The following is a 126,294-nucleotide window of genomic DNA, read 5'->3' on the forward strand; positions in this document are numbered from 1 at the left end:
CAGAAGCTCCAAACAAGAGTCAGTGACAACTGTTCGGCCAATTCTTCACGGATGCAACCCACAAACTCAGCTCTGCTGCTCAGCCCACGAATCTATGTGCCTTACAAATGTGGCCGTATCTAAAAGGAACACAATCATGCTGCCAAATGGTATAATACATATTACCCAGAAGCAAAGGAGATACTTAACCAAACACACACTTTCTCAGTTTTTGTGAGTAGTGTGGCATTTAGTTAAATCAATAACAAAAAAATAAGGAACTCAGACAATTTAACAGAGTTTTCTAGTACATGCTAAAAGCTTCAAGGGGGCACACTTATCACAACAGAATTGTCAACATTTTGACTGGTCTCCAGCCTGAATTACAAATGGAACATGCCTCTCTTGTTTCATTTTGCCTCCCAATCTCTTTATTTTGTTTGTGAAACTGACACACCAGCTATTTCAGGTCAGGAACCCCTGCCACAGCAGCTCAGGCACGTCGTAATTTCAGCCTGTCACCAGGAATTAATTGTCTGCATTTTGGCAAGAAAACATAAATCAGTTGTCTGCATCCTTTCTGCGCCGGCCGCCCCCGGCCCAGACGGAGGCAGAGAGGCTCGTAGACTCCTGACGATTACAACTCCGGGGTGGCCCGGGCCAGAACCAGCCGTGAAATCAGTCGCTCGGGATCCTGAGAAAGGAGTGGGGTGAAGGTGAAGCTGAGGCGTAAAAGAGGGGCAGATGAGAAACAGCAGGGCTTGTTATCAATCAGATCGACTGATTACATTTCATGTCAGTGGTGCTCAAGCCGAACACGAGATCCCTGATAACATCTGAACACATAATCAATAGTAACATATTTCTAATGAACGAGTCCAGCATAATAATAACGCTGGAGCGGCTGCTTGTTTTCACAAGTCTCCATTTCCTGCACGTCTGGCCCGTTTCTGGGATTAGCTAAGTGTTTACCGGGTCCAACTAAAACAAAGATGACGTTGGTAGCTCCAGCACTGCCCTGAACCACCATCGGATCTATCTGCTGATCTCAGCCGAGATCCTGTCCAGACAATACCCCGCTTCCCCCGGCTGCACCAATCAAAACACACAGCGCTACACGGCAGCCAGATGAGAGGCGGGCAGACGAAAAACACGGAGAGGGGAGCGGGAAGGTGACGGACGGAGAAACAGATCAGGAGATATAAAGATAATGGCTTCATATGAAGAGAGACATTTGTGTTCTCCACCCCCCCCCCCCCCACCCCCCCACCCCACCCCCCACCGAACCCTCTCCACCTTTATTTAGCCTTTTGTAATGTCCTCATACCCACGGTTCTGCTGACCGCATCAGCTCTACTCTCCAGTACTCTGAAAACATTAAACACACACACACACACACACACACACACATAAAACGGGACACATTCAGTCACCAGTTGATAGCACTGTGCTCTGATGAACTAAAGAGACTGGAGCTGCTGGCCGGGGGGCGGCGGAATCCGTCCTCCTCGGCTGCTCTCTAACAGAGTCACTAATCCATTTAGGTGGCGCTCTGGCACAGAATCGGAGGTCTGACAAAGCCCAACTCTGTCTCTGCGACACACACCACTGGGTTTTAAGCTTTTACAGATGTGTGGAGGAAAGTGGGCACGGAGTTGGCCCGGGCCAAGATGGCTGCCTTCCTGGACGCAGGGCGCCGAATCCTCCGTTCAAAAAAAAAAAAATAAACAGCTTCATGAGCTTTTTTCACTCTGCAGAGTGAACTCAGACTCAGTCAGCGGCACACAGCGACCTCACAGCTACACATGTAAATTCACATGTAAAGACATCGGATCGTATACTTTTTGTTCGTGTGTGTGGACAGATATTTATTACTGTTGAATAGTTGTTCTGTAACAAGAGTTTGTGTTTGTGTGTATGTGTATGTGTATGTGTGTGTGTGTGTACAGGGCAGGCAGGCAGCCAAGTGTCTTATCAGCCCTGATGTTGTCGTTCTTGGTTCTTGCCCCAGAAGAAGAGAAGGGTCTGATAAAGAATGTAATTTCTTTTGACTCAAATTTCCACTCATGGGAAATTATCAAGCTTTTGCCATCAAACAAAAACCACTGGAAAATCTGGAGAAAGGCTCCATCTCCCCGCTCAGACGAGTCCTCGCAGTCATTACAGAGACAGACGTGAAGCACATCAAAGCGGACGGGCTCAGCTGCTCCTCGTGACGGCCGGTACATCTAGATTATGTTATGGCACACGAACAGAAAAAGATTTATTAAACGCGATGCTGAAACATATGTCGGCTGTATGCGCAGCGACGTGAATGTACCGGCGTTTCCATTTCCAGTCAACAAACAGAGCTACGGGCCCGTCACGGCGAATCAGCTTGCTCCGCACGCCGCCGCAAACACTCTTTAAATCAATTCTCTTTAGCTCTGATCAAGGCCAAATTCAGACCCATAAAGACAGGGGCACATCATGAGGCTATTAAAAAGGCAAGGGAGGAAAACAGCATCCTCTACTGTCCTACTGTATAATCACATCCCATTAGCTGCAGCCCTCCAGGCGAGGCCCACACCCACTACAGGGGAGAGTTTCTGTGTGGCAACACGCAGGGGTGAGCCGAGGCGGTGAGAAGCAATTCAAACTTGGACAGGACGGACGGAGGACTCTCAGGTCAGGACCCAGATGAGAGTGTGTGGGCGTGCGTTTCAGAAAGGATGTGATAACTGGCTAAATAAAAAGGGTGTGCGTGTGAATGGGGATGGAAGCACTTTCCCTGTGTCAGTTCCTCTCCACCTGTCTGCCAGCCTGCACGAATAGGAAGGTAGTGAGAGTCTCCCAAAACACCCCCCTCCTTCCCTCCCTCCCTCTTCCTCCCTCCTTGGCGTGGAGCAGGCTCGCACAGGCCGAGTCAGGCTCCATTTGTCAAAAACAGTCGACTTGTGCCAAACATTCCCCTAAAAATGGAACGGCGATTTCGGCTCGGTCCAGCACGTCTCCGAATATTTTCATACAAACCATAAATGGTTCAAATGTTGAGGAAGTCACTAAAAGAGGAGGAGAGGAGGTTTGTAAAAAAGATTAAAGGCTAAAGAGGGTTTAATGGAGAAGCCAATCTAAATTTACTTTCTGCTTTAAAGCAGCAGTGAACCTCTTCAGCTGAAATGCTTTTTCAGTTTTTGCTTGAAAGTCATGTGGTAAAACTAGTCATTTAACAGCTTTAATCAAATGAAATCCAAATGAACTCAAGGGGAAAATAGTAACTCTTGAAAGATATTTGTATTTGTAAATGTATTCCTGTAGCTTAAAACTTGTGTAAGTCTCTCCTGACTGCTTCATTTGGCTTCAAGAAACTGTCATTTTATGTGTTACTATCTCAATAAATTAGACTGAAATCAGTCTTGATGTTTGGAGAACAAAGGTACCAAAGTACTATTAATTGCAGTCACTCAATAAAGCATCATTTCCTGCATTACCTGTCATTGGCGGTAACAGTTCAGGCAAATGTTCATGCTGAAAAGAAAAATATAAACGCCTAAAAACTTGACTGAAGTATCTCTAAATATTGGAGTGCCATGCACCAGTTGAACAACCTGTGTCCAATAAGAGAGCCACACTGACCTGAGAGCAACACAACAATACTACTATCACATGTAGAATCAAAGAAAATATCTTGTTTTTATTTATTTTGCTTTGCTCCCAGCCAGGCTTCATCCCGTCTTCGTCTGAGTGACTTTCCACCGGCAGGACTAATTAGTGCCTGCGGCAGAGGCTAGCCGGCTGTATGGGTTCGACCATATTTCCCCTCATAAAGGGTTTGTAATGAAAAGCAACGGCACAGAAGCCACGGAGAAACAGTATGCGACAAATTGCTGTTTTTGAAGAAAAGTCATAGGTTTTTGGGGTTGAGGAGTGTGTGTCTCAAAGAGTTCATCTCAGGTTATTTGTCAAAAGAAGATGCACCGTAGCTATGTTTTTTTAGCGTACTCTGCTGGTTGAAATGGTAGCCTTGTAGTGAATAAAACAACTAAACTGAGGAGCAAAAATGTCCCGAAGAAAGTTTGGCAACGCGGCGCTGCGAGTAAACTCATCAGGTATTGATATAACAGCTCAGTGAGTTAGTTAAGTATCCCTGGAGACACAACCAAATATAAACAGCCTGAAATACTTGCCTGTCAATCTAGCCAGCAGCCGCCATCTGGGCCTATCCGGTTACCGTGCTGAATAAGAAAATGAGAAAATAAATAGCTCGCGGTACCGAGTTCCTGCTCGGGCTGACTCGAGAAAACCACCGCCTTCTGTTCCAGCCTGTAGGTGATCCGGTAAGCGTTAAAGCCCGCTAGTAAACCCAGCACCGCATTCCCCGAGGTGTCTGGGACCTGGGGGTCCTGATTAAGAGGATGTTTGACCTTCTGGTCGGATTCTGGGTCTGGGCCTGGGGCGCTCGGCCTCCAGAGAGCAGTTTCAAGCCCTAAAAGTGAACACTGGCTTTTAGTTTCATGACCCATTTAAGGGATGTGTGCTGGCAAACGTGCTAAGAAGAAAAGTTTTTTTTTTTTTTTCGTCTGGCATTGAACCGGTCAGCTCCACTCTTGGTCTGCGAAGCTTATTTTTTGCTCTCCACTAATTAGAGTCTGTGTGCAGAGAAAGACAGTAAACTAACTACAGCAGCAGACAAGAGGAACACATTAATAAAAGCGAGGGAAGGAGAGAGACAGAAACTGAGAAGTGGGCAAGTTTTAAGGAGACAAAATGGTTTGTTTGGCTTTTAGGGAGGTCCTGTTATGAAAACCCTCATGGAGGGGGAGGGGGCAATAAGAGATTGTGTTGGATGTCTTCCAGATTAACTGTTTTCAAGCTGGCAAAGGAAAGTGAAACTTTTAATACAGATTTGCTTTCCTGACTTCCATGGTCAGTAAAAAAATAGACATATGCTTTAAATCCTTAAATCTTTTGGAAAGTTCCTTTCATCATTCACGCAAACTGCTCTACAGTCCTGTTTCCAAGTCGTATACAATATTTCGCTGCACTGTTCTGCAACCTGATTTGCACATAAAAAGTACCTAAGCTTTGATTCTTTATGATTTACTGGGAAAATAGTACAAAAAAATGAACATTCCATCTCTTGAACTAATCTTACGTGCACAGCACATATATTCGAATATGGTCCCACTAGTTCTTTTTATTGCAATTCCTAAACTTGAAGTCCCTGCTCCACTGACTGGGACGCTTTCAGCGCCGCGCCAGAGGAAAGCCTCGCAGCGCCCGGCGGAGTGTTGTCGATCCAGCGGGGGAATGTGTTGCTCTTGCTTCGGGGTGAGCGAGGTCAAGTGCCGAGGGGGTCGAGCTCATCCGTCCATCCTCCGGCGAGCAGAGAGACGTCGGGCATGTGTCACGGCCGGCGAGCCGCCGCGTGCCGACGGCAGCCAGTCGTGACGTTCCACTTAGTTGCCCCGCTAAAGCAGACGTTCCAGCAGGTTGAAGGTTTCCCGCTGCATCTCATTAACGCGGGCTTTGAAAGTACGACAGTCTGCGGCCCGGAAGAGGACATGTGTGGATCTGAACGTGACTGAAGAAGAGAGAGACCTTTGAGGAGTCCGTGTAGCTGCGTTGAAACTATCATCAGAGGATGTTACACAGGAAAGGAGCGACAGATGCTTCAGATTGGTCCCAGACCAAATATTTCCCTCCTTTGAAGACTTATTTTCTTTCCCTCTCCCTCTCTCGCCAGCCTTAGTTTTCATTAATCATCATTTTACTTCTGACCCTGTCCTTCTGCAAGTAGATAAAACCAGATTTTTATTAAGTTGTTGCTGGATATGGCCGCTGTAAAAGCTGGATTATATTGCAATAAAAAAATATGAGCGATGATAAAAAAAATATCAATTACAACAAAGTTTTGATCTCCCCTGCACAGCCTCCCACTTACTCCTGTCAAAAGAAAATGATGCCATTAGTAAGAGGTAACGTAAAGGAGGGAGTGTCGGTGGTGGGGGAGGAGTTCAGAAGACTCCACCAAAGTCCGCGGATTGGCAACAAGATTATCTGTCCTGCTTAGGCAGGAAATCAGCTCCATGAGCCACATCAACAGGAAATTAAAGAGAACAACATGGTTCAGACAAAAGCCAACAAAACACTGCTCTGCCCAGATCCTTCCAGCAGGAACATCAGCCGGCGACAAGTCCTGGCCCTGCCGGAGGATTTCCTTACAGTCAAACAGCCCTCCGATCTCTCCAGTTTCGGAATAAACAGGCAGCAAAGCGCTCTGACTGCAGACATCCTCCAGTTCCTACTTCAAACACGAATGGAAGCCATGACAGATCTTATCCCGCTGAATACAACCTTTTTGACTTTCCCCAAATTAAAGAAAAGTAATTACAGCTTCACAGCATCGCTCCGTCTTTTACTGCAAAGCATAATCTGACCTGAATTCTTTGGGCGTGAGTGACACTTGTGACTCTCAGTCGTCTGCTGTGCGCTGACAGAGCCCGTGCGATCCCCAGGCTGTCTGCGTTTCCACAGCTGAGCTTGAATCTCTATAAAACTCTCCTGCAGATGAGCTTCTTATTAATTCATTGCGCGGGGTACAAGAGGTTAGCAGTGTGCAGCTGGATATTAAAAACACATGGGGGACTTATAGAGATACCAACTCCGAACCGCATCAAAGTCAACCGAGGGAAACATCGTGTCCTGGAAAATTCACTCAAAAGTTCCCACATGAAATAACTAAAAGGGAAAAAAAATCTCAATTATGTTAGCATATAAAGCACAAGTCTCCATCCAATCCGGTACATTCTTATCATGTCTGGAGGAAGCGTACTCTGTACTGTATCTGCAGGGACCGTTATCATCCTCCAGCCTTTTGAGGAGCTTCACCCTGTGAAATGTGCCACTGATAGAGCCGCAAATCCACATCTGCAGTTTGACATTTCATATTCTTGCGCCGTAAATCCAGTCATGCTCTCATTGATTCTATACATTGATCTATCTCCGCCTGTCCCGGGTGAAATGCGCTTCTACTTAGTGTCAGGAGTTTGTGCGGAGGATATACAGTGTTCTGCGGTGCGGCGGCGGGTCGTGCCGGGTGGGGGGGCCTCTGAGGGTTTGGCTGCAGGCCGTGGGACGCTCGTGCAACAGAAAACCACGTTCTCAACGCCGCCGACGTTTTTTATCAGGACCTAATGGGGCTTCGCTGCCCGAGAGGCCTGCGGCTACACCATCCCCAGCGAGACAACGATCCAGCTTCCAGTACGAGTGTTGTCCTAATTGATATCCTCTGTTTGCTTTACTGTGCATTATTGCCGGCGTGCGGCTGACTCCTCTTCCGGGCATGTAATTCACTTAATTAATGAACCCTGTTTGGGTGAATACTCGTCGACCGCGGAGGATTATCTTGTGCTTGACATTGGTTTAAGAGCTGAGTGAGCCAGGTGCACAGATGCATGAATCATTTCTATAATTGTCGGGGGAACGCGGGCTTTACTTCGTTTGCTTGGTTGAAGCGAATAGATAAGTGTTGCTTATGTGGCGGGGCTAAAGGTGACGAGTCGGACGCGTCGTGCCGTTAATCTGCCCGCGGATGGATGAGATCGCTTCTGAACAGGACAAAGATGCTTGTTATCAGATGTTTGTTTAAACCTGCTGGCTCTGGCTACATAGTTAGCGTACAGAAATGAAAGCGATATCGATCTTCTTATCTGATTCTTGGCACAGAGGCATCAAAGCATTTTCTCCTCAATCTCCAACTATTTGTAAATCTCTTTTCGCTTCGACGTGATTTTAGCCCCCTGTTGCTAAAAGCTGATGTTTTCACCTGAGGGTCGGCATCGGCTGTATTTTTGTGATCTAAATCAGTATTTTATTTCTCTGCTTTTCTCTTTACTAGAACAACAAAGTGTTTTTTGCCTTTGCCGGTGATTAAATCCAACATTTGCACAAGCTGTGCTGCTGCTTGTTATCTAAAAGATAATAAATCCGCATTTCTACGGGCTGCCACAGGTTATCCTATTTGTAAAAGTTTCCACAGAATGTGGCCAAATTTTTAAAGTGAAACAAAGTGCTGAGTGCAAAAAAAAAAAAAAAAAAATGCAGCTTCCTAAACTGCTGAACCATTGCTTAAAAGGTATTACTTTCTCCATTGACTAGACAAGTCGTGATTTCCTGATTTAAATCTCCAGTGCGGGGGGCTTAGGAGGATCTGGACTGGGCTATTACTGGCTGTGAGGGGTTTTTTTTTTTTCGCTCGCACAGCCAGACAGACTACACAGAAATAGAATAATGAAAGCATTGTGATATTGTGCAGGAGGTGTTTGAAGTCCGGAGCCTGAAAAGTCAATCAAATCTGACTTTCCAGAGGCGAGGTGGAGTGGAGATGATCCACATGGACCTTTATAGTTCCTGTTCGTGATCTTCGACCCAGAGAGAAGGGCTCCAGCAAATCCCGACACACTTTTTGTCTTTACATGAGTAATGCGGCCACGGAGCGATCGAGCAAATTGGAAATGAAAAGCCCAGACCGGGGGCTGCGTCTGCGTCGGTTAATGCAGACAGGACTTCAGAGACGAGTGTCGAAGGTCAGCCGCTTTCTCAGAGCGATCTTTTACAGCCCGCCGTCCAAAGTCAACATTCCAGCAAACCTACAGCCGTACGGGCCGTGGAAAGAGGGAAAGTGAGAGGAAATGGCCAGAGCCCTTGAATGAGGCGAGGAAAGTCGGCTTCTTTCTTTCTGTTTTGTTTCAAAAGCTCTCACAGGTGTGGCTTTTCCCAGCACCGGAAGCCCCACATGCCTGAAGTTATTCGTCTGGGTGGACGTCATCAATTACCGCTAATTAACCAGATGAAGGTCTGGTGAGCAGAAAATGAAGGAGGCGATTTATCACTCCGAGCACCTCCAGGCCGAATGCTCACGCTAAAAACGGAGGATGGGAATGAAAAAAAAAAGTTCCTGCCTGTCGGTTTCCTTTGCCTCCTCTCGACCGCAGGAAACAGAAACTCCTCCGAAGACGACGCGGGTAACATCCTCCCACATGACAGAAGTAATGGAGAAAACACACCTTCGTCCTCTGGCCGGCGGAGCTGACCAGTGAAGGGGTTAATGCAGAGAAACTAGACGGTTATGAAAGAGTCTATATTCCATCGTTTTATAAGAAGGAGGGGAATTACTGACTGTGTTGAGGCAGTGTTTTTCTCTTCCTTCACTCCGCCGTGCCATCTTTTTTCTTCTCTCCCTGCGGTTGAGTTACAGGCGGTTTTGGGCGCTGACGTAACCGCGGAGAGGTCCTGGGTGCAGTCGAACTTGTAATTCAGTGAGGAATTTTTCATCTGGTCAAGGCTGGCTGCGCATGTCTTTATAAATAAAGATGTCAAAAAAAAAAAAAAAAAAGGCAAACAAGAGGAAGAGGGAAGGAGGAGACAACAAGTTCAAGAGAAAATCTGTGTCTAACCTACTTACTGAACTCAACAATGCTGGAAAATCCTGAAATTAAATTGTAATCCCTGCCACATGGTCACAGGTCTGCTCTGTTTACAGTGAGGTTCTGCAAATAAGCGCGCTCTGGTGCCGGGCGTGCAATAATTCCCATCTTGATCCAGGAAAATATTATCCTGACCAGAGGAATCCAGAGTTTCTCTTCCAGACTGCATTTTTTTCGGGGGATCGTTCAAGTCCTGCTCGTGAGCCAGTTAATAGGTATTACTGCATAAGTCACCATACGCCAAAAGCAATTCGGCCATTTTTCACCCGCCTCCGCTCCAGGGTGAATTAAACCCGCAGTTACGATCATGTATACAAATTAAGCATAACAAATGTTCATCAGTGAATATTGTCTTCCCACCAGCTGATCGCGGGCCGAGCACAGAAGTGCTGAGAAGTCGGCTCCTGCTGCCACTGGCTGCATTTGGAAGGGGGAGTCTGGGCCATTTCAGTGCGACGGACTCACCCCATGTGTGCTTTATTACCTCATCTGCAGCGGTGATTTATGGCTCGCACACCGGCCACTTTTCTGGGCTGTTTATATCTGCTGAAGATAAAAGAAAATCATGGCTTTATTACCCAGACGGAGTGGGCCTGTTTACACAGCAGAGGGCCTCATCAGGGAGCTGCAACATTCCTGCATCACACACATCTCATCTGACTTCTTTCTTTTTTTTCCAGAGGCAATAAACTCCCCCCAGCCCAGGTAGAGCGAATCCTCGCCGAACAGGACTGATACGTGTTAAATATAAAACGGTATCTGCTGGGACACAAATTCCATTACTCGCTTCCGCCTGATGTTGACAAGTAGACGCTTCATTCCCATGACTCACATCCTGAACACAAAACGCCACCCGGCTTTTGTGTAGATTATTTTTTCTAAACGTCTGGATAAGAGCTGCCCGTGCCGTTCCCAGTGATAATTACTGTCAGTGGACAGACTGCTGCTGCAGCCTGGCCTCCAGAGCAGGATCATGCTGAAGGCTTCTCTTGTGTCTCCCTCATGCTGCCCCATCCCCCCCCTGGATCCAAGCAGCTGCTGTTGAATGAAAAACCCTTTGCCTCTGGCGCCATCGCGTGGTGACAACTGTAAACAACAGGACAATGCACAGGTTTGACACATGATTGGAGAGGAGATGTGGGCACTTCCTGGTCCTAGGGGGGAGGCAGGCCACGTTTGATGTCTTTCTGCTTGAACAGAGCAGATTGTAATGAGTGAGTCCTTATAAGTACCTGAGTTACTCCCAGGTACTCAGATTTGTCCCCACAGTCCAAAGAGACGCATGTCTACAGGTGGATCTGTGTTAAATGTAACATGTGATGGCTGTCTGGTCAGCCAATCTGCAGCCATTTTCTCCCTTTCTTTTCCCAGCAGCAGCTGTTCTGACTGCAAATGCAGTGAAAACCCACCAAGCAGCAGACAGGCCCAGTTAAAGAGCAGCCGGTGAAGTCGGTGGAGCATTTAGGAGCTAAAGAGACAGGTAATTCCCCCAGGAGCCAGCGGAGAGTGAAAACTGAGACAAAAGTGAGTCAATACTGACATTGTGTTTCCAAAAAACACAACCCCATAATGGATGTTGCCGAGCATCTGTTCCATGTGCAGACAGGCCATCGCTTCATTAAACATTCACATATCAAATTAAAAAAATGTTGACAAGTAGTGAGGCGGAAAGTAACAGGGTGTAAATACTTTCTTGTTGTTTTTAATCATCTGGAAATCCCATTGGCCTACTTGCATTTTTTTTTTTTTTTTTTTTTTGCATAGATATCTCCATTTAAAGCCATTTATTTGTCATGCTTGTTAGTTTTAATTTTCATGTATTGAATGTGAAGTGGGAGAGCGCTCCGGCCTCGCACTGGGTTCGTACCCTGGTTCGAGTTCAGGCCTTCAGCGTCAAGTTTTCTCTTTCAGTTCATGGGTATAGCATTTCAGGCTAATTGGAGACCCTGAAACCAGCCGTGCACGGGGGTGTGTGCTTATGTTTGTCCCAAGATGCACTCTTGATGGGTGCAGGGTGTGTCCTGCTTTCTCAATCTAATTCATTATGTTGGCTTTAGTCCCCCTGATATTTTTATTTCATTATCGCTTTGTCAGTCATCTTTGGATTTTACCAACTTGCATGAATGTGTAAGTTTAGATTGGTCAAGAAAATAAATCGGCACCATTCATGAAAGTGAAAATTCCTGATTAATTCCTTCCTGCTGTTGAAAACCTGACTAAAACATCCACATACACAAAAATGAAGATCCAGGAGTTCCGTATCAGTTTTGCAATATTTTATTCGTCAGTACAGAAGGTTAATTGTAATGTAAAGCTCTGTTTAGTTTTCTTTTTCCTCTCTTTAACTCGGTGTTCACGATGGAGACCAAACCTAAATGACAGCAGCTTAGAAGCCGCACTGACTGATGGGTACAAACCAAAACCTTCGTACACAGCAGCGTCTCATCTCTAACGACTGATGAGCATTTTGTATTTGATGTCACTACGTTTCCTCATATCGTCTCCATTGTGCCGATAACTAATAATGTGCGACGTCAGATGCTCTTCCTCTCCCCACCAAGACCCGGACCCATAAATAAAACAACAGATTCAGTAATCCTCGATGGCATCGTCTAATGTGAGCGATAATCACTACAGCTGAAGCATGCAGGTTAATAAAATAGTGTTTTCTGCAGAAAGTGATGTTGACGAGGACACATCGGCGTGTGCGTGTGTATGTGTGTGTGTGTGTGTGTGTGTTGCAGAGGTGGAAAATTGATTTGATTGTTCTCATTTCTGGTTTTGCTCGGCGACTTCACTCTATTTGCAAAAACAACTGGCAGACATCCTTGAATAAAATCCGTTAGTTGTTTTTACATAAACACTGATAACAGAGACATTAATCACTCACACTTTCACTGAGAGCTGATATGCAAATGAAGACTGGACACAGAGAGGTTATAATTGCTTTGCCATCTTCAAAAAAGAAAAAAAAAAAAAAAATACTGCAAGGGCCACTACAATAAATCCTTTTGTCACCACCCAGCAAAGCAAATGAATGGTTTTCAAAGAAACATAATTAATTTGGATGATTCGGTTTTCTGAAACAGCTTTCTGACAATAGATGGTGTCACTGCTAGGAAATTACAGCAGGTTTCTGGTTTCTGGTGCAGCAGTCGTCAGTTTTACCACTAAAAATTCTAATTGAGTTAAACATAAGGCCTTTCACTGTCAGCCTAAGTTTTCTATAACGTGATAAAGCTGTTATCGAGCTGCATAAATAGTTCAGCTGTCATGCGATCACCGTTTCCCCACAATGTGTCTGTTGTTACGACATATACTACAACATAAAATAATCCAAAAGCTGCGCAGATCTCAGGTTGTTGTCTCACAAAACGATGAGCTGAGTCAGAAACCCTTTGTTTAAATTAAATTAATCCCACGAGTTTAAAAGGAAATAGTTGAAAGGGCCCAAAGCTATTCGGAGTAGTGCCAGTGTTCAGGGAGCCAGAGGCCCCAGCTGCAGCTCCACGTGCTGCGTGAGCCAGATGGACTCCACCGCCGGCTCCGCCCCCCCCTCCTCGCTCGACCGCACCGGGGCGGCCAGGTTGCGGAAGTCGTGTCGGATCTTGAAGGAAACGGTGACGTCCGAGTCCTCCTCTCTCTGAGGGATCACCTTGATGAAGAAGCCGATCTTGTTGGATTTCCTGAAGGCGACCACGCTGCGGAGAGGACGGAGAGTTCAGGCTGAGTCTCGCCTCGCCCGCTAGCGGCCGCGGCGGTGTGTTTGTGTCTGAACTCACTCCGGGTCGTCGTGGAAGTCCTGAGGTTCGGCCAGTTCGTCGTACTCGGCGGCCGCGTCTTTCCCCGCCAGGACCAGCTCCTTACTCGGTACAATAACCTGAAGAAAATTCCAGCAGCTGGAGTCAAACTCAGACTTTTCAGTTTTCTGAGTCTCACAATCTGATCTACTTAAATTAGCCATTTCGGAGATACAGCTGGAAGTCAAACATTGATCTGTGTCTATAGGGAAAGTGTACACGCTGCTCAGTCAACAGTAATTAATACGTCCTCACAGTTGTTGGCAAACTTGAGAATCGTGCAGCGGCAATTCGAAATATCCACTCGAGAGGTGGGTGAACTCAGCCGTGAGAGCTGGCCGACAAAATCAACCGAGCGCGACTGGAAGCGCTTCACACTGCCCTCCAGGTGTATGAATATCAGATCAACCAGAAGCAACAGTCGAGAGGTGAAGGGAAGCGGGTCAAGAAGAGGCTGTGTCTCTGAGAGGAGCCGGACCGTTACGCCATCACTAAAACGACCGAGACAAACGTCTGAGAGCGGCCGCTCCGCAAACCCTTCCTCTGAAAACCACCGCGGCTGACAGATAAGAGTCGCGAGGTGAAGAGAGGGCTGCACGTTTCTTCAAATAAAGACAGCGAGAAGGAGCGGGCCGCCCGGCGCTCGTGATGGTGAACGACTGTCACCAGCTCTGACTGCTCCCATTTCTTACTGCATGTGGAAGGACAGTTCAGCTCAGCCAGAGAGGAGTACGGAAAGAAGCCCACACACACCTGCCCTCATGCAAGGAGAAATGGAGCAACAATATGAGTAAACAGTGGCTACTATTACTATAAGTACTTATATAATGCCGTTTTTGGAGTATAATGTAATCAAATATTTAATACAATTGTGATTTCATAAGTGGTTATAGCTGGAATTAGGATGGGAAACACTGAAAAGATGCCATGAAACGACCTAAAGCCCAACAAAGAGCTTCAAAGTGTTGAGTTAAACCAGTTTCTAATAGAAAGCAGAGAGAGAGAGAACCTTGGCAGTGCTGTTGACGTCGTCGGGATCTCCCTCCTCGCACGCGGTCAACGTGACGTGGGTGACGTTCTCCACCGGGTTGGTCAGGGTCAGCAGCACCTGGCTCTCCTGGACACACAGAGCCGGAGACAAACCGTCAAGAACAGGCATGAATCGAAACGCAAACTGATCTTATCTGGTCATCTTTTCACTCATTAAAATAAAGATGGCCACCTTAAGGTGATAGCTCAATTACGGCCTGTTTCTAATAGCTACACGCCAGATTGCTGTGGTTTTTTATTCTCTAGAATAAAGAGTGAGACGGCCTTGAGCAGAGTTACTGGTAATCCGGCGGAGCCCGTGAAAGCGCCGGCCGCCTGACTCTAACAGCATGTCATAGACTGAAAATTAAAAATCCTGGAGCTCATGAAAGAGGAGCCAACACTGACCTTCATGTAACGCAGATTCGGAATGGACATAATTCTCACTTCAGGGATGTAACTCCTGCGGGAGGAAGAGAAAAGCATATCAAATACAGGGGGCGAGACTGAAACCAGCTGTAATGAAAGTCTGACAGCAGATCTCTGGAGTCCTGCGAGCATCGCCTGATAAAAACAGCACTGATGAGCTGAAACATATCAAACCTCTTCCATTCAAATAATGAGCTATCAATTCATTTCTCAACCATTGCTCATAGTTGCACATCACACTTCGGGACTTTCATCATTAAAAACTACATGAAGCCCGAGGCGGCGCCATGCTTTAAATGAATCAAGATAACGAACGCCATCATTAAAACCACATGTTCAGACAGGAGTGTGATGACCGGTACTCACACAGCCACCAGCTGAATTTTAAACTTGATTGAAGTTGGATTAAACTCCGGCTTGCTCAAGTTGTGCTCACATTTCTAGAATAGAGATTTTGGGGGAAAGAAATAAAAAAAAAAAAAAAAAGACCGTTATCTAAATGCGATCTGCAAAATGAGAGGCTTTGATGCATAACGAGAACCCGGAGGTGAACCGACCCGGCAGCGCAGCGAGCGCTTCATCAGGAGGTGCTTGTGTCTGGGGTGCAGCTGAGACGCCCCTGCAGGCTGGAAGTCGGGCTGCAGCAGCCGCTGGCGCAGCGTGGTCACTGAGGAGACACGGCACGAGCGCACCCATCAGCTCACAGCCTCGGTGAGGGAAGCTCCTCCGTCAAGAGTTGTGTACAGACTCCCACCTTCCGGTAAACTGACGGGTCTGGTGTAGCAGTCCTCGGGGAGGGGCTCCACCTCGTCCAGGGCCTGAGCTGGCTCGATGCTGATCTCCTTCTGGTCCTCGCCTTCTTTAAGCCTGGTTAATCAATCACATGCACACTTTTAAAGTCAAACACGAGTAAGCAAAAGAGCATCTTAAAGGGATCGCTGCATTGTGGCAGGTTTTAAGTCCTCATATGCTAACTTGATAGATTAAAAGATGCTAACGAAAAGATCAGTTGTTCCTCGACTCGCTCTTTATGCTGCAGGCCACGTCCAGTTTGAAACAAGCCATGTGTGTCTGTGTCCTTTAAGCCTTCTTCTTCCTGCTGATTCCAAAGAAGCCTCTGTTTCTACAGTGGGGAGCCTGCGGCCGTGCAGCATCACACGCTTGTAATTTGACACCAGCCTCTGTGTGTTCCTGGAGTAGACCACCATATGAAGACGAATGTGTGTACCAGTTACACAGTTAGAAAACAAAGTCTTACTCTACTGTTGACGGCTCCAGTGACACTTAGGACCCAAGTTTTTCAGCCGTATCGACTAACTTAATGACAACCTTTCAAAACAAGAGGAAAGCGTATTCACATTCATCTTTCTGTGGCGTGCTCGCCTGTTTCACATTTCTCTGCGGGAACCAACGGCACGCTTTGTCAACACGCTGCTTTTTGTCAGCCAATCATTAATCCAAAGATGTTAAACAGGGTCCTTGAACGCATTCTGGTAAAGAGGTTTAAAAATGACCTCTGCTAAGAATTATATTACTCGGAGGTGATGATGCAACGTGGGGAAGAAAGAAGGCTGACAGACTGTTGGTGGTGATGGATCGCTTTCACTTCTTGAGCCAAGTTTCAAGGCTCTGCAAATTGATTTTTACGGCAGCCTGAAATTAATCAAACATGCAGCTGCTGGAAGGTAGAGAATCTATTTATCTAAATCACCGATAATTGGAACATACAGCGGATGTAGTTACTGTGCAGAAACATGCAAAACCACGGAAGCCTGTCTTTTAACCTTTTACTCTCTATGTGATTATATTATTATTTAGACTGAAATTAATAATGGTTGAGTAGCAGAAATCCAGAGACTAATCTCAATGACAGATTTGTTTTTTTTTAAGCCAAAAATGGTGAAATTTGTGCGGTTTGGTTAAAGTTGCATGCAAAGATGTTGACTTCTTTTTTTTTCCCCCAGAGTAATTTTCAGTGAGTGCCCTGTAAAATGCTTCAGGTCAAACATAAATGAAAACTAAAAGTGCCAGGAGTGAAGAATCGACAGCATAATTCGCGGGTTTATGTAAAACTCACGTTAGGCCAGCCAGGCTTGAAATGGGAGCTCCGGGCCTCTGCCTCTGCAGTCTGGTCCCAAGGCCGTATTTCTCCTGTGGGAATGTAGGGGGGAAGCCACGGTCACACTGTCGGCCCACTCACGCTAAAAAGGCCTCAGGATGATTTATGAAACTAATCTACAACTACTTTTCTACTCAATAGATGTAACAAAAGGTCCTGACCGAAAGGGGAGCATATACTTTTAAAAGAAAAATGAAAAGGAATGGTATTGGACATTAAAAAAAATAACAACAAGTAAGTATGAAACTGTTTAATATGTCTTGTGGCAAGAGACACAAACCAGAGCCTTTCTACCAGAATAAAGAGAGAAATTTGACTCCGACAGGCTGAGGATTCAATTACAATGAAACATTTTTTCTTTAATTTATTGCTTCTCTCCCTCTAAACAATAGAAAGGCTCCCGTTGTGCGATTCTCATTTACCCAAGGAGACATTCATGTGATCTGTGAGGCCACTCGGGAACAGATTAGACGGGAGCGGATGCACGGAGGAAGACGGTGCTACGGCAAAGACGGGACTACCCAAGTTGTGAAAAATTACAACTCACCACCACATGAATAGTGTGTTGCTGGGAAGGTTAAAAACCAAAATGTCAGAGTGCATAAGCAAAGGAAACAAAAGAGAGAACAAAGAACAAGGTGAAAACCAAAGCAATTCGGCGAAAACATTAGTGGCATTTGGTGGCGTGCGACAGCAACAGGAATGCATCAGTAATGGAGGGACCGCAGGACGTCACAGCTGCTTCTCAACAGAAAAGGAAAAGCTGCTTCGCACTGGCGAATATCAGGTAGCAGACGGATGCAGGGGGAGTGAATGATGTGCCAACATGAAGACCATGTCCGTAGCCGTTCAAGAACAGGGACACGGTGTTGCCTGCACAGCAGCTCATACTGCTAATAACACCTCTGCTTTGCCTAAAGGTGCACTAACCATACTGTCCTATTACACATGTTAAATCTCTTAAAAACAAACTGCTGATCGAATCAAACCACACCGAGAAACTGTGACATTTAAAAAGGTCAAAAAAAAAAAAAAAAAAAGAAGAAGGTAAAAGTACGGCATTTCTGAAAAGGCTGAATGCAAGTGTCAGACTCAGAGGGAGCAGAGTACCGAGAAGGCCAGAGGCATGCACTGCCGTCTCCTCGCCAGCTTCTTCCGGTCTCGCTCCTGCTTCTCTCGGTGAGCCAGCTGCTGGTAATATTCAATCAGCTTAGTGATCTGCAGGGAACAACAAAATGATCATCACTACCTCTTTTATGTCTTTGTAAAACACAACTTTTCTTAGTTATATGAACAGTAAAACGCAGCACACAGACTTTTAAACAGTCAATGAGCCACATATTCCCAGCCTGCAAAACCTTTACAACTACATCCCAATCTTGGTTTTATAAAGACAGGAATTATATCGTTTAAACTAAATCTGCTGTTCTTCACATTTTAAATACTTGTGGACACAACTGAACACACATAACAGGCCAATTTGGCAAGCTTCTTAAACAGTCCTCTGTTTCATTTTGTAGAGTCTACAGCAAAAATGGGCAACTTTGCTATGGATGGAAGACTGTGACTCAGCATTTCTATCGTTCAGATTTACTTTAATTGCAGCTGCTAATCTTAATGGGACTATCTGGAATTTATTCTATTCTTGGTCTACACTCTCAACTGGAATCAGTCTATTTGCATAGATTCGCTGCCCCTGGTTTTGCTCTGGCTAGGTCTGTTTTTAAGCACCGGGTTCTCTCTCTACCGTCCTAAACATTTGAGATGCAGCATTTTAAAGCTTTTGAATGGTTTGTGAATAGAAGAACCAACTCCTTCTCCTCCCACCAGTATTATCTTATATTCCTGACCATTACAGTAAGTCCCAATGTCCAATCAATTCAAGTGGTTTGTAACACATCTGAACCACGCAGAGTAAAAAAAAAACACTGTAATACTGAATACTTCCAGATATTGAATGCTGAAGCTATTTTGGGAAAAAACAAGAGAAGCATGTCCTCATTTCCCATTTTCAAACAACTGCAGTCTGAATTTATTTATACTCGGGTTGTATAACAGGATGAAAGACTTCCACTTAACTTGTTCAAATAAAGTTTGGAATAATGACCATCTGCTGGAACAATAGTCAAACTGGAAATATTGAGTGATCTTCATAATTTGTACCAACACGTAATGCTTGAGCAGCAGACATTCATTCATTTTGCCATCTGCTGCCCTAAGCGTTCTATTAATGGGTGACACTTACTCAGAAACACATCTATTCAAAAAGCCACCACTGCATGATCAGGAAACATGTGAGCAGCTCAAGAGAGATCAAATGACCCCCAGGGGGAAACTCACCCGCTGAGTATGAGGATTTTCTGGCTCCTGCCATCCACCACTGGCTACAGTGAACAAAAGAATCATACATGTATCATATGTCTGAAATATAGCACAACTAATGGCACAAGATACAAATTTTACAAAGTAATTTAAAGAAATTCTGCATAATATCAGTACCCACCAACTGATTTGTCAGCCATCCCAACATCCCGTGAGGTCCATCGACAAAAGCCACAGGCTAAATAGTAGGCCTTCTTCATGGCAGTCTTGGTGGGATCGTCAGGCAGAGGAGCTGGGATGTTCGTGGCCCGAGTAGAAAGCGTGTGCATGCAACAAGGGCAGTCAAAACAATTTGCACACCTGTAGAAGAGCACAAGCACAAATTAATAAAATGTCTGAATAGAGTCAGCTGTGAAATGCGGCAGTATTGTACAGTCAGGCTCACCTATTCTTTTTCAGCTTAGCTTCTGCAGACGGCATGTTCTCCAAACAGCTTGGACAATAGTGGGAGTCCACCTGAGAGGGGAGGCGGGAGTCAATCAGTGTGAACATCATGAATATGGATTTGATATTAAAAAAGCTTTCAAACTACTCAATCAGCGGTCTCTGATTGGATCGGTAACCCACATAAATGTGACCATTATTTATGTGGACTACAGTTGTTTTAAATATGGAGATTAATTTGTCTGAGGAGTTCATACTATTTTATTCTTACAAATTGTAGTAAAAAGCAAATGACTAAAGACAATATCCAAAATGTGGGTCAAGTACCAACAGTATTCAAAGTACTTCATATAAGATGTTGTCATTTTTTAATTTTATTTCAAATGCTGAAATGGGTCAATATGTTTGTAAATGCGATAAATAACCAAAACTCGTATTATAAAACGAGTACGTGTGGACAAACAACTACTCACAGACGGAGCACATATATTATTTATAACATATATTATTATACAGATATTATTTATAATACATATAACTACTATTCCTAACAGCCAATGGTCACTGGCAGATTGAGGTTGTGGAGTTTATAATTCAGGAGGAACATCCAGCCGATGGTCTGGGTGTGGTGTCAGTGCCTGAGGCTCCTTTAGAAGCCCACAAATTAATGCAGGGTCCAACAATGCTGAAGCAAATGTCATTCAATTACTGATCGTTGAATCAATAACTTAACAGAAGCCCGTGAAATAATTTATCGATAAATCTTAAGTTTAGCACGAGCAGGTTAGCTCGCTCTCCCTTTTCTGCTATGCCATATAATGCTAAATCGGAAGTGAAGTCGTTCAGCCAATCAGAAGAGAGGACGGCTGGTGATAGCCTTGATTGACAAGGGAGTTAGCCATTGAAAGCGCGAGACGCTGGCACTAGTCCCGCCCAACTATCAAAGCTGCTAGTGGGTCTGCTAACAACAAAGTGGCTAAATGAAGCTAGCCGCTAGCCGGTGGTCACTGAGGAATAAGACGGCTCCGTACCTCATGAGACACGCACTCCAGCGACCGTAGCTCACTGCAGTAGCGACAGAAATACAGCTGAGATATAGGAGCTCTTATTCGTTTCTCCCCGCGGACCAGGTAGACCACCTTCTCTGGCTGCAAAAGCGACGCCATCTCTCACACTTGGAGCCGCGTCGGAGCGCCTCACAGTCCGGTCTGAGCTGCTGGAGCCGATGACGTCTCCGCTGGAGGAGCGGCCTGGGTGGGCTCCTGTGCGACCCCTTGTGGCCAATATCATAACAGCAGCCACAGGTCAAATGCAAGTCAAATGCAGACAATGCAAGAAATCAAACTTTTCATTTAACGTACTTTGGAAAAAACTAAAAAAAAAAAAATACTATATGAAATATCAGAACGTCAAAATATAAATTCATTGGGCTTGTTTCTGTGTTTGTATGATTTTGTTCAGTTTTGTTCAGATTTTGTTAAGCATTCACAGTAAGAAAATAAAATGACGTGTTGATAGAAGCTTTGTCGTGCCAATGGGGTTCATCATGCATGCAGTCATCATCATTGTTTGTTCTGTGTGCTTGGGTTTCATCCAGGTATACTCCAATTTCCACAGTCCAAAAACATGCTTGAGAAGTTAATTGTGGCAGATTGCTACAGCCCAGAATATTGCACTGTCAAAGAGGGATATGTCAAAAAAAGAAAGAAAAAAAAAACTCTGCATAGCAGCCATGCAAGCCACAGTAAATTGAGATTAAAAAATATAAAACATATCAGGACCAAGCCGAAAAGTCACACCAGTTGAATAAGGAGATAACCCCAGTCAGCCTTAGACAGTCACCTTTACTGAGAGTTATGTGGATGTCAAGAGGGTTCGGTGTTGTAGGTACTGTATAAATGATGATCAGGTTCTTTCATAGGGTTCAGGGTTGCCATTTCCGAATGCTGATAGCTTTTCAAGGATTGAATGCCTGGTAAGTAGATTGAACCACTGACTTGTGAATACAGTATTTTGCTTTTATCTTTCCAATTTCATATCATTTCTTGTTTGGTAGTGGTGAATGCAAGTAATTAAAAGGGTTTTACATGATAATGCGGATGTAATGTTGAAATATGGACAAAGAACTGCAACTGTTGGACACACAAAGATACTGAAGTGTCTTGGAGAGTTTGCTCGTGATCTAAGACCAAAAGATTTGGGTGTATTGACAAAGCCGGAAGGCGTGGAAATAATTGTCAGTGGATGTGAGACGTTAAATACAGTTTCTGGTTTGGCTGAAGCTCACATTAAATAGTTTGTAGGTGTGTTTCATGAGTGTCTGTCTTTCTGTGTTAGCCCTGTGACAGACTGGTCACGTGTTGCTCATCGTTAGCAGGCCCAATCTCTCAATATGCAGCGGTGAGATTTTCTCTTTTCCAGGATCAAGTTGGTGTGAAGACCAATTTTTACCTGCAATGTGACCCTGAGATGTAGAGACACTACATCTCACACACTGAATAAAGCACAGGATAAAAGGTGAACCCCGGAACAAATTCCACAAACAGTCCATTTCCTTTGCTTGCTCTTTCCTTTTCCATGTGAAATGTAGAATTCAGAAGCAGCAGCAGGATTCTGCTCTGTCTGAGTTATTCCATCAGGTGAGACCGATGGAGAACACGGTGAGCAGCGCCTATACCTCCTAGAAAACTACCTGTAGGTGGGTAAATGCTTCCTCAGGGGTAAAAGGTCTGTCGTTGTTGCTGCCAGCTTTCAGATTGTTGTTTTCAGTAAGGTAAGACAAGATGTTCCCAGCACGTTATCCATTCACGTGTGAGTCACAAAGATCCACAACAAGGTCTCTCTTTTGTTTTTTCCAGCTAAAGAAATACATTTTGTCAGAAGCAAATCTTCCAGATGAGGGTTTTCCTTCCCCGGGAGGTTTTCATACTGGACAGAAAGAATAGTCACTCTGTAGGCTGATTTAAAGTGATCCAGGAAAAAAGTGTATCAACATTAAGGCTGATCAATGTGGAAAACTGACTTGGAAACTAAACAAATTTGAGTTTACATGGGGTATTTGGGCTTATTTTCCTGGTTTCTAGTTACTTCTTAGCTGTATTCCTTTGTGATTACTGTGTGTCGCCTTGGGATCCAAGTAGATTTGATGTGGAGGTTTTCTGAAATACGGTGAGAAGAGGAGCACTAACAGGCTTGCAAAGTGGCCTGTTAGCTGCCCAGAGGGCAGATGGCCAGGCACCAGCTCACTATGGCAACAGCTGTTCCTGGAGAGAGCAGAAATGAGCCATGAATAAAACAACACACCTGTGTGTGCGTGTGTGTGTCCTCTGCTTAAGGAAAAGTATTGTGGGATTCATGTAAGATCAGACTGGTTTCAAATGTTCACTCCAGATGAGTATTTTATTCTTCTGCTTTCAAAGATCGCGTGTTTTCCCCTAAAGTCTGAGTGCTGTTTATGAATTTTCACAGTAGATTGAGCTGCAGGCACGCACACTGCCAGCTGTTTGATTCATTACTGACACACACACTCCCAAATCCTACTAATGAGCCAAGGTGAGCTGTCCATTCTCTCCACCTCATTCTTCAAACATGATGTAAACATTCATTCATTCACTGTTCAATCAGTTCATGAGCAAAGATGAAAATATGAACTATTCCTCACATTTATCAGCATCATTCATTCATTCGTTCATTCACAGACAGTATTTCAATCAGCTATGAGAGTAAACAGATGAGGTGAGCTTTCGTTCATTCATTCATCTGAGATCAGTTTGTTTCCACATATTTCATCATATTACACAGCTCCATCCATCATTCAGCCATCCATTCATGCTTCACGTCAGCAGATGGCGACATCTCTGCCTGCGATGGCCTCCTCCTCCTCCTCCTCCTCCTCCTCCTCCTCCTCCTCCTCCTCCTCCTCCTCCGCCCTCCTGAGAGCCTTCCCCCGGGGGAGAGGCTGCCAGTCGTCCACAGGGATCCGTGTCCGTGCGGGAGAAGGACGGCAGGATGTGGTCGCTGCTGCTGCTGGCGGCTCTGCTGCGCCCCTGCACCGCCGCCGGAGCCGGAGAATCGTTCTCTCAGGTAACCTGTTGATGTCCAGCTCTGTTTGCATCCACATCAAACATCCTCATCCTCCTCCTTTTTTGTTTTTTTTTTTTTGTTTTTTTTTTTGCTCTCGGCACGGTGATCCGTGCGCATCTTCAGCTTGTTGGAGGAAATAAATCACAGCCACTTTAAAACATGCGCAGCTGGTTCATCCAGGATAACTGGAGGCAGAAATACTCTTTAAAAAGCTCTTCAACGACCCTGGATGTGAAACAATAGGCAGGTTTTGCAGTCAGTTTAGGCCTGAACTAATTGCATGTGCTGGTAGTTTGCTTTGGCGTGTTGTCAGTGTTTTCCAGGATGTTCTTCGTGGCAGGTCAAACACATGACCTCTGTGTTTCTCTGTGCTGAGCTCCAGATCAATGTTTGATCTTCACTGTTCACTACAGGTGTTTTTCATAGATCATAACGTTTGATTATTTTTTCTCTTATCTCTGGACTACTGGCTCCAAACACTTCCTCAATATTCCACTTTTAGAGGTTATCAGGTCCAGTTTAAACCTCAGATTATTTTCTCACACAGACACTTTGTGTTTCCCCTCAGACACAGAGTCACCTCTGCTTTCTAAAGTGTGAATAATGTTTACTGCCCTGTCATGAGACACGCTGAGAATTATTTTCCAGCCTCTGGCCATCTCTGGCCGGAGCAGCGCTCCAGGCCTCTCCTGTTGACTCTGGACCTGTTTCGTAATGAGGTGGATGCCAGGAGTACTCCAGTCCACACAACAACAGAGGCGTGCGGAGGCAGGGAGGCGAAAGTATTGCTTCAGTCCCCCGTGCTGCTTATTTGGTTAAAGCTTCGGGAACCTTTAAGTAAACAAGCTCCTGGTATTTGCCTTGGAAATGGGACAAAATACTGGAGATGGCTGAAGATGTTGTTTATTTGACTTTTCAGGATGATGTTACAGTAAAATGAAGTGAAAGATAAGAGCTATTCATCTTTTTGGAATTTTATTAAACAGTCAGTGACAATATCTAATAATTAAAAAGAAATATAATGTCATAGTCGACATGTGTGATCACGCACAGCCTAAATAATGAAGCACCTGTGTGAGGTAAGAGAGGTCAAGGCTGCTATAATTACATAAATCCAAAAATAAATCACACTCTAATCTCACATAATGAGTCTCTGTGCACAAATTCATAGATATTTTGAGTTTGAAAACTGCTTTTCTGAAAATAGGGGTGAGTTAATGAAGTAGTCTGGTCATCTGTCGAAACAGATCTAACCTCTGACTTTCTGTCCACACCCACAGCAATGTGACTCATCCACGGATGGCACCATTTACAAATACAAGGCAAGGACCCTGAACGGCAGTCGCACCGTGAACTTCAGCGACTACGCAGGGAAGAGCGTCCTGTTTGTCAACGTGGCTACATACTGAGGGTACACCTTCCAGTATGTGGGTGAGAGACACCGACCTCCTCTGCAGTTTTTATTGTTTGGTAGAAAAGGAAAAATCAAGGTTCCCACTCATTTTCTGTTTGTTTTTTTTTGTTTCCCCAAATCAGAACTGAATGCACTACATGAGGAGATGAAAGCCCTCGGCCTCACGGTTCTTGGCTTCCCCTGCAACCAGTTCGGGAAACAGGAACCGGGACAAAACCAGGAGATCCTGCCGGGTTTGAAGTGAGCAAACATTCATCATTTATAAGTTGAAGCTCGAGTTTCCAAAGAGTGAGATTCGAGTTTCTGTCAAAGCTTTGAGGAACTCATATAGACTGACAAAATGGTAAAGCTGTGTAACATAAGACCCCCCGAAGCAGGACGCAGAGAGGAATTTCAATCCTGGTAAATCCCCCTATCCATCAGCAAAGCTTCATTTAATCAGGTAAACATCCTTTAGGGAAAAGGATCGGCTTTTTAACACAGACTATATGTTTCAGTCCCGTCCCGCCAGCAGAGTGTCGGTAGTTCTGCTGTGCTTGTCGTGAATCCAGCTGCCAGGCCGCTCAGCGCTCTCAGCCACGTCCACTGATAAGCTGCCCTCTCTCTGGATTCCAGACATGTCAGACCGGGCAATGGATTTGTTCCAAACTTCCTGCTGTTTGAGAAAGGAGATGTGAACGGACAGGACGAGCAGGAGGTCTTCACTTTCCTGAAGGTAATTCATGGCGAGCTTCCCAAACTGCGCACAATAAAACCATCTAACGTTCAGAATCGAATAAGCTTGTACATTTTCCAAAACGTGCGCTTGTTGTACCGGATGAACGAGTGAACCCTGTCACGCAGAGCTCCTGCCCCCCAGCGGGGAGCAGCTTTGGCGGCCAGGCCGGCAGACTGTTCTGGGAGCCTCTGAAGACCAGCGACATCAAGTGGAACTTCGAGAAGTTCCTGGTGGGACCGGACGGGAAGCCGGTGAGGAGGTGGCACCCCTGCGTCGACGTCTCCGAGGTCCGGGCCGACATCCGGAAATACCTGCTGCAGCTCTACACGCAGGATGTTTTTAACTAGATCCTCTTCCTAAGCGACACGCTGTAGTAGAAGATAATTAGAGCTAGAAGAGTCGGTGTGGGGCGACAGTTTCCGACACCCGAAGATGGCATGCTGAATGAAGAGGGGGCTTGAAAACAGAAACCCTGTGGTGCCTCTTTGGAAGGGTGGGCGTCAGGCCGGCCGTTCAGTGCATTCCGGCTGGCCTGCCGACCCACCGCACCATGCCATCTTCCCACCCCGGTGACCTGTCAGCCGTCACCGCCTCCGTGTTAACGACTTTCAATAAATCATGGCAAACACAACACAGATGTGCAGAGATTTTGTTTTGTCAGTCATGCCAAGGTGAGAATAATCTGTCTTTCTGTCCTATATTAAAAAAAATTTTAAAAAGTGGTGGGTGAATAAGCAAAGTGACATACTAAGACATTTAGAATAGATTTATTAAGCCAGTCAAATACAAAAAGTCTCACATGTGCTTTTGCCTACAGCAAAAAAGAAAAAAAAAAGGCTACAAACCAGGAAAATACAACTGCCAGTAATTACAGCGTACCATTCAAAGTGCAATTCTGTTCATGTCTCGTTTCCGCTCTCATCCATCACCGTTTCCTTCCCCGTCACTTATAAAACTGAGCGTTTCCCCAAAGTCTCTCCACACATTTTGAAGCCCTTCATCTGACTATTTGAAATACGCTATACTAAGAAAATTGTAATTGGTATTCAGTTTTAAAACAGGCAAGGCTTTGCTTTTCGGGAGGAGTTGACCCTCCTTTTTGAAACAGTGAGAGTATGGCGTTGAGGTGTGGCTCCTGCCTCTGCCGCCGGGCTCTCGACTGGCCGTCACAGCAGTTCACAGGTCAGTCGGCATGGCATGGGTTGCTGGTTGTTGAAGTGGACGGAGAGGTTTCTACCTCCGAGGAGCGGCCGCACTGCTGTAAGTCGGGGTCGAGGGCCTGCAGATATCGATGGGAAAAAAAAAAAAAAAAATCTCCTCGGCGCCGCGTCCTGGGCAGATTTTTTTTTTTTTGTGTGTGTGTGTGTGTGGCAAACACTAATTCATGTGATGTTTTAACAGGTGTTGGAGGATGAGGAGGCAGTTCTGACTGCGTGAGCCGCCTTCTACGTTACTGCGTGTCGGGGCTGAACTGTGGGCAACAGTACAAGATGCTGTAAAAATACCGAAATGAGTGATCAAATCAAGTAGAAGTGTCGTTTAATGAGATTAGGTCCATCATCATGGAGGAGGAGGAGGAGGAAAGAAAGAAGAAAAAAAAAAGGTTGTGTATGTTCTGTGCGTTGTGTCTCGTGTCTGATACAAACATACAATGTCAATAGCTACAATATATTTGGATTACACTAACAACATAGAAAGAACAGCATTACTAAAGACAATGATTTACACTTAGTCAATGCAACTATCAAAACAGCAGGTTATAAATAAATTATCAAGAATCACAATCATGTTTTTTTGGTATGATACCATCAAAATTCATTTCCCAAAAATTTTTGTATGTCAACAACCACTTTTTGAACAGTTACACATATGGGACAGTTCTATAACATCGATGGTACTGAAGAAACCCTCATAAATCAATTAACATTCACATTGTAAATTCTATGATTCAGTGTACCTATATCATCATTCATTGTTGGAATGAGTATATGTAGTCTTAGTCATATTGGGGAATGGCTTCCTGTAACCCTACAAGTAACAAACTACATGTCAGGTTGTCACATACTTGCAGAGAGACAATCACATAGGTATATTCTCTGGAAATAAAAACAATGTCAATTCTTCCAACCTATTTAACAAATGACTTAAGTTTCCCGATAAAAAAATCTAAATAATAGTTCATGTATATATTCAGAATAGCGAAGTGTTTCACAAATAGCCTTATAAAACGCAAGTATAAACAACAGTACAATAGAATATCTACAGTTCAGTAGGAAAATTATAGATCAAATCACACCTTGTCAACTCAAACACAAACTGATTTCATGCTACTACCCAGACTCCAGTAGGTGGGTACGGTGATGCTTTAGTGCTTTCCAGGGTCAATGTTCTGTCGCTCCCTTTTACCGAATCCCCCCGCCGCCGCCGCCGCCGCCGCTGCAGCTGCTGCTGCTGCTGCCGCCGCCGCCGCCGCCGACTGGTCTGCACGCATGAAACAGCAACGAGTTAGAATTTCATCCCTCACACCCTCAAACTGAGCTAGAAAAGTGTTAGTCCAGTCGGAATTCAGCAACTGGGATCAGCAAAGATATGGAAAGGGTTAATATTTAGTAGTTACTCATTGATTAATATTATTAAAAGAGAAGAAACAGGAACACACAAAGTCAGTCAGTATAACGGTGCATCTCAAAAAAGGGGCAAATCTTGGAAAAGTTATTGAAATACATTGAGACACTTTTTTCTGACTTATAAGCTCAAAAAAAAAACTTCTTAATTATTTAAATTTACATATAAACTAAACTATATGGACATTTTCCAATTAAATTAAATGTGCAGCTATAATGATTAAAAAAAAAGATCATCAGGATCTCAACTCAAACGGTGTACTAACACTAGACTTCTGACCAACTCTCAGCACAATCGCTGGTGCTCAGCAGCCGGTATCTCACCTGCGTTCTCTGGCGGTGGTCTTGAACTCTCTCCTACTGCCGCTCTGGTCCCTCTCGGCTGAGGGAATGACATCTGCCAAGGAAAACCCTGATCAAAGAGACAGCACCACCCCAGTTACAATCATTAAATACCCCCCCCCCCCATCCCAACCAGCAGCCCCTGAGTGTTTATGGTTTCCTATCAGAGCTTGTTAGAGTGTAAGCGTGCTGCTCCCGGCATGTAAGGGGAGTAGAGGTGAAGGGGGGGAAAAAAAGAGCCTTGTTTCTTTCCTCAGTGAGCCAGAGTCACTCCAGAGACAGAGACAGAGGGGCTTTAGAGCGCCCTTACCGGGGTAACAGGCTGGAAGTCTCGTACAGGGGGCGGTGCTGCGGCGGCTGCGGCTGCGGCGCCTGCTGCATTGGGCATCCGGGGAGGGAAGTGTACGGGCCAACCCTCCAGGCCCTGCGTTCCCACCTGCACAAAGGGACCACAGTAGGGAGGGCTCAGCACCGAGCCCGACCAGGGGTCTGAGGTTCGTCTGTCCTGCTGCTGCCCCTGCGAGGGATCACAAGTACACATGTGATCCCCAGTCAGTGGCCCGCTGCGGGCCGGCCCGCTGCTGACCTTTGACCCTGCTGCACCTGCCCTCTGAGGGGCAAACGTTCCGCCTGCCGATTCCCCCGAGCACTGATAAAACAAGCCGGCTGGAGTGAGGCTCTTTACTTTCACTGTCATCATCCAGTCATGTACGACTGCGTTCCGCCACAAGGGGGCGCTAGACTGCAAGGCTCGTCTCTGGTTGTCCCATGCGCTACAAGAGGCTTGTTGTGCCTCCACATTCACCGTTTGAGTACACCTGCAGTGGGACGGGGCGGGGCTCCAGCTGCAGCCGGTACCTGTTTGTGATGCTGCATCTGCAGGCGCTCCAGCTTACAGCGCTCCGTGCGTTCCCGCTGACACTCGTTCTGCGCCTGATGGAGCTGGACCACAGCAAGAGAGGGGGACAGATAAATGCGAGGTGAGAGAGATTTGAGATTTCACCGCAGGGTGTAAAAGTAATAACAGGAAGCGCTTCAGCCTAATCATCAGCAATAAATGGCAAACTGGCTTGGTTACAAAACTGCATAATGAAGTATCAGATAAAAATTTATCACCAAAGCTTATAGTAAAGTGATAATTCATCTCACACTCACCTGATTGGTCAGATTAGTAATCTGACCCTGGAGTCTCTCAACTTGTCGTCTCAGGTCTTCTTTTTCCTCGTTCATTCGCTCCCGGTCACTTCTTTCTTTCCTGAAGTCTTCCTCGAAGATTTTTACCTGAAGAACGGAACAGTCGTCAGTCCAGGGAGGGTGTGTGTGTGTGTGTGTGTGTGTGTGTGTGTGTGTGTGTGTGTGTGTGTGTGTGTGTGTGTGTGTGTGTGTGTGTGTGTGTGTGTGTGTGTGTGTGTGTGTGTGTGTATGTGTGTGTGTGTGTTGTCTTGTGTTTTTCACCTGCTCCTTTAGGACAGCGATTTGAGTGAGAAGCTCCTGTTTCTTCAGGTTATTGGCTGCATCTGCAAAGTTGCCCTGACCAGGAGGTTGTTGCGAGGATGAGGGGGTGTGCAGGTTTAAGGCTTCCTCTAAAGCCTGGAAGAAAGATCAGATATATTAAAAACAAAAACAGATCACATGAAGCGAAACGTCTCCGCAGCGTTGCTGTGCTTGCGCCTCCTCCACTCACCCGGTTGAGGCGTTGGATCTCTTTCTCCTGGTACTCTCTCTGTTTGCTGAGGGGCAGAAGCTGATCCTGCAGGTAGCGAATCTTCTGCTTCAGCTCTGTGGTTTCAGAGTTTAAACACTCCTTCTCTCCCTGAAACAGACAGCTTAGTGAAACCATCTCTCCTTGAGCAGCTTGCACCGCTGCCGATGCGTCCGGCTGGACACCCACCTGTACATTTTCGATCTTGGACTTGGCCAGCAGCAGCTTCTTGTCGTAGTCACGCTGCCTCTGCTCCCGCTCGGCCTCCAGCTCCAGCACGGTTTTCTGGGACTCGGCCAGCCGCTGTCTGAGGTCTGTGATCTGAGAGACAGAAGAAATCCGTTTCGCTGAAGACAGCATTTTGTGAAGGTTGGACAAATCTTTCTTAAAAAAATGAACGCCAGCAGGTGGATGTGTGTCTTTAGAAATGTGTGTCGTCAAACATAAACAAAGCCACAGCAGCATCAAAGACGCATTCTTGTTTTCATGTAGAGCACCAAGCCGAGTGACGCAAATGGGTATATCTCGGGTTCTGCGGTTCAAACCCCAGGCTGCATGGTGTCCTCATGTGAACGGTGTGAACGCTGGTTTGTCTGTAGTTGTGGATGTGCGCAACCATAGGTGTGCGAGTGTGAGAGAGTGCACGTCTGCTGCCCTCCGGCTGCACCGCGGCAGGAAGCCGGCGGGTACCGGCGAGGTGAGGGGAATTCTCGCTGAAGTGTGACAGGCCTTGTGGTGAGCGCGCGCTCAGGAGATAGCGAGCGTCTGCGAGATTGCACCTTTTCCACTGGAGCAGCATACTCAAATAAGAACAAAAAAACAAAGATCCACACACACACACACACACACACACACACACACACACACACACACACACACACACACACACACACACACACACACACACACACACACACACACACACACACACACACACACACACACACACACACACACACACACACACACACACACAACTGCAACTGCTCTGCTGCCAACCGGTGCAGAAACTTCACCCTCATGCTTACAGGAGTTATGAAATCATTTCCGTCATTTCTCCATTTAGAAAATTTTCAAGTTGAGCATTTAAAGAAGATGAATAAATTCTCTGGAATGTTCCTCAAACGTGGCTGCAAGAGTCACAACATGAATGCGTGCATATAAATACATAGTTTGTCGTCATTTGTGAAGAAAAATCGTCAAACCACTAATGAAGATATGAGTGTGTCTGGCTGCTGGTTTTCACAGGGATAGTCATAGCAAACCGATGTGATTGTCTGTCAGCGCCGGATTCAAACCCGTGTCCCCCACACCAGGAGACGTCCACTTATGTGTATAACACCGTCACTAAACAGAAATCTGCTCCTACTGTTGGAGTAATATTTCAAGACTGACTCAAAGTAATGAGTAATTCCTCCTTTTGTTATTAATCCTTTAGCAGTGTTTTAATTTCTGGCATTGAAGAAGCGTTCGAAAAGGACGAGAGCGGCTTTAAACTCGGTCGGTGACGTGTGTGGCGTCTTCCCACACCCTCTGCTCGCAGCCGCAAAGTCATCACTGTACCTTCTGCTCGAACTGTGACTTCATGGAGTTCCACTGAATGTCCCACTGCTTGTTCACCTCCAGCACCTTTAAAGCAGAGTCAGTAAGAGGTGAAAACAAATCAACACACTGGAAACAAAGTGCACAGAGACTTTCCCCTGTGCCAAAAAAGGATGAGCAGCGAGTTTAAAAAAAAAAAAAAAAAAAAAAAAAAGCCAATAGACTCACATCCTTTCTCTGCTTCTCTAAAAGCTTGATCTTTTTTTCATACACCTCAACGTCACATGGTTTGGTTGGGGTTTTCTCTGCAGCTTTTCCACTCTGTGGACACACAAAACATTCCTAAATCCACAATCTCCATCACATGAGATCAACAAGGAAGTTTTAATTCACCCTTCCCGTAAACAAACGTTCTGAAAGAGCAAAGCTTTAAATAAAGCTGACAGTACGTCAATATTCCTGATTAATTGTGATTAAAACATTTCTTCTCCATTGATGCAATTGAAACTACCTTCTGGGGTGTGGTGGCCTCCATTTTTGGTCGCACAGCAGCAGATTCCTCTTTAACCGGCTCCTCCTTGACGGCGGGCGTCTCGCCCTCGGACGGCGACGCGGTGGACGTGGACGCTGCTGCTGCTGCCGCTCCTCCCGTCACAAGCTCTTTGAGTTTCTGATTCTCCTGTCTAAATCAGCAAGAAAATGAAAATGATAGTATGTGTGTGTGTACATGTGTGTCAGAGAGAGGGAACAAACACCCTTTCCTGAGCTTGTTGAACTTTTGGTTCTGGTTCAGGATTTCTTGGGAAGAACCTGAGAAGCCCACTCTGGTTGACTGAACAGAAAGTTGGAATAATGCCCTGACGCAAGTGAAAGCATGGGCAGCGACAAGATAAGCAATCTGTACGGCTTCTTCATCAAATGAGGGGCGATTCGCATAAGAAAATCCAATAATCCAAACTATTCTGCTCATAAAAAAATAAAGATATCAATGGTGGTGTTGTTTAATTAAATGTACAGAAGTGACACGTTTCACATCTTTGTTCTTCTTCATCTTACTGACGGTGAAAGTTTCTGCTTTTTGACGGAAGCAACACAAAGCTGAGCCAACTCATTACGCAAAAGGATTCTTTTTTTTAAAGTACCTGAGCTGTTCCAAGTCTCGATTCCTGATATGATGATCCTCTTCCATTTTCTTTCGAAGCTCATTGTTCTCCTGCCTGAGCTGCTCACAGAGAGTCTAAAAAACACAAAATAGTGTATGCTTCATTTTGGACTTTTTTCTTCTTCCAAAATCTAGAAAGGCATATTTAAAAAATAAAAACTGCAAATCATGTGCAAACAGAATTGTTCAGGAAATGTCATCTTTTTTTCCCACACAGTCACCCCGCGGAATATTAACCACTTTTTCTCTGAAGCTGTTATGTATGCACCTGCTGCTGGATGTTAGTCATTTTGAAAAGGAAAAATTAAATAGTTTCAAGTGGGACGTGCTGTTTATCCCGAGAGATAGAAATCAGTGCGCTGTTTTACACGGGCCTGAGAAAGACGTTTTTGTTTTTACTGTGATCACTATTTTTAAAATGTCAAATCCATTTGAAAAAAGTTTGAATCAAAACGTTGGGGAAATGACTTCGAGTGCTATCTATGCAGATGACTGACTACTCATCCGGTCCCGGCGTTGTGTAGCCGTGGATGTTTTTGTGTGTCATTAACTTCCACCGCACAGACACAAAAATGACTGTTACCGTGATGAAACAGCGTATTACATCTGACTGTCGCTACACCCACAACTCAGAAAACCTGCCACTACACGGCTTTTACAAGTCAGCATGCCAGCTGCTCAACGATCAGTCATGTGCACAAGACCATCCAGTTCAAAAAAATACAATGAAATACCAAGATTTTAAAAATATTTAAGTTAAAATATACCTTTATCGAAATAAGAAGACACTGTTCTGTGATGGGTTTGGTTTGGTTTGGTACCTGTAGGAGGGAGGTCCGCTGTTCATTCTTCTGGACCTTTGAGGAAAGATGGTGGAACTCCACAGCCATGCGACCGAGGTGGGCGAGCAGCTGGTTCGGGTTGGACTCCTCAGCGAATATGCTGAACGAGCTCTCGAGTCTCTTCAGCTGGCTCGCCAGCTCGATGTTCTCCTGAGGAAGGAGGGGAATCACTCCTGCCACCGATCCGGCCTGGAGATTTCCACACAGGTGAGGAGTCAGTCGCAGTGACTCAGCAACGGATAAAACAGCACGAGATCGTTCACATCAGCACATAACAGCGTGAGAGTCACTGTCCTATAAAGGAACTGATGAATTGTCTCAAAAGAATGCCGAACCGGTTTGTCCAGTGGAATTTGAATTCAGTCTTCATTGTTCGTTATGCGTGTTTTCTTTTTTTGGTTTAGGATCTGCGTCAGAGTGTTCAATAATAACAAGTGGGTCAATCGCAGCTATTCAGACGTCATGTAAATAAAATATTACGGGATGGCTTCATGCCCCATGAACAGATCCAAGAGGATGCAGTGTGTGAATGAATCAGCGGTTCAATTGTAGTCCGTAAAAATCCTGGACTTTCCCCTAACTGACTCAGGCTGGAGCTGCCAGTGTTGAGTTTGATTATGAGTCAACGGATAGAGGGATAAGTCCGTCACATGGAGGAAACGGACATGAGGCAGAAATATTGTATTCAGTTAAAGTACATCAAACAGAATATTAACAAATAATCGTCATGCGCCGTCATGTTGTTCGGCAAGTATTGAGCGTCTTGTAACCACCGGTGTATTTGTTCAGTACGTACAGTCAATGCATCTGGAGTCTTTCCCTCCATATTCACCACCTCGAACTCTGTTAAGGCCTCCTGGAAGGAAACCCAAGAAGTTAGGGAAGACTGGAGTAACCGAACATTCCACAACTACGTCACAAACTTGCTGTTTTTAGCAGCACGGTGCAGTGACTTACATTGGGCTTCTCGGGCTGAAGGGTTTTCCCTAAACAGCTTGTTTGCTCCTCCTTCTGCTCCGCAGGAGGGTGTAAACAAGGTTTACCTGACACAAAAATCAAGGTTACCAAGTGTTAGACGAGGGAAACAGAGGTTACAATCTGCATAATAACTCACAAACATGAATATGTTGACATATTCCTCATTAGCATGAAGTCAGTGGGACCTACTTTGCGTGTCGGCGTGATTGTGTCCTCCCGTACACAGACTGGCGGCAAAGCTGGAGGACTTGAGGGCTTCGTTGTCCCTGACGAGTTCTTCCACTCTCTGCCGAAGTCTGGACGCCTCTGACTGAGACTCCTCCAGCAAGTCACCTGCAAGTCGGAGAGAGGGATTAAGTTGCCGCCCTGCAGCACTTCAGATGAGTTTCTTTTCACTTTGCCACAGAATCTGAAGACATCAGCAGGAGCAGTCACCAAATCAGTATGTGACGAAGGCTCTGTGGAGGTTTACGTGCGACCTGCACTTATTTGGTGAGTCACAAAACAAATAATCAGTCCATTAACACAAAAAACGTAAGAGATTTAAAGTACAACCACAGTAGATTTTCAGGTTTTTCTACATTCCTCTATAGAGGCTGCATGACAGCTTTGCTACTGCAAAGCCACTGTTCACATGTTTCTATGAAAATATCAAGTTACTTCAATTGTTATGAAAGGCAACATATCATGTCTTTGTGCATCCAGTGAATACATGTTGATTTATAATGTGTCGATACAAATAGCTCAGTTTTCCGTTGACTTTATCAGAGCACGTCTGCGTACTCATCTGAAAACAAAACAAGTCTCCAGTCATTTACAGCCAGCTGGTTCGTAGTTTCAAAAGCATTACTCAAACAGTCCATTCTTTAGCTACCTATGGTCTTTTTTTAAGGAACGTACCTAGGCTCTTAAGTCCCTTCATTCGCTCTCTCAGCATGCTGTTCTCCTCCATGAGTTGTCGGTAGCTGCTTCCCCCCATGGCCTCCTCCCTGGCCTTCACCTCACTCCCACCTGGATCATAGATGCGGTATGGACCCTTCCCTTCCATTGCCGTGGCTCACTTCCTATACATGGTCCCCCAAACTGTGGAAAGAAAAAAAAAAGACAGTTGCTTTCAATTTAGGTTTTAGGGAGGAAATGAATAATTTCAATGTACCGGAAAAGAATTGAAAAAAAGAAGAACCACCTGACCTTTAAATCAACCCACTAGAATCGTATCGTTATGAAATATCAAGTTTTGAAAATCCATTAGTAATGAGGTGCTTTACATAGACTGTATGTGATTCAAAGGAGAAATAAAATGACATAGAATTCAGTCAACTTAGCTGCTGAATTTATTCTATTTGACTAATTTAGTTATCTGTATCATCTTGGTTGTGTTGGCTGAAATCACCATCATACATTCTATATATCATGAGAAAAATCAAGATTTAGAGCCCTGATGAAAATCATCAACTTTATTTATATAGGTTTGTTAATAAACATGTATTTACGAGCTAATTGAAAACATAAAGTTAATTTAGAAGCACCACAAAAAGGATCATCATGGACAGCTTGAGTAAGAAGCTCAAGCAACATGAAATATTGTTTATACTGAGGGTTAACTATGTTATAGCAGAATTATAAGGCCCCCAGAGTAACAGCAGATAAAATCTATTTCAGCCACTGAGGGAAGCCTGTCCACCTATTTCTGAGTTGTAAAGATCACAAGTGAAACGATCGAGGAGGAAGGAATGTGAAAGAGAAACCCAGAAACATCTCCACGATGCTCCCCTGCCAGGATGAGACATATGGCCAATGTGTGCTAGCGTTTCCCATGGCTAAATATGACAACTACAGCGTTCACGTCCAGGGAAGAAAGGGACAAAAGCAGGACAAAAGATAGCAAACCTCGCGCGAATCCCCCTGACAAAAACATATCCGGCAGACGCGAATCACATTTAGCTCCATCCAGCTAATGATAGCTACCTTGATTGGCTGAAGAAGGCTAATATTAGTTTTCGCTGTTGTCATGCAAATTGCTAGCAACATCTTCGTTAGCTGTGGGCTAGCTAACAGTAAATGACAGAGCGCGGCGAGCGGCCGCCAGCTCCTCCGGTTTATCCCACCGCACGCGCTCGGTTCGAGGCGGAGAGCGAGCGGGGGGAAAGCGGAGGGAAGCGGCGAAGCGGCAGACAAAGAGCTGTGTTTAGGCTGAGTACCTTTCTGTTCGCAGTGGCCTCTCGTCTCTCTCTGCCCAGACATCTATTGCGGAAGTGGTCTGCCGAGTCTCTGCTGTGTAACCTGGGAAATTCCACCTCGCGCTTCTCGACGGCCTACTGACAGCGCGGCGGGCCAATCACGGCGCCACGCGCTGACAGCGGCCGGACCAACGGGAGCCGCTCGTCTCAATGTAAACACACGAGCGGCGAGCGCTCCACAAATCCAGGCTTCTAGGGGAAACTACACTCGTTCCGACCGTCCCGTCCTCACAGGTCACTTCCACAGAACGGCTATGGTGACTTACACCTGTTAAAATCCCCTTTAATGAAGACGCAAGCCCATTGACTGGCTGACTTGTTTCTTCATTGATAAATTCAGTGATGGGGGTTTCTGTGATTGCATCACACGGTGAGTTTCCTCTGAACTCAGAAGGATGAAGGCTCTCAAAACGTAAGACAGGTGAAGTGGAAATATGTGGCAATAGCATTACATTTCACAGTGTGATTGGGGTTGGGTAGATCGACATCAAACAAACACTTTGAGAAGGAAATGCCAGTCATCCATTCACTATGATCTGTTTTACGAATCCTCAACAAAATGTTCAAAAAGTTTTTAGCTCATTTATTTCACTCTAACAAGTCTCTCACAATGAAAACCTCGAACAAATTCTTATAACAATTTAATTTAAGTCAGTTTTAAATAAACTAAAGCAGTTTGCCTCAAAGTGTATTTAAATAAAGTGTGTCATATGATCTCTGAAAGCATCTCCTACTCCTTGAATTTTAAGAAACCCCACATTAGGGAATAAAAATGCCAGCTTAAGTAAGTAAAAAACATAGTCAATCTTTTTTCTATTTACGCTTCTATTTTTAAAGACATTGTAAGAAAAAAATACTTTCAAAATCTGTGATTTTTAGGAATTTTACTTGAAAATGTGTATTCATGGTGTATCATGATATATCATGGCTGATATATTTTTCCCCCCTGTGTGTTTTTCTAATTTTTTATTTTTTTTTTTCAGTTTTAATCTATTTGAAAAAAAAAACTTTTAAAGGTCTCATTTCTCTGAACAGCTTGACATTTTTGTTTTTTAACTTTTGGATATATGTAATTTTTTTTCCTGGCTGGTTCCAGTTTTACTTGATCTTTACATCATTTCTAGTTTTTGCGATTAATGTCATTACTTTCATTTGTGGCTTGACCTTTTTGAAAATGATTTATTTCATATTCAATGTTATCAAACAGCATATTCTAAATATTATTATTTTGTTCATAATCTCTCGTCATTTGTACTTTACTGTAACATAAAAGATGCCGTACAAGTTGACTTACTGCTGGATTTGCTCTCTTTTCAAGAACTACTATATGTGGCAAAGCTGCTTGTTTTGTCTTCTTTCAAACCTGTTCCGTTTACAGCAGCATTAATCACTTATTCTCTGAAACACGCCTGTTTTAAAGCAAGTTAAACATTTTTCGTTTAATGCCGCACATTCGCTCACACCCAGATTCTAATCAGCCTTTTAACAATTGCACATAGTAGTATTTTGGAATTTTATTTTATTGGAACAAAACAAGAAAAAAATATTTGGGAAGTTAATTCTTACATTAGCAAAGCTGCAACAAAAACATTTGTAAAATATATTCAAAAACTGAAACAACTAGTCCAACTACTGGAAACAGTCAGATTGTAAAGACCTCACAGTTTGCTAACTCATAAAAAAACAAAACACCTAAACAGCACAATAAAAGTTATTCTGAAACATTATGATAAAGTTTATACCAGCATCACTACTTAGAGATTAAACAACATCTTTTTTGTACTTCCTCGAGTCTGTTTGGGACTTTCTTCAATGAAGATGAACTCGGCCTGCTATCGACAGGATTACTCTTATCTTAAAAGCCAAACGCTATAATTTAAAGTCATAACTTCATTCATGATCCCAAGACCTGGTCTGGAAATGAATCAATTGTTTAGAGCAATAGTGACATCTTGTGGGAATCAGCACATCCTTTTTTTTTGTGTTTATATTTGTTCCTCAGGGAGTAGCAGACAGTATTCCTCTGTTGACTGGAAACACACGAGCTGGTGTGTGTTATACAGCCCCTGCTTGTGAGCAAGCACAATCACAAGGGTCCTGAAAGCTGAGCTCTGGGATCCCCCACATCGATGACCTGATCAACCGAGAAGTCTCGAGTGAAGAATCTCCTTTCTTCTTAACAGAGAGACTAAAACCATTTTGGCCAAAAGGTTTCGGAGACATTGACGGTCTTACCAGGAAGCATGTTGTGTTAGCACAGAAAACACTCAGCCAGTGAATACACAATGATTCACCATAAACTCAGAATAACCAGTCACACCTTTGCTTTTCTCTTTATGTTGCCAACATTTCTGGTAATGCAGGGAAGTCCAGCGCTGATGGTGGATTTGTCAAAACTAACGCAACAGTTTCATGAGAACCTTCTCTTCTCTTTAAACCGTGTCTGTGTTAGTCAATGTGAGGATCTCACTATTATGCACGTTTGTGCCTCTGACTGTATAAAAATCTTACTGTAAGAGAAAAGAGACAACAAGAACGAGAGACAGTGAGTAATGTGTTGACTGTGTGAGTCTCGTATGTCAGAACTTTACGGGGAAATCCTTTTAAAATATATTTGATTTGCTTTTTCATGTCAGATGAAGAGTCACATGCAGTGAAAGAACCCGGCAACAGACAGTTCCAGCGATCTGTGTGTGTCCCTTTTGGAGAGCAGCACCTCACACACCTCATGAAGCTAACACACACACACACACACACACACTCGTACACACACTGAGTGGTTGAAGTAGTTGTTTTTTCCTCAGCTCTGCTCCTTCCATCAACCTGCAGTGTTTCAGTCTCAGACTGGGATGTGACGTTGACCCCGCCAGTACAAAACAACAGACACAGGCGTGAGGATGCAGGAAATGTCACACATCATTTACTGCCACTGGGTAACAAATTCTACCCTTTGTTTTCTACTCTTCCACCTTCATTAGAAACATTTTGAAGCAGGCGCCTCACTGCACCACGACAGGAGAGGCAGCAGATAATCCTCACAGCGCCGCTCATCCCGCTGGCAAACAGGAACAGTTCGGTTTCCTTCTCCCAGCAGCAGAAATTAGCAGCTGATATTCATTAGCTCTGTGCTGCAGGCGAACACAAAATGTGCCTTTGTTTCCAGGCTGTTTCTGTCTTCAAAAGTCTTTTAAATCAGGGACATTATAGCTACTGAGTCTCTGTCACAGTAAACAGACAGCTACATACGCAGCATAACCAGATAGCAGTGTAAATATTCAAGGTTGTAATTGTTTAGTTAGATCTTTGTGGATAATAAATCATAAAAAAGTAGAAAAAGCAAAATAAAACTCATGTGTGACACTCAGTTTTCCCAGGCCTATGAATATTCTGTGTCACCAATAATAAATTATTCATTTGAGACAAAAATGAAGTTACAAAAATGTTTATGGGTTTTTTCTCCCTACAATTCTCATCATTCAAATCAGCAAAATAAAATAAAAAAAGTTATAACAAAAATATGAGAATGTTTGTCAGAATATAAAAGTTTTCTTATGATCTAAGTTCAGTACATTTTTCTTTCTACAGAATTCATCACATCTGTGTGCGAGGAAACAAAAGGCTACCATTCTATTTCAGAAACAAGATTAAATAATAGCAGCCCACACTAAGTAAAAAAAAAAAGAAAAAAAACTTACATAGAGAGACAATGTGTCACAGGCTTTAACGAATCTGTCACATTCGGTACCTACACGTCGAACGTTAAAACAAATAAACAGCAACTCACCCACACATTCAGCTTGTTTGTCAGAGGCACTTTTTAAGGAAACTGGTGAATAGGGGGGAAGCAATTTCACTGTGAGACTTGGGGAATTCCCAGAGCCCAATGAAATGGCCCGATAGTGCGAGGCTCGGCCTGAACAGAACCTGGTGTGTGTCCAACTGTGTGTCCTGCCTTTTACTGGGAAGCACAACAACACTGTACACATTTGAATGCATGTCGCTCTGCAGCTTGCATTAATGGCGCTGCCTCACTCATGGATGCATGTCGAGAGATCTGGACGAGACACAGTGCAACGAGAAAGGCAGTTAAGGAAAATGCTCAGACCTCCATAAACATACTGGTATGCATGTATACAGAGTGCACAGTACTGGTTACTGTGCATGCATGCATGCACAGTAAGTCTGCAACCAGCCAGTGTATTACTTGCATGAGAACTTCATGCATTTACAGTTATGAGGACTGCAGACAAAAAGTCAACAATTGGAGGAACACCCATGACTCCCTCTGCAGATATAACAGCTTTGAAACATGTAAAGTGCAGTAAGTTCCCCCACCTATCAAAGCAGGGTGTCAGGAACACTGTATGCATTGAGAATAACCAAGTGCTATTGAAGTAATCTCCTAATCTCTTGTAATTATCATCAAATAGGGCAATTTCAGGTTGGGTGTGCCATTAAAACTAACGTGCCTGAGTGCAGCAGACTCTATTTGTTGCCTTGGATTCTGGCGTGCTGCAGGGGATTTCCTCACCGCATACATCTTTTTTCTCCTTTCCTCTTTTAACTCAAAATGGCCTGACAACAGCTGCACTCACGGATACGCAACCAACTGAGACACTAACAAGGACGGAGGCAGCTGCCTTGCTCTTTTCGGCTGCACTGACAAGTATAGGAGTGCCTCAAATGCACAGGGAATAAAGCGTATGGTAACACGATAATACACAGTGTAAACTACTCTATTTTTAAAAAGCAGAGTGAATACTCCTCCAAACAACCGCAGCTATAACTGGATTAAAAGTATCTTCAATCTAAATCCTGATTATTATCATCGCTTACTTGGTTTTTACTTCCCTTTTAACGATAAACTACAATTGAGGGGTATTTTTTGAGTTTGTTAAGACATATTAACATTGAGTGGGAGTTTCCTGATGTTAAATATTCTAGTTCCCTTTTCACTCAATAGAGTTAGCATCAGCACAGTTAATCATTGAATTAGCCAGGAACCCAACCATTACACACTAAAAATGGATATGTGGTCTGTTCCTGTGCTTTTCATTCAAATATGAGTTTGAGGAAAAAAAATGGCAAAAAAAGACACTTTAAGATTCGATTAGAACTGTTTTATTTACGGTATAGTCACAGTACTTGTTGGATGGCCTACAACCTGAAGGCACTGCTTGAGCTGTATGTGAAGCCTCTTTCAACGCTACAGGGAAACAGAAGTTCTGTGTCATAAAAAAAAAAAAAGAAGAATAAAGAAATGAAGGAAAAAGGACAGACAGATCTCCTCCTGTCTGACAGGGAAAGTTAGAGCAAAGGAAAACTGGCGTGTGAGGCTGAGAGGTCATAGGTCACTTGGTTTGGCTTGATAATGGGGACATTGAAAGACACTGACGCTAAACAACCACAGTTTCACTCAGTGGACAGATTTTGTCTTGCGGTCGCTCGAGGCCGTGGGTAAAGCTGCAGGGACGCGGCAGGCTCAGTCCTCCCCTCCACAGAGGATCAGCAGGGTTTTCTCAGCAGGGTAGTCTCCTGAGGTATCGCCCTGGACGTGGACAGAAAACACACGCACAGCAGGAGTCAGTGCCGTTTCCATCGTGTGCATGTCTGCTGACATTTATTCATCACAGAGCGGACATGGGACGGCAGGGGCTTCTTCTGGTTCACACGAAACAGCGAAGCCGCAGCAAAGGTCACGAAATCAGCTGAAGTTAACAAAGGAGGTAAAAATGGAAGTACCCTTTAAATTAGCTGACGCTCAGAGATAAAGATCAGTCATTTAAGATCAGCATCATCATAATGTAACATTCTTAAACTTTTTTTTCAAGGATGTGTTCCTCATTTTGGAAAATGCACTCTCATTTCTTTAATTTATATATATAAAATAGGTGTGACCTGACTAATCTATAAAAACAGAGGTTTAAAGCAGTTTCAGGGAGGGGTGGTATTAATATTTAAATGTCAGTTTTATAAAAGTTTCCAGAAACAAACTGTAAGAATATTATTAACTCCAATGTATGCCTTGGGTAATAATATGAACAAGTTCTGCTGCTGTTGCCAGAAAAATATATTTACCGTCCAATTCGGCAGACTGTATTTATGTCATGGTGATTTCATCTGCAAGTTATAATAGACCTGCTTTAAGGAGCTTCCTGTCCCGGCCGCGCTCAGCCAATCAAACAGCAGATATGCAGAGGAAGTCAGGCTTGAAGGGGAATTCCTAAACAGCTGTGCAGTGGCCACAGACCCAGAATCCACCGCAGAGCAGCTATAGATTATCAAACCCCACCGCCCCACCACAGCAGCAGCAACAAAAAAAAAAAAGGAGGATGTGCAACTCACACGCAAACACACAGAGCGGGACAAAAGGCAGTGAGAGAAGAACTCTGCAGAGGGGAGCACCACAAACCAAACACAGTGTTAGTAAAGACAAAGACTCCGACTTACAATCATTGTTTCTACCTGGATGAATTCATGGAGGGAGGCGTCGTGCGTCTCCTTGAACTCTTTGCGTATATTGAAGAGGTCCACCTCGCTGCGGGACACCATGATGCGGATCAGCGCCCGGTCGTCTGTACCAAGACCCTGCAGGAGACATCAGCGGATTCTCTGTGTGCTCGGATTCATTTAGCTGAAAGCTTTTACTGTGAAAGTACACAAATCACCGCCTATAAATATCAGCGTATTCCCTTTTTTGCGTAGTTTTACAGCTTCATGAAATACCTTCATGGCTTTGTACAAACGATCTGCAAAATAGGACGGCTGGTTCTTCACACTGCGAACTGCAGATGAAAGGGAGAGAGAGAAAGCGCTGAGGCTTGCTCACACACTGCATGCTGTCAGCTCCAACTTCGATGTTGCACATAATCAAGCTGAACGTCAAGGACTATAGTTACCTATTGCATAAAATGCATTCTTCACATCTCCTGACATTTCCTTCTTGATAATCTGTTCGATGTCCTTGTTAGAACATTTGACAAACTCCTGGAAAACTGACCGAATGGGAAAACATGAATAATTATCACAATCTCAATCTCTGTGCATAAAACTGAAATGAAAGAACAGGAACTTGTGCTACCTTTCCTGAGATGGGGGAAACTCCTGGTGCACAGGATGCTCATGAACTTCATCTCCATGTCGTCAGAGTCTGCATTGCATGCATCTGCGAGTTCCTGATCATTTATGGAGAATTTTTTTTTTTAAATGCTTTATTTCATTTTATATGACAGTAAAATCTTGCAGGGGGATTGGGTGAATCACCTGTGCATCAGCCAAGGCTCTCTCCATGTCTGCAGGGCCCTCCTCTCTCGCACCCTGAACGTAACAAACTCGGTTAAATTCAACTTCATCTGTTAAAGGTATCAACAATTCAAATGAGGTATTTTGACATGATATATAAAAAAAAACAAACTTTGATAAAATTCTCAAGGTGATGCTGAATCTTGCCTGTGTGAGAGAAACGAGGATGCGACAGAAATGTCCTGAAGTGTCGGACTGAATGGCGTCTTCCAGGGACTTCTTGTAGGCTGCACCATAAAAGGAACATCTTATAACTGTAGCAACGGACTCTGAATGTAGTGCTGGTCAAATCAAACTCACCGTCCTTATAGGCAGCGTTCATGGCTTGTATTTGTTCGTTGTTCCTGGTAACCAGAATCTCGATGAGGGCGTGCTCGTCCGTCCCAGCTCCCTGACAAGGTGAGAGTGTCAGGCACAAACGCAACACAGAAAAAACACATTTAGACAACAAAAAAAAAAAAAACATACACCTGTTATGATCCTGGTGTTATTTGTTTTGTGCTTTCCCATGTTTTCCCCTGTTTTAGTCAGTTTTTGGATTTTCTGTACATGTGTTGGTGCTTCAGTATATTTGTGGCTGTGCTCTTGTTCTTCAGCTGTGTGTTTCAGTTTTTTTTTTTTTTTTTTAATGTAACCAGAGATTATAAACCTGTCTGTCTTGCTCTTAAATGGTTCACTTAGTTTGGACTTTGTTCCCTAGCTTTTAAGATTTATAATCTTTCATAAAGATCACGTTTTATTTTTAATCACACATCGGTACTGTATGTTCTCTCATTTGTTCTTTGATGGATTCTTGTTTCTTTTTTTTTTTAAGTTTGAAATTATTCAATTGAATTCCTTTCTGATGGACAAAGCTAAAAATGAACTGGATAAAAATAGAAAAGGGAACAAAAGATGAGTCAAGCTTCCTTGATGGGCTATAATTGAAGTCATTTGATTATCTAAATATTTTCCATATAAGTGGCACAGCATCCGGGTACCAGCTATACGACTGTGTGCCAAACAGTGGCTGAGACCAGCTTGGAAACACATAAGTTCCCGTGTCTTCACTGTAAAGAGACAATAATTGTACAGAACAGTTCAGTTGGAACATTTTCCTCCGTTACCTCCATCGCCTTTCTCATCATTTTGGCATCGAACTCAGCAGGGGTCAGCATGAGGCCGATAATCAGCCTCTCCAGGTTCTTCGACAGTTCAGACTTGAGGTCCTTCATCAGATCCTGAGAGACAATCAGACATTTAAAAAAGTCGGTATTGGAGCAGTTTGTTTACTCTGTGTGGTTGACTCAATCTGATCGGAAAAATTAACAATAGTTTTGTTTCCTTCTGTTTCGTTTCTAATCATTTACTTACACGGCCGAGCAGAGATTTGAAGGTCTGTCTGATCTCCTGCCTCTGAGCATTGCTTCTCTGTGCTACTATGTCAATGATGGCATCTTCATCCGTTCCTGTGGTTGAAAACGGGGAAATAACAAAACTGAAAAGTTGTTTGAAGACATTTTTCCTTGCATTTAATATGCGCCTCAGTCTTCTGAGCGGCATACCGAATCCCTTCATGGCTTTCCTCAGTGCCTGGGCGTCGGCAGCTGGGTCGAAACCAGACGCTGGACGGACTGTGGGCCTCAGCTGACGAGGTTCAGAAACAACATAGGAAGAACATTTACAAAGCGTCGTCTGTATGAGACATTCGGCTTTATTACTGAAATCAGCACATCACATGCAGAACTTTGCAACGCATGCAAAATGGAAATTTTTATACAAACAGATTATTCAATTTCCTGCCATTCGAGGGGGAAGGGCCGCTTTGAGGGTCAGAGGTCAGCCAGTTATCACACAGTTATAACACAGTGTTAGTGAAGCAGCCTTTTGTTATGAACTATGCGGAGCTGTTTTGGGCGTTCACTCTGCTCATCATGATGCACCTCCAAACAGCGGCGGAGAGAGCGTGATACAACAGCATCTCAATTAAATCTTCAGCCAGACAAAGCCTTTCGCTGTGCAGATGAAGCTGCGCCATCGGCACATGTCTGTGGCGCTGCCACGCCACGCACGTCGTCGCAGGGCCAGCAGGTATCTGAGATACAAGCCGAGCCAAGCATGCAGTGACACATCTAGCGCGGGAGCGGATGGAGCCCAAACCTGCACTTTGGTCATGGAACTTATTTCCCACATCTTGTAGGCTAGCTGAGCAGCTTCGGGGAAGAACTCTCCAGCTAAGCTGTAACGATCGGCGTTGATAGAACATTCAGCAGAGCACAAACCTTCAGCAGTGGGTAGATTTTTGACAACTTTGAGGTTTAAGCATCATGTAAGAGGTTTATATATGTCTCCAGGAAGAAGTTATCATGAGAGGAAGAAGTTAGAAAAGTGATGCTCTGTCACCACCATCTGGCCGCTGCATCATGGAACTCACTCATCGTCTCCTCCACACAGGTTGAGCAGAGTCCTCTTATAATCCCCAGACGTGTCGTCCTGTTTTACACAAAAACACAAACAAAAGCGAGAAATCAGCCGTGCACTGCAGGAAGATACTGGGTGTGTGTGAAAGCTGCGATATTTTTCCAACCTTGATCATGTTGTAGAGAGACTTCTCATATCTGAGACGGAAACACTCCCGGATGTCCAACATGTCGATTTCAGAGCGACAGATCATGATCCGGATCAGAGTGTTGTCAGCCGTTCCGAGACCCTGGGAGGGAAACACACAGTAGGTGAGGAGTCAGTGCAAACATCCACCCACCCATCCATTCATCCAGGATCTGCCAGAATGTCAGTGCACTGATATCTACTGACAACACAAGCAAAACAATGCTGTCATTAACTAGAAGCAACAACTACGAGTAAATTCTTCTAATGTTTGCATAAAATTCACAGTGTAATCTAAAGTCTACTGCAGTGTGTGTCTCTTCAGACATGTCGCTTCTCTGCAGTGGCCCGATGCTGGATTTCAGCAGCACAGCTTTGGGGTTTACTGTTATACTGTAAGAGTGCACCCCCCAGTGGTCACATTAGGAACCACAGTTACTTTTCCTTTTGTTGACGTCCTGTCTGTCATTTTCCAAGGTCGTCTCAAAGGTCAGATTGAACCCGATCAGGCCGATCTTTTATCCACAGCCCACATGTCTGACGCCCCTGGTCTACGGGAAGCAGGCTAAAGATGGACGTTTATTCACCTTCATTGACTTGTAGAGACGCTTGGCAAAGAACATGGGGACGCTCCTGATGCACTGAACTGTGGGAAAACACCAGAAGAAAAGACTGTGGTAAACAGAGAACAAAGTAGTCACTTTAAAACTGTAATTATAATGACTTCAGAGTGTTTCTCACCAACAGCCAGCATGAGCCTCTCGAAGTCTCCGGAGAGCTCGCTCTTAATGCTGTCCTCAATGGACACCTCTGCAATCTTCTCATAAGCATCAAAGACTGCATAAAGGACAAAGTTACAGGATATTTATGATCTTATGTTTTCAGGCAATCGAAACTGAAAGCACGTCAGGAGAGGTTAAGATGTTTAAACAGAGAAAAAGCTGAAAGTCAGAGCTTTTTCATTATTGGATAAAACCAGCTTCAAAGGGCAAAGCTCACAAGACTTTCACAACGGTAAGAAAACAGAAACACGCAAATGTTGACTCAGGTCGTAATGGGTCAAAGTTCAGCTGGAAAGTGCCCGATTTCAATACTGAGCAGCTGCAGAGTGTCTCTGTGAAGAATTTTGACAATTACACTGCAACGGCAGCCTCTAACGTGCTGGGCGACTGAAGGCTGCAGTGGGGATGAGCAGCATGCCACACCGCCGTGCTAACGTCCCTGAGAGCCGCGCTCACCCATGCGGAGGTGGGTCACGCTGCGGTTTCCCAGGATCATGATGAATTTGGCCTCGTCGGTCCCCCACTGCGCTTCTCCTGCTTCATACAGGTCCTACGAAGAGGAGGGAAATTATAGATGATTAAAAAAATGATAATAACTGAACTGCAAATGTTCAAAAGCCTTACTTGTGCGTCCTGCTCCACCAGGTCTGCATTCACCACTCCTGACTCGTCTCTGGTCCCCTGCAGCCGTCAAACCAGCACAACACACTGCTCATTAGTCAGTGATTAAATGCGCTGCATTAAGCCGCTCTCCGTCACAAACCCCCGGCGAGCTGACCTGCAGGAGAACAACCAGCATCTTCTTAAAGTGACCCGAAGTGTCTGCGATGACGTCCTCCTCCAAGTCTCTGCCATAAGCTGGAAACACACATAATAACGTTAAAGGCCGTTAATGTTTCCTATTTATGCATAATCGAATGTTATCTTAACAGGATTTACCATCCTTGTATGCTGCAACCATGTCGTGTATCTGCTTGTTGGTTCTAGATACCAGAACCTCAATCAGACATCTCTCATTCGTTCCAGCTCCCTTTAAGCAGAACATTAAGTTAGAAGATATGAACCAGTTTTAGTTTGGAAGACTGGAGCGACAGAGAGAGCGTCGTACTTTGATTGCGTCGTGGATTTCTTTGGCGTCGTGGTAGGCCGGTGTTCTCATCAGGCTGACAATGAGGCGTTCAAACTTCCCCGTCAGCTCGTATTTCAGATCGTCAATCAGGTCCTGAGAAACAAAGCAGTGAAAATAATTATAAGACACTTTCTAAAATGCAGAACGTTCAGACTGTTGTTGCAGTGAAAAAAGGGATTTAAAGAATAAAGCCATTGAGAACCTTTCCAAAGCTGCTTTTGTACGCTGAAATGACCTCCTGCCGCTGGGCGTTGCTTCGAGAGGTGACCAGGTCCAAGATGGCGTCTTTATCACTGCCTAAAGAAGACAAACGAACCACAGACTCTATCACTGCCTCAGATTCTTTGGAGAAAAAAAAATCTCTGAGTGGTAATCAAAGCGGCGAGAGGGAAGCGTGAAAGATGACCTTTACAAGTCCAACAGACAGAGAGGAGTGAGGAACTCACCAATGCCTTTCATGGCGTTGTACAGGGCCTCGGCATCAGCACTGGCGTCGAAGTCCGGAGCGTCTGATATTGTTCCTCTGAACACCTGAAAGAGCAGTCAGGAGCTGAACCGACGTTTCGCACACAAGGCAATTCAAAGTATGCTTCACACTCTGGATCTCTGCTGATATGTTAACTCTCGCCTTCAGCAACCTGCCAGCGGGCCTTCGCATTCATCCACACCCTCAGTCCACAGCAAACCTCAAATAAATAACCAGTCCGATTACTAATCACTCCATCTGTTGAGTAAACAGTTTACACTTTCTGTATGACTCACAGGAGATACGATAACAGATAAGCGCATGAGATAAAAACAAGACCTCATAAAAGAATAAAAGAACAAACAGCAAGACCAGTAATTAAAAAGTAAATAAGACAAGATATAGTTTTTACTCTCTCAATAAATTCACTTAAAGGTAATTTAAAAGCTATTTGGAATGGGTGCGGTCTGTCTTTGGAGGGTGTGAAGGAGTAGTGATTAGCTGTCGATGTGGCAACCATGTAATGGATTTTAAACATTCATGGACCCCAGAAGATGAAGATGAGCAACTTCGATGTTTTTGTTAAATTCTCTCTCTCATAAACCTGACACAGACATCTCAGTTAGTGCAATTAGGAGAACTGATCATCTCCAATCTAAATGCAGGCGGTTCCATCGGTCCCCCGACCCTTCACATGACGGCGAGAAAGACACTGATCATGTGAAGCGTTTGAAGACGGCTGACGCTGCAAAATGCAACTCATCCTGTGAGTAAAGTCCATTTACCTTTTAGAATAAACTCCAGAGACTTTGGTCACATTCCCACCTGGCTTCGCTGTACTTTTGTGTTTTTATGTTGACCAATAATATCAATATGCATGGAATACATGGAACACAGATTGTAACAATAAGAATCAGTATGTTCGCCTGGTGGGGATCTTTGTTTCTTTCTTTTTCTGGGTAAAAACTAAGTACATATTACAGTGAAGTAAGAGTTTCTTATTGCTAAGCTGAGCTTGCATGTTGCAAATGTTAAGCAACCGATTGACTCCGTACCTTCACGAGAAATGTGCTGATGTTCCTCATTCCAAGACAATCTACTTGCTTTTTCAACAGAGAAAGCTTTCAAAGTTACAAACGAGGTTAAATGTAAGCTATGGGGCAAACATGGCAGCAACGTTTGTGACTTATCTATGTGGCGGGCTGTGTGTGTCTGAATCTTGATTTTTGGAGGAATATTGATATTTGCAAGAGATTAGCAATGACAATAATAGTGTCTCAGGGTCTTTGTAATACTAAGTAGCGCCAGTGAGGAGCTCAATGAGTTCAACATAACATTACAGGAACTGGAATCGAAACCGGGTTGGTAAAAATTAGCAATAAACTGACGGCAATTAAAAAAAAAAAAAAAAAAATCAGATAAATCTGTGTAAAAGCAGATTTTTTTTCCCCACAACATTCACAACAAATCTCAGTATGCACTAATAAGTGTCATTACAGGCAAATAGATATAATTGTTCACCATTAAATATCAACACGTGCACAAATCAAGATAAATACAACTCTCCACGTGCACATGTGATTTGCTTCTACTATAATAGCACCATTTAAGATAAAGTTTCTTGTTTGCTCTGCATATCTCACTTCATGAACATACATCTGGCTTATCCACGCTGCCCTGCACAGTGTGAGCACAGACCGGTGTTCAAAAGTGACAAGACGCAACAGGGGCGGGAGGAGCTGCCAGTCCGACTGCCTGCACCTGTCCCGCTCTGACAGATCAGAGCCTGCTAAGGGTGACACAGAGTGCGTTCGTGTGGGCGCAGGAGTGGGAAAGACGTGGGCGTGTGCATGTGGCAGGGAGGGAGTCAGGTTGCTCAGAGAACATCTCTCTCTCGCACTGCAGGGGGTCTGACACACAATAGTCAGACACAGTGAAGCATGTCACACAACGACGGCTCCGTAGTTTCATTATTTCATCTCTGTTAAGTTATGAAACTGTAAGTTTGTACGTTGTGGGATTGAGAAGTCAAACTGCAGCTGTCGAGACCATATTGCTGCAGTGAGGCCAGCAGCCAAACGGGTGTGTGCAAGCTGGAGTGCAGCGGAGGGGCCTCTGCACACAATCTGCTGCATATCAGCCGCTATCATTCTTCGCGACAGCTGGAGAGCTTCACCCACATAGCAACAGGCCACAAATACAAACCCTTAGCAACAAACCAGCAAGTAATGTCATCAGAAAGAACAAAGTAATGTGAAAATTACAGATTGCACTTCCTCGGTGAATCTTATTTTCCATGCTGTCGAGGGATTAAATAACTCAACCTAAGAAGGTGTCTCACCTCATGTGAGCACGTAATGCCGGGGCACCATGTTCAGCCGGGACAATAAACCTGGACGCTTAAATGATTCTGCAAAGCCACGACTTTGGAAATGAGGCATCAGGTTTGTCTCTATCAGATGTGCAGGCGCCACAGGTACCAGCGACACCCTACACTGCCGCTTTTATGATGCAGACGACTCACAATGTGGCAGATGGCAGGAGGTGACCTCAGTCCATCCACACCCCTTTCAACCATGCACAAAAACATCCGTGTTACACAGACACCAGATCTGCTCCGCAGTTTAATATAGCCCCCATCGTTCTTATATAATGCAAGACGAGAAAGGCCCTGGTCACTTACCATTTTGCTTTATCAGATGTGCAGGTCCTATGTGTCAATAGTTGTCAGGAATTGATAGCTTCAGGCTTGAAGGGAGACAGAGAGAGAAATATTGAGGCACAGCAGGACAACAGCATCACACAACATCCCTGCTCTGCTGGAGGTGTCATTTACTCAAAAATGAAACACTAATCTTTCCTTTTCGGAGTCAAATCATGGAGCCGGTCTGTTCGCTTTGCTTCCTGCCGGATGATTACTGTAATACTGAGCAGCGCAGTACCAAAAAAGGAGAGGGGAGAGCATTTTCTATACGGCTCAGCCTCATGTTCACCTAACAAGACACACTGGGGGAAGGGATTTGATTTAAGTCAGGAGGCAGTATAAACTATGGAGTCACTTTATCCATGCTCCTACATGTAGCCATTTTCACATAGGTTGAGCATGAGGAGGCCAAGAAACTAAAAACCATGTCTGAATAAAAGCAGTGGATTACAAGTTTTTCTAAGTTAAAATCCATGAAAAGTGAAAAAAAAAAAAACTTTTGTGTGAAATAAAGTTGCACTGTTTGTTTAAGACCGGTTTGAGCTTTTCCTAAAATAGCATGGAAGGTTTAAGTTAATGTCATAATCAAGGTTTGGAGTGCGTGTGTGCGTGCGTGCGTGCGTGCGTGCGTGCGTGCGGTCCATATGCAGAGCCACACCCTCATCTATACCGCACAATCAATCAAACCGTTAGAAGGCTTTAAGCAACTTTTCCCAGTCAAAAGACATGCGTGGACCTATATTTACATGAATAATAAAGTCAATAAAAGTGCACCGGTTCTCCAGGACAGACTGTCTGTGCACAAAACTGCAGCCACGTTGGAAACTGACGCCTCAGCAAACGAGTCGCCGCAGTCCGAGTGGAGCGGTCCGGCCTCTGGATGTCTCCCGCCGGGACGCGGCGGCGGCGGCGGCTTACCGTCTCGGTTCGGGAGGTTTCCGCTGCTGGTCCTGCTGGGTCTCTTCTCTGCCCCCGACCACCCGGTGTGTGTGCGTGTGTGCGTGTGTGTGTGCGGGATTCGGGCCGTCCCGTTACGTGTCCTCAGTGACGCAGCGACTGCGGCGCTTCTCCCAAATGTCTGTGCGCGTCCTCCGCGCGCGCGCGCGTGTGAGAGAGGAATTGTAGAGTAATGTCTTACTGTAAAGTCAGTGCTATAATACACACACCACACACACATGCTACGGGACAGAGGATGTATCGGAGTGTGCATGTTCGGATTTTTCTTTTTTTTTCTTTTTAGGAAATGATCATTTTTATCAATTTCCGGTGAAACATCCCAAACACTGGAAACGTGTACGCGCCAACAGAAGTAAAGCAACTTCAGATGTCTGCACTAAACTTACATAACTCAAGGGCAGAAGCTGCTGGCGCTCCTGTGGAAGAAGCCGGTCTGCTCTATTTCTGGGGTCCATTCCAGTCAGAGGGGGCAGAAAGCAGCAGTCATGATGCCAGATGAATGAGTCCACGTGACTGACATGTTCTCCACAGCCAGCATGTTTCATGGTTCTTATTTCCATTGATCTCACTGTTTATAGGTCAAAAGATAAATGTCTGGAAATGTATATTTTTGAATTGGATCCCAGAAGTATTTACATAATAACAAGGAAGTGACAACACAAATAAAAAAAAGTGGAGATATATAATGATCAGGCTGAATGGAAACTCATGCATAATTGAAGAGAAATAGAAAACAATACACCAAGGAATCAACCAGAAGCTGAATAACTAATACAGGACACAAAGTAAATAGTCCCCCAACTTCCATTAGGTATCATCCATCCTCCATCTTCACCGGTACAATTACACACAAGTTCACACCTAATAGAGCCACCACTTCATCTTAAACCCATTTTTGGAACACGTGCACAGGGAGAGTGTGCAACCAGAAGCTTCTGAGTAACTAATAAAGATTTTACAGGGCATAACACAGAGACACAGTTGGTTCAACAGTGCAGAAGAAGACAGGTCATTTTTTTAGGTGGGCAGAAACAGAATAAGCTGTCTGGCAGTAGCAGGAATGAACACAGTTGAGTGCAACCTACGTGCTCAGCTTATTCAGCGAGTGCATCTCTTTAACAATGCAACACCATTCAAAGAGGAATTCCAGCTTTCCAACAGTAGAACATTTATTATTGTTTGTGCCCAGCAGATTTTTACAATAACTTCTTACGAGAAAAAAATGAAATAAAGTAAAGCAGAGAAAAGACATCCTTGACCCACAGATCAGCAATGCTGATACTTCTGGAAAAGAAAAAGACTGTTTCATGTTAGACAGCAATAATTCCTTCTGTTCATACCAGGACTAAATGCATGTTTAATTGTTCACCAGACCGTAAAATCTAGAAATGTGAAATTCATTTTGTTGGGTAACATCTATGTGTAACGGAATTAGACACATCTTCATGTATGTATATACTCATATTATATGGATGACGAAAGTATAAACATAAGCTCAAGACCAAAATAATGTCCAAAAAAATACAACGTGAACAATTACTTTTAAAGGGAAATAAGTTAGAATGTCTGAAAATCAACCCCCCAAAAAATGAAGAATAAATTTGGGGGAAAGAAACTATGAAATACAGAAACATTTCATTTCTTTCATTTTCATGTACAGGAGTGAAGGGATCATGTGAGGTGAGCAGCGATGGAGGCAGAGAGGAGGAGGCGTTTGGAGCACACTGACCTCTGCTGCATTGACATTGAACTGCACTCTGCTCAGGAGAACTGGAATAGAATTTATGGAGATTTTGCCAAGTTAAACTGCCAAAATGCAACAAGTACTAATATTTATCTGAAATGAAAAAAAAAAAAAATTGGCCAAAATCTTTTAATATTGAAGCCGTGCATAAGAAGGATAAAAATCCACCATCCAGTATATTGTTTTTGGATGGTAAAACTGGTGTTTTTAAAAAAAAAAAATCCAAGCATCCTGAGTCATAGCTACAGGTGTGACATTTTCAAAAAAACAAATGATTTGGGAATCTGTGGGAAATTCAGTTAATAATTTCTACTTGAATATGAAGGAGAACCTCCTACCTTCATCGACTCTCATGTAGGCTACTGCTGCTTCTTCAACCACCTCAGCAAGTTGGCGGCGGTCAGCGAGGCGTCTACTTATATTATTATGTCTGTTGTTGCGACAATGATTTAGTAGGCTCCAATTTCTCTCCAACAAGTGTTAAATTAACTGGCATCTATTTTTATTAGCATTAGCTCATGTGATGCTAAAAGTGTTAGCATTAGCCATCTCCACATGCCAGTTAGCATTAATGGCCTTAAAACATGAAAAACTATGTGCTGAACAAAGATTTCTTTTTTTTTTTTTCCTGACTGAAAAAAAAAATCCTGTTTTCCTAAAAATATATTTTGGTTTTCGTTTTTTTTTTTTTTTTTTTTTTTTTTTTTTTCCAAAAAACATGACAAGCTTCTCCTGTTTGAAAGTTGTGCAACTGAGAATATACTGCTTGAGTGTAAGTCCTTGAAAATCTAATGCTAAAACAAAACTCTGTGCAAGTAAGTATTCAAACATATGTTGATGTTTTTTTCTCCAGATATGTATATATCTGTTGCAGAACATACTCAGTACTTATCATAGTAACAAACTAATGGTTCATGTTTTCCCATATGATTCCAAAGTGTATTTATTTTGATAAATGAGGTTGTTTTCTCTGGAGTTTCACACATGTGCAACATATTCAGAAACTCTGGAGTAAAAACTTGTGAAAACAAAATCACAAATGAAGTGAGCACAAAAGCTCATTTTTCACACAGTGAATGAGATTTGCTGTTCGCTGCTCTCACTTCATGTCATAATGACCACATTATGATTCCAACTGCTCTGAGTGAGAAAGGCCACTTTGTGAGTAATTCCATAGAGTGGGAGGGTCACACAGGCCAGTGCGGTGTGAGTGTGTGTGCGTGTGTGTGTATCGCCATAAAAATCACTGTTTCTTCTTCACTCAAGTCATCTTCATGGATATTTTTGTTACACTGACCTGTTCCAGTCACCATCTACAGTATTTCTCATGGGATTAATGACAAGGTAAAGAAACTGTCTCTACATGGGGCGGGGCAACGTCAATCTGGGGTCAAATCCCTGACCTCTTCCATTAATCAAATCATTATACGGCAGAATGGTATTTGAGATGTAGTTTATACAATCAAAGTCCATAACTAACTATAATTAATGATGTTAAAGGTGCTGTAGGCAGGATTTTGCTAATCAACGCTAATTTTTCTGTGTTTTCTTTGAATTAAATGTTAGAGTATCCATTGATAATCCTTTAGGGGTGTAGCATAATTGCACTACCGCGAGGGCGCAGCGTTTCCATCTGTATCTGTTCTGAGCTGAAAACGAATCTCGAAAGCTCCAGGTATCTTTGACCAATCAGAAGAGGCCATCTTGCTTAGGTAACCCTACGCAAGATGGCGGAGATGCGGAATCCTGCCTACAGCACCTTTAACTAATCATTATTAATCATTAAACTGTAATCACGTGCAGTAGTAGATACAAGAAATGGTATCATGGCTGGTGAGATGTTCAGATAGGGAGTCCGGGTCTAAGTGTGGTCAAAGGTCCTTCGAACTCACCTCCTGCTTACTGCGGCAGATGCCAGGAGGGATTAGGTGAGCTGAATTCCCCAGATGGGAGAAGAAAAGGAGAACGTTTCCTCTAAAATAACCATGAAAGCTGCTTTGCCCTCTTCACTTTTCATACTCTCTTGGATTTTGGTCATAGCTGAACTGACACCTTCAGGCTGAGATGGCTTCACGGCTCCTGTGGGGCTGCAAGAAAGTTCCCCCTCAAATATTAAAATTGTTTCTGTTTTATTTCTTTTATGCTCTCTGCTTTAGGCAGGATTTTCCATCAGTAAAAGGGTTTCTGCACAATATACGAAGATAAAATAGAGAAAATGCAACACTAAGGTTGTTTAATTAATATTTCTCCTGCCATTTTAATTGAGAAAATGGATTACAAATAAAGGTTTTGCTTTTTTGTACGGTGAGGTGAGAGTGTAAATATAAATATATGTATTTTTACCGGTGCTGCATAAGTCATGCGTCCGGAAGTTATTGTATAAGGAAAGGCAGGCGGAGTAAAGTGCAATCTGTTGTGTTCTGTACTGGCAGTGAGAAATCCAGACATCAGCACTATCATATCAGGCGGTGATAACAAGGTCATATATAAAAAATAATGTGATAAAGGACAGAGACGGATACTCCTCACTCCTTCTTTCAAGCACACCTGTAAGGCAGGATATCTCACAGAAACAGGTAAGGTGAACGGATTTCCTTTCTTTCAATTTTGTGACAAATTAGTGAGACAAGCTTTTATTATTATTATTATTTTTTTTTTTTTTTTTTTTACAAAGTCAGACAGTTATTCTTAAAAAGAAAAAAAATCTTTATAAGTTACTTGAATTCCACTTGATTTTGAATACTTCTGGTCTAATTAAACTGATTCCCAACTGTATATTTCTGGAAACAAATGTTTCTGTTCTACACAATTTGTAACAAACTGTTTTCTCAACACAAGGTGCTCAGTGTGGGGCGACCTGACAATTATTCACTGACATATTCGCTGATGTGCCTTTCCTTCCCTTCCCTTCCCCTCCCCTCTCCCCTCACTGTTTCTTCCACTGACTCCGTCTTTGTCGACAACACCGAACTGCACTCCCACCTGCCTCTTCATATATAATTCCCCTCGTCTCTCCATCCCGGGCTAAACTCCCAGAAGCATGCCGTGCGGCTGGATGAAATCCTTCCTGGTGAGCTTGTCTCGCAGGAAGCCCCTGGAGCCTGACGGGGAGGAATCCACCTTCAACCGATGCCTGACCACGCTGGACCTGGTGGCCCTGGGTGTGGGCAGCACCCTGGGAGCCGGGGTCTACGTCCTCTCTGGAGAGGTGGCCAGAGACACAGCTGGACCCAGCATCATCATTTCCTTCTTCATCGCAGCAGTGGCTTCTATTTTTGCCGGTCTGTGCTATGCAGAGTTTGGGTCCCGGGTTCCTAAAACAGGCTCGGCGTACCTGTACAGCTATGTGACCATTGGAGAGCTGCTGGCTTTTATCACTGGCTGGAATCTGGTGCTCTCCTACGTCATAGGCAAGTGTGATAGACTCGCTTTGTTTTCCAGCACAACAGATTATTCCGTCTGCAATTCAGGGAGTTTTAATTGTGAATGAGTGTTATTGGAACCAGTGCTGATATTAGTCTGGCTGTCATGTGTAAAGATATACAGCAAGTCAGAACCACTTCAGTGTATATCCTGTGAGGTTTAACGGCATGATTGATCTTTTTTTTAAGCAAAAACCTCTGAATTTCATAATAGATGAGCCATGAACATGAGGCTGTTAAACATTGGCTGTTCACCTGCTGTGTAAGGGGAAGTTAGAAAGCGACATGGAATATTGTATGTTATCTTTTTTTTTGTTTAGTTTACACAGCTTGTTAAATTCTTGTCTCAAAAACATGATTGTGGTTCCAAATAACAGAGTCGTAAAGTATGGAGTAAATGTACCGATCGGTGCTGTTATCAGTTTATGGCTGCAGTTAAAAACTGAGTCACAGATTGTTTTATGGCAAATTTCACTTGCTCTCTGCTCAGGGACATCCAGCGTTGCACTGGCATGGAGCGGGACATTCGATGACCTGATCGGGGGCGTCATCTCCAATTACTTTCAGGAAAACGCGCCAATGGGCCTCGATGGCTTGGCGCCTTACCCAGATGTCTTTGCGGCCGGTCTCATCATGCTACTCTCATGTAAAGTCACTTAAACTGACGTTCTTGAAGGGATAGGTGCACAAAACACGAAGATAAACATCTATCATGTTTTCCTTGAAGGCGTGCTGGCATTTGGAGTCAAAGAGTCGACGACCATCAACAAGATCTTTACAGCAGTCAACATCTTGGTGCTGCTGTTCGTGACCATCTCTGGGTTCATCCAAGGAGACATCGCCAACTGGCAAATCAGTGAGGAATCTCTGCTCAACGCCACGGTAGAAGCAAAGTAATGTCACACGGCAACATACCACTGTGTGTAAAAATGCCCTGTATTACAGAAAGACATTAGTGTTAGTGTTCCTGTTATCAGGCTGTGAAACATTACAAGGTCAAAATTTCTCTCTCCCTGATACAGCAACCTCAGCTCCATTGTTAATGTAACAAGTGCCTTCGGACAGGGTGGATTTTTCCCTTATGGGTTCAGTGGGACCCTGGCAGGAGCCGCAACATGCTTTTACGCCTTTGTGGGATTTGACTGCATTGCTACAACAGGTGAGAGGAACACCAAACTTATGTGTAGATTTTAAAAAGACTTTTTTTTTTTCTCCTTTTTTTGGGTGGGTGGGCGGGGGCTCTAAAATTTTAGTATTGTTTGATTATAGCAATCTCTAGATTTGGACAGAAACGTGTGAATGTTCCTCTAATGAAATGTTGCTAGAGCATTTTATACAGCAGCATCACACACATTAAATTCTTGGTAGTTTAATTATTTACTTGCAGTTTTCAAAAACTGGATGTTTTAACAGGTTTTAATTCATCTCACTTTTATTTCTATCACATTCATTACATACCCATGGTGGTATTGTTTTTTACATCACAAAAGCTTATCAAGAAAATCAAACAATGGCATATGTTTGAGAGTTGGTTGACTGCTAAAAGTTCTGTTCGGAACGTTGTTGTCTCATTAGGACATTTTTGTCTTCAAGACAAGTTTTGTTTGTTTGACCAGCTGATCAGTAGAGGCTAGTTTTATATAAGTGAATAGATATATGTGTGTCATCTGCATAGTAATTTACCTACACTGACCATGGATAAAGTGAAATATTTGGGTCCTTACAGAGAACCCTGTGGAACTCCATGCCTCAGTTCAGTCTGAGCTGCACTGTCACTGGTTTTCATTACCGTTAACCATTAAAGGTCCTCAGAGATGTGACTTTTTCAGCCAAGCTAGAGAGCTGAAGTGAAACCAGAGGTTGTTTTCAGTTTCTTCCAATAAGAACAAATAGTAAGCAGCTCTCACTTTGAAAAAACCTTTTTATATTGGTTGACCAATTTTTTTTTCCATGCAAGATGAAAGGTTACATTCAATTTCTGTCTCCAGTTTTTGGTTCTGACTTCTTCAGTAATTTCATCCAAGCATCACTTGCTCCTTTATTTTCTTCTTTGTAGGTGAGGAGGTCAAGAACCCCCAGAAATCGGTTCCTATAGGCATCGTGGTCTCCCTGCTCATCTGTTTCGTGGCATACTTTGCTGTGTCTGCCGCGCTCACCCTGATGATGCCCTACTATATGCTCAATGAAAAAAGTCCACTTCCTGTGGCCTTTGACTATGTCGGATGGGGTCCTGCCAAATATGTGGTGGCTGTGGGTTCGCTGTGCGCTCTCTCCACCAGGTACAAAACCCATGAGCAAGACAGTAGCATGCAAAACCAACACACCATTGTGCACCAGTTTGGATTTGGACAGCTGATCACACATTAATTTAAATATAATGTTTCTTCAGAGTACTTATATTTTAATGTGACCAAGCTTAATTCATGCAAATGCTTTACTTTACTTATAAAAACCTTCCAGGTGATGAAATATTTAAGGTAAATCCATTCTTTTGTCAGTCTCATATTTTGTGTAATGTAGGGCTACATCACTGAAAGTCGATCACAAATGAACAAGTGGACATCCAAAAGTAGTTTCTGATGCATTAACAGAGCTGTAGCATGCATCTCATTACATAATCTCTCATCATTTACAATCTCTGGTATCATATCACTCTGTCAATAAAATATTCCACACTGTTTACCCAAGAAAAACATAAAACAGAATCTGAAAAGCAATTTGAGGCTGTAACATGATAAAAACCAGCAGGGGAACCGAGCCTAAGTGTAGATTATCCTAGTAAGATAAAGGTGAGTGTGTTCTAAAATGCAACTTTTTGTCAGATAAGTGAAGCACAGGCACCGATTAACGTGTTCACAAACATCTGAATAGGTTGTTATTTTTCCAATTAAAACTCATAATTGTTTTTTGGACGGATCATATTATTAACATTTAGAATGAAAGTTATATTTCATCTTGTCACACGACGCACCATTTTAACGAAAAGCAGGACAAAGAGAGAACTAACTAACTAACACCTCTCGTACGAAGACTGACCTTGTTGTTGTTGGAATGTCTGCTTTCAGCTTGCTTGGCTCCATGTTCCCGATGCCTCGGGTACTCTTCGCCATGGCGAGAGATGGGCTGCTTTTCCATCCTTTGACCAAAGTCACTTCCAAGGGAAGTCCGGCTGTAGCTACAATAGCGTCTGGAACTGTGGCAGGTACGGTGTCTCCAGCTGTTCACCTGGTTCCTCATACATGAGGTGAAAGTGAAGAGCTGAATAAAACTTTTTTTTATTTTAATCTTCAGCAATCATGGCTCTTCTGTTTGATCTGGAGGCCTTGGTGGAAATGATGTCCATCGGTACTCTGTTTGCTTACACACTGGTGGCCATTTGCATCCTGATACTCAGGTATGCTGATTTGGTTCAATTCACTTCATCTTCAGTGTTGTAAAAGTCTGGATCTTTTTCTTTTCCAAATGTTTCCTTTCTTTGTTTTCTTCTCTTTCCTTTTTGAAGGTACCAGGAGGGTCCATCTCAAGAAAAAACAGACCTAAAGGCCGAAGTACCGAAATCTAAATTCAGCTTATTCAAACCTCCATCAACTCCCAATTCAACCACCTCACTGACAGTCACAATCCTGACCGTGTCTTCTGGTACGTGCTGAGAAGTGCAACGGACGCTTCCATAGCTTTCTGCACGGTAAACACTTTCAATCTTTCCTCCCTCTGCAGTTGTGTGGGTGTTGGCTTTGTGCATCCTTCTGACTTTTGCCATCACCGCTCTGGGAAACTTGGAGGCGTGGTGTGTGGCTCTTGTCTGCATCTTTGGGGTCATCATTTTGCTCCACATTTTCATCATCTGGAGACACCCACAGAATCCCACCAAGGCTTCCTTTATGGTATCTGTTAATCTAATCATTCTGGTAATTTCCTTCAGTTGCGATTGAATTAAATACCCTCACACGTTGTTAATCTCTCTCTTCACAGGTACCCTTACTGCCTGCTTTGCCTATAGTCAGTACTCTCATCAATGTGTACTTGATGGTGCAGCTGGGTGGAGACACTTGGGTACGATACGCCGTCTGGATGGCAGTGGGTAAGACCATTTCCAACTCAAAGTCTTAACAGCCTATGATCAAGTTAAGTGCTGAATTTTAAGTGATCTTCTTCTTCTTCACACTGCAGGACTGGCTATCTATTTTGCTTATGGAATCCATTTCAGTGTCCAGCGGAAGCGCCTGCAAACCAACCACATGAAGATTGAAACCATAAGCAACAAATCAGACAAGCACATAATCAGTGAAGAGCGGTTCTGAGCTCAGATGATGCCAGGATGTATATAGACTGACGCCTTATTGTGAATTTCACAGTGTAACTCCTGTTTTATGTGGACCTCTGCTCAGCACTGTTCAATATCGGAGGATCAGTGAGGAAACAGCAGCACAGATGTAATAAGAAATGGACCAATGATAAATTTATATTCTTATGTTCCATTTTTTACGCACTTCTGGAATTTTTTGTATTCAAATGTTCTTATTTCAAACGGATTATTTTGCTGTTAACTGTTATGGGCGGTAAAATGCATTGTTGCAGGAAGAAGCTCAGAGTTAAAGTGGAAGTCAGTGATAACAGCAGTTGTTCTAACTTGTGGCACCGAACTACAACCTGCCAGTTTGTTTCATAAATCACTGTGCAAGCACTGAGGTGCTTCCTTAACAATCTGCAAACCTTTAATATGTACAGGGAACTTTTTGATTTCTGTGAAAGCTGTGAGAGAAGAGGGAGAACATACTCAAAATGAAACATTCCTCCTGTGTTCACCTGGATCCTCTAAATCTACTCAGTAACGTGTAAATGATCAAAAATGTAATTACCTGAAATAACAAGTTTACATTTTTATATCAACTGTTAAATATATCTATAATTTAATTTTGCAGAATTTTAATAAAGATTACAAAATGTTTTTACATTTAAATTGAAAGCAGTCTTCTGAGGATGCTGCAAAATGTAGATATGGTGAAACTTTTTCGTGGAATATTGCTGTTGTTAACCTGTTTGAACTTTGCTGTATTAATTGTTCCTTGCTCGTGTGTGTGTGTAAATACAAAACATGTACAAATGTGCTTATTGTAGTGCTGTGAAAGTATACTTTAAATAAAATGAAAATTGTTCACATTATTGCAATCTTGAGGTTTTCTGTTGAGTAACAAGAGAAACGGCTGATACTGCGGTTTGGTACCACATGCAATCTCTACAATCGGAAATGCCCCCGTCCCCAGAATTTACAGAGAACAGAAAGGCCTTTCAAGGCAGCTTATCTTTGTTATGTTCACAATCAGAGGCTTAACTGCTCAATCAGAAGATATTTGCATTGTTCCCACTGGATATGGGGTCTCGTGATCTGAACTGTTTTCTGCTGGGAAGAAAATTCACAATGGATAGTTTTGTCAATGCAGTAAAGTTGAATTTTTCTCTCAGACAGCTTTATAAGCTGTTCACTACATTGTAGTTTTAAAAAAATCAGTAAAGTCAGTATTTTTTTTAAGTTTTTAGGAGCGTATTGAAATACACAACCATCCATTCTGACAGAGATTTGTCTGCCATGGGGTAACTGGAAGTTGTATTTGAGAGCTGGAGCCCAACATACACAGGGAGAACATGCACACTATTTACAAAATAAGCTCTAAAGCCCAGATTCTAACAAAAAACATTCTTGATTTTAGACATGAACGCAAACTGCTGTCCTGTTCTGAAAGTGAACTCAATGTCCTTCTTTTTCTTTTTTTAATAGAAAGGCAGTTTGAGTAGAACACATACTTTACAGGGTACCTAATGCCATCAAGAAGCTAATTTTCTCAGCTCTTTGTCGGCGGCGTTTGTCAGGGTCAGACTCAAACTGCGAGCACGCTTCCAGTCCAGCAGCTAAGCAAACAGGCTGTGTGATCCCAGGTGGAGGGGCCTCAGTCCCTGGACCCTCATTGGTGCAGACAGGCTTGAAAGCCTCCATTGAGCCAGTCTGGAGGAATTTGGGGTACTAATGCCACTCTGGAGGAGGAGGAGGAGGAATTTGTGTGATTTTGGTAAACAGCTGACTGCTCACTTTGCGACTCTCCTCCACTTCTCTCTTCTGCCTTCCCTCATTTGACTCTCTGCAGCGTGGACCGTGGGTCAAACTGTATGAACTCACAGCGATTTGATAATCCGCCCTGTAATGCCTCTGGTAAGCTCGTCCGGATGGAGGTGGAGGCTGGTACTCAGCACTCTTCTCGTATGTGCTCTAATCTTCGAGTTAGGTGAGTGGTTGTTTTCTCTTTCCGTGTGTTTTTGTGAATTCAAAATGGAGAGCTGCTTTCAGTGTTTGCAAGCTTATGATGCATCATATGCAATGTTGGGAAAGTAATGTATTACTTGATGTGGCCAGTGTTATGCAATTATTGACTCTAATACATTACTTGTAAGTAATATATTAGCACTGGCCAGTAATATATTACTTTCCCAGTGTTGATCTGATGTTCTGTATGTTGAATAATGTTAAAAAGATGCCCAGGAGCAGAGGGGCACACGAAGAACAGCGCCAAAGCAAAGCAAACCCAAACTTGGGAAAGCAACAAATAAAGGGCCCCGAGCAGCAACGACCAAACCGAAGACCAAAGCTGCTCCTGCCCAGGCGCCGGCTGTCCTCACACAGGTTACGTTACATCAAACACACACTGGGTGAGGTAAACATGGGAGCGTTTGTGATTTGACGAATGATTGTGTGAAACGCAGGTGGTAAACAGAGGGAAGTTCAAGAAGGTGGGAGAGACCCTAAGTGTGCCGACGGGTGGGACTCTGGAGCTGAGGTGCAGGGGAAAACCTGTGCAGTGGGCCGTCCCTCCGTACCTGGAGGAGGAGGACGACGGCAGGCTGAGGTGGGATACTATAAACCATTGTTGAGCTATTTATCACTCATATCTGGTTAGTATTATTATGATTATTTTGTCTCTGCAGGATCGTCCAACATGAGCGATATGGAGCTCTGACGTTGGTCAACAGCACTGGAGCAGACACAGGAGAGTACACCTGTTATCCCATGTACTGTGAAGATACTGACTGCAGGAAGGAGTACAACAAAGCTGTGAAAGTCTTTGTCTTTTTTCCAGGTATGAGGACCAAACTTTTATACATATTTTTCCAATCATATCACCTTGACAGATATGCTTTATGGTAATCTTATCAATAACTGTCCCATCTCCTCGCTGCAGACCCGCAAGAACTATTTGTTCCATCGTCTGACTACTACGAGGTGATTCAGCTGAGGACCAACTGGCCGACGGTCCTCCCCTGTCAGGTGACGTCGCCCGAGGCCGAGGTGACCCTGCACCGGGAGTTTCCCCCGGTGGAGGTGGCCGTGGACGGCACGGAGATCTCCTTCGACGTGAAGAAGGGCTTCACCATCCACCGGCCGCGGCCCCATCACGCTGGAGCTCTGTACTGCGTGGCCAGTCTGGGAGCGCTGAGGCAGAGCTCCACCAAGTACATGCTCATTTATGTCAACTGTGAGTGGCGCCGAACAACGTGCAACAAGGCTGACGATTTAGATCTCTTCAGGATGTCAATGCCGTTTCAAAATAGTTTTCATTAAATCTTCATACGTGTCCAAGAGAATACATCAGTTTTAGATTCTACACGTTTGGTATTTTCAATGATTAGCTAAATTAATCTGAGAAAATCATCTGTGATGCCTTGATTATTATTTTTATTGACAGTTTTCTTGAGGATTCCAATGCCAGACATTCATCTGTGCCAAGTTTTTCTGTAGCGAGCTAATTTCACAGCACCAGTCACTACTAGGATTGATAAATGGATAACAAATTAACTCATTCCCGAGTGTCTGTGAAGTTTTGTTAATGTGCTTCTCGTCCATCTTCTCCGCCAGACCCCATGGCTCCTCCTGCGCCAGTCATCCAGGCTTCATCGAGCTCAGTAACTGTTGGGGAAAACCTGCGTGTGAGCTGCACAGTGATGGGAGAGCAGAACGTGGCGATAGACTTCACCTGGGAGTATCCAGGACAGCAGGTCAGGGACAATCAACACATTTTGCTTCAGTTTTTAGATTCACCTCCCTGTTTTTTCAGGCTCCCGTGTAGACACCACTTTCCAAGAGATAGCAGCTGTAATGACTGTGGCTTTTATTCTGTTTCATGTTCTTGCATGGATTTTAAAATCTTCAAAATCTCCAAATCACTGTTATGAGATGTTTTATTCTCTCTAATTTAGAGTTTTAAGAGGAAATAAGCTGAAAGACACCAAGGACATCTCTGATCTACTGTTATCCAAAAACATGAGATACTTCACCCATTTACAAAAAGAAAACGAAATTCTAGTGGCGGCTTAATTTAGATTTGACCAAATCACCTATTAATGGTTTACAGAGTTAAAATAGGAAAGGTTGTATGCTGTATATCTTTCCTGATGTAACTCTCAGTGGGATTTAACCCTGAGCTTCCAGTCACACTGCTTCACCCTTAAAGGTCTTAGCCAGCTGACTAATGATCAACATACATTCAACCTATGGACCTATAAACCACTTCCTGTTTTCTTTTCTTCTTTTTAAAGAAAAAAGCCTTGGAGGAATGGTGACCTGTGAATAATTATTAATCCCTTATGTAAGCAGGAAGCCTGAGCTCTTACTGTAAACAGGGAGCTGCGCCCTGCTGTCTGAACCGAGTCCCTGTGCTGGTTGCAGATCGGGAGGCCTCCGTACACTCAGGAGAGCGCCGGTCCCGTCAGTGGAGGAGCGGCTCAGCAGCAGTCTCAGTCGGTTCTCCTGGTGGACGAAGTGAGAGACGTGGACCAGGGAACCTACACCTGCACCGCCCACAACCTACAAGGAGCCAAATCTGTGTCCGCCACCGTTAAAGTTATACCAAAAGCCAAAGTTATCCCAAAAGCCAAACCAAAGAAGCCTTAAGTGGAAATTAACACCGTAGTTAGCTTCGTGAGAGGATTTATTAGTGGGTTGGAACACCAAAGAAAACATCCTTCTCTTTTTTGCTGCTGTGAATGATGAACGAGCACTGCACCGTTACTACTCCATTTGGTTGTTTAGATGATTGAATGTACATTGTTTAGTCTTGTATAATAAAACTTTTCTGTACAAATCACTGCATTTTGTTCTCTTATTTAAAACTGTTGGAGAAACAGTGGATTTCTGATGAATACTTTTGGCTATTGTCACATATTTGGACGATAAGGTTTTCTGTCCTGCAAAACACTGAAGTGATAAAGTAAATACATCCTCGGCCTCATGCTCTGTACAGAGATATACATTCATGTGGATGTTTTTGTCTAATTTGTATCTGGCCTGCCAGCAGGTTCACACACCAATAAAGAAATGTTTTTGTTTAAAAATGTGAAATAATTCAATATGATCAATCCTGCAGAGGTGTGCCGTTAGCTCTCCAGTCTGCACTTTCCTTTTGCTCTTCTACATACCTGTCACATTCAGCTCAACAAACAAGGACCGGCAGCAGAATGCCGTCAGAACGGCCAAAATCTGCCGGCTGCAAGGAGTGAGAGAAAATGGCTGAAAAGGTCAAATTCAGTGAGAAAAAAAAATAACAAGAAGCCTCCCACACTCACTCCACCAGCTTACATTCCTCTGCAGAACCAGTACGATCCCTCGGTTCTGAATGAAATGTGCTATAACACAGACTGGTCAGAACTCTGGGAAGCTAATCATGCAACACACAGACCCAAACCGCTTCGTTTACCATACCGGTGGTGGCGCGATCGAAAGCCTATCAGTAGGAATAAACATACAGTTAGATTTTAATTTTCACTGTGATGATCTAGATTTGATTTGATAAAAGCTCTTCTGAACATCTATGAGAAATATGGACTTTTCCAGTCTGTTTCACACATTTTAGACCCGCTTATTTCCAAAGGTTTAAACAATTCTGAGGTTTTGTTGAAGGATGTTTCCATTTCTGATCATTACTTTGGTTCATTTAAAGTCTCACTTGAAACAGAGTTGATCAGAAAACGTTACACTGATGAAAACACTTGAACTTTCTTTGCCCAGACGGTCACTCACATGTCAGCTCTGCCTTTGAGCTCCTATCACTGGCCTTCTAGATAACACCAGCTCTCAAGTTATAAACGTCATTGATACCATCGCCGCAGTCAGAACTAAGGAGAAAAGCCCCATGAAGGAATGATTAGCAAAAGTCCCCCCAAAAGGGATGAACTTGAATAAGAATGCAACTCAGATTAATTTGTAGACTAACGTGCAGAATCCTGTTGTTCTCATGAGGAGGTTTACTAAGAGTTCCAAGAGTTATAAGGTGAAGCAGCTTCCAGTCCCTTCACTCCTGGGATCAAAATGTTGGCACACTCACTTTTTTTTTTAATCCAGCAGCAACACTGATATTTGCTCAGGTTTCCCTTCAGACTTCATATCAATGAACTTGCTTTGACTTGCCCTTTTTCTTCTTTGAGAAGAAGTCACTTCATCATGGTCAAAAGGGAAATTGAGCAATGCACTGTGTAGAAGGAAGAGAAACAAGTACAAACCACCATTTTCAAGCAGGATCATGACTGCCTGCTGCCACAGCGCCGCCTAGTGGTGTGACTGTGTACCACAGTACCAGTTTAACATGAACACACTCGACAATACATTTCATTTCAACAGAACATTTCATTGACAATATTCTGAATTTCAATCTTAACTATCAGGGTCATCAGAACTGTGTTTCAGGTGGAGTTTATCTTTCACCTTTGATCCTTAATCGTGCGCTCAAAATGAACACCAGAGTGCAAAACTCACTAATCACTGTGACTCCTTCATGGAGCGTGAAGGATGGGTGACAACCAACTGAGCCATAAACAGCCGAGGTGAACTTCAGTCATGAAGCCAACAGTCAGTGTGGGTCAAGATGCCGTGACGGGCTATGTTAATGAAGAAGGGCACTACCCTCAATTACCCAATGCTGAATAAAGGGTGACACAACAGTCAACACTGGCACTAAAATTACACAGGCAAAATCCAAGTCAGCAATAAAACATGTTGTAAACAGCAATCAGCACTTTGGCTTGGCTTCAATTGTTGAACTGCGATGACCCCAGGAAACACGTACAGGAGTGTGAGCAAAGCTTTCACACCTGCAATTCTGTCACCTCTCACCAGCTCAGCTAATCTCTTCCAAGTTGATAAATACAGTCCTCCTCATCGGCCAGTTGAACTGAACATTGCTTCTATTTATGACAGACACATAGCAGTTGTGTACACTGCGGACTTCATGTACAACTCAGCCAGCTGTCACCTGCAGAAGTTCTCTGATGACTGTGCGATCGTTGGGCTCGTCTAAAATGAAGACGATCGAGAGTACAGAGGACTGATCCAGAACTTTGTGGACTGGTGCCAGTAGAACTGCCTCCAAATCAACTCTGGAAAGACCAAAGAGTTGGTGGTGGATTTCCGCAGGTGCTGTCACAAACCCCCAACACCGGTGAACATCCAGGGCAGGGACACCGAAAGAGTGGACTCATACAAATTCCTGGGTGTTCACCTCAATAATAAACTGGATTGGTCAGACCACAGCAAGGCGGTCTACAAGAAAGGCCAGAGCAGACTCTATCCGCTCAGGAGGCTGAGGTCTTTTGGGGTGCAGAGGCCGCTCTTGAAGACTTTCTATGACTCTGTGGTGGCTTCAGCCATTTTCTATGGAGTGGTCTGGTGGGGCAGGAGGAAGCTTGATCGACTGATCAAGAAGGCCAGCTCTGTCCTGGGGCGTCCACTGGACCCAGTGGGGGTGGTGGGAGAAAGGAGGATGTTAGCAAATCCAACACCCCTGGACAGAGTCTTCCACCCCATGCAGGACACCCTGAGGGCCCTGGAGAGCTGTGTGAGTGACAGGCTGCGTCACCCCAGGTGTGTGAAGGAGCGTTACCGCAGGTCCTTCCTCCCTGCTGCCATCAGACTATACAACCAGCACTGCTCCAACTCGACAAAACACACACACCACACTTACTCTCATATATGTCAAGAAAATCGGCACCTTAATTTTATCGTGTGCAATCATCACCCATTCAGCTTGTGAAACTGCTGTGTATTGTGAAACTCCTGCATAGCCTATATATTTTTGTTTCTCACGTTTTTCTATTATATTGTACATATGTGTCTGTCTTAAATGTTTATTTGAATTATATCTAATTTATATCTGTTATTATATTGTACATATGTGTCTGTCTGTCTGTCTTAAATGTATATTTAACTTACATCAGTTATTATTATGTATACATATGTGTCCGTCTTGAACATACAGTATATCTTAATTATATCTCACTTATATCTGCTATTGTGTATCTGTTATTTATTTAATTATATATAAGTTACTTAATTATATCTGTTTTAAATTTGTATTTAAATTATATTAAATTATTTTTTATTTGATTATATTTAATATTCAATTATGTCAGTCAGTTTATATCTGTTATTTAATTACATCTATCCTAAATTTATATTGAAATTATACTGGTATTTAACTTTTCTATGTATGGTTGGGCTTTGTAATTTTTCACATTTCTTTTCTACGCTGTCCTGCTGTAACCCTGAAATTTCCTCCTGTGGGACAAACAAAGGACTTTCAATTCATTTCGATTCGATTCAATTCAATTCAATTCAATTCAATCTGTTCAGCTGGCATGAAAAGTATTTGTTTTTCATTAGTGCATCTTTTGTAACATTTGCCTGTATTGCCATTCTTCCTAAATAGTTCTGATGGCTTTTTAATATCACTCTATACATTTTAACACCAAATATCTCTACTTTCTCATCCTTATTCTTGACAGTTATCCATACAGGAGCTTCAGCAGTTTTTAATCAATGTATTTAGGAGTAATCACATTAAATCCATCATGGCTAAATTCCCAAACCTCCTGTTCATGTTTCAAAGATAAAGTTTTAATAAAAGTTTTAAATGGAATTCAATGAGTTTTATATGAAGCATTTGGTTTGTTGGTTTGAGAAATAATGCAGCTTCTGACATGTTAACTCATAATCTTAGTAACTGGTAAAAGACAGCCAACGGGTTACCATCATATTAAAGGTATAGTGGACATTTTTTTCGAAAAGTCGAAGCCAAACGTCTACTCGCTTTTTGAAAAACGCGCATGCGCCAGACCATCCTACCTGCTCTACTGCTCCTCCCGAGGAAACGTCTATGAAATGTCGGAAGCGTGAGAGCGCGAGCTCCTCTTCCCCGGGCGTGCACGGCTCTGTTTACAGTTTCTGCAATCGGCCTCGCTCATGAAGCTTATTTTCCAAAACAGTTACAGTTTCATTATGTCAGACTCGCCATCAGTAAGTACCGTCTGAAACCGAAGCTCATGGGCTACATGAACACTCCGAATGCGCATGCGCAGATCACGGGAACGAGCGCGCTTGACGGCGTTACGTAAGCATTTCTCCAGAATTCATGAGCTAAGAATATCATGCTGAAAAGATCCCATATGGTCCTCAATTAAGATGTTATTATTTCAGTCAGCAGCACTATTCAGAACTAGTCAGTGGTTTCACAGGTGACAGTAGGAAAAGGGTTTGTATTTATTTATTTATTTTTGTTTCTAAGAGTTTTATCGATAATTTATGAACAAATCAAAACCGTCCCACGTAAAAAGAGGGAAAAGGGGGAACATTTACATATCTTTCACTCATATTAGATTTGTATGCCTGCATGGTCACACTGTGTGGATGTACTCGAATACAGAGAGTTTATGTACTCCAAATTAGTGTAATGAGTGTCTTCTTCCAGTGGTAATTAAAGAGTAATCCATAAGAGCACACCAAATGCACTGACTAGTTTTCCCGGTAGATGGCGCTATCTCCCCCTGGATGTGGAGTGTGTGTGTGTGTTGGGGGGTGTCCGGTCAGTGAGAGCCTCTTCAAACCTGAGAGAGGGAAAAGCCTCGGTCCTCGGTCAGTCTGCTCTGCTCTGCCTCTCTCTGCGCACCGTCAGCTGCTGCTGCTGCTGGAAACTTACCTTCCTCCTTCCTCCTTCCTCTTCCTCCGACAGGAGCCCCGGCTGCACCACACTCCCCCAGAAGATGTCCTGCACGCACAGCATGGTGAGCTTTGTTTTATTATTATCACTGTTTCGTGCACCGCTGCAGCAGCAGCAGCTGGACGTGCCAGTGCGCGTCCACGATGACAGCCTGCTGGTCAAAACTTCATGAGGGGAAGAAGAGACCTGACGATCAGCTCGGACTGTGCAGATTAGAAGTCTTTAAACTTAACGAGACAGTTTTCAGGGGTTAAATCAGGGTTAAGCCTAACAGCTCTGTGCATGTGCGTGCACGAGGGAGGACAGTATATGTATATTTTTGCCATGAATCAGTTGGCACTCTGCAGCTCCGGTGGTCTGCTGCTCCTCTCACACTCCAGCTCTCTTTTGATGCTCTGGAGTTTGTGGGGACAAAAGCCCCCTCTCTGAGTGTCTGTGTTTGTGTGTGGGAGTTGGGAGGGGTCTGATGGAGGTGGTGAGGGTTCTCCTGCTCAGTCTTGGGGACCGCTGGGCTGTCGTCGTGGAGACCAGAGGCCACAGGTGACCTCTGACCTGTGGGCTCGCGGAGCGTTGCAGGAGGAGCCCATTGAATGGGATTGTTCTGGGCGTCCGCTGACGCAAAGTGGAGTGAGCAGATCTGACAGCAGGGAGACAATAGATATGTGGGCTGCTGCTGGAGGCTGCGCCGTAACCAGCACTGTAATTCTGGATGAAATTACAGGGGGGGGGGACTCAGAGAGGTGACGGCGAGGTGACGCTGCCGGCTCTGCCAGTGCGAATGTGCTCATCGCTGCCTGACAATCACCATGATGGCTTAACTGTTGTTTAGAGCTGAAGTCATACACACACACACATACACACACTTCTCATCTCACCCATCCCACTGCGTGTTCTCGCAGAGGTGGCGGAGTCCAGATTTTGCATGTCAGTCTTGTTGTGCAGGAGCTTTGGTAAACATGTTTCTTCTGGTGAGTCAGATGGAGACGAGGGGAAGTCAAATTTATTTGTGCTTTCAGACACACAACATTAACAAAACAACACAAACTGTCCATGTGGCTTGAAGTGCTGTGCTTTGAGGAACTGATTTTTTTTTTTAGCTTTCATTGAAGCTGATCAGCTGTTTATAGCAGCATTGAATGAAGATTTTCTCAACTTCTTGATTGATAAAGTACAACTAACAGTATTTTACATGTATTATTAAAAATAGTTGTCTAATTTTGTGAAATTATGATTAGATCTTCTTGTTGCGAGAATGTTTTGCACATATTTACATGGTGAGACTGTCCTCACTTTGAGTCCATGGTCGTACTGTGTATGTGTTTGTTTTTTCCTCCATTTCACAGTTTCTCCCACACAAATAATATGCATTTGAGGTTGATCGGTAGCTCTGCGTTCTGGGTATGTTTGAATTCACGTGTTTGGTTAATTGTTTCTCTGTTTGTCCTCTGATGGACTACATGGAGACAGCTTGAAGTATCGTCTTAGTCATTCAGTGACATTTGAATGGGAAATATATTTAAATACACACATCGAACCACTTCAGGAGTCACAACTTCACACTCAGTCATACACTCAAAAACAGGGCAACTCTGTTTGTCTTGCTCATGGACACTTCAGCAGGTGGTCAGGGTGACTATCAACCCACCAGACTGGTCAACCGGCTCATCCACAGCTGATGATGAAGTGTGCGTCTCAGAAGATCACCCATTCACACTGTTTTTACTGCTGTATCAGAGATTAAAGAAATCATATTTGAAGCTTCCCTATAAAAAGTTATTACAGCCAATCAAGCATATGACTTTACTTATTTACCCAAAAATATGTTTTGGATCCTCTCTGCTGTGTTTCTTGCCACCGAGTGGAAAGTGGAATATTTGATCAAAAGTGTAACGATGTCTGTATTCCAAACCCATCTGCTGAGTGAGAGCTGAGGCGTGTTTGCTCGGTCTGACTCTTTGCTGCTTTTCTTCTCAGCAGAATCGTTCAGACAGCTGATCCGCCGTCTGCGTTCAGCTGCTGTAAGGCTCCCGGGGGGGGGGGGGGGGGGGGGGGGGAACACTCCCCTGTGTGAGTTTGCGTGCGTGCATCCATTACTGTCATTAAAGCAACGGCAGCTGATGAAACACCGATTCTGCTGACCGTGGAACGTCTGCTGACCATTTGCCTCGTGTGGCCCAACCTAAGATTATAGAGGATCAGAAGTGCTCCTCCAAGCACAGTAGTGTGTGAATGAAGTGCACGGCTTTGTGTGCTCTGAGTTTAAATGTACAACAATTAAATGTATTTACAGAAGCAAATCAAAACTTCTGCTGTTGTGATGTTGAATTGCATTACAGTGAATACAGTGACCATTTGGTGTGTTTCTTTGCGTGTGCGTACGAGGCGGGTCAGTCATGCATGCTGCGCTCGAGCAGATGGTGGAGCGAGCACAGCACAGCTGTAATGGTCTTTTTTGACCGACATTTCCCCCCCGAGGCCAGCCACCTAATCAAACACTAATCAGCTCCCGTTCCACTCTGCAATTCCGCCCTTTCTTCTAAACTTTGGCTTCCTCTGATTTTCCTCTCCTTTCAAGCTGTTCTCTTCCCCTATGCTCCTAATCGCCGTTCATCCCGTTACCCCATTCTTTCCGCGCTCATCCCATAGACTCTCTTGCCATGGCTGATCGCTCTGAGGAGAAAGTGTCATGCTCTCACACTTCCGCCGCTCGCCCTCGCTCTTCTGCCCGCCTGTGGCTGGCCTGATCCGCTCTTTGAGCCGTCTGTCGCTGCGATTATAGCCTGGCCGGGTTAGGGAAGTCACTGTGGGACCTGGTCAGGCGTGCAGAGCTGTCTTCCTACATTCTGTAACACCGTTTAGTCTTCTCACCTCAAAAGGACAGAGATTCGCACGAGTTTATCTGCTAGAAATTCAGCAGAAAAGGTTTGTGGCTGTAGGGAACTTCCAACAAAATCTATATATGTCGTTCTGCTAGAAATGACTAGTTTTTTTTTTTTGCTGTTGTTTATTTTACCTCTCTATCAAGTTACACTGGTTTTCCAGCACAGAACTAGTTATTTTCCAGGTGTCAGAACAGAAAACACACCTGAGTTAATCATTATTCCTCAATTGTCAGGTGTTCCCTTGTGGCTGAAGATTGATCTCTGAGAGTATGTAAACAATCCGTGCACCTCCTCCTGATTGCAGTGACCCTGAATTGCACCATAGTCGATTAGAACGACCTGTGATGGAGTGGCGACCTTCGCACATATTCACGGAAACCTTTAATGAAATATGGAGGTCAGACCTCGTCGTATGTAGTCGACCTGGAGCGAAGTTAACCTTCTTTATCTGTTGGAAACCTGAAATAACTCCAGAAAGTCGGTGTCCTTCACACTTCAGCAGCACAGCTAATGTAAAGTACTGAATATCACAGATTTATCATGTGCAACAGTGGAAGTGTGAGCGTGCATGGGTGGATTTGGCATAAGGAGGACGGATCCATGTGGCCCACTTGCTCATTTCTGTCACTCAAAAATTCTCCCACTGCCAAACGAGCCAGATCTGGTAGAAACACTCTTCAATATTTAATTGCTCTGAGGTCTGCTGTCCGGGGTATTTCTGGGGTTATTATCAACGGTACGGTCAGTTGACCTGGCACAAAACTGCCCGACAATTGTGTCGTCCTGATGGGACAGGCAGGACCCTGCGACCTTCAGAGGGGAAAGGTCTGGACGGACCTCATACTGTGGCCTTTGTCTGGAAATGCCAGCAGCTCAGAAGCCTGACAGAAATAACCACTCCCCGGCGCTGACTCCGGCTTCGTCTTGTCCCGGGACTATTGTCTTGTTAACGAACGCGGCCTTCCTCCCTCGCGGAGCGTTCACCTCGGAGCTCAGCTTTATCGCTTCTTGGTGTTTTTATTGATCGGGCTTATCTCCCTGCGAGGAGCGCCCGCACTCACCTGTGTTCTATAGATACCAGCAGTGGTAGTTACCCTGTGTTTGCCTGTGTGTGTGTGTGTGTGTGTGTGTGTGTGTGTGTGTGTGTGTGTGTGTGTGTGTGTGTGTGTGTGTTGGGGTGGATCAGTGCGCTGTACTCAGCCCTTGTCTCTTTTATTTAGTCTGAAGAGTTGTAGTGTTGCAGAACAAAAGGCCACGAGTCAAAGCCCTCCTCTGTGAGTGGGCGCCGTTGTATTTATATCCGCGTGTACGAGTTAGCAGCGGCCGCAGCTGTCTTTATCTCCAACAGCATTCTCAATTTGCTGTCACATCCTGTGCTTTTACATAAAATCAATGCGGTACTTTTAAAGGTTAGAGTCCGTTAACGCGGCCCGCTCAGACCTGCTCACTGACCCCGCCGTCTTCCTCTGACTGCTTTCACTAAAGCAAATATTACAAATGACTGAGAGCTTTTCTGTCTCTGTACAATCTCGGAGAGTTTTAGAATGTTTGATCATGCACGCACGCACGCACACACACACACACACACACACACATACACACAGTGGATTTAACGTATTCAAATCATCTAAATGTCATATCCTGTTTTTCGGATGAACACTAACTCCAGATCCACAGACACACAGAGGTCAGGAGGCTGTCTGACACTGGATAATGTTATTACTCCAGAACCAGACAGCCAGCATGCAGCCCCCCCCACCCCCCACCCCCATAGCTGTTCCTCGTAAAGTCATTGTCCAGGAGAGCTTAGGTTGAGGAAATGAGTCTAGCGTGAGCCGCTGTCTGGCTGACCGGTCGGACAGGTACAGTATCTATACGCAGGCCTTGACTTGTCCCCCTCTGTACTTTCTGCATTGTGTTTCCATGTATTGACTTCCACATTCCTTTTTTCTGTTGATCCTGTAATCCCTGCTGCTGCTACCACAGCCCCAACATTTTCACACGCATAGATGAAACGGCTTATCACCGGTCTGGTATTGAATTCATGATAGACGTTAGTAACGCAACCAAAATGAAATCCAACTTGTTCAAATAATTTCTGAATATTGTGTATTTTTTAAATTACATCCATAACGAATTTGATGGATATAATCTGAAGTTCAGGAGTCGGCAGAACCTCAAACACACCTCTTCCTGTCAAATGCTGTCCTGACCTACATATTTCTTCTTATTTTCAATGATCCATCCACACTTCCTCCCTGTTGCTGCTCTCAGCCTCCTACATTACTAGATCCTGGACCATCTCAGCCTTGTAACTAAGTATTTCAGGTCTCCACGCACTCAGGCACAGCTGCATGCATGAGTCATTGAAATGCTACAAAAACTTGTGTAAATTCAACTTTTAAAACGTTGTATGTGGAGTCGTCACTTGCGCTCCTCCTGGATGTTTGTTTCTGTAGCTCAACATCTTTGGTTCTGTCCCGTCTCTCCACACACCTGATTTACCTTTCTCCGGGCCTCCCCTGCTTCCTCTTCCAGGCTGCTTTGTCAGCCAGCTGGGAGACTTATACAAACTATCTGAGGAATCTGAGACTGGATATGCCCGTGGGGCCCAGACGTAATGACGGGGGTCGGGTGGCACCTGCTCATGTGCTAGACCGGGCGGCCTGTCTTTGATGAGGGTTAGCCCCCTCTTTTCGTTTCTCTACCTGATTTTCTACCAGTTGCACTCAGCAGTTCAAAGAGCTGCAAAACACCAAATTCTTGCTTTTAATAACTCGCGGGTCGCATCATAGAGCATCTCCGGCTGGTGAGGTGCGTCTTCAGGTGAGACTGCTGCATGGCTCCACCTGTCGGTGCCAGCTTGAAGGGGTCCGGTTCCCTCAGCTCATGGCAAAGACAGAAGAAAGCAGTGGCTCTCTGCTCGCTGAGGACCGGAGAACAATGTCCTCTCTCTCTCTTCTCTCCTCGAATGTGAGCCCGGCCAGTTTGAGTTGAGTAACCTGATATGACGCAGAACCCGTCCAGTAAGTCAGCCTTCGGAAAAGAGACTCTCACACACAGACTATTGTCCAGACGGTCCACTCTGACACAGTCCCCACATGTCCCCATTTTCTCACTCCTTCCTCATTTGCACTGTTATTATTTTCCTACCCTCATCCCTCTTTCTCTGGTTCTGCTGTCTGTCTGCTGGCCCAGGCCTAATCCCTCTTGATTTGTCTCATTATTTGTGAGCAAACAGGACACGCTGCGCTGCTGGTGTTTGTCCGATGGAGCTGGCGCTGGTGTGTCGGCGCAGGGTCTGAATCCAAAGCCCGAAAGCCGGTTGACATGCTGGGCTTTGTTTCATGAACTGGAGAAACGGGTCCAACCACACCGGTCCCCGAGAGGGCTCACAAGTGTACAAAGAGATGAGCAGAAGGGCCGGGAGAATGGAAAAGAACTGTTAACCTTCCATCCTGTCCGTTCTAAGATGACTCAAACGCGGCAGTAAAGGACAGCTTTGTCATCTAACTGAATTACGGAGCCGGTCCTCGGAGATGCTGCTGCCACACCAGCAGCTGAGGATCAGCTGTTGAGATCGGGAGCAAAGTTTTCCTGTCGTGGTTGTGCTTCTGGTAGTTTTTTTTTCTTTTTTTTCCCCTCCTCATCCACGCACCTCCCCGCTGCCATCACAGACTGGGAAATGGGAAGTCACATGTCATGATCATCAGTAGAGCGAAAAAGAGAAACAGGCAGCTTGAGCACAGGAGGGAAGTTCAGGTGGACAAACACTCAGGTAAAGAAGTGCTTTATTGTACTTTTCTTCTATGTTAGATGCTCCACGTGTCTTCGTTTAACTTATGTAAACACATTTTCATTATTTGCCTTCATACTCATTTAAAACAAGTGTGTAATATCGTGCTTTCCCCAGTTTTCTCAAGGGAAAACATGGTGTATTTACATGCCGGGGATCTAAATGTACTTTAACTTAAGTCTGGAGCTTAATGTGGCATGAGAAAACAGAAACGACTCGATTGTTGAAGAATGCTCGTTTGGACTTTTCAGCTGGGTCTTTTCTCCAGAGGTACTGACGTCACACTGAGCAGCAGCCTCAGCCTCTCCATTCACCTCCAGACGCTCAGCCCAGATGCTAATTCATGGTTAATGGTGCTTAAGTAACGATACATGGGGTTATTGTGTCCACTAAGCGATGCATCTTTAATTCTTCAGGACACCGTCTTTCCATGTCATCCTTTCTTTTTTGTTCTCTGTAAATAGTTCTTGGTCTGATCTCCTATTTGCGTCCCTGGAAATTCCCCCTGAGGGACTATTCAGGACTTTCTTGTGTACACAAGATGAGCACAGAGTTTTCATTGAGCCTCATTCCCTCTCTCTTACCACATTAAAGTCTCAGATTTCCCTGCGCAGCTTGAGGCAAATCTCACTTTCTATTGTTCCTCTGTGTTTTACTGCTGGAAACTCTCAACTGGAGAGTTGTGCCTTGATTCGGCTGCACAGAGTAGTTCCCACCTTGCAGCTTCTCAGGCCCGACAGACAAAAACACTCACTGTATTTACAGAGAAACACCGATGGAGGAGAAAGTGCTGATGCTCAGCAGACGTCAGCATCGGGGCTTTCTACCCCACATCCCGGCTGCTCAGGTCTTCTGCTGCTGCTGTGGTGCAGATGAGATCAAACGCTTTCTCTAAGAGAACTACGGCATTAGTCGGTCCATATACGCCTCTGAATCCCGATCAATTTTTAGCTGCAGACCACACGTTTTCCCAGTCGCGTTGGTGCTGAGTGTGTGGTCTGACGCTGGGGGCGTGTGCACATTCACCGCAGCTGTTAAGTGGAATTGGTTCAGGTGTGGGTCGATGTGGGAACCACTCGATTTCCATCGCTGTAATCACAGCGCAGCGACTCCTACGTGAACCGCTCCAGGAAACAAAGAAGCCATAGAGAAAGAAGAGCAAGTCTCCGCTCACTCCCACCGCTCTGTCTGTGAAGAATTTAATAAGAAGCCACCCCTCTCATGCTTTTGTCTTTATCGACTCAATTTAGCACTGTATTGCCCCTGCGCTCTGATTATATGGCTGAATTATCTGTAATGAGTCTGTTGATGTGGGTCCGCTGTCACCGGGCCGGTTCTCGTGGGAACAAAGGTGCTTCGGATGAAGCACAGAAAGTCCTTCAGGGTCAACAACCGAGGGTACAGTCCGCACGCACTCCGTCAGCCTTACATGCTCTATATGAATGCACATTAATGATTATCCAGGAAGAAATGTGAAGAATGTGAGTTTGTTTCCTCACATTACTGGTATGTGGTGAAGACCGCCCTGCTGATACCGGCGCTTGGCGAGCAGCGCGTCGTGTTTGCTTCTTAACAAGGTGAGCAGAAACCAAAGGGACCATGAGCTTCAGTGAAATAAATTGCATTAGTTTCTTCTGTTTGCTTTTCTCAAACATTCTGCTGATGTTGTGAGATATGATCATTAGGAATAGTTAAGTTCTCCATTAAAGTCAGTCAGTGTTCATCTGCACTTTTTTCTGTGTCAGAAACTCTTTGGGATTCTTAATAATCTCTCAGAAACTGATGCTGTCATCATCATGGCATTGCAGCGATGCTCACAATACAAATAAACATTGAATTTCCGTCCGCTGTCAGTGTGTTCCGTGTATTAACACCTGAACACGGTGCCAGATTCATCATCCCGACGAGATCAAGGGATCAGAAGCAGAAAAATAAAAGATGGTGCCAAAATGCGTCATGTTTGGTTTGCAGACGGTGTGAAGAAGCTTTACCTCAACAAGTTCAGGATGTCGGACGGACACTCAGAGACAAATCTTACATGGCGGAAGTTTAGCAGTCTTGCTCTTCATCGTCAAATCTTATAATGAAGCAGCTTTACGTAACATCAGTCAGGTCCTGATCAATAAGGTTCCACCAGTGCAACAGCTGCAGTCAGAGGCAGTAACTGAATTCTGTGCAGAAATCCAATAATGTGGAGTCGACAGCGGCGGTAAAAGCCGAGGATCGCTGCGGCCTCAGTTCAACGACTGATCAGGAACGAGGTGAGGAAGTCCAGCTCAGCTGCTCTGCCTCAGAGGAAGTCCTGGTTGATTTTAGTGGAGAGACTAAAGGCCTTCAGGCCAAAGCCAGCCAGGTTTGATCAGGACTTCTGAAACCTCTACGGAGCCTGGAAGCTCATAAAATGAAACTTTTTACTGCAGCTCTCCAGACACCGCTGAGTTTTTTTTTTTTTTTTTTCCAAAAGTCTGTCTGAAGTTGTGTTAGTTTGTCTTTTAGGTGACTGATAACAGATAAATTCACAAATTTTAGATTAATTTTTAACAGGAAATACCTAAATTAAGAAACTATGGTAAACTTATCTGTCATGATTTTGTGGCAAGGGTTAAAATATGAAGCGTGCGTTGCTTCTTAAAGTGGCTGCATGACGAGCATAAATCCAAATAAAGTGATGACTACATGATGCAGCTCCACATTGCTGATTGTTAATTTTTCTTAAGATGGGACGATTTTCTGCGCGGTGACACAGAAATTCCCCGACATTACTCACACATTTCATTCATTGCTCATTGCTTAATGTGTCTCATTTATACAGAACACCATGCAGTCTGCACGTCTGCCACCATAATAGCTCACTATCTGATCGCGAGTGGCATATTGATGGTCAGATGTTGAAACATCTGCATTTTAGTTTATTCAAACACTCTGGAGATGTCTGTCTCAGACCACTAAGTATGAAACAGCAGTTGTTTGTTTTTTTTAAGAAGCTGTTTCGTAGAAGCAGTGTAGCCAGACTTTAAGTTCCCACCGAACTGCGTCGTGAAATAATTTTCAGTATGAACGATCTTCTGTTGACAGATTGGATTCTCCTTTATTAATTAAACATTGCATAATCACACCTGACAGCATAAGGATAGCAAAGTCAACAAATGCTCTGATACTGAGACACTCCCCGAGGCGTCAGGCAGTTTCAGTCCAGCATGGTGACAATCGTAAACGCTTATCCTTTCTGAAATGTTTAAATATTCAGTATTTATCCGGAGTGGAATGGCCTGTCAGTGTTTCCCTCCAGCAGAAGCAGAGGAACTGGATCATATTTTCCCCGTAAAGTTGAGTGAGTGAGTGAGTGTGATCAATGATATTTTATGGCATAAAAGCTTCCACAGTGTTTTGTTCCACGTCGCAGCTGATAGTAAAAAAAAAAAAAGTCTGTGTCTGCTCCGAACTGTCTGTCTGCTCAGTAGCACCCTGTGTCTATGGCTGTGACCAAATATGACCTTTGACCCCTGTAAGGAGCAGGGTATTTATCATCAATAGACACAGTGTAAGACAGAACACTGGGCTTTCAGCTTTAACGCCCGCCACATCTGACTGCCAGTAAATTATGTTTGACTGAAAGTCATGAAATGAGGGTCTGTCTGTTGAGGAGCGATCGGAGCGTTCTCATTTGGAAAACAGCGAAGATCACCTCCAGGCAGTTCAGCTCGACTTCAGCATCCTTTGGCCATATCATTCACACGTATGAGTCCTGTAAGGCGAGAAGAATTCAAGTCTTGTCTCTGATTTCTCTCTGAGTTTGAAGAGAGAATCGTGTCTGCCTCACATCTGTAATGAAGTTACAAATTAGAGACCTTTGCAGAGCACTGGCCCTCGGCAGACCCACTCTCTCTCTCTCTTTCTTTCTCTCTCACTCATTACACTCCAGCATGTAAAAGTCAATCACAGAGCTCGTCTTCAGTTCTCATGTTGTGAGTTTCCTTCCTGGCCCGCCTCGGGCGCAGCTCAGCCTTCTGCTGACAACAGATGAAGACAAAGTTACATCAGAGGAAAATCACTAGTGTGTCTACATGCACTCTCGTGTGTGTGTGTGTGTGTGTGTGTGTCTGTACATCATGGGCATGTCCTACATTTACTTAAAGCAAAATCTGATTTCTCATCAAGGACAGCAAATCACTCCAGCTTGCACCATAGACTTTGCTGGTTTTATAGCGACTATGCTCGGGTCCGTCTGTCTGCATTGAGGTGAATTTTGGTGCTGAAGTTAAAGGATCTCTCAGGATGAATCGTGGATCTGACACCGCAACAAGCCGGCACAATGTGCAGCCATGGCCCCATATGCTGTTTGGAAGTGTTTCTGAAGGCGCGCAGCGTGGTTTTTCAGAGTAGGTGTTAAAAACGTTGCCGCAGCTCTCTGCAGACTAGATTAAATAAGGGTAGCAGCTGATTTGGTAATCGCTGAGTAGCGTTTTACACAACTAACATCTGCGGAAAGACTGGCGAGAACGGCTTTGATGGAGCTTATATAATGCAACAGTGTGCGCTGTGTGGGAGTTTCAGATGTAACCTGGAAAGTTACCCCTCAAACGTAAACAAACTTTGATGAGATAGAGAGAGGGAGGGAGAGAGAGACAGAGAAAGAGAGAGAGAGAGAGAGGGGGCAGAAGATGTGGAGCTGTGTGGCGTTTTTTTCGGGGGTGTGCTGATTGACCACTGCAGACGCACAAACAAGCGTGTCCGTGGGAGTGAGCGTTTTGTGCATCAAAAACCGACGAGCCCGAGCTTGTGTTGTGTGAAGCATCTTTGGAATTTGCCTTCCGTGTCGTCCTCAGCGCCGAGCGGCGTGTCCGTCAGGGGATGAAAAGCGCCCCTCTTCACATCCAACCTATTCATTGAAGGCTTTTTTTTTTTCCCAACTCACAGGAGGACTGATACAGTATTTTAGGAGAGATCGGCCTCGAGGCCCCACTTCTTAAAAAGCTGCTTGCTTTCTTTTCTTTGTGGCTGTAGTGAAGTGGCTCTCCAAAAGGACTTCATATTCTGAGAGGACGGCCAAGTGTCACTGTGACTGCTCAATATCAACAAAACAAAATCAAGAGAAAGATCTGATAATATGATTAATATTTAGAATCTCAGATTTTCAGTGATCAACAGCAAAAATCATACAACAGCAGCTTTTTTAAATCTTTTGCATCTTCACAGGTGTTCACTTAATTTACTGGACCTGCCTCATACTCCGCCCTGAACACCTGGAAACGTTTCGTAAATGTAAAAGGCGCTCTTGATTAACGACAGGCGGACTTGCACTGTGCTGACTGTCGTCGGTGAGTCACGATAACAGTCGAGCGGAAGACCAGGAGAATGGTTAATGGCCGAGTTGGACTCTAAATATGCTGCCCCTGTGTTTAGCAAACAATGAATTCAGATAGGAGAGTCTAAAAAGAGCTACTAAAATTGAATATGCGCTATTGTTGCCACCACTTCTCTATCTGTGTCACTGGTCTCTTCACATCTCTAAAGTATAAATTGGAGTGGGTCAGAGTTGGCAGACACACACACACACACATACACACACACATCACTACATAATGCAGCAGATCCAAGTAAAGAGGAGTTTAACTCGCCTTCAAAGCACTCCCTTTTATGTTTAATCAAAGTTAGCAGCTTCTGGAAAAACCTCATCTCAGCTTTGAAATGAGCATAAATCAAGAATGTGCTACTTTTCAATTAGATTGCAGTTGTTTGGGCCTGCGAGAAGCCTCAAAAGTGGAGCCGCGCTGCTCTTTGATGTGCGCACGCGCGTTTGCGTGTGTGATTTAAAGAGGTGTGTAGCATTTCAGGGCCCCTTGGCTAGAGTCGTGGCCTGGCTGTAAATCTCGCTCTGTCTCCCGCTTCTCCCTGGCTCATAAACCAGGAGGCAATTATGGAAACAACTGGACGCAAGATTTCTGAAGTCCGGCAAAATTTGTGGTTACAAGCTAAAAGGTTTTTTTTTTTTTTTTGCCATTTTGGGGCAGATTGGAGACCACATCTCTCTCACCACATGCTCTCAGACTCCCATCAGACATCGATTGGCCTCTGGTGTATTTGGTAGACACAAACCCAGTGAAACACCGGAGCTAAAAATACGGCGTCAGACCTTGACCAGCGGCCATTAGGTCTGACGCGCTCATGGTTTATTCATCAAACGCGTGCAAACATACACCTCCAGCACAACCTGCCCTGACTCACAGGGTCCACGTCTTTCTCTGACCCCGGACTCGGTGAAACACTGAGAACAACTGGCTGGGCTGCACCATGGAGGCCGTCCGTCCACAAAGTGCCATATTGGTTTTTATTATCTTCATCAGCATTGATTATCGGACCTCTTTCCTCAGCCCGAGCCGGATGCTTTAGTGGGAAGTTGTGCATTGGGGGGAAATTGTACCTCATGCATATAAGCATGAGCAGATTGGGCCGCTTTGATCTTAGCCTGGCTGAGAGCCCTGGATGGAGTGGGCTGCAACTGCTGCTACGCAGCTCTCGCTGCCTATTTCAGACATTTACATAATTGTTATAACTGTCAAGGCCAGCAGTGCAAAGCACCGGATAAATGCGGATTGTATTAGAAGCCAGTGGGCCGCTGCGGGTGTCTCTGCCGGTACATCGGATGTCTGCGTGAGTGTGTGTTCAAGGTGGAGAGCGTGTGCCGAGTGTGGAGCTGCCAGCCGGGCTTCAGGAAGCCCTGCTCATTAATTTGGGTGAGTCTGTGTTTGTGTTTGATTTTCCATGCAGCCACATGCAGCACCTGCCGAAACCTTTTTTTTCACTCCGACACGACGACAGTGTGACCAAGATGAGACAAGAATACCGGAGTTCAGTTGCATCTCCACATATTTTGTGTGTGAACTCACTTTGGATTCCTCCTCCAGTCTTTGGCGAACTGGACAAGTGTGTGTGAGTGTGTGTGTCCTGGTCGCACCCTGTCAATCTCCCAGTTTCAGATGGGATTGGCTCCTCCTCCCTGCAACCATAAGTTGCATAAAGTGGGTCCAGAAAATGGATGACAAAAAAAAAAACAAAAAAATCAAATCGATGAGTCATTGAGTGACTACACTTCGCTTTATTTTTCCATTTCTGTTCATTGAAATGCAGCAGAAAAAAAAAAAAAAAGATGGAAAACAAATCTGGGATGCTTTTAAGGACTCCATTGAGGCTCATGACTCACCCCACTGCAAAACATTATCAAACCATCACTGTTCTTTGAAAGAATTGATGTATAACTGAAGCAGCGTGGTGGATAATTGTTTTGTGGCAATAATGCGACATTTTATATTATCTTCAAGAAAACTTCGCTGCAGCATGCCTCTCTTTTTTTTTTACTTTTCTACGGTTTATTAAGACAAAATTCTGTGCAGAGGATAAGGCCATATGATTGGCTGAGAGAAGACTAAAACAAATCAAATGCACCCCCGCGCAGCCATTAAACGTCCACCGGTTCCCCGGGCGCCACATCAGTCGGCCCAACATGAAGGGAGACCGTTCCTCCCTCGGGTCCTGTTTATGGTCGGAAAGGACCGGAGCGTGTTGGAGAGTTTTACGGCCTCGGGAATGCTTTATGACTGCTGTGGGTGTTTATGCTCGGGAAGAGAGGGGGTCACAGAGGTGAAATCAATAGTGATCCTTAATGAGGTTGTCTGAAAAGAAGGAAAGGAGGGGATATGTGAGTGATCTGGAAAAAAAAACTGTGGTGATGGATGAGGGGGAGCGGGTGTTTGTGGGGAGAGGATCTGAAGAGGCTGAAGTCGATTCGACTTTTCATGTGGATTTTTTTTTTTTTTTGGAGTAATTTGGCATCTAATTTAGCTTCCAGTCAATCAAATATGTTAATAACTGATGTGACTGATAGAAAACATGATATCACAAACACAGCCGTCGGATCGACTGAGAATCTGTTGGAGGCTTATGAAGCCATACTGTGTAATTTTCATGAGACACGGGACATTCGCAAATAATAATAAAAAAAAAAAAAAAAAGCAGCTGCAGAGCTTGTTTTCATTTTCTGAGCCTAATGCGTCTCTGGTGCACATTGTTATTCAGAGCACTTGTGTTTTTGTTTCTCCATGTTGTTAAAGAAATGAGTTGTTGTAACCCAGTTGGATCGGGGTTGCATAACAGGCTTATGATGTGACATATGCTGTCCTACCTCAAAAAAAGAAAAAAAAAAGCAGCGTTATCCTCACGGAGTTCATGTTTCACTTGATCCCCTGGTCTTTTGATTCGCCTCTGGGAAAGACAACACAGGCCGCTGAGACGACAGACTGATTCTGTAAGAACAACATTTTAAAGGCATTTTCCTGTGTTCTCCATTGTCCCGTGGAGCGGTTTTACATGGTGGTCCGATTGTGTGTGCTGGTTTTTATGATGAGGTGATGTTGTGGGAAGCTTGCGTTGTTTTAGCTGTGCTGTGAAACAGCTGTCCGTACAGAGAAGCACAGCTGATGAAACGTGTGTCGGCTCGTCCTCCGGGGATCGACGGCCTGCTCACAGCAGTGAGGGGACGAGAGGACTGGAGTTTATTTTAAGAATGACGGTCTTGTTCCGTTTAGTACTTTGTGTCACAGAAAAAACATCTTTCAAGAGGAAAAAAAAAAAAAAAACGTGCTGAAGAGATTTATTGGGCACCACCCATGGAGGATCATGGTCCTTTGTGAGATAAGTCCTTCAAAGTTATCACTGCTTTTGATCATTGCTTTGTGTTTTCTACACATGCTGACGAGAAATTATTACATTTAAAAGTACCTGTACATTTATCTGGAAAGAAGTTTTAGGAGATTCACACACTCCGATCACGTGACTGAAAGTTGATCTCCTGCATGGGAACGGAGCAGTAAAGGCCCGACTATTCCAAATCTGGACAGACAGGATATTTTGTTGCCTCATGTTTCCACTTTGCAAGTGAAGATATTTATGAACGGTTCACACAAGTCATCTGAAGCTTCTCTGACCTGATTTCCAGGTGAGGTGATATCATAGATATGTGATCTTATTCCTGTTGTCTTCTTTGTTCCTTCACTGGTGAAACATGAGCGATACTGCATAACACTGCCCCCACAGGTCACCAGTGGTATTACTCTGTCAGCTACATATCCTTAAGCTTGTTGGAAATGTACCAAATTATGCATGTAAAGAACACAAAAGACAGACTGAAGACTCTGTCTGGAACCATCTGCGTATTTAATTTATAGCATATTTGGGCATTTAGCTTTAAACAGCTGTGACGTGGAAGTCAGACGACATGCATTAAGGTGAACAGGAGGTCAAACAGAAGAAGCTGACCGAGTGCAGCCTGTATATACGGTGAAAAAGTGATGGTTTTAGCATGGACACAGAAACACATTTCATTTCATTCTCAGAACAAAGACGACAGTTCCATGAAATGATTTTGCCAAGTGGTAGAAGAGAAAAAGAGGTTTGCTTGGAGTGCGGTTTGCAGAAGGATGGTGTCGACTGTATCGGGTGAAGGAGAGAGAGAGAGAGAGAGAGATGTTCTTCTTCTGATTCTCCAGCGTCCTCTCAAAATCTTTGCTGGTTCAGCCATTAGAGGAATTGAGAGAATGGATCACAGAAATGATCATTGCTTTGTTCTTTTTTTTTTTCCTTTACAGAGCAACTCACCACCCGACCGCGCCCAATAATCAATGGCAGCGTCAGTCCAGACTCTTCCTCTGACCCGAAGCCCCAACAAGACCTTCCGCAGCCCTTTCCCAGCCTCGCCTCACTCCCCGCGCTGCAGCATGGGAAGCGTAGGGAGCCTGGTGGAAAGGCCCGACGTGTCTCCGACTAAAAGCAACCGCGCCGTGCCACAGGTGAGACCCAAACAGACCAACGGCCTCCTGAAGAAGGGCTTCACCCAGAGAGAGCTGCTCAACTACCTCAACATCTCCAGGTGGGCACGGCTGTAGGGGAGAGAGATAGCGTCGCTGCCCGCGGGCCACTGTGACATGTGACAGGCCTTGACCTCAGGTGACCTGCTGTGCTTCCAACACAGAAAAGAGCACAAAGCGAGCGGCGACGGCAAGAAGGACATTATCTCTGGCCTCAGCTCTGTCAGTGGTTGCGAGGACGACAGCGTTTTTGGGAAAGTCTACAAAAAAGACGGCACCGAGATAGATTTGACAAAGAACTCACTGCCAAGTGGGGGCAAGTATGAGAAGGTGATTTATCTTTTTTTTTGTCAAATAATTTTGCAAAAAGGTCAGTGGATATTTCATCAGCATGAACAGAAACAAATCAGCTTTTCTTGAAGCTGATAAAGACTCATTCTGAACTTAAAAAAAAAAAAACTAGGCATGTAATAAATGCATTGAAAGTTAGCGACCATATACAGGTGGACTCATCCAGTCACTATATATGAAAACATGAGTTTTCAGAATGAAGTAAAAAGTTTATCAGGTCTAAAATAGATTCAGAAAATAGCTACAGAGTCTTATTCATGCAAGGAGACAGATGAATGACCTCCAGCTGTCTCCCTTTTTAGATAATATATAGCCAATGAGGTGCTGCAGGTAAATTGATCAGCATCACGTTTATACATGTCTGACAGCACGATGCAACACCTCCGTAATGTTTTCGCGGCATAAATCAGCCCTGCACGTCTTCCAGCTCACCAGCACAGATTGAGAATCTGCCACTTGCTGTGTTCTAAATTTATTGCGGCAATCAAATACCACCCTTTTATTTCTGCTTGAATTGATCAATGCGAAAAACAGAGAGGAAGGAAGAGCATGGGTTTAATGGAAAGGTTGTGATTTATGTTCTGCAGCTCAACCCTATTTTCACCGAATAAAGATTTTATTATTTTTTTTCTAAATCCTCTTTGCATGCTTTCTCAGTGTTGCTGAATTCCCTCGGGTCTCCTTCTTTAGGGTCGTTTCAGGTCTTCCGCCTTCAAGCCAGTCACGCCCAAGAACTTCAGCTCCATGCAAAACCTCTACCCGTCTTCCAAGTCAGAAGACATGGATCACGGCATCTCCAACGGGCTGCACAGAGCGTACGCCCACATCCCCAAGGCCGTGTCCACCTCCTCCTCCTCCTCCTCGCCCTCCCGTCACGGAGGACCCACGTCGAGTGGCAACAAGGTAACCCCAGACACTGTACCTTTAAGTCTCCGTTCGATTCCTGAGAATCAATGGGCAGCTACGCTGCCAAGAGGTTGTTAAATCTCATTCCTTGCGTGCTGACCTGATGGAAAACTGCAGCCGCAAAACAACTAAAGTAGGCTTTGGATCTGTGACCCACATGCAGAACAACTAGTTTGTTCTGATTTCTTCTTTAAATGTCACTTTCAACCATTAGTGAAACATGTCTGAGCCCAGTGAAGCTACAGCGAGGAGTAACCGAGTCATTTTGCTGTTGAAGGCCCTGTCCTCGGTGCGTGGGACGAGTCAGGAGGACGACAACCTGTCAGACTCGGGGCATAACTCCATGAGCAGCCTGCCGCCGTACCGGTCTCCCTTCCGCCCACACCTGGCTCACATCAGGTCTGCAGCAGCACGATTCTCCTCACTACACTTTGTATTTATATTCAAATGTCGGGCCGCTGTGGTTAAATTTTCATACTCAATGACTGTGTGGGTGGTGATAAAAAGAGAGATTTTAATGGATGTTCTGGTTTCTTTCTCTCTCTCTCTCTTTTTTTTTTTTTTTTTAATCGAAGTGCATCTATGGGTCACATCAACACCATCGGCTCTCTGGAACGCCCTCCTCTGGGCCTGAAGGCTGTCGGGACGGTGGGAGTGCCGATTGGCGAGATGGCCTGTCGGAGCATGGCCACCCTGAGCCGCCTGGCGCCGTACGGAGGCGAGGCTCCGCCTCCTTACGAATGGACGCTGTCCCTCTCCGTGGAGGAAGTGGTGAGCGCCTGGCGGACGGATCAGCAGGTCCGCGTGATTTGCAGATTATTAAATCACGCGTGGTGTCTTGTCCAGGTGCGGGATCTGGAGGAGCGCCTGGTGGAGAAAGAGCTTGAACTCAAACAGATGAAAAGAAACCTGGATGAGAGCGAGGGCGCCATCGCTCAGGTGGGTCTCGCCGTCCGCTGCTCCGCATCGGCCCTGACACCCATCTGCTTTGCTTCTCGGCTTTGACCCCCCTCATCCGATCGTCCACGCAGGTTTTCGAAGGGAAGCAGCGTCTGTGGGAGAAGGAGGTGGAGGAGCTGAAGCGGCTGTACGCCGCCAAGCTGCGCCAGGTTTCCCAGCATGCCCAGCGCTCCCAGCGCAGCCTGCAGCTGCAGCTGTTCCGGGTTCAGCAGGAGAAGAGCCGACTGCAGGAGGAGCTGGACGGCCTGAAGAGGGAGATGAACCAAGAGGCTGGAGCCGTGCCAAAGCACACCAGTCCGACTCTGGAGGAGACGCAGTGGCAGGTGGGAAATCCTTGATCAGAATGAGTGACAGTAAAGTCTGGAGGAACGTTTTCATCCCGCCTCTTTCTTTTCCCCGTTTCTCTCAGGTTTGTCAGAAGTCAGGGGAGATCTCCCTGCTGAAGCAGCAGCTGAGGGACTCCCAGGCCGAGGTCACCCAGAAGCTGAGTGAGCTCTTCCAGCTCAAGACGCAGCTCAGGGAAGCCCGGACGGAGCTGCGCAACCGAGAGGGCCAGATTGACGCTCTGAAGCTCGTCCTGCAGGGGACGCAGCGGCGCCAGTGTCTCTCTCAGAACGCACTCGAGGACAGAAAAGGAGGCGAAGAAAGTCCAGCCCCGGGAGCAGCAGGTACTTTTACACATTTTTTTAACTGCAGCGCTCCGATTGCAAGAAGTAAAAAACATTATTGCACTAATCATGACGTTCCTTTGTAACGCTGTGAAGCTCCTGTTTAATGTCCAAGTGAGAGTTGATCTTGTTTATTCAAGTATTTCTAGTAGAAAAGAAATCCACAAAGCTACAAGTTCATGTATTTTGAATACAGAACTATCCAAACAGCCTGGAGTGTAGAATGGATGGTCAGAGGTGTGGTAATATTCCAATAATACATCCATTCATCTTCCGCATGGCTTTATTCACCTCAGTGCTGCGTGGGTGTGGTGCTGATCCCAGATATTTTGGGAGAAGGCAGGAAACACACTGGACAGGTTCATCACAGGGCAAACCCAGAAAGACAGACTTTCACTCAATTCCGCTAAAATACTTGTTTCTGGAGTATGGGAGAAAACAAAGAAGCATGCAAACTCACAAAAACACCCTTTTTATACAATATAAGCAATGGTCAACACCTCGTGATGTATTTGATTAAAGTTAAGCCTGAAGGCTTCATGTTTTTATACAGTAAATGGGCTCCTGTGTGGCACATCTGTGCAAAAATGCGGTACAACATCATTCATTCCTGAATAACAATAAGTGAACACAGTGGGAGTGATGTGCCTGGATAGTTTATAGCTTTTGTTGATTTGTTCTGCACAATTTTTTCAATTACAAATTAAATGTCCATAATTACCAGCAATACACCACTGTGCATCCCTGCTACAGCATCATTAGGCTGTCAATCAAAAGGTAAATAATCAATTAGCCCATAGATGCAAGATAAACACAGGAGGAATGCATTTAACATTTCATTTAAGTCCTACTTTCAGGTGTGATAGAAATACGTCTCTCATGTTGAAAAATGTGCCATGGATGTTGGTTCAGCAGCACAGAAGGAGCTTTTCTGGGTTATTTTGAGTTTTGATGTTTACACGTTTAGCCCAGAAATGGGACTATTCCAGTAACCAGGTCAGAAGCAGAGTTCTCTGAGGATTTACCAGCAGCCAGTGTCTCTCATTACTTCCCCCCTCCGGATCGCAGCTGAAGCCATGTGAACTCTCTTCCTCGCAGGGGGCGGCGGGGGCCCGACCGAGGAGCGCCTGCGCGCGGAGCTGCTGCTGGAGCGGCGCCAGAGCGAGGCCCAGGCCATGGCTTTCGAGGAGGAGAGGCACACATGGCAGACGGAAAAAGACAAGGTCATCCGCTACCAGAAGGAGCTGCAGGCCAGCTACCTGGACATGTACCACCGCAACGAGGCGCTCCAGAGGGAGCTGCACCAGCTGAGGGCCGGCAGGGAGCGGGGCGGAGGGGGACCCGGGGGGGAAGCGGGGAGCCGAACCGGGACGTTGGAGCGGGAGGTGGCGGAGCTGAGTGGCGAGAGGGCGGGCGAGCAGCAGGAAGACACGCATTCCCCCGGACTGCCGTGGATAGAGAGGATCGAATCGTCTGAAATCTGAACGAGACCAGCTTGTTTGCAATGCAAAGTGTTCCCCTGCTGAAGTCTGGAGTGTTTGGGGCGTGTGTCTGCCGGGACATGATACAGTTTCAACGTGATGATCAGCAAGTTTTACCTCCGAGGCAAAATGCAAGGAAGGTTTGATTATAAAGCTTCGTTCAGGGACAAGTCAGTTTAAAATGAATCACAATAACATTCAAATGAAACACCGGGGGGAAAAAATTGCACCTGGATTTCAGATAAAAGTAAGGGACAGTTTAAGTTGTAATCGAAAAGACATTTAAAACCAGATTTAAAGATTCAGGTGATCTTAGCATATCTGCTCCACTGGTCCGCTGCAGTAAACAGCCGTGGTTCAAGCTTTTATTTGAATGGGCTGACAGTCTCAGTCCGCCTCAGGTATTCTGGACGTTTGTTCCACAGGTGGCGAACAGAGAAACTCAAAGCTGCTTCGGCTCGCTTGGCTTTGATCACGGAAACTCTGAATAGACCAGTTCCAGATGATCTGAGAGGTCTGGGTGCTTCGGGACAGTCCAATAAATCAGATGCCATTCAGTGCTTCATAGACAACATGATATTTTCACATACTATCTCAAACAAATGCCCGCTAATATCAAATACTTTTGATTAAATGATAATGAATCTGATAACCATCACCCTTATCCTCCTTTCCCTGGCGGAAATAAACTTCTATTCGCTCCCATCCTCATTCTCCTCCTCTGCACCGTGACGGACTGTTTTAAGGCCTCCATCCTGGAAAGACTGAACTCGTGAACTCCGAAGAAGCAGACCAACGCCGAGGATGAGAAGTTGTGTCAAATCTGTACAGAATGCAGACAAACACCCTCGCCGCCCCGCTTACAACTCCCATCCAATCATAACCTGTAAATGAGCAAATTGACCCGCTGGTTGTGACTATCCTGTGTTTACTCTGTAGTTACTTAGAGCTGCTGTAGAGTCTTGACGGTAACCAAAGGGACTGATCGGGTTTAAAGTGGTCCGCTGACACGGTGTGTGTGTGCAGACAGACCTGAGGATTCAGGGTTAACCCCGGAGGAAAGCCTCGACTCTGGGTTAAGTACGGAGGATTAAAGCTATGTGGTGCCAAGGTAACGAATGCGACTTCTTTGCCACCAGGAAAACTGGAAAACCGCCTTTTTCCTCATTACAGTCAGGTGATATCAACTCTATTTGTACATATCTGTACTTACCGTTTCTATTGACTGTGTGTCTATATTAAGCACACCGTCTTAAAAGGGTTTATTTCTACAACTTTTGATGGCAAAACAAATGCGCTCATCCGATGTGGGTCATGAATATGATTGCCCTGCTTTATTGGTGCGATTTCAGGCACACACTCATCCGGTAACAGCTAATGCATGACATTGGTGAAAACTTGTTTCCACGTGTTGTTTATTAATATGTGAGCATTCACAAACCAGCTCTGAATTGACCTTTCAGCATACTGTGACTCTTGTCTATTTACTGGAAATAAAACTGATTTAAAAACATTTGTAAGCCTTTTTTTTTTTTTTTTTTTTCCCTTTCTCATTTTCAGGAAGGCTTTTCTGTCCACCTCGGTTTGAACTGACCTGCTGGAAGTCTCATGTTGAAATGTTTTGTATTCACTCAGGGGCTCAGACGCCCGCCTGCTGTAAAGGGCTTTAAACTCTCCACGGAGCGTCCCAATAAACCCGAAGGACAAGGGCTTTATGACAGAATGAACAGCGCGGCGCAGGCTTTTGGGACTAATGTGGCTTTTAGAGGTTTAGCCTTGGATCCTTATCTCAGCCTCTCCCTTGAACCCCCCCCCCCCCACCCCCCCACCCCTCCCTTCACATACCATCTCATGCAGTACCAGCAGCGGGGAGGTGGAAGGTCAGCCGGGATGGAAACGCAGGAGGATCCCTGTTTGCTCTGGAAAAACACAGTATCTCTATGGAGACCATCAAATGCAAAAATGTGAAGTGGATGCCAAGAATGAACTGGCAGGAAATGAGATTTAACACTTTTTTTTTTTTTCACCTGAAGGTGCTATGCTATTCGCACAGATGTGAGAGGTATACATACATATATATTTTTATGTACATTTAGTTATGTACAGATCAAAAATGAGAACACATGCAGGCCCATAATGCTGATTTATTTTTTTTTTTAAAGCAGGGTGATAATCTGAACAGATACAAGCTGCTGCTGACTCACGAGGCCCTTCTTACCTTGGCATTTAAAACATTATATAAACTGGGGCTTAATATAACCGCGCAGCTCCGGAGAGGTTGAGTGATTTGCTGTTGTGGGATGAGAGAAGATTCCTACCTCTCGCATGTTGCCGCTCTGTGGGAGGGATGCAGCGCTGAACGCCATCATCACAGCTCCTGACACGAAGACTTCAGATCCAGTAACAGCTTCAGTGTGTTTCTGCCAGTCTAACCCGTTTCAAGTTCAACCTCTCCCAGTGGCACCTGCGCCACCGTGTGGCAGAAGCAAAGCTTGGCAGCAATCAATACGTGGGAGTACAAACCTCTAAAACTGACTGGAGTATAAACTTCTTTTTTTATTATTATTTTAATTTCAGATGCAAGTATATGAAACATGTTAGAGGGTAAATATTTACAAGAAAAGTTGCATATCACACAAAAGCAAGAAATGCAAACATTCAGTAAAATTAATGAGACAGAAGTACAAAGCCTGAAGCGGGTCTGTGTGAAGGAACGCTCAAAGAAAGAAAACAGGAAGAAGAAAAAAAAAAAGAGGAGAAATGAATGATTGTCAACCAAAGAAAGGAAACCCAGTGGAAAACTCCACACGGAACACGAAGCTTAACTCACCTGGTGTGAAATTAAAGTGTAATGTTGCAACGTCAGTGTGAGCTATGCTGGTGCAGTGCTTGCTGAAAAAGTTAGCCTCACTCTGCTGTGAGGTGACATCAACATTTTCAAGAGGACACCAGGAACTTGCACTATTAGTACTGACCATCTAAATATACTGTGTTGCACATCCAAATGTCTTGGATGCTGTGACAAGCCTTTTTTTTTTTTTTTTGTTTTCTCCAAGTGTTTGCAAACACATTAAAAACTGAGTATTATATACAAACTCCAGAAACTCCCCTGAAACTATCAATAGTCGACTATTCTGTCATCTTTGTTCAAGACTCCTTATATAAATGTAGATTTGATACTAAATGCGATGTATGGTTTGTGAGGTGTCGCAATGAGCCCTGAGGAAATGTACGGATTTCGATGTCGCTGCTATTCTGAGAAAGTCTGGAGTGAAAGCCAACGCTGTGCAGCAGGGGCGTCTTCTAAGTATATAATAAAACGAACAGCCACAATGACAATGAGAGGACTCCCCCGTCCACGACAAGTAAAGCTCAACCACAAGCCTACAGTCACAGCAAAGTCAGACCATACGGCTACCGTCACACCGATTTACATCTCCAAATCACATGGCGTGCAAGCTGAGGGTACACAACGCGTGGCACAGAGTGAGGCGACGGCGTCCAGTCGGTACTTGAGAGGGTTACGCAGTAGTGTCGATTACGCATGTTCAGTCTGCTATTTTACATGAGCCATTCTGGTGGTTGCAATGGAAAACAGGAACAAAAACACATTTCACAGTAGTATATATATATATTTTTCCTTGCTTTTTTTTTTTTTGTGTGTGTGTTTGTTAAATACATAGAATAGAACAAGACAAATGGCTTGTCTGATGATGAAACTCTTGCTGGTGACATCGGTCCCAAAGGAAAACAAAACAAAAAGAAGAAAAAGAAGCTCTTCCACCACCGATAAATTCAAAATCAGCCGACATCTGACTGCCAAGCTACGTGAGGCCTTAAATACAGTAAAGCGAAGGGGTGAACGGTCACGACGCAGACCTCCACCGTCTCCCTTCGCCAGCAAATAATCGACCTCCGACACAGTCCGCGACTCGGTGGGTTTCTCGTGAGTTACAGAAGTTTATTTCCATCCTGAAATCAGAAACTGCTTATCCACACCAGATGCCCACACTCTTCACCCATTCATAATCATTCAACTGCTTCAGTCGAAAAACAACAACAATAACAAAAAAACAAAGAAGCAGTCAGCCAAACAGTCGATAAAGCCGAAAAAATAAAACAAATACTAAAGAAAGTCTTACATACTTTAAAAAGGTAGGCCTAGAACTCTGCAGGCATTCGCAAATGACTTTCAATGGATGATCAATAGTGGGCTGCTTCTGTGTGAACACCCCCCCTCCTCCCCCTTCTCCCTGTTGTAAATGGTTGGTAGATCGATCCCTGCTGAACTCTGTATATGTCGCAAGGCTGGAGGGTCCGAGGTGGGAGACAGGATGGACGAGGCCGTCCGGAGGAGCACTGGGGTCAAAACCTTAATGCTTACAATAACGGGCCGCCGCGGGCCGGGGGCAGAGGGAGGGCGGGGCGGGGGGCCGCAGCAAACGGTCCCGGAAAACGCAAAAATCTCCAGGTCGCTTCATCCTCCTGTGGTATCAAAAGTAGATCTGCTTGGCGTGTGACGGGTTCTGCTCCATGGGGCAGTACGGGCATTTCAACCTGGCGGCGGGGAAAGCAGGCCGTTAGTCTGGATCCTTTCAGCCGGCGACTGATCAGAGCCTCCTCACACCAACACGTCACAATCAAGCCACAGTCCTGCTCTAGACTCATGTTCACAGTGTGATGATTTGCCGACTTACTTCCCAGCGTTAGTGAGTTTGTTGAGGGCGTCTCGGGAGATGACGTGGCCACAGATGAGCTTCATGGGGGGGTTGCTCTCTGAGGTCTGCTGCCGCAGGATCGGACATGCGAACACAGAGTGGTACCAGCACTTCTTCCCGAGGTCGATTTCAATCTGCAGGTACAGGAGACATTCAGAATTGTTGAATGGGGGGAAACAAAAGAGGAGACACAGTGAGAAGTTCTCTGCATGCAGTGGAAGTTACTTACAGGCAGCTCGTCTTTGTGCGTCCAGACGCCGCTGCACTGCCTCTGCTCGATCACCTGTTTGATGTTCATCAGCACCGGCAGGGCCATGCAGCCCGACGCAAAACTGCAGAGGAAGGATTGACGAGGGATTAGCACTGTTTAGCTCTGAACGCTATACCGCCGGTCTTACACTGGACCTTTGAAATAAATGTTGAAATGAGCCATCGGTGGACGCAGACGTCAGGTCTGACCTAACACTTAGCGGAGATTCCACCGAGAGGCCCAGGAGAGCACAGGCGTCCCTGGTGAAGATGTTACAGATCTCCGCCCACTGATTTGTCTCCAGCAGGCTACGGTATGGAGAGTTCTCGATGCCGTGACGCAGGTACACCAGACTCCCCATCAGGATCTGGATATCTGCAGGAGGAGGAAATGGGAAAATAAAGCAAGGCGCTTTTCTCAGGTAAATCTAAGAGTCCTGAAAGATAAAATGAATTATCGTTAATATCATCACACCAGATTCTTCCTGTGTGTTTGTGTGGTTTGATATAAAGAGTGGACTTCCCACCTCTCTGGTGCTGGGAGGCGAAGGGCTGGAAGTGCCGGGCGTACTGCAGAGCCTCCATTTGGTTGCTGATTCCTCCACTGAGCAAGCTGATGAAGTACAAACGGTGCAACTTGAACTCTAAACTGCTGTTCAGATCCAGAAGGCGCTGCCGATTCGTCACAGCCCACCTGATGAGACAGACGCAAACGGGCACAGTCAAACGCTTTGGAGACACTGACGGGACCAACAGACCAGGGACACCGTGGGAGGAGAGATGGACTCTGCACAGGTGGTCACAGAGCCCTTCTTCATCTACATGTTCTTTTCATTTATACAGGATTTTACAGCATTAAGAATTTTTTACTGCGTGCGGGTGCTGCAGAGAGAAAAATCAAAGAACTTCTCTTTAGGATTAAAAAACACTTCAAATGACTGAATCCACAAAATGCAGTGTTCTCCAACCCTTTGCTCAGAATTCACCTGGGAGAAGACTGATAATACAAGTGCAAGTTTAAATGAATAAAATAACATACTCTAACGCCGGCCTGAGGTCCTGCATCCTCAGAGCTTCGAGGATCCTGTTCAGCTCCAGGAAAGGTTGCTTCATACTCATATCTATAACTACACCCGACTCCTGCAAAAGAGAAGAAAAGAAACATTAAAGCACATTTTAAACAAATGACAGTCTGCAAAGTTAAAAATAACTTTACCTGACAAAGATCCTCTGCTACACTGAGCATCCCTTGTCTGTAAAGATGTTCCACAATCGTCTCACTCAGGTATTTCTGTCTCTCCGGGGTGTCCCACACTGTTTCCGCCACCACAGCACTGATCTCTGCATCAAAATTCTGCACACAAACGAGCCAGCGATTAAACGTGCATCTGGGAGTCAAACTGTCACAAAGCGGTTCGTACTCACTCTGTCGATGGCTTTGCCGACTTTGGACACGCTGCCGTGGATGTCCTTATGCCGTGAGGCCAACACCTGCACTGTTTCTTTGATGTTCTTACAACACTGGGCCATAGTCTGGGATAGAACGGATAAGTCTGCATCTTGTACTCCTGGTACAGAGAGATAAACGGGCGCATCAGCACTATCATGTGCAACACTTGCAAAACTTAAAAGAGCGAGCGCAGACGCATCGTTTCTTCTTCTCACCGAAAGCCACCAGCTGCCCTCGTATCTCGCAGACGCTGCGCAGGAGTTCATCGAGCCTCTCCTCGGACTGGTGGCCGTACAGTACGAAGCGATGGAGCACTTTCTCCAGCTCGCGCTCCACACACGCACACTGTTCCATGGTTCAGATTGGAACACGCACACACACACACACTCACACTCACACGGCAATGACACCTAAAGTTAGGAGAAAATGTTATATTAACACAAATAAATTAACATCTTGTCATTGATCTGTCCGTGTAACCATGCCTAACAGCGTCCAAAAGATAAAAAGTACGATATGTTGGTGAAGAGGATAATTGATAACAAAGAAATGATGAACTGGAGGACACATGTTAAACAAAACCAAATAATCAAATGGCAGTTGCATTAATTTTCTGTACAACTGATATCCTGAAACTTTTATTCAAGTTTCCATTCAAGCTATTTAGCACAGAGCAGTATCTGTACCTCTATAGTGAGTGTGTCCACTTCAGATCTTTGACAGAACAATAACAGCACTTGGCTGACTGAGATGGGACAATATTTTAGATTTTAGGTGATTATAAACATTTCATTTATCGGTTTGTGAACACCCAATAAAATTATAGATGCCTTTCATTACAAAATATCGCGATAAGATAAAACGTTTAACCTTACAGTGAAACCGAGAGGATGACAGACTGGTTTCAGATCGGGTTTCCTGCGGGATTCTGCTTACATGTAGACAATCCCATGATTGTCCCACAGCTGCCTCTAGAACAAGTGGGACCAGGCACTGAGGAACAATACTGAGTGAGAACCCCCCAGACAGGCATCATTTCACCAGGACAGGTTGGGGGGGAGAATAAACTAGCAACGTCCTTGTAAAATAGGCATAAAGGAGGGTGATATTGTGTTAAAATCGAAGGCCTGCGTGGTGTTTAAAGTACACAGACAGTGTAATCTGCGGCCTGGTGTTTACTCCCGTCTCAACCCCGCCGAAGATAATTTCATTACATGACAAAACAACACATTGATTTGGATTTTAGCCGCAGCTGCCGTGTTGTAGGATCGTGTCATTACTCTGTCCCACTAAACAAAGAAAAAAAAGTCCGGAGTTATTGACAGGACGAGCTTTGTTGAATCCAGAAAATGTCCACCAGCCGCAAAGAGCTAACCAACATTACCGCTCGCACATCTCTAAATTAACATTGAAATGTCACCGGTCGGGTTTGGCCATCCACTCCTGAACAAACGCACACTCGCCGTGTCCCAGACAGGTGACTACGTACATTGTTAAAAGCGATAAATGAAGAAAGCCAGCTCGCGGCTAACGTAAACAAACGGTGTCAGGGTCGCTGGCTACAAAAGCTCGCCATTGCTGCTAGCTAGTTAGCTTGTTGATGTTAGCCAGCAGCTGACACACAAGGCCCAACTATTTCCACAAGACAATGACAACCCGCTTGTACCCGTCGTTTCTGCATTATACCCACAGGACAAACATACACCGCCGCTCAATTGAATTTGGAGGAAATTTCAGGATTAAAAAACACTCACCTAAGCTGCTAATTAGTTAGCAAACATTAGCGCTAGCCGCTTGCCTGTTATGGCAACACTTGACCAGCAGTCCTGTGGCGGAAGTTCCTGTGTCGCAGTCCGCCAGAATCAAAATAAAAGTCTTATTTTTACCACCGTTCCCCGCGGGTCTGCTCCAAGTTTTACCTCAGATTCACGAGTCTGCAGCGGGTAAGTGGAGCTTCGAGCCTCTTCCAAATTCAGCAAACCATAAACAAATGCGACCACGTGCTCGTCACCATCAGTCAAATGAGTTGTTAATGTCACTGACATTGTCTATTTAGGAAGTAAACGCATTTTTAAATACTATATTTGTTGATTCAAGTGAGAGAATTTGTGATGTAGTTTTGGAAAAATAATATCATGGGATAAAATATGTCTGTCATGGTCAACGAAAAATAAATCAACTACACACACCCACATTCACACCTAGGGGCAATTTAGGATCAGGACTGGGAAAAGAAACAGACACATGCTCAGGAACAACATGCAAACTCCACACATTAAGGCCTGACTATTATTTGAACCCATGATATTCACATGGGGAGGTGTACTGTCAAGAATAGTTTTTACATGAGTATATAAATATCTGAGAAAATATAAACTTAAAAAAAAAAGCAAAACAATAAGACAGTGCCAGTTAGAAAGATTGACAGTTCACATTCATTTGTCTTATTTACCACTGTATCCAACTTAAAGAGTAAACAAAAAATCTTCAGTTCTAGTTTTTCCCATCTCACGGATGGAGATAAAATATTTAAAAAGAGATGCGAACTAACCAAGATGAGCCAGGCAAGGTAACAAACAGACCAAAAAGTCAAAACAAATAAATATTTTCCATAAAGAGGAGTCATGAGAACATTATGAGTGGAGGCCAAATATTTATACTACAAAAAAAAAGGCTACATAGCTTTTCCCATGTTTTTTCTATGGTTGACCTCAATTTGATGAAGAAAACAAGTGTAAATGTATCACTATTTAAGGCACTGAAGTAAATAGTGTATGAGATGGCACAACACTGAAACACTTTGGAAAACACAACCCAGAGACCATCATCTCTCATAGCTAAGGCAATCTATATTAAAACAAAGCTAATATTAGAAACGTAGCTTGTTCGCAAAGTTGATCCCATCCGAAAAGAGCAACTGGGTCAATTCAAGAAAGATGGGAATGAAATATGAGCCAAAGTTTATATTTTTCCTGTCATTTATACTGGCACTGAAATAACCAATCATGAGACTGAAGTCTCGTTTAGCGTCGTCTGTCTCAGGAGCCCCAAGTAACTGATGGATACGCTCACACAGGAAGAGATGCTGTAGCAGGCTGGGTCTGGCATTTGCTCCTCATGTCGACACTGTACACCACCCTCTCTGCTGAGCCCTTTAAAAGGTTATCACAGCTCCCGTGCGGCCGATTGTTTGCGCTGGGCCTATTTGTGTGTTGCACTGCTGAGGCTGAAGGGTGGGTCAGGTCTTTGGACTTGAGCAGGCTGCTGTGACTAATCTATCGGTGATGTAGTGGAGGAAAGCGCCCCATTGCTGAGGCGCTCATCATTCTTTCCTTCTGAGTCCTCCTCCAGTCTGCTGCACAGCCATAACCAGAGGTTAAAATTTATCAGCACTTGTGTACACATTTTTTTTTTACATAGGTCAGCACACATATATTTTTTAATACAAGTGTGTATGTTGCTTTGTTTACTGTATGAGCTCGAAACCGACTGTATGTTGCATTGTCATTATGTTGTACGTTACATGGTGAGGTTCAGTTCCCATTTTGACAAATAATAATATATTTTTTTAAATGGCTGTGGTTTAACATGGATTGTGCCATGCATTGAAAGAAGAAAAAAAACCTTCATCATTTTTTTCTTTAAAGCAAGCCTCTTGGTATAACTAGGTATTTACTCAGAGATTTTCCACCGGTTTGCACTGAATGACTTAATGACTGAGAATGAATATTAATCCCATGAGGTATTAGGTGAGGGACAGAGGGCTTATCCCAACTGACTGCCATCAAACATGTCTAGACAGCCTCTGTGTAGCTCACTGGGTTCTGCTATTGTAGCAACAGTTCTAAATACAGTATAGTCACACGACCCCTTTTTGTTTTGACAGTTTTGATCAATCACTTGTCACATGATTAACCCGAACAAATGTGAAAGATTTCATGTGTTGGGTGGGGAGCATGAAGCTTCCAGACATGTAAGGTTGAAAATGTGACTTAAACCATGTGCCAGAGGACCTGACCATACAAGTGTTGCTGCCTAACATGCAGTGCACAGGCATTCTGCATGTGAGCCCGTCAAAGTGGGGTGGTCTGTTTTGACCCTTGACCTGTTCCCTCCGCTGACCTTTGCATTCACACGTGCACATGAGTGTGAGTGTAGATGAAGTGCACTCTTAGTGTTGCAAACCTCATATCAAAGCGCACCCTTCAGTGTTGTGACCGAGTAGACAATAAGTGTGCTGCACTCTGGGCTCTCCTTTTCTTCCTCCAACAGCACACCTATGCAAGCGGCTAATGCTATGGCTATCTTGCCCTGATAGTATGGGTCTATATATAGTGGAGCCCTGTGACTGAGCTGGCTCTAAGTGTCAGATTCCAGGCGCACTCCTCCGTCCTGGCCGGATCAGCACCTGCTGCTAACTATAAACCAATCCAGCCCCCCCCCCCCCCGCTCCACGCCCCAGCCGAGCTCACACAAGACAGCCCATGCCCAACCAGACCCCAAACTGCAGAAGAAAGAAGATCTAGGTTAGATGCAGTGAGTGCTTTCCCTGATGCCTGCTCGGAGGGGAGGGGGCAGAAATAGAGATGAGAGTATTAGAGGATGTAACATGTCTCAGTGGCTGCCCCTCTTTGCTTTTTCTGTTCAAGTCTGACACATGGCAGTACCTTTTGACATGCCCAAGTAGTCCTGTCAGTGGGACACTGGCAGGCTGAGGTGTACGGAGCCGCTCAACTCTGGATTTGGCCGAAACACAGAAAGGCTTCTTGACTGGGACTGTTTTGTGGATTTAAAGAAGAGCTTGTTGGATGAGGGGCAGATATTGCAACACAGAGAAACTCAATGCCCCTAAGAAAGCTTCGTCCCTGGCCAAAGGTACAGTATCCCTCTGTCTCCTTGTGTTTGCACGTGGGATATGGTCTTTTAATTCAGTTTATGGGGATTTTAGATAAAGGATTTGTATTTTGTTGAGCTAATCTCAATATGGTCACTTCAGAAACTTGATGATGAATCCACCATTGCCGTTATATTTTTTTAAAAAAAAGTAGGTTAAGTGTCACAGTAAAACCTTATGAGATAGCTACACATGAGCTTTCAAGACACATAGAGGCAAACAAAATTTCTAAACTATGTGTGTAAATACAAATAAAACTACTTATGCTTTTAAAGAAATAGTGATTTTGGTGGTGTAGTTTAGTTGACAATATCTTTAAGACATGCTGATGTCATGTACATTACTTTTGTGGGTAGTTAAAAAAGATGTATTTTCACACTAATTTGTAGCATTGGGATTCGTACAGTTTCTCTGCTCTGTAATATTCCTTAAATGCAAGTGTGGGTATAAATGAATGAGCTGCACCCTCCAGGTGACCATATCTTATTTCCAGTTCAGGAGCAGAGCCCAGAGCAGACTACACGAGCAGACTGGTCTGGCCACAGTGATACTTCGGAGCTTGTGGACTAGCGATGGACAGCTGGACTCTCCAGGGGGACAGCTACTCCTTCCTGCGCAGTGCACCGCGCAACTTTTCACTGTGCCATCGTGACGGCACCCCAAATCACGTTGAAATCTTTGATATCATCAACGTCCCCACTCAGCGTAGCGCCATCTCTGAGACCACCTGCCTGTGTGACATTTTCGGAGACGACTGTGAGTCACAGTCTCTCTCCAGCAGCCCTGCTGTTGTGGCCTTTGTCCCTACTCAGAGGGAGCTGGACGGGACAGCTGCTGTCTCACCTTCGGTGGATGATCAGAACGATTCCTCGGGCTCATACCACACTGCACCGGGCTCAAGTGAAGGAGAAGAAGGCTCTGAGGATTCAAGAGAAAGGTTTTACAGCCCCCCACTGCAGAGTGAGTATTCAGAAAAGAGGCTGTCGGAGGACAAGGTGACAGCCACGGGATATCCAGAAGTTTCTGAGGACAGTAGCCCAAATTTAAAAACAGAAAACAAGTCACCTTCACCTCAACAAAATAAAACTAGCCCCTCATCTCCAGTCTTCCACGCGGATCAGAGAACCCCGACTCCTGGACATACCAGCTCCTACACGGTCAGCCCAGAGGGAAGACTTTCATCTTTGTCCTCATCCTCATTTGAAAAAAGACATTCACCTTCTTCTCCTGATTCAAAACAAATTATCTCAGAAGTTGAACGAAGCACAATAACATCCTCTAAAGACAGACACAGCAGTGCCTCGTATCAGTTTTTAGCTACAAGTCCCTCCCCAGAGCTTAGAAACGGTGTCAACTCATCCTCCTCTGAATCGGCAAACACCCAGTTTTTCCCAGACTCCTTAATTCAAAACTGCAGCCCATTACCTGAGCAAACATTTCAAGACTTCACAGAATCAACCTTTGACTCTAGGACCTATTCATCTCCTTCACCTTCACCTAGTCAGTCAAAGTTGTCTAACGCAAGAGAAACACCAGTCTCCCCTGGGCTTAGTGATACACTGTCCTTTCCTGATACTCAGGCATCATCTCCTTTCCCTGAGTTAAGAGGGAGGGTGTCCCTACCTGATCTCTTGAGCAGAGGCTCCACACCTGATATTGAAAATTCAACACATACTTCTGAGCTCATATCAGCTGCAGGAGAAGGCTTCACACCTTCTCCTGAGGGCCAAAATAAGACGCTTTCACTCGAACCAGGCAGTAACGTTTTGACTCCTGCCCCACGTCACACGCCCCCGTCACCAGTCATTTCAGTCACAGCATCACCTGAACCTGTGGAGATTACTGGTTCTTCTGAATTAAGAAACACGGATCTCTCCACTCCCCTCTCGCCTTCACTGCTCAGTGCTGCCTCTCCAACCAAAGCAAGGATAAGCCCTCCCTCACGTGAACCCTCGCCTAACCTAACATTTTCTGAGGGTAGGACACAGCTGTCTTCCCCTGTGGTAAGCTATAGCTTATCTCCATCTCCAGGAATAAGGGACAGCTGCTCACCCACAGAGTACAGATATACGTCCCCCTCACCTGAAATCAGGATTACAGCATCCTCACCTGAGTTTAGTAGAGAAGAGCAATCACCAGAACCTCACACTGATTTGGCAATATCAGGAAGCCCCACTTCTTCCCCTCATATCTCAGGAGTTTCTTACTCCGTTGTTCAACCGGAAGACAGGCAGTCCCCTCCATTTCCTGAGCTCTCGCATCTTTCGTCTCCAGAGCCAGATCGGACTCTTATGTCCACTGATACACCAGGAGACTCGACTCATACACCAGGCTTGGAAAAGTCCATCTTACAGTCTGATATAAGTAAATTTGGTGATCAAACACCTTCACCTCTGCTAAATCATCAGACGCCATCACCTGACTCAAGAAGTCAAACTCTTTCACCTGACAAGTATCAAAGTCCTTCACCTCAGAATAAAAGTAGAGATTTGTCACCTGTTAGTCCGTTATCTGGCCACGATTATCAACATTCACCAGCAACCCTTTCCATGAGGTTCAGCCCTCATTATACACAATCTGTTCATTCTTTAAGAAGCACACCTGAGGTTGAAAGGGATTGCTGTGAAGTTGGTATTACAGATGAACAGTCCCATACATTTCTGGCTAAAGACAATGTGTCGCCCTCATTTGGTCCTGGAAGTAAAAATAATTTAGCCGCTACAGAAATCCAACACAGTTCACCAGTGGCAGTATTTCAGTCTCCTGTATCTAATTCACCTGTTTCAAGTGAGAAAAGTAGAAACCCATCACCAAGACATAGAGGCACAGAAAGAAAAGAGACACAAACGGACATAAACACTCAAAATCAATCAAGCATTGTATTTTTGTCTGAGGAAGAAAACCAAGACCTTATTTCTCACATTTTTCAGACAGAAGAATCTAATTATCCTTCCGTTGATCTGCCTCCTACTGATCTTATACTGTCTAAGAACAGAAGTCCCGTTCACCAGGCCCCATCCAGTTCACCAGTGCGGACAGTGGAAACTTCACACCCTCAATTAAATTCCTACTCTCTTACGTCTGAAACCGGAAGCACCTTGAAGCCGGCTCTTCCACCTGGGAACTCAAACAGACAGCTGTCAACCAAAGTTAAACGAGAAAACAGAGAGAGGTCTGCAGAGGACATGTCTCGCCGTTTGAACAGAAGGCGGACTCCCTCTCCGCCACTCACCAGATTCACACCTGTTCACATCATGGCACCGGAGAAACCTTACAGGCATTGGCAGAACAGACGCCATAGCCCCCCACAAGCTGTAGCATCCCCACCAAGTGGTAATTTAAAGAAAGCAGTGACAAATAGGGAAAGCCCCGATGTGGCCCCTGTTGACAATAATAGCCAGACCCCCTGGGTTGGACCAGGATGGCAGTTGGAGAGGGAAATGCAGCTGGGGCAGGAGAGGGAGATAGGTAGAGAGAGGCAACGGGAGAGGGAGATGAAAAGAGAGAGAAAGAGGGAGGAGCAGCTTCCTGAAAAGGGGGAGGGATGGCAAGGGGACGCCAGTTACAGAGGGGAACAGGTTGAGCTGTCATTCAGTGCCAGGAATAGAAAAGGACCTGTGAGTCGCACTGCAGCTCCCACAAGCAGAGAGACCCGCCAGGGACTGCCAGCAGTGCATTCCTATTCAGAAGGCTTGCTTGCCACTCGGCAGCTACAGCAACAACAGAATCTGCTCAGACTTGCTTCTCAACAGGACACCAGGGGTGGCGGTGCCAGCAGACGACAACCTCCTGCACCTCACAACAAGAACAGTGCTCCTCGACGTGCATCTACAAACAGACCTAGTCGGAGTTCAAGCTCTAGCATGGGAAGCGAACTTGATGAGGCAGACAATGAAGTGAAGTGGTTTACAGACTTGGCCTTCCGCAGTCTGTCAAGTCCTGAAGTTGATTACCTTGACATGTACGACTCCAGTCATCGATCATCCACAAACATCTCTCAACCATCAACCCAGGAGAGCCCAGCTGGAATCAATGCTGCCTGGCCGGCATATGCTGACTTTAGAGGTTCTGCACCCAGGCTGGACCAAGATGAACTCACTATCCAGCAACCATCTGCCTACTACTCCGATGGCCTGGATCCATCGCGACGCTATGAGCTTGGCAGCTATGAATGTGTGGATGTCGCTGTGGAAAGAGAGGACTCCAGGAAAATCAGAAGAGGAGTGCCAAAGAGACAGATTCAGCTCAAAAGAAGGAATACGGCTGAAGGTAACCTGGATGAGAGCAGTGAAAATAGCAGTCCTGGTCTGCCAGTGATGGTGGAAAGCCCCTCTCAAGAAAGTCACTGTAGAGGGGGATTTGTGAGACAGCACAGCACACCAGCAGCAATTCAAGAATGTTACCCATCTGAGCGTAGCCCTGATCCTCCTCAACAAAATGATAAAAAGTCCAAACTGAAAAAATCTTCTTCTGTGGATGAAACATGCAGCAAAACCAAAATGGCTACTTGTCTCATCAAGAGTGTGTTGTCCAAGAAGATGCAGAATGTTGATGACCAACCAGATGAGCAAGCACTTGAAGATGTCAGTCCCACGTTTCAGGAAAACATTCCTCCAACAGAGACTGCAATAGCACCGCTGAAAGTATCCCCAAAACCTTACACTTATAATCTGAGTTCGAGTCATCAGTCAGATCCTAGCCTTTCATCTGAAGGTCTTCTTCTGAGAGGGGAACCAAGCACAAAGGATGATGCTAAGCCCCCTAAAGGCTTTGGGGTGAGATCCAGTAACAGGCCAAGCTCATCAAGCAGCAGCAGGAGTGTTAACTTTTCACTGACTGACAGCGAAGAGGCTGACTCACAAAGCACAAATGCAAACTTACTTAGAACTGAAATGATATCGGAACTGAAAGTACCATTTGATGTGAAACACTCTGGTGCTGGTATAGAACGACCTGATGACGGTAAAGCATGTGAAAATGACAGTGGTGACTCAGCAAATGCCAGTGCCGGGAACACAGGAGCTCCTTCTGCCACTGGAGCCAGCAGCACGCAGGTCAGGGAGGCAAACAGAAACCAGGAATGTGAAAACATGGAGGACCATAAACAACTCCAACCCAATGACAAGGACGCCTGCATGTCAAAACCACAAGAGATTACAATTAAAGCCGTGGAAAAAAAGAAAGCCTCACTAAATGTCTGTCTCACACCTGAGGCAGAAATCCAACCTGAGACTCCTTTCCCAAATGTGCCTTTCAGGGAAAAGGAAGAAGCAACAGAGACAAGAGTAGATGACAAAAGTGAAAAAGAAGGAAATGAGAATACTAATGTTAAAGCTCCCATTCACAAAGTTAGAGATGTAAGAAGGCTGGTAAAAAATACGTATAATCTCTCCTTTAAGGCGGCAAGTACTGTAGCACCATCAAATGTGAATGAAGGAAACACAGGAATTTGTGAAGTGGAAATGGGAGAAGACTCTCTGATAGAGAAGGAGAGAGTTGTAAGACAGGGTCTGGGAAGTGAGGAGAGGCGGGAGGAAAAAGAAGGATTCTGGATGGACACAAAAGAGGAGCAAAAAGGAGAAGAAAAAATGTTTACAACATTTTCCCCATCCCTTCAATGCAAAGGAAAATCTTTGTCTGGCCCTCAGCCAATACAGATAGAATGCAAAGCTGTTCGCTGGACTGAAGACAAAAATAAGACTTCAAGTGTCTACAACGACTCGGAGAACCCCGGTGACAAACATCAGACCTCTTCTAAGTCACTCACTGAGGTAAGCAGGAAATCACACTCCCTAAATTCACAAGATTATAAAACAGAGGACACAACAGTTGTCAAACTTTGTGAACACAATGTCAGCATTAGAGAGGAAACACAAGAAACCACAACAGCAATCCATAAAGTTGCCAGAAGTGATGACAAAGCTGTAGTGGTTAGAACAGACAGAAAGCCTCCAATGCTCGGAAGCCTGCCTAAATTGCCCAGCAAAGAAAGAGAAGTGTCCACTGCTGTAGTCTTAATCAGAGAGGGATCAAAGAAGACCAAGACATCTGCCTCTCCTGCCCAGGAGGAAATCCCAAACTTAATCCAAGCTCCAGCTGCATCTCTTTCACCTGAATCTGTGACCCCAGGTGGCCACTCAGTCTCCATGTTATTAAAAGAGAAAGGCTTCCAGGCTGACATTGGAGCAGTAGTGGGTGACAACCAAAATACACCTGGAGACAAAAGAGTTACTCATAAACATGTGAACTGCCTGGAGATCCCTCTTCAAACCAGTGTGATTTCAGATGAAAGTTGCATTGACTCTGACAGAGAGAGAAAATTTTCCTCCACATCCACTGCTGGTGGCCCTTTGGCACGTGCTGACAGCACAGACATGCAGACAAAACCCACAGAGGATGAGGCAGGTAGTATTAAGTCAACTGACAGAGATATGGAAAAGCAAAAAAGGAATACACAAGGCCAGACACCTTCTCTGACTAGACAGAAAGAACTTGGGGACTTTGAGTCAGTGAAAAGAATGGATCCAAGTTTTCCACCACGGTCCCCAGCAATAAGAAGATTCAAACCACAGCCAATTGAAGTTAAGTCATTGTCTAAAGAACCACCAAAAAAGGAAAATCCTCCAAATATGGCAGGAAGCAACAGACCTCAATCAATTGAAGTTAAATCTATAGCAAAAAATTCTCAGAAGCCAGCCGTGCCTCCAAAGCCAAGCTGCAAATTTAAGCCTGCAGATTTGGGAACAACAACAAATGATGCACAAAGACCATCAACTACGGCATCAGCTGTTAAACTACAAGGAGAGGAGAGGACTCAAACAATTGTGGTAAGCTCGCCAACAATCTATCGGAAAATCTCTAATGATTCGTCATCAACATCAAACTATTCAAGAAAACTGGCTGTGTCTGCAGTGTCCAGCCTCAAACCTCCACCTAGTAAACCAGCTCCTACCGTCATCCCTGATCAGGCTAATCAGTCATCAGCAACATCAGGTACAGAGGTGTCCAATGACAGAAGACAATCCGCTGCATCTTTTCAAAGCTCCAGCAATGCACAAACACCTGTGACCTTAGCAACAGCTCCAACATCAACTGAGGGCTCAAGTGTAAACTCAGAGCCTGGTCTGGTTTCTGACTCCAACTCAAACCAAATCTCTGGTCCTGCTTCAACTGGTGCCAGCCAGGAAAGCCAACCAGCTGTCATGGATCCAGACAACCAGCTGCGGTATCCCAGACCAGCTTATCCTCATGAACAAGCTATGCCACCTTCAAAAAGTACAAAACAAGCCACTGCTGTTACCACCACACAAGTGCCAAGATACTCACAGCAGTCGTGCCGCAGGTCTCTGTCCAGTGAGCGTTCCCAAAGGACAGATGATCTGCGCTTCTATGCCTCAGATGACCCTCCAAGCTATGATGAAAGAGAAAGCTTTAGCCCACTCATGCTGCCAGATTTGACACCTTTGAGGTCAAATCGCTATCAACTCTCTTCTCGCCCTCCTCCATGCTCCTGCACAGCTGGCTGCCCCTCCCACCCGGGTCTCACCCCTCCTCACCACCACCGTAGTCCCCATAACCTCACGCCGCCAGCTCCTCCACACTCTCCAGGTCAGCCACTGCCTTATCCAGCAGTTCAACAACCCAATCTCCGTCCCCACCAGTGCAGGCCCGAACCTCAGCCATTGAGCTACCAGCCAGGTTCTCCGAAATCAAGTCCGATTGGTCCGAACCAACCACCCACTGGATACCAGCCTCTCCACCAGCCCGCCCCCTGCCCTCCCCACCCCTCACTCATGCAGACCTGCCCTGTTGATCGCCCAATTCAACCACCTCAGCATATGGATCCTCGACGACCCCCTGTCCACAGATCCCCCCACCAGCAGCCACCAGGTATCACTGGGGCTCCTTATAGCGACACGGGTCATAGTCACTCGCCTGGCCTGCCTCCTATGGATCCACAGTATCTGTGTGGCCCCCAAAGCATGGGGCCTGCTTATGGCTCTGAATATGGAGGTGACACTTCCAGTTTGTACTCGGAGAGCAGCTTTGCACAGGCACCTCGCAGAGTACTCATGGATCCTGAAACAGGAAAGTATTTTTATATTGAGGTACCTGTGCAACCACTGAGGAAAATGCTGTTTGACCCAGAGACAGGCCAGTATGTGGAAGTGCTCATCCCACAGCAGGCAATGTCTCATTCAGCAATGTATCCTCCTTCAGCAGCGCCCTACCCACCTCTGCCTAACCCTAACATGTACGCCCCTGCGCCACAGTACATGCCATATGCTGCCCCACCTCCCCCTGCTCACCCCCAGGCTCAACCCCAGCCACCCCGATATCCCGAGGCCTCAGCCACCACAGCAATGCATCCAAGTGGGTCTGGGGTGAGCTATAGGAATCCCTCCACACAGGGGTCCAAGCCAGATTCCCAGACCCATCCGCCTCTGGACCACAGCTACCTGGAGAGCATGTATTATGTCCCTACTGGGATGAACGCGAGTCCCAATCCTACCCCACCAGACTATTACCACAAACATCCCCCTAACTTACCCCCAGCAGGGGGGAAAAGGTCCTGAAATAGAGGGTAGAGGCCGCCTTCCTGGAGCCTGTTGGGTTTAAAATACACAGTGTATAAAAGGGCTGTCTAATGTTAGCTTGTAATGTTATTTGAGTTTTCACATCGCAACTAAAGACGATAATTCTTTGCTTGTTTTCTATCTGCTGCTGCCATTTTCTGTGCTGGACTGCTTTAAGTAAACATGATATATAATTATTAAAATAAGGATGTTTGCATAAAAGTGTGTAGGCCTTTTCTATCAGGTGTTTTTCAGAGTATTAAATGTTCTCTCACATTTTTATAAGAACATAAATCTGAAATGTCACCACTGTTACTCAGGCACTACAACTGATGCGTTTACTGACTTTCCTGATGTGTGTTCTTTGTCAAGAAACATGTTTTTAGACAACCTCATATTTATTTACTATTTTGCTTCTTGACTTCTGGTATGAGTGGTTGTGTGTACATGATGTCTGATGATCTGATTTCTGAAACAATGCAAATAAAATATCACATATGCTTTACTCTTTCATGTTTAATTCTTTTTTTTAAAAAAAGATATATTCCTACAGTATTCTTTGCTTCAATTAACATTCTTATTTCAAAAAGTGTATTGTCTTCAGTTAGGGTTTCAGCAGGAAAACATATTAGCAGATATATTGAGGGTTAACACTCATAAATATCCCAAATAAGCCATTGCCCAGATAAATCAATTACCTATGTGAATGTAAAGATATACAGTAAGTCCAGTACAAAAAGACTATTTTGAAACTTCCAAACACCAAGGCATCTTCTCATTGTGCCTCTAGGTGGTGCTCTGAGGCAGCTAATCTGAACACCATGATATTCGCCCATCAATATGGACATTTTGCAATTTGAAATCACAAGATCTGATTATGTGGAAGTTATAAAAAAAAAAAAAAAATTATGGAGAGGTTTACACTCCAAATCAGTGCGCTGAAGTCCTGATCCTGGAAAATCATTCCCTTGTATGTCTCTCTGCTGCAAAATTGTGATTGTCAAGATTCTCAAGAGCCTCATAAATACACAAACAGGTCTGTCAGAGGTTAAGAACATCTATAACAGCCATGGTGGGATTGGTAAAGGAATAAGTCCTTAACAGTGCTGCTTTTGATTGGTGGGTATGGAATAATCCCATGGGTGAGCTTTTGCAAAGTGAATCTGTGGCCACTGGAGGGCGCTGCAGACCACTAGAGCCAGGCAGGAAGTCCATCCTTAAGGTATGCCAAATCAACCAACATCATCATGGAGGTAGGTCCCAGCAGTGGTTAATGGTCCATGAAATTTGCCCCAGTTAAGTGCGTCCTGAGTGTAATTTGTTAGTCTATAATGAAAAAGTGACCTTTGCTTTCTTCCAAAATATTTCCCAAACAGCATGCTTAAAATATTGGATGTCAGTGATATAAACTTGGCCAATAAAACTGCTCTAATTTTCCTCTAACTTGAAAAGGAACGTCTTAATCCCTTCGGTGTGTGTAACACAGAAGGGCCCTCGATCTGGGTGGTACCAGCAAATCACAGATGTGTTAAGAAATGGGGTCCACAATTAGTAAGAAAATCTTTGTTCACTAAAAATAAATCTGGACTGTTTGCTTACAACTCCATCCTTTCAGATGATTAAAGAAATGCAATATGTATGCTTTTTACCGTGATACGGTTTTGTTTTGTTTTGTTTTCACAACCTGGATAAAGAATAGAGACTCGCCTTAGGAACACACACTAATCTGAGTAAACCTCCTGACACGCCTCAGACAAAAATCACTTCCAGACAAAAACACATGCTTCCACATAGCCCAGGTCTGAAAGCCGCCCTCGCTGAATTACCAAACCTAGAGAATTCCCCAATTTCAGATTACCTGCTCTGCAACATTGTCTTGAGACACCCGCAAATCCTCTTGTAAAATTACAATCAAAATCAAAGCCACGAGAGACCTCAGTCAGAAAGCCAGTGTCTGAAAGCAGCATCTGTCTGCAATTAGAGTCACTGGAACTGTCAACACTTTAAAGATAGCTTCAGTTTAATTCTGTGTGGATTATTACAACAGTTAGACTTACATTAGGTTCAAGAAATAAAAAAATAAAAAAATGACCATATTAGTGAGGCACTGTCCCACTAATCATTTTAAATTGTTCATCATTTTCGAGACACATCTTCCGTCTTGTGTTTGACTTCAGTGAATTCCAATTGTACATATACATAAAGCAGACACCATGACATCATTAGCGAGGCTCTGCGCTCTTTCCAGTGCTTCTGTTATTGTTATGGTTCAGTGACCACTTTTCTACCCCACAGCGTGTCTACACACACACACACACACACACACACACACACACACACACACACACACACACACACACACACTGCCTCACCAGAAGTCCCATCATCCTCACCACACCCTGGAATGAGTGGGTGAGCTCTTCCCCCCCGGGGCCACGTTTGATGTGGACTCACTGGGAGGGAAAAGTCCTCTTTGCATTGTCCAGTATCAGGAATGTAGAAAAGTGTGGGTGGCATGGGCCAGGCGGTGAGATAAGAGACAGAAAGAAAAGTTTTTTTGAGATGATAAGTGAAGTTGTTTGGGATAAAATGTGCAATGTGTTTCCTGACATTTTCCAGCATGTGCAGGGCAGAGATTAGATGTCAATACATGATATCCTGACCAATAATGACTGTATAACTAACGCAGGGAGGAACAAAGGAGCTATTTCAGACGCTCCATTTCGTTGGCGTGTGATGTATCGATCAAAGGGAAGAAACCAGATGATGAGGAGTGTGTCTGATCCTGATCAGACACATATTGTTGACATATGTCTGGCTGAAGTCCTTTATAGTGAACATGTTTGAAGACAAGTCAATGTTTTTTGAGAAAGAACATCAGAAATGGGTTGTTTGATATGAATATCTAAAAATGACCTTGAATTGTGTGATTGTCATATATTTAAATACCAACTTGTATTTTCTTTCTCTGAACATCTTATAATCTGTCTGCAGAGTTTCTAACCAAACTTAATTATACATTTTGTGTGCCTGGCTGTATGCGCAGATTAATTACTGAGTTTTACTCTGAAGTAGCCAAAAGTTGGTTCCAAAAAAAGAAAGCACATTGATTGCAACTGAATTATATGATTTCTGTTTCTTCTAATGTTCATAAGTGTGTGTTGTTGTTGTTTTTTTTAATTGGCGGGTTTTCAGAGAGGAAGAACACCAAAAGAAATGTCACAACAGGGGAGAGTGAAGAAAACTCACTTCTCTTAATCTCCAGCTTGATACCTGTGCTCATAGATTTATGCCCATAGAAGGTCTTCCTGGAGGAAGTGGGCGTGGTTACAGACAGAGTGGGCGTGTGCAGATTATGACAGTCGGTGAGGCAGTGAAGCAACCGGAGTGCAGAGGGGCTATTTGAGATGACAGTGTACACCTGAAACCATGCCTTCAGGCGTTCACCTTGTTGCCTGGCAACGGCCTTGCATAATAATTAGTCAGTATTGCAGGTTGGTCCACTCGCGTGCCCCCCCTCTGTGCGTCATACCGGCCCGGTACATCCACCAGGTGGTGTGCCTACCTGCTTGAGTGAAGAGTTTTGGCTTCATCTCCTGTGATTGCTTTAGACCGAACCTCCTTTACTGCTGATCACCAGACAAATGCATTGAGTTACACATGACTCATCGGTACAGCAATTATTGATTAGGACCTGGTGCTAAATCACACTGAAAAGACTGCTAGACATTACTATGACATGACATATGACAGCTTGTAAAAGGGAACAGTGAGTAGATGTTTTCATTTATAGTGGAAACCGTTGGTCTAGACGGGGTTTCTCTTTATTGTCCCAGGACCCCTCATGTCTACAGAGGAAATTATTGCTTATGGTATGAGTCTGTTCTTTTACACACACATACACACACAGACACACACTTCATCCAATGTTGGGGATGAGGTAGCCGAAAAGAATGATGTCATAGCCTGATCACTTTACCCGTCCTCCTCCGGCTTGTCTTCATCCCGGGATCTGGACCTGGCAGATCAATGAGGAATGGAAGGAATGAGCATGGAGGGACTGAGTGTGTATGTGTGTGTGTGTGTGTGTTCAAGAGGCTGGTGAGAACAAGAGAGACATGACTTATTGGCAGGGGCCGGCTCTCCGCTGCCTCCAGCCTGAATCACTCAGAGCTGATGACATGTCTAAATTCTTATTGATACCATGCCATGTCAGCTATTTTAAAGCACTACGTCTTGAAGCACTACAGGTTCAGATGCACGTGGTACTGAGAATGCAGTGAACCGCAAAGAGGTAAATATTAACTAGGGAAACCTCCCAAGGATTACTTGGGTTTAGTGTAGAGGTCCGTTATGACTTTCTTTGCTGGATTCCTGAACTATGAGGTCAAACACTGAGTCAAAGCCCGGTGGCCTCACACGCTGTGGCGATCAGCATTTACTATTCCAACTAATGGACATTTCAGCTGAGCCAAGCATGATGATTTATCCGTTTTCCCTGGAAATACAAACATGTATATTGCTTCTCCAGATGCTTAGAAAGCTCATTCACTGATTTTGTCGTTATTTTATTCAATGTGGAGCCAGGACAGTCCATGCTGGGCTTTACACGGCTTTAGATCCTGTTTCCAAGTCGGCCAGTTCAAACAGCTGGCACATCGGTAGGAGGAGGCCTTCGGGATCGATGAATTATCGAACCGGTGAAAGCAGAGAAGCAAGTGTCACAGTTTTACTGATCATCAGGTTTAATATTAATTGAAAGAGGAGTGTGAAGTCCAAGTTGCAGTTCATGAATCATAACGTGTAAAATATATCCGCACCAAATATAACATGGGGCAAATACAACGAGCACTAACGTATGAGGTCAGAAACTTAATTTACAAGCGTGATAGCTCACTTTTACTAACCCGATAGCCTGATAATAGATTGTTTGAGCCTCTTCAGAGAAGGTGGATGGACCTATTCTGGAACAGATGTAATATAATGATGTGGCGTCCTAATAGCCAACTGCACAGTGGTGTAGTGGGGTTGCAAGGGGATTCTGGGTTTGATTCCTCTTCCTTGAGTACACCTTTATGGAGCCAATAAAGGTGTTCGTCTTCCCTAAAAAAAAGAAAGTATGTAAATAAGTCATTTTACTATATATCTTTTAAAGATCTTTTACCTTTACTGCTCTTCAAATAAAACTCATGCGCTCAAATTTTAAGATAGAACTCTGAATGAATGGCAGAGGTGAGATCTTTAGATTGGATCTAAGAGCAAGTCTGATCCTGATGGTCACGATAATCAACAAGACAAGGCAAGCTGGAAGAGTGACAAACAAGCCCTACGTGCAGGAATCCTCATTTAATAGGTTTGTTGACTGCATCATTTGTCATGCCGGTCCTCGTCTAGAGATTGGCTGCATGTGGTGGGTATCAGACAGCTGCTACTGTGTGTGTGTTGTTGTTGTTTTTCCAGCCCAAAACAAGCTGATTTTGTCAGGTAACAAGCCACACGACTTCAGATGAAAACACCGGTTAATGACGGGACTCAGTGAATCATCCGCTTCAAAGTAACAGCGATTCGACGCAGAAGCCTTATAGCGAAGATTTAAAAATATCCCATTCCATTGTTTAAAATCAGTTTGGTGTGGAATTGTTTTCATGTTGATGGGTGGAGGTTCAGAATGTTAACAGACAGTCTCTCATGGAGCTTAGCATTTGTTTTGATCTGACAGAAAGAAGAGTCAGTTACACCCTGGAAAAAAAAAAACAAAAAACTTCACAAGTCAAAAAGGCATGTTTTGGAAAATGTTCTGCTTCAGTAATGAGTAATGAATCTTTTCTTTTCTTTTTCCAACAGACCACGTTCTAATTTTCCAAAATAGAAATGCAGGTAATACATTAAATAATGAAGTCACAAAATAGCACCTGTGTTTTTTCTACTATGACAAAACAAAACATCTGTCTTGATTACTATCTGTTTGGAGGGTTAGTGTTGGTATAGCTACAAGGAGTTTCTCCAAACATGACGAACAGCTGAAACTGAAACACATTCAGGACTTTGTAGGTTTGAAAACAAAACTGGATCACTGTTCAAATCATTATGCAATGTGAGGAACGATTACAGTTTTATTGCATGAGTGCAGTTCACGGTGAATCAGCTTTACACAGAGAAACACTGCAGCCTTCCGAGGTCAGGAATAAAGCAAACCATGTTTACAGTTGATACATTTGAGACTTGTAGTTGTTTTTCATCGTTCATTCATTTGGTGAGTGATAATGGGGAAAAAGACTTCATGCCAGCAATGCGAGGGAAAAAACCAAAGACACGTTTGGATGACAGCATTGCTGCATGTCAGCAGGGTGGAAGCAGGCGGAGAAGGCCTTCTATTGTTGAGGAGAGAATAGAAAGTCTCACAGAGCCCAGATTCCATCCTACCAGTGCGGTCACGGTGGCAAGCGCTCCGATAAGCTTCTTCTAAACCGTTCTCAATGAGTCTGTTGTCCTTCTTGTGTCAGATCAAAATGATTTCCCTCCTTTTGAATACCTCTGCAGTTGGCTTCCAGACAACAGCTTACAGTTTTGATGCTGGCACAGAGTGAATGTCTGCAGTTATGGCCGTTTGATCTGATAAAGCATTGATGTTGACAGGTCACCTGTGGGACCTGCCATTGTTCTCCTGTCTGCACCCATCTATAAATGCACAAAGCAGGCGTGGCCCTTCTGGATTTAGCTCAACACACCTGAATGAACCCTTGAGGGCCGCGCTAACATCACAGTCTCTCTACTTGCGTCACTCGCTGTGGTCACCGCTGGCTGGCTCTCTCCGTTTCTCCACCCACAGCATCCATGCCACAGTATCAGTGCATTCAAACACAAAGTAAGAGTTTGGATGGAAACCATGGCGATGACTTGTTACCACGGCGGTGACTCGCCGCCACATCCACCACAGCACTGGGCAGAGCTTCTGTTGACTGCAGCAAAGCCGCAGTGTTTTCCTCCACTGGCCTCTGAAAAATGTAACCCTCTGTGGTCTCAGCATTTTCAGGTTTGCAAAGTTTAAACCTCTTTGGATCCTTACAAAATGGTTTTCTTGCTACTTTTCTCTGCAAAAAATCCATGCTACATGCAGTCTAAACAACAGTTGAGAATTGAATCTGGAAGTATTTATTTTGGATGTATATTTAGCTGATGACCACCGTCCTGGAACATGCCAGCCATGCTAACTAGCTGGGGCAGGGCTATATTTACAGTGGGATGGGCATCCATCATTGCAATGCAAAGGCACAGACAGCCAGAGAGCAAGGAAGGGAAAGTGTGGCCCATCAGTCACCACAGTGCAATCTCGGGGCTTGTCTATTTAAAACGCCTCGCAGTTTGACCACAACAGGGCCACAGGTCACAGTGTATGAGTGAGAATGGACCTACAGCGCAGCAATAAACATCTGCATCCCTACACAACACCACAGAGCATGCACATGTTCATTATGTATGCACGCCTGCTCTTGGTGCATATGCTCTCAAGCTGTCAAGCCAATTCAGGTTAATGTAGAATTACAATTTGTTTCACTTTTTTTTTTTTTTTTTTTCCATCCTTACTCATCCAACAGGTACACTATTCCTGCCAGTAATTGTTCCATTGGAAACACCGAGCAGGACTCACATCAACTTGTAGCTGCAGTTGGTGCACAGGCTTAGTTTTTTTTCATCCAGTTGACTTTCATCAAGACAAACTGTTCCTTTAGGTCATGGTTGTCAAAACCATTCATTTACTAAATGCACAGTATGGTGTGCACGTACATTTGTGTAACTCTAATTCTAATGTTCACAAAGCTCGAGCCGAAGGTGTCCGGGTTAGCATGAACTTTAGACTCACAATATGGACAATTATAGGAAACCGTGTGGTGATAAGAAACCAGAGTTTCCTTTTCAGATTTCACTCAAAGGCACTTGACATTTCTAATACAGCCCCTGATTCTTCTGAGTATGTTGATCAAATGACCATGAACATAGTTTCATTTAAAGATCATATACCGTTCTATTATACAAAATGCCACCATCACTCAACAAAGTGATTTGTCACACTGTAGTGAACTTCACATCACTGAAGCCTTACCCCCTCAGACAATAAGCTTTTTTTCTGTGCTCGGTTTACTTTGCAGTTTTTTTTTTCTTCCTAATCAAATGTTCAATGCGTCTAAATAACTGACACCCCTAAAATTTGTCATTGTAGAAGTGCATGTAATCTGCTCAGTAGTGTCAAACATGAAGCATGTGCTTTTCATTATTATCAATCAATCTTTTTATTTTGAACTTAGTTGTCAATTGAAGTTCCACAGGAAACAAGTAAACTTAAAGTACAATTTTGCATACCAAAACAATAATAATAACAATAGTAATAGTAATAATAATAATAATAATAATAATAATAAATAATAATAATAAAAATAAACGTAGTACATATGTACACAGTAGTGACAACTTAACCGTTCGTTTGTTTCTACACCTGACAGAAGAATGGAAAACATTGCATTTTCATCATCATCATAACCACAGTTAGATAAGTTCATATATGTTACTGTGTGTATACTATTAGGGGGGGGATGCTTCTATTAAGTGCAACAGGGTCAGACCTATTACACATGCATAATCAGAAGGTCCAGACAGTGGACAGTGTCCAGTCTGTCCTGTGATAGAAGTAAGGGAGGAGGAAATAAGCTGCTGGTGACACCTGGGCTTTCTGCCCTGGCACTCTGCACCTGCATGACATCACTCAAAAGCTCGCATGAAATAACCCATCAACTGTCAAGCACAAGCAGGATCGACTGTCTGCTACTGCAAATAGACGGCCAGACGGATCGGCAGGCGCAGCGACTGCACTAATAGCGTTAGAGCAGTCAGACAGACAGACAGATGGACAAGGTCAGAAAGCGGCGTGACAGATGCTGTGCTGTGTCATGGTCCGGACAGATGGTCCACGCTACAGTTCTGCATAAAATGTAGAATCTGCAGTTTGGAGAAATTCAATGATTGCATAATAAGCGGTTGCAATGAAGCCTTTGCAAAAAAAAAAAAAGGTTATATATGAATATTACATGATTTTTATAGATCTTGCATAATGAAAGAGTTGATTAAACACATTGCTACTCAACTGCAAAACAGCACTATTCGTATTGTGTTGCTTTTATTTTATTGTTTTTCACAAGAATATTGAATGAATAGACCATCCTGCAGTCCGTTTCCGCAACCTGTCAAGTCCAGCTGCAGCCGGTCACCTCATTAGCCCCGGTGGGGCACTTTGCGCATAGTGCCTTGTTTACCACATGAGACGACACTGAGGTAGATGACAGTGGTTGTCATCCATCACACGCACAGATTTTCCCTGCCTCTCCAGGGATTTAAAACACATTCAGACAATCTTATGACACCTCGGTCACAAGTTTGCTCTGCATCCAAATTCTGTTCCCAGCGCCCGTTGCCCTATGTGTGGACGTGCATGGTGTGCTTACTCAGGCAGCGGATTGTTGCACCGATTGCCCTGCAGCTCGCCCGGGGTTTGACGGGCTGGCATCTGCAGTATGGGGGCCAAGTCGTTAGCACATTGGGGTGGAGTAGAAAGCAGCCATGTAGGGACATTTGTGTATGAGCTCAGAAACACTGAAACCCAAGAAGCCCCTCAAATCCCCCGAACCGACTGCCGTCGGGTATTAATAACACACAACCATACACACGCCTGTGTTGTGATTGACAATGAATCGAAGCCGAGTGACCAAGAAGCTGCTTGTGCATACAACGCTTCGATCGGGAAAGCTTATAAAACACCCCGCCGCTTGAAATTTGTCTGGAAAAACACGCTGGAGACGGAGCACGGGGTTCATGCTAATGCCGGGGTCAAGTCTGGGCTGTTATAAGGGTGTGCGCGGATGGGTCCATTTTAATGACATCATGTTAACTTGTAAATTAACACGCTCGGCTACCCGCTGTCCCCTGACTGAGTGGATGCACGAGCCTCCTGGATGGTGAGGTCATGGTGATCTGTAGATCCTTGTAATGTGGGGAGGCTTCTAAATACAGAGTAAGGGTCGGGGGAATTCTGGCTATGCAAACCCGCTGTACTGTATACTAAGTTTGGTACAACCCCAACATACACATCTTTACCTCCATGCACTTGTGTATTTAACATCCATATGTGTTGTTTCTAAACCGGGGGTCGCTAAATTGCACCGCGCATTGTGTTTTATTTTGGAAGCATTGAGACAAAAGTGGTGAATGCACCATAAAAGCAGGAGATTGTCATGGCCGTAAACCGGGGCCACAGCTGCTGCAGTCGGGGAGCTCTGTGTTTTATGACCTCTGGGCTATGAACGGGGGACTTCAGATACAGTGGCACAGATACAGAGGTGCTATAAATCACGCATGTGTTGATAGCTCTAATCTGTGACGTGTGTGTTCGTGTGGTATTGGTGGTGGCACATGCCCAAGAAACAGAACTACAGAAGGAGAAACAGAGGAGCCGGCGGCTAAATGAAACTGAGAGTATCGCCAAACAAACTGCCACACCAAACATACTGTTGGGTCTGTTATTTAGCCCCTTGGGCTGTTTGGAAAAGTACCTAAGGTTTGATTTGGAAAAGTACTACAGGCACACTTCAAGAAGACGGGGAAGCCGGCTCTGCATTCCTGAGTTGTGAGGAAGACTAATCACTCACCCTGATGTCATGACAGGTTCATAGGTTGTGCTCACGTACGTGTCCAGGCAGAGACTCGTGTCAACACTGTGTGTTACACACCTTCACCAAGCAGGAACACTTTTATCACTCCTACATCTGTAGTCTGATAGGAACATTGTTTCTCAATGCAGTGAAAGAAAGGAATAAAACCACATGAAAGAAAAGACGACAAAGCTTCAATTTCCTGAAGATTAGGCTTTGATGTGGATTGACTTTACTGATTCAATAAACATAATTTAACCCGAATTTCGATCTAGACTCAAATATGTAGTCAGTTATCAGAGGGATTTTTATAAAATGTTATACAGGAGAAAAAACTCTGCTTTCTTCACATTTGAAATGATTGATCGTTTTGACATTATGAGATAACTTCATGATTTCAGACTTTTTCCTAATCCTTTCAAGCCGAGTTTATTTTTCAGGTTTTCAGCCGTGACTGACTCTCATAATCTGTTGCTGTTTGTGTCTGAAATGTGGTAATGGGGCTGATGAAATGACACCGCATGGAGTTGGTTACTATATTTTCAGTTGGAGTTGTGTTTGGAGCAGGAAACCATGAACTCATGTTCTTGTAGAACATGTTTGCCTATTCAGCTTGAGATGTAAGTGCACCATATTTTTATATTAGTACATTCCTTCATACTGTTTTTGGCAGAGGTTTCTATCTGCTGATTGGACGGGGGCAAACCTGGGACTTCATGGCCAAAGTTATATGATTGGCTAACTGATCACACGAGAGACCAATGAAGGTTAATCAGTTAAATACATTCTTGAAATGCGTCTGTTGTAAGATCATTCCAGATATTAAATTGATTTTTACACACAGTGAGTGTGGTTAAATGGTGATATTAATTTGGGATTGGTTTACTCTGAATTAAGTAATTCAAGAATTATACTCGTGAGCGTCGTGTTTATATGGAAAAAACAAAGGATTAAATCCTCTCTCGTGCCAGGGTCTGCGAAGCGTTCTGATTGGACAGGGGACGGCCGTGACGTAGTGACGTGTCCCGGAAGTAAACAGCGTTTTTTTTCGTCTTTCGTTGTCGATTAACTTTGATGCTGCAGCTTTGAAAATGTCTGCGTTGTTAAGCCCCTGTCGATCTGCTCGTTTCATTATATCCAATTCTTCTAAAACTCTCGTTAAATAAATTGTCTCCATAAGAGTTGAAACGCGGACCGCAGGCTACTATCTTGAAAAATTCGGATTTCGGATTTAAACTTAAAGCTCGTGTCCGGAGTTTTGAAAGAGAGGGGTTTTTTTCGGGTGAAAATGAGAGCCTCTGAGTCCTACAGCATCCTGCATGTTTAGCTGTTTACGGTGGATGTTCAGCAGACCATGGATTAACCGAGGTGAGCGGGGCGGCTGCTGCGTAGCTAACTCTCCTCTGCCTGTGCGACTTCGCGTGCTCTCTGGCTGCTGCACATGTTGATTGACAGCACAACAAGGCGGAAGCTCAAAATCTATTGGCTGAAGCTGACCGGCGCTTTTTCAGATAAATCGGGGGTCTATGAGATGAAGGTGGGGCTCATAAATAAATTTTTATATTGCTTTATGCTAATATTATATTGTAGTATCGAACCAGACTAACACATTTAAGCTCTGTTGAAAAATGATACATACATTGGAAACGAGCGGAAATTCCGGACACGAGCTTTAATTCTGAATAAAGTTTTCCGGTGTTTACTTGGTCATTTTGCAGCGGAATTGGGAGCGGATTTACGGAGGAATAAAAAGTCCCATGTAAACGCACGGAATGTCAGAATGGTCGTGTTACGTTTTAAGTAATTTAGATTAGTATTGTATTGTAATTTGTCTAATGTGACTATAAAGACCGTTGTGTTGGGGTAAGTGAGGATTGTCGATTTGGGAGATTACGCCCATGCCTCCCATGCTGGTGCTGCACATGTTCCCATTCAGTAGATTCATCTACACTTTTTTTTTTTTTTTTTTTTTTTTTTGTTCTTTTGACCACTTTTCGTCAGTTTACAGAATACTGGTTTTGCTTTTCAGTTCAGCAAATTACAAGGCAATCTCAAACAGCTTTTTTTTTTTTTTTTTTTTTTTTTTTTTTTTTTTTTTAACCTGGATCCATCAGTGGGCCCCCTCTCTAATCTTTAATTTGCCCCGGTGGGCACACCCACTCTCCGTGAGAGAAAAACAGGAACCTTTAGATAAAAACATTTCACAGTGTTTCAGTCTGCTTTAGATTCTAAAAAAAAAAAGTATCTAATAGAGTTTTGACAATAATTGGAACAAAGTCAGTACTAGCCTTCAATCCACTGAATTATAGATCACCTGAAACAATATTTAAATTATGGGTAGAGATCATTGTTACATGATTTAGTAAGAGAGAACAAATTAAAAGATGTTCCAGCATTTATTCACTGTTTCCTGCATAGTTGTGACCTGTCTTTGTCCTCTTCTTTACA

At 44.4% G+C, this 126,294-nt stretch overlaps 8 protein-coding genes across 17 annotated transcripts; 4 read left to right on the forward strand and 4 right to left on the reverse strand.

Annotated features, from left to right (window-relative positions):
• Window positions 1-11,707: 11,707 nt before the first annotated feature.
• dctn4 (dynactin 4) lies at window positions 11,708-20,755 on the reverse strand. Of its 2 annotated transcripts, XM_030102381.1 has the most exons (14): window positions 20,621-20,755; window positions 19,591-19,661; window positions 19,327-19,505; window positions 19,164-19,207; window positions 17,934-18,041; window positions 17,371-17,391; window positions 16,782-16,855; window positions 15,459-15,571; window positions 15,262-15,371; window positions 15,071-15,144; window positions 14,684-14,738; window positions 14,256-14,363; window positions 13,229-13,326; window positions 11,708-13,147 (listed from the first exon to the last, which is right to left on the reverse strand). In XM_030102381.1, exons 1-14 carry the CDS (start codon window positions 20,753-20,755, stop codon window positions 12,925-12,927), a joined length of 1,413 nt encoding a protein of 470 aa, XP_029958241.1. In that variant the 3' UTR covers window positions 11,708-12,924. The 2 variants fall into 2 exon arrangements, with proteins under 2 accessions (XP_029958241.1, XP_029958249.1); XM_030102389.1 differs by lacking the exon at window positions 17,371-17,391 and having other exon boundaries at window positions 12,925-13,147.
• A 2,376-nt stretch (window positions 20,756-23,131) lies between these two features.
• gpx3 (glutathione peroxidase 3) lies at window positions 23,132-26,435 on the forward strand. The gene is made up of 6 exons (XM_030114068.1): window positions 23,132-23,141; window positions 23,527-23,672; window positions 24,953-25,103; window positions 25,209-25,326; window positions 25,702-25,801; window positions 25,930-26,435. Exons 1-6 carry the CDS (start codon window positions 23,132-23,134, stop codon window positions 26,149-26,151), a joined length of 747 nt encoding a protein of 248 aa, XP_029969928.1. The 3' UTR covers window positions 26,152-26,435.
• A 120-nt stretch (window positions 26,436-26,555) lies between these two features.
• Window positions 26,556-37,346, reverse strand: tnip1 (TNFAIP3 interacting protein 1). 6 transcript variants are annotated; one of them, XM_030102358.1, is made up of 18 exons: window positions 37,198-37,346; window positions 35,897-36,079; window positions 35,186-35,329; window positions 34,976-35,061; window positions 34,815-34,874; window positions 33,998-34,207; window positions 33,157-33,251; window positions 32,526-32,697; window positions 32,243-32,335; window positions 32,036-32,101; window positions 30,662-30,793; window positions 30,455-30,583; window positions 30,226-30,360; window positions 29,926-30,051; window positions 29,629-29,712; window positions 29,081-29,206; window positions 28,753-28,825; window positions 26,556-28,285 (listed from the first exon to the last, which is right to left on the reverse strand). In XM_030102358.1, the coding sequence occupies exons 2-18, from the start codon at window positions 36,042-36,044 to the stop codon at window positions 28,170-28,172; spliced, it is 1,995 nt and encodes a 664-aa protein (XP_029958218.1). In that variant the 5' UTR covers window positions 36,045-36,079; window positions 37,198-37,346; the 3' UTR covers window positions 26,556-28,169. The 6 variants fall into 6 exon arrangements, with proteins under 6 accessions (XP_029958218.1, XP_029958210.1, XP_029958203.1 ...); XM_030102350.1 differs by having other exon boundaries at window positions 28,753-28,840; XM_030102343.1 differs by having other exon boundaries at window positions 29,081-29,287.
• Window positions 37,347-42,367: 5,021 nt separating this feature from the next.
• anxa6 (annexin A6) lies at window positions 42,368-53,263 on the reverse strand. 2 transcript variants are annotated; one of them, XM_030110058.1, is made up of 25 exons: window positions 53,124-53,263; window positions 52,185-52,249; window positions 49,482-49,566; window positions 49,238-49,332; window positions 49,015-49,128; window positions 48,846-48,936; window positions 48,685-48,764; window positions 48,531-48,587; window positions 48,363-48,456; window positions 47,866-47,961; window positions 47,712-47,770; window positions 47,105-47,227; window positions 46,952-47,010; window positions 46,678-46,756; window positions 46,083-46,164; window positions 45,892-45,986; window positions 45,645-45,758; window positions 44,839-44,929; window positions 44,686-44,765; window positions 44,500-44,553; window positions 44,318-44,411; window positions 44,136-44,231; window positions 43,963-44,021; window positions 43,702-43,824; window positions 42,368-42,784 (listed from the first exon to the last, which is right to left on the reverse strand). In XM_030110058.1, the coding sequence occupies exons 2-25, from the start codon at window positions 52,185-52,187 to the stop codon at window positions 42,719-42,721; spliced, it is 1,989 nt and encodes a 662-aa protein (XP_029965918.1). In that variant the 5' UTR covers window positions 52,188-52,249; window positions 53,124-53,263; the 3' UTR covers window positions 42,368-42,718. The 2 variants fall into 2 exon arrangements, with proteins under 2 accessions (XP_029965918.1, XP_029965909.1); XM_030110049.1 differs by having other exon boundaries at window positions 43,687-43,824.
• Window positions 53,264-56,196: 2,933 nt separating this feature from the next.
• On the forward strand, window positions 56,197-63,403 carry LOC115399849 (cationic amino acid transporter 2). The gene is made up of 12 exons (XM_030107481.1): window positions 56,197-56,250; window positions 57,943-58,316; window positions 58,819-58,974; window positions 59,056-59,221; window positions 59,351-59,487; window positions 60,385-60,607; window positions 61,394-61,530; window positions 61,620-61,722; window positions 61,831-61,967; window positions 62,046-62,212; window positions 62,301-62,409; window positions 62,499-63,403. Exons 1-12 carry the CDS (start codon window positions 56,234-56,236, stop codon window positions 62,627-62,629), a joined length of 1,857 nt encoding a protein of 618 aa, XP_029963341.1. The 5' UTR covers window positions 56,197-56,233; the 3' UTR covers window positions 62,630-63,403.
• On the forward strand, window positions 56,994-93,705 carry n4bp3 (NEDD4 binding protein 3). Of its 3 annotated transcripts, XM_030107429.1 has the most exons (11): window positions 56,994-57,003; window positions 72,374-72,422; window positions 88,678-88,958; window positions 89,061-89,226; window positions 89,938-90,150; window positions 90,431-90,552; window positions 90,729-90,924; window positions 91,000-91,092; window positions 91,185-91,436; window positions 91,523-91,781; window positions 92,880-93,705. In XM_030107429.1, exons 3-11 carry the CDS (start codon window positions 88,711-88,713, stop codon window positions 93,263-93,265), a joined length of 1,935 nt encoding a protein of 644 aa, XP_029963289.1. In that variant the 5' UTR covers window positions 56,994-57,003; window positions 72,374-72,422; window positions 88,678-88,710; the 3' UTR covers window positions 93,266-93,705. The 3 variants fall into 3 exon arrangements, with proteins under 3 accessions (XP_029963289.1, XP_029963300.1, XP_029963311.1); XM_030107440.1 differs by lacking the exons at window positions 56,994-57,003; window positions 72,374-72,422 and adding an exon at window positions 78,929-79,018; XM_030107451.1 differs by lacking the exons at window positions 56,994-57,003; window positions 72,374-72,422 and adding an exon at window positions 87,312-87,338.
• On the forward strand, window positions 64,375-67,447 carry LOC115399847 (platelet-derived growth factor receptor-like protein). The gene is made up of 7 exons (XM_030107467.1): window positions 64,375-64,606; window positions 64,853-65,001; window positions 65,082-65,224; window positions 65,304-65,455; window positions 65,558-65,851; window positions 66,232-66,371; window positions 67,042-67,447. The coding sequence occupies exons 1-7, from the start codon at window positions 64,525-64,527 to the stop codon at window positions 67,264-67,266; spliced, it is 1,185 nt and encodes a 394-aa protein (XP_029963327.1). The 5' UTR covers window positions 64,375-64,524; the 3' UTR covers window positions 67,267-67,447.
• Window positions 93,706-96,265: 2,560 nt separating the features above from the next.
• On the reverse strand, window positions 96,266-101,572 carry rmnd5b (required for meiotic nuclear division 5 homolog B). Its single transcript, XM_030110164.1, has 10 exons — window positions 101,434-101,572; window positions 99,895-100,089; window positions 99,655-99,797; window positions 99,446-99,583; window positions 99,269-99,369; window positions 98,757-98,923; window positions 98,440-98,605; window positions 98,210-98,312; window positions 97,960-98,114; window positions 96,266-97,819 (listed from the first exon to the last, which is right to left on the reverse strand). Exons 2-10 carry the CDS (start codon window positions 100,031-100,033, stop codon window positions 97,756-97,758), a joined length of 1,176 nt encoding a protein of 391 aa, XP_029966024.1. The 5' UTR covers window positions 100,034-100,089; window positions 101,434-101,572; the 3' UTR covers window positions 96,266-97,755.
• Between the last annotated feature and the right edge of the window lie 24,722 nt (window positions 101,573-126,294).

Source organism: Salarias fasciatus, chromosome 2 (assembly GCF_902148845.1).
Source record: "Salarias fasciatus chromosome 2, fSalaFa1.1, whole genome shotgun sequence".
NCBI lineage: Eukaryota > Metazoa > Chordata > Actinopteri > Blenniiformes > Blenniidae > Salarias > Salarias fasciatus.

Bases quoted from the DNA above. Each gene is read 5' to 3' on its own strand.
- rmnd5b (XM_030110164.1), bottom strand. From the start codon at position 100,033: ATGGAACAGTGTGCGTGTGTGGAGCGCGAGCTGGAGAAAGTGCTCCAT. The intron at 98,924-99,268 runs GTATGTTATTTT...CTGTCTCATCAG, and splicing joins GACCTCAGGCCGGCGTTAGA to GTGGGCTGTGACGAATCGGC. The intron at 97,820-97,959 runs GTAAGTCGGCAA...CCCCGCCGCCAG, and splicing joins AAACTCACTAACGCTGGGAA to GTTGAAATGCCCGTACTGCC.
- tnip1 (XM_030102336.1), bottom strand. From the start codon at position 36,044: ATGGAAGGGAAGGGTCCATACCGCATCTATGATCCAGGTGGGAGTGAG. The intron at 30,584-30,661 runs GTGGGTGTCCAG...TGTCTGTTTCAG, and splicing joins CCAAGATCGAAAATGTACAG to GGAGAGAAGGAGTGTTTAAA. The intron at 30,052-30,225 runs GTGAAAAACACA...TCCGTTCTTCAG, and splicing joins TCGCTGTCCTAAAGGAGCAG to GTAAAAATCTTCGAGGAAGA.
- dctn4 (XM_030102381.1), bottom strand. From the start codon at position 20,755: ATGGCGTCGCTTTTGCAGCCAGAGAAGGTGGTCTACCTGGTCCGCGGG. The intron at 19,662-20,620 runs GTACGGAGCCGT...CTCCCCTCTCAG, and splicing joins TGGAGTGCGTGTCTCATGAG to GTGGACTCCCACTATTGTCC. The intron at 15,372-15,458 runs GTGGGAGTCTGT...GTGTCTCCTCAG, and splicing joins ACCCGTCAGTTTACCGGAAG to TGACCACGCTGCGCCAGCGG.
- LOC115399847 (XM_030107467.1), top strand. From the start codon at position 64,525: ATGCCTCTGGTAAGCTCGTCCGGATGGAGGTGGAGGCTGGTACTCAGC. The intron at 65,002-65,081 runs GTTACGTTACAT...TGTGAAACGCAG, and splicing joins CGCCGGCTGTCCTCACACAG to GTGGTAAACAGAGGGAAGTT. The intron at 65,852-66,231 runs GTGAGTGGCGCC...CTTCTCCGCCAG, and splicing joins CATGCTCATTTATGTCAACT to ACCCCATGGCTCCTCCTGCG.
- n4bp3 (XM_030107429.1), top strand. From the start codon at position 88,711: ATGGCAGCGTCAGTCCAGACTCTTCCTCTGACCCGAAGCCCCAACAAG. The intron at 90,925-90,999 runs GTGAGCGCCTGG...TGTCTTGTCCAG, and splicing joins CCCTCTCCGTGGAGGAAGTG to GTGCGGGATCTGGAGGAGCG. The intron at 91,093-91,184 runs GTGGGTCTCGCC...TCGTCCACGCAG, and splicing joins GCGAGGGCGCCATCGCTCAG to GTTTTCGAAGGGAAGCAGCG.
- anxa6 (XM_030110049.1), bottom strand. The intron at 49,333-49,481 runs GTGAGTTCCTCA...TGTCTTCTTTAG, and splicing joins CAACGCCATGAAAGGCATTG to GCAGTGATAAAGACGCCATC. The intron at 48,457-48,530 runs GTAAGGCTTTTG...TCCTCTTCGTAG, and splicing joins TGGTGGAGCAGGACGCACAA to GACCTGTATGAAGCAGGAGA.
- LOC115399849 (XM_030107481.1), top strand. The intron at 60,608-61,393 runs GTACAAAACCCA...GTCTGCTTTCAG, and splicing joins CTGTGCGCTCTCTCCACCAG to CTTGCTTGGCTCCATGTTCC. The intron at 62,410-62,498 runs GTAAGACCATTT...TTCACACTGCAG, and splicing joins CGCCGTCTGGATGGCAGTGG to GACTGGCTATCTATTTTGCT.